Source organism: Ranitomeya imitator, chromosome 5, assembly GCF_032444005.1.
Source record: "Ranitomeya imitator isolate aRanImi1 chromosome 5, aRanImi1.pri, whole genome shotgun sequence".
NCBI lineage: Eukaryota > Metazoa > Chordata > Amphibia > Anura > Dendrobatidae > Ranitomeya > Ranitomeya imitator.
The window spans coordinates 585106869-585251047 of record NC_091286.1 but is presented as its reverse complement, the minus strand read 5'-3'; the positions used below and the strand labels follow the sequence as shown (position 1 = coordinate 585251047).

The 144179-nt window shown below is 43.2% G+C and overlaps 1 protein-coding gene across 1 annotated transcript; it reads left to right on the top strand.

The window, feature by feature from the left end:
* Positions 1-23653: 23653 nt before the first annotated feature.
* Positions 23654-139425, top strand: RAB6B (RAB6B, member RAS oncogene family). The gene is made up of 8 exons (XM_069727922.1): positions 23654-23985; positions 87428-87486; positions 96938-96991; positions 100476-100581; positions 113729-113840; positions 136086-136179; positions 136276-136342; positions 138656-139425. The coding sequence occupies exons 1-8, from the start codon at positions 23916-23918 to the stop codon at positions 138718-138720; spliced, it is 627 nt and encodes a 208-aa protein (XP_069584023.1). The 5' UTR covers positions 23654-23915; the 3' UTR covers positions 138721-139425.
* The last annotated feature ends 4754 nt before the right edge of the window (positions 139426-144179 follow it).

The window sequence follows — 144179 nt, the reverse complement described above, 5'->3', positions numbered from 1 at the left end:
TTGATTGCGCTAAACCTCTATGCCTTTAATGTCTCCGCCACCTCCCCAAATACATCCTGCATTATTCTTTGTTGTTTTCCTTCATGTAGAATGAACCTACAAGGAAAGAAAGGGTTTATTTTAATTCCGATATTTTGGTCCCATTGACTTGCATTGGGATCGGGTATCGGTATCGGCGATATCCGATATTTTTTGAATATCGGACGATCCAATCCGATACCGATACTTTCCGATATCGGAAGGTATCGCTCAACACTAGTCGTAAGGCATCAACAAAGGGTATGACAGTCCAGCACACAACATTGGAGTTTGGCTAGCAGCATGAGTAATGATATTTTGTAAGAGTGTGGCAGACACTGTTGTAACTGTTGCTCTTTTACAAGTCTGCACAGGGGATAATGCAGCATTCTACATTGTGAACACTACAAAATTCCAGCAATATGACAACTTCTAATGAATCCACTAGAGGGCAGCAGTGAGCAATACTGCAGGAAAGATTCATAATTATCATACAACTATATAAAAAGGAAATAACGGAAGCAAATAACAAGTGATCAAACTGTTCACATATTGCAGATCAGGGGTGGACATATCATTGGTGCAACGTACGGAGCCTCACAGGGGCCCAGGGGGTAAGGGGGCCACTTCCACCTCCAAAGCAGAGAGGGGCTTCTGTCCCAGACACATAACGAAGTTGATTATGTGGAGCTATTGGACTGTAAAGAGCCCAAATACTATTACTGTCTGTGTCCGCCACTGTTGCAGACGTATTATTTAATGTATTTGTTTTTACTAAAACTGAAATCACATTCTTTAGGATTCACTATGACTGTTTAGTGAAATATTAGCACACAAATATTGAAGACAAATATATTACATAAACAGGGTTTTTGCCTACAGAGGCACAACAAACAGGGGAGGCCTCACCAGTTATGCCTAAAATAAAAGTAATAATTACCAAATTTAACAGGCACATTCCCCTTTGTCTAACCGTAGGCAATGTTAATTGCAGTCCAACGTAACATCAAGGATAACAACCCAGTGATAACGTACACATATGGTAAATGTTATGAGTGCAAATATTGCAGTAGATGTTACCTGCAGTCCTATGTAACACCACTGATAACACAGTGATAACTATCTCTGTACAGTGTAGAGCTGTCACTTGCAATCCTGTATAACATCACATATAACACAATCACAACTCGGAGTACATATAATGTGATACGATCTGCAGTCTGTAACATCTGTGCTGGCTTCTGCTTCAGCCACTAGGCGGCGCTTTGCCTTTGTTGCAGGTGAAGCTTGACAAATGGGTAAAAATGGGAAATGGGTAAAAATGGCACCAAAATTTGTGCCACAATTTCTGCTAAAGTGGAAATAGCCCATATGTGGCTGTAAAGTATTGCTTAGCCACACAGCGAGACTCGATAGGGACGGAGCAATATTTTCCTCCTAGAGTGCAGATTTTGCTAGAATAGTTTGCGGACTCCATGTACGGAGCACCTGCTAGAAGAACAGAATTCCACCTCAAGTGACCCCATTTTGGAAATTATACGCCTTTGGGAATTTATCTACAGATATAGTGCCAAATTTGACATGGGTGTTTTCCAGAAACAAGCAGCAGTGGATGTTGCTGAGTGAAAATTGCAAACTGCCATTGCGGTGCCCATATGTTGTAGTCATCAGTACTTGAGCTCGGTTTTACACGAAGCTATCAAGGCTTTAGGTGACAGAATGGATGTGTCCCATAACCTGTTAGAGTGCCGCATCCAGGATGTCGCCAAAACCGTTGATCAAGTGAAAGCCGACCTCCAGAAGCCAGCTGATCATTTTTTTAATCAAATCCAACAGGGCATGTCGGAACACCTTAGCCCTGATCTCCAGCAGAGTGTGATGCAGGCCTGCAATGTTGCTTTTGTGCAGGCTATGCAGCAGAGTCAGAGTCGTAATGTGGCGGCATATCCAACTGTGCCGTCACTGTCACAAGTAAACACCATTCCTACCTCTGCTGCATACCACTGCACGGCCACCTCTATTCCCTCTACAGGTGTACTCCACTACAGCGCCAACACGATGACGAGTGCTGTTGGACATCCCACCGCCACCACCGTGACGACCGCTGCTCCGGCTTGGACCTCCTCCGCTGACACCACGATGACGCAGGACCCTGGCGTGGCTTATCGGCCCGGCACCCTCCCGATGCGGCAGGACCCATCCATGCAATATCGGACCGGCCCACCCCCGATGCAGCAGGACCGAGGCCTGGCATATCGGACCGGACCCACCCCGATGCAGCAGGACCGAGGCCTGGCATATCGGACCGGACCCACCCCAAAGCAGCAGGACCGAGGCGTTGCTTTCCGGGCAGGACACCCCCCGATGCAGCAGGACCCATCCATGGCGGATCGCATCGGGCCCCCCATGATGCAGCACGACCAAGCCATACCTTTCCGGGCAGGACCCACCCCGATGCAGCAGGACCCATCCATGGCTTTATGTTCCCCCCCACCAGCAATGCAGCAGGACACTGGTATGGGATTTGTTTCCCCCCCCAACGATGCACCAGGACCCTGGGAGGGTGTTATGTTCCCCCCCCCAACGAGGCACCAGGATCCTGGGAGGGTTTTTGTTTCCCCCCCCCCAACGAGGCACCAGGACCCAGGCGGGACTTTATCTTTCCCCCCATTGGACTCAGACATTGCCGAGCGCTCCACAATGGAGACTGACTGTGTAATTGTGGAGCCGGGTCCTGACGTGTCTCCCGCCCACACTTTACAGCCTAGCCCAAGAAGACTTCCCCCAACCCGGAAAACCCAACGGAAAACTGGCAAAATGCATAAAAAACAAAAAACTTTGATTATTCCTCCCCCATCACCTACCGATGTGTCTCAACCTTCCAGTGTGTCTCAAGCCCCTCATGTTTTAAGCCCCATCCCCGAACTTCCAGACCCTTCAAGTTTTCTTGCCCATTCTCCTGCCACCTCTGCCTCCTCCACGGTGAGCCAGGCTTCAGTTCTGAATACCCCCCAGTTACGTCACTCAACCCCAAGCCGGCGTGGTGCAACCCGGCGCGGTACCAAAAAATACATTTGTTTTGTTTTTCCTCAATAAAAAAAAAGTTTATTTGCAACAATTATGTTTGGTTTATTGTGTCTTTCACCGCTCTCAGTACACACCAATAAAGTTCGTCACACACTTATTCTTTTGGCCTACACATATCTCCAGTAGTATAAAATACCAGACAACATCTATATGTGTTTCTTTAGTATACAGATATGAGTTGGCCAAAAAAAAGTAGTTATTTCCATACTCTTATTTTTAATTTTTAACTAGTGTAGTGTCACTGTACAAAGAGAAAATGGTGGCAATCAAGTTCAGAACTCAACTGAACCGGTCAGATGTCAAAATAGACACCTGACCAGTTTAGTTGATTACTGACTTGTATATTCACCATATTCTATATAGCACATTATGTGACAATGTTTGTCAAACTGATGGGACAATGGTTGGCACACGCTAACTATCTATCCTCACCTGGGCAGGTGTAAGAAATTTTGAATTCATGATCATGTATATGTTTATCATGAATTCATTATTTCTTACACTTGACTTGACGGGTATAGAGAGCGTGCCAGTCTTGACGCAATGACGTCAAGAAGATTACCAATAAATAAATTTAAATCTGGTTACATTATTATAAGTATGCGTGTTTATATCATTCTTTGTAAACCAAAATAGGGAGTGCAACAGAGGTCAATTATGATTAAAAAAATCTAATTATTACCTCATCAACTATCACCCACTCCTGGTTTTGGATTACAAATTATGATATACATATCTACTGCCCATCTTTGTTCAACCTTTGTTTAGAGAGGAAAAAGACAGGAGACCTGGTGAACACAAAAAAGTTTATTAATTAGAAAAATTTGTATCAGTATTTAATAATTGGTAAACATTAACATACAACAGGACATTTAAACAACATTGTCCTGCCATGAAACCCGTCCAATATCGGACACAAAATAGGCCGCAAATTGGTCCCGCATAAGACCAACGGCTGCAGTTGACCGCATCGGGTGATGCTGAAAATCTGGCAATGGGTGTGAAACTGGTTCATCAAGTTCAATGTGGGGTTGCTCCTTAGCCATTATATAATTGTGTAGAACCACACAGGCTTTGACCACCTCGTCCACTGTTTCCACTTTTAGATTGATGGCTGTTGCAAGAATGCGCCATTTAGCAACCAGAATGCCAAAGGTGCACTCTACGGTTCTTCTGGCCCTGGTCAGTCTGTAGTTGAATATTCTGCGAGTGTGGTCCAAGTCCCTACTAGAATAGGGCTTCAGGAGATTTTCACACATCTGGAAGGCCTCATCCCCAACCATAACAAATGGCAGCGGTGGGCCTTGAGTGTTGGGGAGAGGCTGTGGAGGGGGAAAATTAAAATTGTTGCCATATACCCGACGGCCCATATCCGAGCTCTTGAAGGTCTGGGAATCATTGCCACGGCCAAAAGCTCCAATGTCCACGGCGATGAAGCGACACTCCGCATCCGCTATTGCCATGAGCACTACCGAAAAATATTTTTTATAATTAAAAAACTCAGATCCGGTTCTGGCAGGTTTAACAATTTAACAGTTTGGAAAATCACACACGTTCAAAAATGTTTTTGATATTTCCCGCCACATGTCCACGGTGGGTACGGGTATAAACTCCTCACGGAGTACATTCCATAACGCACGACAGGTGTCCACAACAATTCCGGACAGGGTTGAGATTCCAAGGCGGTATTGGAAGAGCAGGGAAGATAAACTCTCTCCTGTGGCCAGAAATCTAGAAGAAAAAGAAACAAAAAAAACATTTAAAATCGGCTCTTAATGGTGTTTTTCAATAAGAAAAAGGTAAAAAAAAACAACAAAAAATACATGTCATAACCCAAAAATTGGACTGTCATTGGTTTAGTTTTTGAACGTACTGTAATGTCACTAACAGACGTTCCTCGGGTGGAATTGCTCTACGGAGCCGTGTGTCCTGTCGCCGTATGGAACCTTCTACACGAGACAGTAAATCCCGGAAAGAATCTTGAGACATTCTGGTGTAATCCTGGAATTTCTCCGGGTTGGCATTCAGCTCCGCATAGAGCGTGTGATATGCTCCACGGGTCTCACGCACTTCAATGATGGGGTGCCTCCAAAAACGCCGACGCTGTCTCCTTCTCCATCTTTGGCGGTTTCGGTCTTGCTCCCAAGCAAAAACACAGGCAAGGAAAATCTTGAAGCTGAACTCCAGTTTGAAATAAAAGTTCTCCATTGAAAGATCCATCATGACACCGGAAACAGTAGCAAGCTCTGAAAATTTCTGTACCCCTAGGGTCTATATATTGAGTGCCAATCATGTACGCCCTCTCTATTCCCATTGGTTGTGTCTGGTAACCTTTTTTTTAAATTTTTTTTTTTTTGGAAAATCCCCAAAAAAACGCAAACGCATGCAAAAACGCATGTAAACGCGTGTAAACGCTGCGTTTTTTTAACGCACGCGTTAAACGCGTGCGTCAAAAAAACGCAGCGTTTACACGCGTTTACATGCGTTTCTGTACCATGCGTTTTTTTTAAAAAACGCATGCGTTCAAAAACGCAAGTGTGAAACCAGCCTAATTCATGGCTCTCCAAAAAATGCCCTCATTGGTGTGTAAATATACATACTGTAGTGTTCATATAATATCAATAGATGTGGAGAATGGTGGACTGTGGGCTGACAGCTCCTGGCAGTATTGTGTGTGATCCATTAGCACTCCTAGAGTTTCTAGTATTCATCCCTTTGTCTGCCAAGCACATGTATTGTAATGTGACAAGAATACTGATGTGATTAAAGTTTGTACTTTAATTGACTTTTTTTCTTCTTTTTGCTAATATTTTATAAATAAAAAATTACACTATTTTTTTTGCCTTTTTATTACATTTTTAGGTAACTATTTTATTACCTTAGTCCTATCTCTATCCCCAAGTATAACCCTAATCCTAGTACTAAATCATGTCCTAACCTTAAGCTTATAATTAGCCGTAATCCTATTCCTAAGGCCGGCTTCACACTCAGCGTATGAAAATACGGTCCGTATATTACGGCCGTAATACGCTGAAATGTCCCGAAAATAGTGGTCCGTAGCTCCTCCGTAGGCAGGGTGTGTCAGCGGTTTTTGCGCATGGCATCCTCCGTATGTAATCCGTATGGCATCCGTACTGCGTGGTTTTCTCGCAGGCTTGCAAAACCAACATACCGCTATAGAAATGATCCATGTGTCCCAAAAAGAAAAAAAAATATATATATACTGTCTATATATATATATATATATATATATATATATATATATATATATATATATATATATATGTCATTAGACACATATATGTATATATATTAATATTTATTCCAGCGCTATACAGCTTGAAAGCCGGTAATTCAATTACCGGCTTTTTCTTTCTCCTTCCTAAAAGCCGACATGATTTGAGACATGGTTTACATACAGTAAACCATGTCTTCTCTCCATTTTTTTTGCAGATTCCACACTACTAATGTCAGTAGAGTGTATCTGCAAAATTTGGCCGTTCTAGCTCTTAAAATAAAGGGTTAAATGGCGGAAAAAATTGGCGTGGGCTCCCGCGCAATTTTCTCCGCCAGAGTAGTAAAGCCAGTGACTGAGGGCAGATATTAATAGCCTGGAGAGGGTCCATGGTTATTGGCCCCCCCCTGGCTAAAAATATCTGCCCCCAGCCACCCCAGAAAAGGCACATCTGGAAGATGCGCCTATTCTGGCACTTGGCCACTCTCTTCCCATTCCCGTGTAGCGGTGGGATATGGGGTAATGAAGGGTTAATGCCACCTTGCTATTGTAAGGTGACATTAAGCCTAATTAATAATGGAGAGGCGTCAATTATGACACCTATCCATTATTAATCCAATTGAATGAAAGGGTTAAATAAAACACAAACACATTATTTAAAATTATTTTAATGAAATAAAAACAATGGTTGTTGGAGTATTTTATTCTACGCCCAATCCAATCACTGAAGACCCTCGTTCTGTGAAAGAAAAAACATAATAAACCAACAATATACTTACCCTCCGCAGATCTGTAACGTCCAACGATGTAAATCCTTCTGAAGGGGTTAAAACATTTTGCAGCAAGGAGCTTTGCTAATGCAATGCTACTCCTCGCTGCAAAACCCCGGGGAATGAGGCTAAAAATAGATCAATGATCTATATTTAGCTTCATTTGCGGTGAGGCGCCCTCTGCTGGCTGTTTATAGATCGTGGGAACTTGCCTAGAAAGCCTGGGAGCTTTCTAGGAAATTTCAAGTGCGGTGAAATTGCAAACAAATGTGCAGTTTTTTTCCACTAAATGCCAAAATTGACCTGCCATTATGATTCTCCAGGTCATTACGAGTCCACAGACACCAAGCATATCTAGGTTCTTTTTATTTAAGCGGTGAAACAAAAATCCAAATTGAAAAAAAAAAATTGCGTAATTTTCCGAGACCTGTAGCTGACGTTTTAATAATACCATTTTGGTGCAGATGCGATCTTTTGATCCCCCGTAATTGCATTTTAATGCAATGTTGCGGGGTCCAAAAAACGTAATTTGGGCGTTTTTACTTTTTTTCTCATTACGCCATTCAGCGATCAGGTTAATCCTTTTTTTATATTGATTGATTGGGCGATTCTGAAATCGGCGATACCAAAAATGTGTATGTTTTGATTTTTTTATTGCTTTATTTTGAATGGGGACCAAAGGGTAAAGATTTGAACTTTTATATTTTTAAATTTTTTAAATATTTTTACAAACATCTTTTTTTACTTGGGAGACTAGAAGCTGCCATAGCCCAATCAGCTCTGCTACATACAGGCGATGATCAGATCACCTGTATGTAGCACAATTGCTGACTTGCGATGAGCTCTGACCACCAGGTGGCACTCATAGCAATCGGGCAGTGACAACCATAGAGGTCTGCAGGAGACCTCTGGTTGTCATGCTGACCCATCAATGACCCACGATCACGTGAAAAAGTCACCAATGGGCAGGATTTCAGAGTTTGACAGCAGCATTTAACCTCTTTATGACCGGAGCTTTTTTCAGTTTTGCGTTTTCATTTTTCGCTCCCCTCCTTCCCAGAGCCATAACTTTTTTATTTTTCTGTCAATATGGCCATTTGAGGACTTATTTTTTGCAGGACGAGTTGTACTTTTGAAAGACACCATTGGTTTGACCATGTCATGTACTAGAAAATGGGAAAAAAAATTCCAAGTGCGATGATATTGCAAAAAAAAGTGCAAGTGCAATCCCACATTTGTTTTTTGATTGGCTTTTTTGCTAGGTTCACCAAATGCTAAAACTGACCTGCCATTATGATTCTCCAGGTCATTACGAATTCATAGACACCAAAAATGTCTAGGTGCTTTTTTATCTAAGTGGTAAAAATAAATTCCAAACTTTGCTAAAAAAAAATTGTGAAAGTTTCTGAGATGCGTAGCATCTCCATTTTTCATGATCTCAGGTAATCACCCGTTATTGCATTTTAATGCAATGTCGTGGTGACCAAAAAACGTAATTCTGTTTTTTTAAATTTTTTTCTCACTACGCCGTTTAGCGATCAGGTTAATCCTTTTTGTTATTGTTAGATCTCGCGACTCTGAACGCGGCGATACCAAATATGTGTATGTTTGATTATTTTTTCATTGTTTTAATTTGAATGGGGCGAAAGAAGGGTGATTTGAACTTTTTTTTTTTTTTTCCATATTTTTTAAAACATTTTGTTTTTTACTTTTGCCATGCTTCAATAGCCTCCATGGGAGGCTAGAAGCTGGCATAGCCTGATTGGCTCTGCTACATAGGAGCGATGCTCAGATAGCTCCTATGTAGTTCAATTACAGCATTGCTATGAGCGTCGACCACAGGGTGGTGCTCACAGCAATCTGGCATTAACAACCATAGAGGTCTTCAGGAGATCGGGGGTCAGCGATGTGCGCATTTCCATCCCGATGACCGAAGCGCTTGTTACATGCTGCTGTCAGAGTTGGACAGCGGCATTTAACTAGTTAATAGGCGCAGGCAGATCGCGATTCTGCCCACGCCTATTGCGGGCATATGTTAGCTGTTTAAAACTGACATGTCCCGCCTTTGATGCGGACTCACCGCATCAAAGCGGGGGTTCTGTCATTGGACGTACTATTCTGTCCGATGGCAGAAAGGGGTTAACAGGTTAACAGCCGCGGGTGGATCGCGATTCCAGCCGCAGCTGTTCGGGGTACATGTCAGCTGTTTAAAATAGCTGACATGTGCTGTAAAACATGTGGACTTAGTGCCGGAGCCTACATCAAAGTGGGGAGACACGACATACCCCGTACTAGTACGGGGTATGTCATGAATGGGTTAAGTGGTGATAAAACATCCTAAATTTGGTTAAAAAAAATGGTGTCATTTTCCGAGATCTGTGGCGTCTCCATTTTTCGTGATCTGGGGCTGGGTGAGGTCTTATTTTTTGCACGGCGATCTGACATTTTTACTGTTACCATTTTAGTGTAGATACGATCTTTTGTTCACCCGTTATTGCATTTCATTGCAATGTAGCGACAACAGAAAAAAGCATAATTCTGATATTTTGCATATTTTTCTTGTTACGCCATTAGCGATCGAGTTTTTTTTTTTTATGTTACTAGATCTGGTGATTCTGAACGCTGCGATACCAAAGATGTGTATATTTGAGTTTTTTTACTGTTTTATTTTGAATGGGGCGAAAGGGGGGTGATTTGAAATGTATATACCGTATGTATCTTTTATATATTTTTAAAAACATTTTTTTTACTTTTTACTTGCTTCAATAGTCTCCATGGGAGACTAGAATCTGTAGTACTTCAATTGCCTCTGCTACACACAGGCGATGATCAGATCCCCTGTGTGTAGGAGAAATGCTCCTTCTTATGAGCGCCGACCATGGGGCGGAACTCATAGCAATCTGGCAATGACAACCATAGAGGTCTACTTCAGTCCTCTGGTTGTCATGACGACTCATCAGTGACCCGGGATCATGTGACGGGGTCATCGATGGTCGCGATTAGCAATGTGCTTCCTCTAAGCGCAAGTTAAATGCCGCTGTCAGAAATTGACAGCGGCATTTAACTAGTTAACAGCCGCACGTGAATCTGGATTCCACTCGTGGCTGTTGCGGGCACATGTTAACTGTATAGATCAGCTGTCATGTGCCTGGACATCGGCGTACTGTAACTCCCAATGTCGGAAAAGGATTAAAGGGGTATTCACATTTCCAATGTCCTATTCCAATATGTAGTAGTAGGTGTAATAATAATATGTAGTGTGGCTAATGGTCGCGTAGTCGATGGGGGGTATGTGTCGCAGAGATGGCTTGTCTCTGTGATGTAACCCACAGTATTTTCTGTAGTGCATGAAAGCACTAAGAGGTTTGTTTGCTGCACATGGGCTGGGTTGCGGGTAGCTACAGTATGAGAGATAGGAGGGTCTAGCTACCCACATACCTCACCTCTGGGTGTGGTTAACAGTTGTTTGGCACATGGTCTGTGTGTTGGGAGGGAGAAGGCCTCCTGTGTGTGTGGCTCCTGACCGAGCCTGAATATTGGACACTACCCCAGCCTGTGCACCCACAGGCCTGGTGGAGCAGAGCCCTGCTATGGAAATTTTGTATTTTGTTTGCCTGATCTAAAGGCTGTTTGTTTTTCTGTTTTGCTTCTGGGTTTATGAAGCAATAAACCCACATGAACTTTTAAAGGAACAAGCCTCCTGTTTTCCTCCCGTCGCACCCATGTGAGTAAAACACCTACACGTAGTATTAGCAAATACCTCCAATTAGAAATTTAGCATAGTTCTTCAGATTTGCTATACTTCACTGTTTCATTACATACAGTTTACCTCATACAGGAAGGAATCGCCTTATATACATGGAGTGATGGAGGACTTCTGGGTCACGGTCCTCCAGGATCACAGAGAGGAAATACAGAGCGCCTGTAAATCAGAAAGAGGAAGTGCTGTAGAGAGTGGTGCGCATGCGCACCCGACGAGAACCAGGGAGCGGAGAAGAATGAAGGAGAGGACGCGCGCCGCAGCGGGTACGTATGAGCGGAAGGAGTGGCCGTGACACAACATAGCAAAGCTGAAGAACTAATGTATACTAAATTCTAATTGGAAGCATTTGTTAATGTTATTTTCATTAAATCCTACTACATATTGGGATATGATCTTAGAGATAGGAGTACCCTTTTAACCCTACCCATAGTCCTAACCCTATCCATAATTCTATTCCTAAGTATAACTTTAGCCCTAACGCAATCCCTAACCCTAATCCTAAATCTAAATCTATTGAGTCGCCCGCAGGGCAGTGGGGTACTCGGTACCGGGTCCGGTCACAAGGGGGAATGTCACGGTGGCTGCGACTGGGTCCGTGGCCCTGGGCCTCAACGTTAATGGGGAAAATGTTCAAAGTTTGTTGTGACGCCACCTGTGGAATTTGGTCAGTAGTTAGACCGATGCTGCATTAAAAGGGTCCCCTGGGGGATGTTGCGACAGCACAAATGTTACACTTCCCACAGGTGAAACAGGGTCCCCAGAGGTTCTATGGTGTAGGGCGTGGATGGTATAGCCGGTAAATAAAGAGAGGAGATAAGTTGTAAGTCTTTACCTGGTTTACTATGGGTGACAGGCTACAGGCCAAGGCACTGGCAACAGATGAATTAGGAGTCCAGGCAGTCCAGAGACAAGCGGAATCCCATTGGCAGGTCAGGCAGAAGCCTTCCACTCTGCGCTTGCTGTAAAGTCCTAATTCGTTCCTCCATCCTGGGACAGGTACCTGTATGGTAGGCAGCTCGAGCCGTGCTTACAGTGGTCTTTTCATGGGGACCCCAGGCTCAAAGGTGCTGCTGTACCACACGTGAATATGGGCAAAGTCCATGTAATCCTCTGCCCTCCGGTTCTGCTCTGTGTCTTATAGTTGCACAAAAGCCTCGGGTTCCCAGCACCCGGCAACCGCGCACTGGCTCAGTGTAGGCCCTCTTGTAGCCTCCTGGAGTCCTGTATCTCCACTGTGTTCCATCCCTGTCTGTCCTCGCTCACAGACTGTCTGTACAGACTAAACTAGCTCCTCCTCCAAACCAGAATCTTTATCCAGGGAAGCTGCCCTAAAACAGGGTTTTGAGCTCCCCTTCCTGGCCTGGATTTGGAAGGTGTTGTGTGTGTGATAACCTACCAAAGGGAATCTCACTTGTCTCCAGACATAGCACTACCCTCCCCAAGATGAGGGCTGCACTACTGTGGTACCCGAACCCCTGGGGTGCCACATTCCCCCCCCCCATTAAATCCAGTACTCCTGGACTGGGAAAAGAAACATAAACAACAGGTTAACAAAGACATTTTTGTAAATACATTTGAAATACATTAGAACAGGTTAATAACTTTTCATCCCTTACGGGAGGCACGGTTCTTGAACATTGCCAAACTAAACAGTTAATAAAAATACATCTGGTCTTATACCAGGGTGTCCATAAGTTTATAAAAGTTTTTTCTTTGGTCCGTAGAAACAAAGGAGGCTCTACTCACGCCGGCAAGTGGGCAGAACCAGGGTGCACCTTGAGGGTGCCAAACTATTTACAATGAAAGTTTTTGGGTAATCACTGTCCATTACCTCAATGTCCATTATTAACTTGTTACGGAATACATGCAAACATTTTTAAACAGGTAACACCAATTATTGACAGTCCCTATAACGGGCTGGGAGTTGACACTTGGTGCTACAAGTAGACCTACGTACTTCCTGTTCTACCATGTTTGTTGTAGTGTACCCACTAGTGGATGTACTATGTGTAGACCTGCATTGTGTAGGTATACTAGGTAATTGTCTGTGAGTTCTCAGATTCACCATAGGTCTGACAGTTTCACCAATAAGGCTACGTTCAGACTAGCGTTGTGCGCCGCTGCGTCGGCGACGCAACGCACAACGCACGCAAAAACGCGGCAAAACGCACGCAAAAACGCTGCATTTTGCGTCGTTTTTTGCCGAAAATCGGACGCAAGAAAAATGCAACTTGTTGCGTTTTCTTGGTCTGACGCTTGCGGCAAAAAAGACGCATTTGTCGCAAAACGCAACAAGCAAAAACGCATGTGTCCCCCATGTTAAACATAGGGGCGCATGACGCGTGCGCGCCGCTGCGTCGCCCGACGCTAACCCGACGCACACTAACACAACGCTAGCCTTACAGAGGGTGGATTTTCTGGTTCCACTGCTGGGGTGACATTGGCTGCTTGAACCTGCTGGTGTAGAGTCTCTTCCAGTTCAGGATGGTTCTGAGTCACTTCTTCTTGTATTTCTGGCTGTGGAAAAGTTAAGACAGGTATCACTATGGCCTGATGTATTTGAGTCCAAGAAAGGGGAAAATCTCCAAGAACATTGTGAATTTTGTTTTCTTCTTCTTCCATGGGTGGAGATGTTCCTGGGTCTGTTTCTCTGTTCCTCGGTTTATCAGGGCATACTTTGAGATGGTCTCTGGATACTGCAGTCGAAGATTCTCCTCCATCTTTACTGATAAGGCAGACTTTTGTGTTGTTGAAGTTTGAAGGTAGGATAGTATACGGTTCTGCTTCCCACTTGTCGTCAAGTTTGTGCAATCTCCTTTTACGTTTGAGCCCTTGTTCACCTGGTGACAAGAGAATTGCAGGGGCACGTTGGTTATAGTCTCTCTCTTGCTTTTGTCTCGCTTGTGATAGACTTATCTCTACACATTCTTGTACTTGACGGTATATTTCTTGTCTCTCAGTATCCCAATCTGTATCTGGTGAGGTATTTTCTGGGGTTAGGACTCCCATGTCTAGATAAACTGGTAGTTTACTAGATATTCCTCTCATAAGTAGTGTTGAGCATTCCGATACCGCAAGTATCGGGTATCGGCCGATACTTGCGGTATCGGAATTCCGATACCGAGATCCGATATTTTTGTGATATCGGGTATCGGTATCGGAAGTGTAAAATAAAGAATTAAAATAAAAAATATTGTTATATTCACCTCTCCGGCGGCCCCTGGACATCAGCGGGAGGATCCGGCGTCCGGCACGGCTTCTTTCTTCAAAATGCGCGCCTTCAGGACCTGTGGAATGACGTCCCGGCTTCTGATTGGTCGCGTGCCGCCCATGTGACCGCCACGCGACCAATCAGAAGCCGCGACGTCATTCCTCAGCTAAAGTCCTAGAATGAGCGCCTTCTAGGACCTGAGGAATGACGTCGCGGCTTCTGATTGGTCGCGTGGCGGTCACATGGGCGGCACGCGACCAATCAGAAGCCGGGACGTCATTCCACAGGTCCTGAAGGCGCGCATTTTGAAGAAAGAAGCCGTGCCGGACGCCGGATCCTCCCGCTGATGTCCAGGGGCCGCCGGAGAGGTGAATATAACAATATTTTTTATTTTAATTCTTTATTTTACACTTTAATATGGATCCCAGGGCCTGAAGGAGAGTTTCCTCTCCTTCAGACCCTGGGATCCATGAGGATACCTTCCGATACTTGATGTCCCATTGACTTGTATTGGTATCGGATATCGGTATCGGCGATATCCGATATTTTTCGGGTATCGGCCGATACTATCCGATACCGATACTTTCAAGTATCGGACGGTATCGCTCAACACTACTCATAAGGTATGCTGGAGTACAGTTGGTGGAATTCACTGGAATGTGGTTGTACAAGTCTACCAAGTCTGGTAACATCTCTGGCCATAAGTTCCTTTCATGTAAAGGCAAGGTCTTTAACAGATCGATTTCCACCTAGTTCATCTTTTCACACATTCCGTTAGTTTGCTGGGTGGTACAATGTGGTTCTAATCTTTTTGCATCTGTACAGGTTGCAGAATTCTTGAAATACTTCCGCTTCAAAGGCTGGTCCTTGGTCAGTAAGTACTTTTTCTGGATATCCATGTGGTCTACAGAGATGCTGTTGGAAGGCTCTGGCTGCTGTCTTTGCTGTCTGATCTTTGACAGGTACAACTACCAGGAATCTGGAGTAGTGATCTATAATAGTCAAAGCGTAGACATAGCCTGACCGGCTTGGAGTTAGCTTCACATGGTCTAAGGCTACCAGTTCAAGTGGCTGTTTGGTGACTATGGGCTGTAGGGAAGCCCTCTGGCTGTCACAGTCCTTTCTGCGCAGGTTACATGGGCTACACTCTTGGCACCACTTTTCAATGGCTTTTCTCATGCCAATCCAGTAAAACCTTCCACATAACAGGATCTCCAACTTCTTCCATCCGAAGTGTCCTGCTACATCGTGGTATGCTTCCAGGACCATTGGCGCATCTTGTCTTGGGACCACTATCTGCCAGACTAACTCATGGGTTCGTGGATCGATGTTTCTTCGGCACAGCTTACCATCGTAGATGAATAGTTTGCCTTTGTCCTTCCACAGTTGTTGCGTCTCCTGCGGATCATTTGGACCAGGGTGCGAATCTGCTTGCGTTAGCAGCTCTTTCACCAGACAGAGCAGGGTCACTGTCCTGAGTCTCTGCCCATCCACGGTAGGGCAACGGGTTCAGCGTGGCTTCTTGTTTGTTTTTGTGCCTGTTCCTTACATAATGAGAGTACTGAGTTGCTCCAGGGTGATGGAAAGCTGGCAGCTCTACCTCTCCAAGTTCCTCGGAATCCTCTTCCACATCTGGTAGGTTGGGCATTCTGGATAACGCATCGGCATTTTTGTGCCCTGCACGTTACTTGATAGTGAAGTCGTAATTAGACAACCGGGCCATCCATCACTGCTCCAAGGCACCTAACTTTGCTGTCTCCAGGTGAGTCATCAGTTATCAGTATAGACTGTAAATTTTGCTGAGGCCAGGTAGTGCTTGAACCTTTCTGTCACTGCCCAGATGATGGTGAGGAACTCCAGCTTAAAGGAACTATAATTTTCAGGGTTCCTTTCTGTGGGGCACAGGTTCATGCTGGCATTCGCAATTACCCTCTCTTTGCCTTTCTGTACCTGGGACAGTACTGCTCATTGTACAGCACAAACAGTTGTTCATATTCTGGGTAGGCCAATACCTCATCTCCTGTGAGAGCCAACTTCAACCGGGTGAAGGATCCTTCCAGCCCATCGTTCCAGTCAAATGGGGTATTTTTAACCCTTGGTTTTCTTAGATTGGCCCACTAACAGGTCTTGCAGTGGTGCGGCTGCCTTGGTGAAGTCTTTAATAAATCTTCTCTCATAGCCTACCAACCCGAGGAACTGTTGGACTTCATAGATGTTGCTGGGTTTCGGCCAGTTCTTGATCACGGTGACCTTGTCTGGGTCTGGGGCCACTGCTTCAGAGCTCACCACATGGCCCAGGTACTGTACTTTGGATTTCAACAGGTGACATTTAGATGGTTTTACCTTCAAGCTGAACTTGGACAGGGCTTCAAACACCTCAGCCAGGTGCTTCAGGTGATCTTCATACGTCTTGGAGAAGACAAAGACATCGAACAGGTACAACAAGACAGTTTTGAAGTTCTTGTGCCCGAGACAGCACTCCATAATTCTTTGAAATGTCCCTGGGGTGTTGCACAGTCCAAACGGCATGTAATTAAATTCAGCAAGATCCATTGGTGTTGTGAAGGCCGCCTTCTCCTTGTTCGCCTCTGCAATAGGAACCTGCCAGTACCCATTGGAGAGATCCAAGGTAGAAAAGTAATTAGCACATTTTAACTCTTCTATTCTAAACAACGGGTATGCATCCTTGTCTGTAATGCGGTTTATCTGCCTATAATCTACACACATTCTCATGGTGTCGTCCTTCTTTCTGACGAGCACTAATGGAGCTGCCCAGAGGCTACAACTATCTCTGATTACCCCAGCCTCCTTCATCTCTAGCAACAAACTTTTGGCACACTGGTAATGAGCTGGAGGTACAGGCCGGTACCTTTCCTTGATGGGTGGATGACTTCCTGTGGGGATGTGATGTTGTACCCCTTTTACCTGCCCAAAATATAGTGGGTGTTTATTGAATACCCATTCATACTCACGGACCACCCGGTAAGCCCCTTGTTTCTGGTGTGATGGAGTAGTTTCTGACACCAATCTTCCATTTGACCTGCAGAGCCATTGTCCTCCTCCTGGTTGGACGGGACCAAGGGTTATATCGCCTGTATCACATTGTTATCAACAGTAAACAGTTTTACTGGAGTCCTGTATCTCCACTGCGCTCCATTCCTGTCTGTCCTCGCTCACAGACTGTCTGTACAGACTAAACTAGCTCCTCCTCCAAACCAGGATCTTTATCCAGGGAAGCTGCCCTAAAACAGGGTTTTGAGCTCCCCCTCCTGGCCTGGATTTGGAAGGTATTGTGTGTGTGATAACCTACCAAAGGGAATCTCACTTGTCTCCAGATATAGCACTACCCTCCCTGAGAGGAAGGCAGCACTACTGTGGTACCCGAACTCCTGGGGTGCCGCACTATCACTAAACCAATCTGTATCCCTAACCCTATTCCTTACTTTACCCCTAAGTCTAACTCTAAACTTAAGCCTACCGCTATGCCACTTCCTAAGCTTAAACCTAGCACTAAATTAATCCACAGCACTAAAGGTACCTTCACACTAAACGACGCTGCAGCGTTCCAGACAACGATCCGGATCGCTGCAGCGTCGCTGTTTGGTCGCTGGAGAGCTGTCACACAGACAGCTCTCCAGCGACCAACGATGCCGGTAACCAGGGTAAACATCGGGTTACTAAGCGCAGGGCCGCGCTTAGTAACCCGATGTTTACCCTGGATACCATCCTAAAAGTAAAAAAACCAAACGCTTCATACTTACCTTCGGCTGTCTGTCCCCGGCGCTCTACTTCTCTGTACTGGCTGTGAGCCAAAAAAAAGAAAGAAATGTCCAGCTTCACCGAGTCCGTAAAAAAGCGATTTCTTTATTAACAAACTTTAAACATGGAGGATACAGACTTCAGCACAACCATATGGGTAAGAATCTCAACGCGTTTCTGGAGACTAGGCTCCCTTAATCATGACATGCTGTGAGCACAGCGGCCGGAAAGCACAGCGGTGACGTCACCGCTCTGCTTTCCGGCCGCTGTGCTCACAGTGAGTGCAGGAAAGCACAGCGCTGAGGGACAGACAGCCGAAGGTAAGTATGAAGCGTTTGTTTTTTTTACTTTTAGGATGGTAACCAGGGTAAACATCGGGTTACTAAGCGCGGCCCTGTGCTTAGTAACCCGATGTTTATCCTGGTTACCAGCGAAGACATCGCTGAATCGGTGTCACACACGCCGATTCAGCGATGTCAGCGGGAGAGCCAGCGACCAAAGAAAGTGCTGGCCCTCTAGCCCCGACCAACGACATCACAGCAGGATTCTGATCGCTGCTGCGTGTCACACTGAACGATATCGCTAGCCAGGACGCTGCAACATCATGGATCGCCAGCGATATCGTTTAGTGTGAAGGTACCTTAAGCCTATTCCAAGCTTTAACCCTGTTCCTAAGTCTACACCTAAGTGTAACCCTAAACCAAGGGTTAGGAAAAGTCTACGAAGTAAAAGCATTCTTAGGGCAAACACGTCCCTCCTGGCTTCCCCATGCTATGCCATTCGATGTGAATAAATGAAGTCCCTTTTGTCAGATCTGATTGCGATTGATTTTTCAACTCCATTTTCAAAAGCAAGTAGGAGATATTATTATCTCATTGTAGTGTTTATGGAGAGATGTTACAGGTCTTTTACAGTGTGGATGACAATGTTGAAGAACATGGCCATAACAAAAAAAAAGTGGATTCCTGAATTGTCCCTAACAAATATGTTTAGGGGAACTTAAATCCAACACCACGATCTGCACTTCTTTTGATGGAATGTCTGCATTGATTATCTTGTAAATACACAAGTGTCTACAGAATATCTGCATAATTAATGACTTCCGGTCTTTACTTAGAGGCTATCACATTAGGTTCCATTAGTGAAATGTTTGTATTGCAAGGAGATACTCACCCTCACTGTGATTCACTACAAGCAATAGTATCTACACAGTCTGTGTCTCTATGGGGCTGGTATAATCTGCTATATATTAGAATATAATATTACAATAAATGAGTAGAAAGCACCCACACATGATATGTAGCAAGCATCACATTTATTAACTCCCTTCTGACAAAGGTCGTAATTGTACGCCCACTTCTTTTTCAGCACGTCGGCTGTTTTGTGTCCGTAACAGCCACGGGCGGAATCGCGAATCACCCGCAGCTGTTAATCCGTTAAATGCTGCTGTCAAACTCTGACAGCAGCATTTAACATGTGCTTATGGCAAGCACACCGGAAATACCGCCCATTGATGCCTGTGTCACATGAACGCGGGTCGCCGATAGGTTGGCATGACATTCAGAGGTCTCCAGCAGACCTCTAAGGTACCCCTTGAGAAAGGCAATAGCCGAAACGCGCGTCGGGGGGGACAGGGGTGAGGTGCCAGTCCACGCCGGGATTCTTTCTACACTGACTGGTATGTATATTAGTTTTACTCATTGTGTATGTGCTCTTTTATACAATCCTCTGGACCTGTGTGTTTAATGCAGGTGTTTGAACTTTATTTACTTGCACAGTCACTTTGATTTTTCTGTGATACCTGTGTCGGTTACAATGTGGATATATTTATACTGTAGGCACCTGTCCCCTGTTCATGTAGGTGCGTGCTGAGTACAGCACGGGGATTATTTCCTCCTGTCGTTTTTAAACCTGGAATTATCATTAATAAAGATGGTTCTACATATTTATCTGGACTTTATGCTGCTTCCTTTCTATTGGTTTTTGTAGACCTCTAAGGTTGTCACTACCGGATTGCTATGAGCACCACCCGGTGGTCGGCACTCATAACAAGTCAGCAATTCTGCTACATACAGGCGATCTGATCATTGCCTGTATGTAGCAGAGGCAATTGGGTTATGGCAGCTACTAGTCTCCCATGGAGACTGTTGAAGCATGCCAAAAGTTAAAAAAAATGTTTTTAAAAATATCTGAAAAATATAAAGAAGGCAGCGTGCCGAAACGCGTGTTGGGGAGGTATGTCATCCAGGAGAGTGAGACCCCATTACCTCTGTAAGCATTCAACTACTACTGCAAATATTCCATTCCTTATTTGATCCCTACGTATATTGGTGTTCTCATCTATACCTATTAATACTGCTGTTCCAATGTGCTTGTATATTAGTTTATTGATTGTTCCTATTCACAATTTGGGTACATACTGAGTTCATTCTTACACCTTCCTTACACAGAGCTTTTCATTTTCTAGTTTTTGACACTTTTTAGCACTAAGCATTTTATGGTTGATTCCTGTTATCTTTTCACATGCACTTTATATGACTTTAATATTTGTCTCCAATTTTTTCTACCGATTTTTTTTTTTGTCATCACATTGTGATTGCCGCATTTTTTGGCCTGATTATTTTTTCAGGATGTACTGCCTTTGGCTTTTTTTTTATGTGGATGAGCGGCCTTGTTTTTAATTATTTGTTTTCCACACATTGATTCTTTGCCCCCATTATTATTCCTGTATTTTATTATAATCAATAAATATATTTTCATCGTATTACTTTTTTGGACTGTATGGTCGTTTTTTACTTCTTTGCTTTGTTTTCCCTTGCTTTAATCTGATTGTCCGTAATAAACTATATATTGTCCAGGCTTTCGGTTGCCGGGCTATCATTTTAATTTACTGCATATACTGATTATCTTTACATACTTGTACCCTGCCCCTACTAGCATTCCTTTGTTTCGGTTTGTTAGCTTGCCGAATAAGAGGGAACCCGAACAAATTCGCTCAACTCTAGTTAAGAGGTTAGCTATCTTTGATAACCTGGATAGTTTTGAAAAGAGGAGACAAAAATATGTTTAATTATTTAAGGAAAAGCACACATTTTGACTGCATGTTATTGAGTTATATGCATGGATATGGATAGAGAGTATGACCAAATAAGTTAATATTATTTGTGGCATTTTGGCAACCGCCACAAGTGGCTACTTCAGCTGAATGTGTGCCTGAGGACCCACATCCAGTTGAAATGTATTGTTGAGTAGGTAACCCACCGGCACCCTGCACTGCTATACACGCTGCCGGCTGTAGAAGAGGATCCCACGTGGTGTGGGAATGTGGAGAAAGGTGAATAGTATAATTTGTTTTTGATGTATTGCAATACAGTGCATATTAAAGCAGGATGTGGGACATATAACGGCATCTGAGAGCTTTCCGGAAACGTCCTGAGGAAAGTGGGCATACTAGGTTGAGGGGTAATGAATTCCTTGCTAAACCAATGCTGATGGTATTAGACAAGAGACCTATTAGTGTATGTGACAATACGGAGTCGATCCCGACCATAGATACAAAGGAAAGTGAATCACACTGCTGTATTGACAGCAGGGGGAGGTCTAACCAAGTCACGACTCGGGATTGTGAGATGACAAAAACTGGTGCCTCATTTGTCACAAAAAGGAAGTTGGTGACCGAGATGAACGGTAGCTTACTCAAGAATCAGGTGATGATGAGGGATCAGATTCCAGGAGCCAAATCTCATAGTAGATGGAGAGGGTCCCCTCAACTGGTAGCTCGAGACAACAGGAACATCTTGTCTCGGGGCCCTGGACTGTCATATGTTCATCCCCACTGGTTTGAATTGAGAGGGAGGGTATGTGATGTACCAACTAGTGATATACTGAGAGACGGGTATGTATCACACAGACAGAGGTCTGCTGTGATCTGAATCCAGGACAGGTTGCTGGGTGTCGTAGTCTCACAAACCTGTATATTAGTAAAGGGCTGGATTTAAGGGTTAACTAGAAAGTGATGGGTGGGACTGGCTAACCACATACCTCCTGGGGTTGTGCTCCTGTGACATCAGAAAGGTCCTATATGTTTCCTGGTTCCACCACATAGGGAGGATGGCCATGTGTGAGACTGGAGCTGGCTGGAGCTCCTGAAAGTTCAGGAAGTTATTGAGAGTCTGGACTACTGACAGGACCTATATGAAGCCAGGCTTTTCCCAGATGCCGGTATGTGTAGCACAGATGTCATCCGTGTGTCATCAGTGTGCACATGTACGGGATGTATTGTTGACTGTGCTGTCGGCAAAAAATGGACATGTCTACATGTTTTGCACACAAGACACATGGTCTGTGGAAACACACTGACATGTGCGCAGACTCATGAATTTGAATGGGTCTCCATATGTATGCATCTCCAGTACATGTGGAAACTGTCACCACACATACTGGAATATTGACGCTTCATGCTTGAAGAAGGTTCACAACCTTTGAACTGAGGCATCGCTACTATGGGCTAAATAAATTACTCTTTTGTGCCACAGCTTTTGGAATGCTGACTTTAATTTTTGGTGCTCATCTACTATCTATTTATCTATCTGTATGCATAACTGATGCATAAAATAGACATATAGGAATTTTTGAAATAATAATTATTTTTACTAATAAGACATATCTTTCCTGAAAACAAAATAATTTGTCATAGAAGTTGCAATGGCCCAATGCTTCTCTCCCCCAATATCATTTTCAATGGAGAGTAATGAGGTCTTAGTACACATCAGATGGCCGGTCACCTTGAAACTGGTTAGTTCCGCTGACTTTCGTTAAAATTGACAAACTCAACTACACTCACCCATCGCTGCTCTAGCGCTGCCTCTTCTATTGCCTCCTGTCTCTGTTGACGGACTGCAACGTACACAACTTTGGGCTTGACTGCTGCAGACAATAATGGGTACAGTGGTCTCATAGTATCTCGGCATCATGGCTAGAGATGGGCGAACATGAGCAGTAACGTTCGGGGTCTATACCAAACACCTACTGTTCAGGCATGGACCCTAAACATGGACTGCACAAGACAGCGAGGCAAACACTGGATGTTCAGGCCCCCCATTCATGTGAATGGGGTCTGGGTTTGGGTTGAGGTACTGTTCTGTTCTTTTTTTAACTGTTCGGCCAAAACCGCTTGGCCCAAACATCCAGGGGTTCACCTATCACTAATCATGGCTGAGTTCAGTGATTAGTGGCATTTTACAACTGTGCCACCGCTTCAGTCTATCAACAAAGACTGGACACAATGGTGGAGAGTCAGTGCTGGAAAAGTGGTGGGTGAGGATAACTTGAGTTTATTATTTTTAACCTCAGTCTAAAGATAAATTTTTGGAAATCCCTTTTATCTGATATAAAACAAAATAAATATGCATGCCGCTTACAGTATCCACTTCCTTGGAAATGACACAGATACTGATAGCAGCAATAAATCCTGCAGATTTCTATAAAACTAAATTATTGCAATTGGCTGGGCAGATAATATATAAAAGGGTCACTTTAGTACGAAACTTAGAGCGATGCACTCAGAATTAAGCGAAAAGGGATTTCTATAGTAGAAAGAAAATAACATTGAAATGCAAAAATCCGGTCTTGGCGGCACTACAGGGATTGTGTCGGCTCCAACTGCATAACAGTGCAGGTATTTGTATGGCAGCATTCTTCAGCCTGTCTGTCATTCAGTCTCTGAATCGGCTTGTGCACTGACATCAGCAGAGCTGGGCCAGCAGTGAGTGAGGGGGGAGCAGGAGTACGCAGGCGTAGTGTCTATGGGTGGGGAGGGAGAGCAGCCTAGAGCATCCTGATTCACCTACTCTACTGCCTGCTCTGCCTCTCCCAGGGAAGACATTAACCTATTCCTGCCTTACTGCAGACACCACCCAGTTAACCCACATCTTTTCCTCCTCTCCAGCCTCCACTCAGCATCCCAGACTCCAGAGCAGACACACAGGACCAAGAGAAGAGAGAGCATCCTGCAGAAAAGGGATTTGGCTGCTCTTTTTCCTGGTCCTGTCTCCTGGTCCTTCCCCGAGCATCATGTCTGCAGGGGGAGATTTTGGAAACCCACTGAGGAAATTCAAGCTGGTCTTTCTAGGAGAACAGAGCGGTAAGTGCTGTCACTTTATCCCTTGCACCCTGCTGATTTTTGCATTTACAGGTAACACTATATTCTCTTTCCCTGCGACCTCCCATGGCATCCATAGACTGGTAGGCGAGATTTCTGCAGCCCTTAAATGTCTTTCTATCCGCACCACCTACCAACCTTTCTTCATCCCTGAAAATATGTCATCCTCATAAAAATACCCCCCCAAAACCATTTATAATCGGGGGAGTCACACAGGTGAGGTTTTAACCCCTTCCACATTGACGCAGAAGTGTCCACCCACCCCTTCATCGATTAGTAACTAGCATCCTGATAAAATTTCAATTGAAAAAATGATGAGTTTTTAGGGTTTATGACAAAATCTATCACCATTTCTTTGGTCAGCTTAAAGGATTATTAGGATAAGGCGATGTGTTTGTAGGAATCAGCTGCCATATCGAATTATGGACCAGTAGTCAGACCATTATTTCACATCATGTATTACTTATATTGGTTCCAGGCCTAATGTCCCTGTTAGAAGCTTCTCGTAAGACAGATCTCCACCATAAACTGATTTTCTCCAACACAAGGAGACATAAATGAAGAGTTAACGTTGTCTGATCTCCACGGCATTATTTTATTACCCAGCAGGTTGCAGGCTTCTTATGGTGTAATGTACATTTTTTTTTTTTCAGTCGGACACACCCTTAATGACTCCTGGGATATGTACAGGAGACACAGACGGCTTCTCTGTTATCTGAGGAGCAGGGGAGGATGTTAGTCAAAGGTGGTGGATATTTAGATATATAGAACGTATTAAAATCCTCAGTAAAGTCCGGTTGACCTTCCTATACATAAAGCAATGGATTACGGCATATTTATTGATTTCTATCACAAGCTGCTGCTTCAGGGTTTATCCATGTTTCACCATCTTATAAGGCTATACTCAACAAGAACTTGGAAAACTATCGCTTATAATTAGAGGTAATTTACAATCGTAATTATTGGGTCCACTTTCCTATGATTGTAGGACTATACAACAGTTTCAGAATATGATAATCCATTAGAATACCAACATTTCAGCCAAGCATTGCTTAACTTAAGCCAAAATGCCAAGTTGGTGACCTTCGTGTGGACCATACCATTGTCTCGGATCGATGTAAATCTGACCCAACAGTCTGTAAATGTATCCAGTTTGTTTTCATATTAAATGCAAAACTGTTATTCTAATTAAGTAGGAGATTGAAATATGGAGCTATGGAAAAATTTAATTGAAATAATTTTCAATTTTTTTTTTTTACAAAATTTTACACTAAGAACGGGACTGAATCCATGTGACCCTCAGATGACAAAAGTCCTCTGCACAAACCACCCTTGCATGATAAGTGAAATGCTGTATTACCTGCTCACCTCAAGGCCCCATATTAGGAGAAAGTCAGCTGAACTAACCAGTTTCAAAGTGACCGACCATCTGATGTACATGGGGCCTCCTTACCCTCCCCTGAAAGATGATGTTGTGGAGAGAAGCATTGGGCCATTGCAATTTCAATGGCTAATTCTTTTGCTTTCAGGGATGATAAGCCATGGCCAAAGGAGCCTGGTAATGGCTTTCTCCACTCTCCCTGTGGAAAAAACATGAACGCATGGCTTAGCCGACCATTCCTGTGCAGAGGGGGAGTCTGGAGAGTTAGCTGTAGTTCGGCTGATAGCTATCTCTTGCGTGTGGCCAGCTTTAGCCCATTGGGCCATACATATACACAGGCCTTACTGGTGCTGATGCTGGCCCTTGCAACAGACCCCCAAAAGATGTCATACTGTTAGAACAATCAGTTGTTATATTTCTGTTATTTTTCAGTTCCCCTGCAGTGCCACCACAGGAAATATCAAGTATTACATGGTTTAAGTCCTCCAGAGACAGAGACTTACTTTTGTAGCTGTTTTCTCAGCAAAGCTAATTGATCCCAACATTCAGGACTCAGAATTACCAAATTCGATATTTCATAATAAGTTTCCAAAACCAGACACCCCCTTTAAGTGTTATTATGAGAAGCCTGTATGTTTAGGGCATTTAATGTTTACCTTTAGGTAGTCACCAACAATAAAAAATATTCATAATCACCTTGAAAGGAGAATTTATATGAGCAGACCTATGACAGAAGGCGACATGGCTGTTTCATGAGCCTTTCACATTAAGAATATTGACATTTTCACATTCCACATAAAGCTGCAGGTCAGAGGTGACAGCTCTGGACTAATATTTAAGGACTTTTTGACCTCAGGACAATCTTTATTACTTAAGGCCTTTACAAGCAGCTCCGAAGAAAGGAGGTATAAAGGATTTTAGATACTGTGGTGAAGCTTATATATGTGGATAAATGTGTATATTTATTTATCATCCCTTTTTACCATATATAGGGCACTATATTCCACAATGCTGTGCACAAATGGTATTCATCCATCTCAAAGGCTTCTACAAATCTCATTTATCAAAGTCAGGCTCACCAATGCTGGCCTACTTAAAGGGGTTATCAGGTACTTTGCTTATTTTTGATATAGGGCTGAGATCTACAGGCAGATAGCTGGCAACTACTTTCCTGTTCTGCCCAGCGCCGATCCCTGCCTGGTTAAAGCAGTCACAGACCACTCCTGCCAGCGATTTTGCTGTTTAATTTGCCTCATGTCAACAAAGCAGCTCTCCCTGTGCCGCTCTGCTCTGTTGACAGGGCATTTCTGCTGACATCATGAGGATTGACAGTTGGCTCCCCGCAGTTAGGCAGCTGGGATCTGGCTGTCAATCAGCACGACATCGGCAAAGATGCCCCATCAACAGTACAAAGCAAAAAACAATAAGCTGTTCTGTCGATGTGACGTCACCAGAAACCACAGAATTTCTGACGGAAGTGGACTGTGACTCCTCTGACCCGGCAGAGATCAGCACTGGGCACAACAGGTAGTTAGCATCTACTGGCCTCTAAGATCATAGCCTTATAGCAAAAAATAAGCAAGGTCCTGGATAACCCCTTTAAAAGGGTTACTAATTGTAAGATCAAATGGTATAATTTCTTATAAAAGACCTGAATCTACCTGTTCATTTAATGAAAAATGATAAATCAGAACAGGTTCACATTGATCAAGTTGATTACAATGGGTCATTGCAGCTCGTCATGTTCTCTGTCGAGCAGCAAAGGATTGTGTAAATCAGACAAGCCTTTGGACAGGAAATTGGTGCGTCTATCAATGTCAAAATCTAACCCCGCAGAAATATCATATAATGATTAGATCCATTCTCCATGCTGGAACGTTGCCTGATTGAAACTCATGGTCTTAGCCACCAGAAGCAACAATACTTATGGGGCTATTATTTGTAAAAATGTAGAGGTCCAGTGATTAATCGTAGGCGGCAGTATTCTTTCAGAATTTTATTTTGCATTATGGCATCACAGAAGGCTTTGTAATGTTTGACTGTAATCTCACAGAATTTCAGATTGGTTGTTATGCGTATGATGAGATCATATAGTGTGCGTGCCTTCCTACGTGAAATCCTCTAGACATCTCTAATTAACTGACAGAGTGACTTTAATCGCTCAAAATGCTGCTGATAACGAGCACTAATAGCTGGTAATCACTGATAAGTGTCTGTAATAGCTGGTAATCAATGAAGGGTGGCACTAATAGCTGGTAATCACTAATAGGTGGTACTAATAGCCGGTGAACACTGATTTGTGGCAATATTAGCTAGTTATCAATGATAAGTCCCACTAGTCATGATTAAAAGGTGGCACTAATAAACGATAATCACTAATAGGTGGCACTAATAGCTGGTGATCACTGATAGGTGGCACTAATAGCTGGTGATTACTAATAGGTGGCACTAATAGCTTATAATCACTAACAGGTGGCACTAATAGCCGATATTCACTAATAAGTGGCACTAACAGCAGATAATCACTACTAGGTGGCACTAATAGCGGATAATCACTAATAGGTGGCACTGATAGCGGATAATCACTAATAGGTGCCACTAATAGCTGGTGATCACTAATAGGTGGCACTAATAGCAGATAATCACTAATAGGTGGCACTAATAGCTCGTGATCTCTGATAGGTGGCACTAATAGCTGATAATCATTAATAGGGGGCACTAACAGCAGATAATCACTAATAGGTGGCACTAATAGCCGATAATCACTAATAGGTGGCACTAATAGCTGGTGATCACTAATATGTGGCACTAATAGCTTATAATCACTAACAGGTGGCACTTATAGCTTATAATCACTAACAGGTGGCACTAATAGCCGATATTCACTAATAAGTGGCACTAACAGCAGATAATCACTAATAGGTGGCACTAACAGCGCATAATCACTAATAGGTGGCACTAACAGCGCATAATCACTAATAGGTGGCACTAATAGCGGATAATCACTAATAGGTGGCACTAATAGCTCGTGATCTCTTATAGGTTGGGCAGCACGGTGGCTCAGTGGTTAGCACAGCAGCCTTGCAGCGCTTGAGTCCTGGGTTCAAATCCCACCAAGGACAACATCTGCAAAGAGTTTGTATGTTCTCCCCGTGCTTGCGTGAGTTTCCTCCGGGTTCTTCGGGTTTCCTCCCACATTCCAAAGACATAATGATAGGGAACCTAGATTATGAGCCCCATCGGGGACAGTGATGATAACGTGCAAACTGTAAAGCGCTGCGGAATAGGTAAGCGCTATATAAAAATAAAGATTATTATTATTAAAGATAGTTTGCACAGGTAGTATGTAATGATAAGTGCCATTGGTAGCTGGTGATTAGTAGGTCATAATCACTTATACCTAGCACCAATAGTTGGTAATTACTGATAAATGGCACTAGTAGCTGGTGATCACTGATATGTGGCGCTACTTGCTGTTGATCCCTGATTGTTGCCATCGGTAGCTACTCTCTGCTTCTCCAGTACCCTGAAGACTGTAATCCCGTGAGAGCTGAGTCCTTTAGCTTCTCTACCAGTCTGTCAATCTGTTTACTTTACTCTACATATGCTATATGAATGTAATCCATCTTCATACTGTATGTACATAACCTTTTCATTGATGTGCTTTAAAAATAAATTAATAATAAAATGCTATTAGTAACTGCAACGGTGGTTCTAGTAGCTGGTAATCACTGATAAGTGGCACTAATAGTTGGTAATCATTGATATGTAGCACTTAGTGATGAGCGAGTGTACTCGTTGCTCGGATTTTTCCGAGTATGCTCGGGTGGTCTCGAAGTATTTGTGACTGCTCGGAAATTAAGTTTTCATCGCTTCAGCAGCATAATTTACAGCTACTAGACAGCTTGAATACATGTGGGGATTACCTAGCAACCAGGCAACCCCCACATGTAATTAGGCTTGGTAGTAGCTGTAAATCATTCAGCTGAGGCGATGAAAACTAAATCTCCGAACACTAACAAATACTCGGAGACCACCCGAGTGTGCTCGGGAAAACCCAAGCAACGAGTATACTCACTCATCACTACTAGCACTACTAATGGTGATCATTGATTGGTGGCACCGGTAGATAGTTATCATTGGTAAGTGCCATTAGGAGCTGGCAATGACTAAAAGGTGAAATTATGAGCTGGTAATCACTGACAGGTGGAGCTAGTAGTTGGTAATCACTGATAAGTGCCACTACTCCCTGGTGATTACTGATACGTGTTATTAGTATCTGGTAGTCACTGGTAAATACCTTACCTGGCTGGGGATACCTGATTAGCGGCATAGGTAGCTAGTATTTAATGTTATGTCCACTAATAGATGGTGATAAATAAAAGGTAGCACTTAAGGTACCTTCACACATAACGATTTCGTTAACGATATCGTTGCTTTTTGTGACATAGCAACGATATCATTAACGAAATCGTTATGCGTGACAGCGACCAACGATCAGGCCCCTGCTGGGAGATCATTGGTCGCTGGGAATGATCAGGACCTTTTTTTGGTCGCTGATCACCCGCTGTCATCACTGGATCGGCGTGTGTGACGCCGATCCAGCGATGTGTTCACTGGTAACCAGGGTAAATATCGGGTTACTAAGCGCAGGGCCGCGCATAGTAACCCGATATTTACCCTGGTTAACATTGTAAAAGCAAAAAAAAAAAAACACTACATACTTACATTCCGATGTCTGTCACGTCCCCCGGCATCAGCTTCCCGCACTGACTGTGTCAGCGCCGGCCAGCCGTAAAGCAGGGCACAGTGGTGACGTCACCGCTCTGCTTTACGGCCGGCGCTTACACAGTGCAGGGAAGCTGACACCGGGGGACGTGACAGACATCGGAATGTAAGTTTGTACTGTTTTTTTTTTACTTTTACAATGGTAACCAGGGTAAATGTCGGGTTACTAAGCGCGGCCCTGCACTTAGTAACCCGATGTTTACCCTGGTTACCCGGGGACTTCGGCATCGTTGAAAACAGTTTCAACGATGCCGAAGTCTTTCCCTGGATTGTTGGTCGCTGGAGAGAGCTGTCTGTGTGACAGCTCCCAAGCGACCACACAACGACTTACCAACGATCACGGCCAGGTCGTATTGCTGGTCGTGATCGTTGGTAAATCGTTTAGTGTAACGGTACCTTTATAGTTAATGGGACTAAGCTGGTATTAACTGATAGGTGCCATTAGTAACTGGTAACACTGGTGATATCACTAATAGGTGGTAAGGAGTTGGCAATCACTGATAGGTGGTGCTTGTAGTTGGTGATTACTGATAGGTTGCACTGGTAACTAGTAATAATTGATAAGTCTCACTAATAGCAGGTGGTGCTATTAGCTGGTAATCACTGATAATATAAGTGGTGATTGCTGGTAATCAATCATAGGTGGCACGGGTAGCATGTAATGATTAGTGCCACTAGTAGCTGGTGATGACTAAAAGGTGGCATTAGCAGCTGGTAATCACTGATAGGTGGAAATAGTCGCTAGCAATTATTGATAGATGGCACTTATAGCTAATAATCACTGTTTGACTTTCAACACTGTGCCACATAAACACCTAATGGATAAATTAATATCCAACATATTAGAAACTAAGGTTTGTAACTGGATAGAGCCAAAGACCGCACCCGGAGAGTTGTGGTCAATGACAGCTACTCTGATGGTTTCCGGTTATAAGCGGTGCAACCCAAGGTTCAGTTCCAGGCCCTCTATTATTCAACTTATTTATTAATTATATAGTACACAGGATTAATGGAGTCCTTTTTGTTATTTTTGCAAATCACACCAGACTGTGTAGTAAAGTTCAGTCTATGGAAGATGTTCATAAGTTGCAGGCTGACTGAAGAAACTAAGTGTTTGGGAATTTACTTGGCATATGAGGTTCAATGTGGAGAAACGTCAAGTCATTTACATGGGCTCTAATAATTTGTCATGTATTAACCCCTTTCCGAAGCCCATGTCGGACTCCCTCCCTTTGATGTGGTGCTGAGCCCACATCTTTCCAGGCACATGTCAGCTGTTTTGAATAGCTGACTTGCGCCACTAACTGCCACGGATGGAATCGCGATCCAGCCATAACTGTTAAATGCCGCTGTGAATTTCTGAGAGCTGCATTTAACTCACGCTTACCGTAAGTGCGTTGGAAATCCCGCCCACCGGTGACCCCATCACAAGATCGCAGGTCACCCATGGGTCAGCATGACAACCAGAGGTCTCCAGCAGACCTCTATGGTTGTCAATTCCGGATTGCTATGAGCGCCACCTGGCACTCATAGTAACTGAGCATTTCTGCTACACACAGGCGATCTGATCATCGCCTGTATGTAGCAGAGACGATCAAACAACTGCAGCTTCTAGTCTCCCATGGAGACTATTGAAGCATGCAAAAAGTAAAAAAAAAACATTTTTAAAAATATTTAAAAAAAATAAATAAAAGTTCAAATCATCCCCTTTTCAAAATAAAAAAATACAAAAAAAAATCAAATATACACATTTTTGGTATTGCCGCATTGAGAATTGCCTGATCTATCAATCTAAAAAAAATTAACCCAATCGCTAAATGGCTTAACGAGATAAAATTCACCAGAATTACATTTTTTTGGTCGCTGCTTCATTGCAATAACATGCAATAACAGGCGATCAAAAGATCGTATGTACACCAAAATTGTATCAATAAAAATGTCAGCTCAGTGCGCAAAAAAAAATCCTTCACCCAGCCCCAGATCCCAAAAAATGGAGACGCTACGGGTATCGGAAAATGGTGCCATTTCTTTTTTGTTAACAAATTTTGGAATTTTTTTTCACCACATAAATAAAAAAGAACTTAGCTATGTTTGGTGTCTATGAACTCGTAATGACCTTTAGAATCATAATGGCTGGTCAGTTGTAGCATTTAATGAACATGGTAAAAAAAAAACCTGGAATTGCTCTTTTTTCACAATTTCACCGCACTTGGAAATTTTTTCCCATTTTCCAGTACCCGATATGTTAAAACCAATGGTGTAATTCAAAAGTACAACATGTCCTGCAAAAAACAATCCCTCATATGGCCACATTGACGGAAAAATAAAAAAGTTATAGCTCTGGGAAGGAGGGGAGCAAAAGATGAAAACACAAAAACAAAAATACCTCCGGTCATGAAGGGGTTAAAAATGGTTTAAACTCGTGGGACAGAGACATTTTTCTGGCACTTTATCAAGCGCTAGTGCGACCTCATCTTGAATATGCAGTCCAGTTCTGGGCACCAGTTCATGAAAAGGATGCCCTGGAATGAGAAAAGGTACAAAGAAAAGCCACAAAACTGATGCGGGGCATGGAAGATCTTAGTTATGAAGAAAGATTAAAATAATTAAATGTATTTGGTCATGGGAAGAAACATCTAAGAGGGGACATGATTATCTTGTACAAGTGCATAAATGGCTGATTCAAAAAACATGGTTAAAATCTGTGTCATGTAAACCCCCCACCTAAAGAATAAGACGGCCCTCCATCCATTTGGAGAAAGAAAGGTTCAACCTCCAGAGGAGAAATATTATTTGTGGACCAGTCAATTCAGGAACTGGTCAAAATAGTAACTGTTGATATTTTTTAAAAAGGGTTTAGATGTTTTTTTTTTTTTAAAGAAAAGAACACAGTAAATTAGATAATAATTAAATTAGTAGATGTGTTAAGTTCTTTTCTGAATGCTTAGTCCAGTGGATCGACAGTTGGGATCAGGAGGGAAAGATTAGCTCTTCTGGGGCAGATTGGATCATGCATTGAGGGTGTATATAATCCTTTTACTTTTTGCAATCCCTTAGTTGAACATGATGGCTATTTATCTTTTTTCAATCGTAACTATGGTAGGTGTGCTAGTAGATGGTAATCTCTGATAGTTTGCATTGGTACCTAGTGTTTTCCAGCTTATTTACATTAGGTATTACTAACGGGTGGCACTAATAGCGGGTAACTGGTGGCACTGGTAGCTGGCAATCACGGACTGGTGGCACTAGAAACTAGTAAGCGCTGATAGGGGGCACCAATAAAAGGTAGTCACTGATATGTATCACTAATAGCTGATAATAACGGATAAGTCTCATTCATAGTTGGTAATCATTGATAGGTGTCATTACTCACTGGTGGTGATGACTGATTGGTGGCACCGTTGGCTAATTGTCAATAGTAAATTCCATTAGTAGCTAGAAAATACTAAAGGTGATATTACGGATAGATGTCTCACTGGTGGCACCACTAGATAGCTATCAACGGTTAGTGCCATTAGGAGCTAGTAATGATTGAAAAGAAGAACTAGTAGCTGATAATCACTAATAGGTGGCACTAATAGCTGTTAATAATAGACAGATGGCACTACTCGCTGGTCATCACTCATAGATGGATCTAGCAGTTTTTAATCACTGATAGGAGTCACTATTAGCTGGCAATTACTCAAAGAGAGCATTAGGAGCTGGTAATCAGTGGTAACTGTCACTAATGACTCATAATCACTGATTTATGATATCAGTTGCTGGTAATAACTGTATGGTGGTACTACTCCATGTTTATTCATTGGTAGCATCAGTAGATGGTTATCTTATCCATGGCATGCGCCATTAGTATCTGGCAATGACTAAACAGTGGGGAATTAGTAGCTGGCAATCATTGATAATCCCCACTAGTAGCTGGTTATGACTAATATGAGACATCGGTAGCTTGTAATCAGTGATAGGTGGCACTGGTAGCTAGTAATGACTGAAAGGTGCTATTAGGAGCTGTTAATCACTGATAGGTGGCACTGCTACCGGTGATCACTGTTAGATGGCTTTAGTAGCTTGTAATCACTGACAGGTTAATAGTTGGTTATGTAAAAGCTATTTTCAGGAAGGCTGGACTTACCAAAAAAGAAAAAGGAATCAAAATTGCTGGACGAATCATCAACAATCTTAAATATGCAGACGATACAACATTGATAGCAACAAGCGTAGATGGAATGAAGGGCTTATGGAGTGTCAAGATGAAAAGCTTGAACATGGAACTGCTACTCAATACAAAGAAGAAGAAGATATTGACTACTTCCAGGTATGACCAGGACACGTTTGAGATGGACAGCGACGAACTGGAAGTTGTAAAGAACTTCAACCTACTTGGATCGATGATTTCTCAAGATGTAGCGACTACACCAGAAGTCAATAGCAGAATAGCTATGGGCAAATCAACAAATAGGTCACTGGACAAGGTCTTCATATCGAGGTACACTTCACTGGCGACGAAGACACAGCTCGTACATAGTTTTGACTTTTTTGTAACAACAAGGCAAAGAAGACCAGCAACCCAATAACTTGATACTATCAAGATAATGCATGAGAAGACCATAGTGGACCGATCCTCCTACAAAGCGTTCATCCATTAAGCCGCCAAGGCTCGACATCGAGCCGAAGGCCTTTAAATAATAATAATAATTACTGATAGGTGGTACTAGTAGCTGGTAATCCCTGATATTGGCACCAATATTTGGCAAGAATAATCACTGATATATTGCAGTGGCATTCACTGATAGCTGGCACTTATAGCTGGTGGGCATTGGTACATTACACTAGGAGCTGGTGATCAATGATAGATGCCAATAGTAGCTGGTCATCACTGATAGTTACACTATTTTCCTAAATATCTCTTGTATCTTTTAATTACTGGTAATGAAGATTTCCATTAGCCCTTCCGTAAGGCTGCTGTGAAATTAAACTCCTTATAGCTGCCATCAGGAATACAAGTGCTGGACTGACAGCAGCAAGAAGCTATTACAGTGACTAGTAGTCCATTATTGTGACAGTCTGTAAATGGTCGGTCCCTATAACATAGGTATCATGCACATGGTGACTGGATCAGCTTTCAGCGCTTACTAAGCAGATGCAAGGAAATTTTAGTTTTTTCTTTTCCAGACCTATTTTTGGGATCTCTTCATGTTGTAAATATTTCTAATTATTTAGACGCGTTTTTTTTAATCACATATCAGATATAGAATATCTATAATATAACGCTGTGAGCGTCACTCTGTCGGAAGCCTTTATAGACTGCGCAGGCGCAAGCGCCGGCGCAGTCTGGGCCTCACAGAGTGACGCTCCCGGGAGATCGCGGTATGCGTTAACACTGAACGTACACCGCGATCTCCAACAGAGAAGCAGGGACCGCCAGGAGGGTGAGTATCGGCTATATTCACCTGTCCCGTTCCACCGCTGCGCGCCGCCATCTTCCCGGGTCCTCGGCCTGTGACCTTCAGTTCAGAGGGCGCGATGACGCGCTTAATGCGCGCCGGCGCCGCCCTCTGACTGAACAGTCACAACCAGAGGACCGGGAAGATGGCGGCGCGCAGCGGTGGAACGGAGGACAGGTGAATATAGTAAGTGCTGGGGGGCCTGAGCTGGCGGCGATACCGGCACTTGACCCCCACAGCGCGCCGGTGTCCCTGCCTGAGCACTCGGCGCCAAGCGGGTCAGAGGCAGCGGGGCCGAGCGGGTCAGAGGCAGTGGGGCCGAGCGGGTCAGAGCAGAGTGTGGCAGATGTAGCAGGCAGGGTGTGGCAGATGTAGCAGAGCAGAGTGTGGCAAACGTAGCAGAGCAGAGTGTGGCAGATGTAGCAGAGCAGAATGTGGCAGATGTAGCAGAGCTGAGTGTGGCAGATGTAGCAGAGCTGAGTGTGGCAGAAGTAGTAGAGCAGAGTGTGGCAGAAGTAGTAGAGCAGAGTGTGGCAGATGTAGCAGAGCTGAGTGTGGCAGGATGGGAGCAGCCCATGTCAGAATGGGGGCGCAGGATGGAGCAGCGCATGACAGGATGGGGACGCAGGATGGAGCAGCACATGACAGGATGGGGACGCAGGATGGGAGCAGCACATGACAGGATGGGGATGCAGGATGGGAGCAGCGCATGACAGGATGGGAACGCAGGATGGGTGCAGCACATGACAGGATGGGGACGCAGGATGGGTGCAGCACATGACAGGATGGGGACGCAGGATGGGAGCAGCCTATGACAGGATGGGGGCGCAGGATGGAGCAGCACATAACAGGATGGGGACGCAGGATGGGAGCAGCGCATGACAGGATGGGGACGCAGGATGGGAGCAGCACATGACAGGATGGGGACGCAGGATGGGAGCAGCGCATGACAGGATGGGGACGCAAGATGGGAGCAGTGCATGACAGGATGGGGACGCAGGATGGGAGCAGCACATGACAGGATGGGGACGCAGGATAGGAGCAGCACATGACAGGATGGGGACGCAGGTTGGAGCAGCACATGACAGGATGGGGGCGCAGGATGGAGCTGCACATACCAGGATGGAGACCATATACCAATATAAATGCTCGCCACCCGGGCGTAGAACGGGTTCAATAGCTAGTATTTAATATCAAAGTCAGCTTTTCATAGAAAATTTTAGCAAACCTGAATGAACTGCTCCTTTACAAGTATCATCTGCCAGGTGCAATCCTTCCTCTTGTTTCTCCGATATCTATTCTTTAATTAATGTAAATGTACTAAGGAGAGTAACGTCCGATATTCAGTGCCTAACCTTAACCAGTTTCAGACCAGAGCATTTACCCCCATTTCTGACCAGATCATTTACCCCCATTTCTGACCATTCGCACATTATTTTTTAGTTTTGTCGTACATGCGGTTTAAAATGCAAGGAGCCGCAGATGCAGACAGGCAAGGAGCCGAAGGTGCAGACAGACAAGGAGCTGCAGGTGCAGACAGGCAAGAAGCCACAGGTGCGGACTGGCAAGTTACAAACAGGTTCAGGAAAAAGTCCTGAACCAGACAGGCCCAGGGGAAGTAGGTCCAGACAAGATCAGATACAAGGTACAGGCTCAGAGTTTAGAGCCAGAAACAGGACAGAACCTGGCAACTAGTAGATGCACCAACACTAAGTAGAATGTTTTTCAGGCACCTCCCAACAGGTGGAGATGCCTTAAGTACTAAGTGCTTCCCAGCAATTGGCTGAGGACACATTAGCAGGGTGCAAACTGTCTCTTTAAAAAACAGTGCACATGCGCCCTAAGCATGCTGCCAGGATGTAGCAGAGCTGATTCGATTATGGCAGTTTCTAGTCTTCCATGCAGACTATTGAAGCATGTTAAAAGTTAAAAAAATATATTTTTAAAAATATTTAAAAAAAATATAAAAGTTCAAATCACCCTCCTTTTGCCCTATTCAAAATAAAATAAAATAAAAATAAAAAATACACATATTTGGTATCGCCGCGTTCAGAATCGCCTGATCTATCAAAATAAAAAAAGAATTAACCCGATCGCTAAACAGCGTAATGAGAAAAAAGTCAAAACACCAGAATTACGTTTTTTGGTCGCTGCAACATTGCATTAAAATGCAATAATGTGCGTTCCAAAGATCGTATCTGCACAAAAATGGTATCATTAAAAATGTCAGCTCGGTACACAAAAAGTAAGCCCTCACCCAACCCGAGATCATGAAAAATAGAGAAGCTGCGGGTTTGGTAATGGCGCAATTTTTTTTTATTTAAAAAAACTTTGGAATTTTTTTTCACCAATTTAATAAAAAAGAACCTAGACATGTTTATTATCCATGAACTTGTAATTACCTGGAGAATCATAATGGCAGGTCAGTTTTACCATTTAGTGAATGTGGTAAAACAAAACAAAAACAATTATCCGATTGCACTTTTTTTGCAATTTCACCTCACTTGGAATTTTTTCCCCCGTTTTCCAGTACACGATATGTTAAAACCAATGGTGTTGTTCAAACGTACAGCTCATCGCACAAAAAATAAGCCATCACATGGCCATTTTGACCAAAAAATAAAAAAGTTATGGCTCAGGGAAGAAGGGGAGCAAAAAATGAAAATGCAAAACCAAAAATACCTCTGGTCGTTAAGGGGTTAAGGCTACATTCTGATGAAGTGTTTTCAATCTATGTGCAAATAGCTATGACATGGGTTAATGTAAGTGAATGCACTAGTTCAGATGATCATATTTCGACATGGATCAAGTGTTGGTGTAAAAAAGAAAAGCACAGCACATACTAGTCTCCTTCATTTTTCGGACGATTAGAAGTTTGTGGGTGTGTAAAGAAAAGAAGGCCATACTAATACCATCCTTGTGACATTTTTAATTAATTCATTTCAAAGTTTACATTGGTGTGAATACTTTTCTGCCCAATGATGACAAAAGCATTCTATGAGTGATACCTTTATTGGCCAACCAGAAAATAATGTTTGCAAGCTTTCAGAGCACAGTGGCTCCTTCTTCAGGCTAGAATACAATGCCTGAAGAAGGAGCCACTGTGCTCTGAAAGCTTGCAAACATATCATTTTCTGGTTAGCCAATAAAGGTATCACTCCTAGAATACTTTTGTCATCATTGGGCAGAAAAGTATTCACATCAATTTTTCTGGCTAACATGGTACCACAATACAATTTGTTATTGTACATCAAAGATTACATTGGAAACTGAATTAAGCATTTTATTTGTTTTTAGTTATGGAAGTAAAAACGGGATACCAAACAGTTGTGATAAACAGACATACAGAAAGAACGTCATAGGGATCAGAATTGTTTGTTTTTCTGGATGAAGAAAGAATTATTTTTTTCTGCTGATCTGAACCCAGCTTAAAGAATAAAGGCACACTGAGTTGCAACTTTCCCTTTTTTCACTTAAATGCATGTCTATTTTGCTAAAAAAAAATCATTTTTTCCAATAGGGTTTAAAGAAGATCAGTAAAAAATAATTTCCCTATAGCCTTCTAATTATGTATGCAATGTAGTACAAGTGTATTAAAATACACTGAACAAAAATATAAACACCACACTTGTTTTTGCTGCCATTTTTCATGATCTGAACTCAAAGATCTAAGACTTTTTCTACGTGCTCAAAAGGCCTTTTTCTCTCAAATATTGTTCACAAATTGGTCTAGATCTGTGTTAATGAGCTCTTCATCTTTGCCAAGATAATACATCCATTTTACAGGTGTGGCATATCAGGATGCTAATTAGACAGCATGATTATTGCACAGGTGTGGCATATCCAGATGCTGATTAGACAGCATGATTATTGCACAGGTGTGGCATATCCAGATGCTGATTAGACAGCATGATTATTGCACAGGCAATATTTGACAGAAAAAGGCCTTTAGTGTACATAGAAAAAGTCTTAGATCTTTGAGTTCAGCTCATGAAAAATAAAATAAAAAAAAAGTGTTTATATTTATGTTCAGTATACTTATCACCGTCTTCTCTGGTCTCCAGGTGCTGCTCTTCAGGCCCATGTTACCTGAAAACAGACTAACCCGCTCACACTGGCGTTTATGTGTGGAGTGGAAGTCATTTTCTTAATTAAAGTCTACAGAGCCTTGTATTCGTCCATTGGAAATGTAGTATGAGCTGGCAAAGCTGTATGTAGTATGAGCCGTCATGTGGGCCAGCCGAAGCCCAAAGCAGTGCTGGAAACAGGGCAAAATGACAATCAAAGTATTTTAATAAAATTTCAGTACATCACATACATAATTGGGAAGGTTTAAGATTTTTTTTATTTTACTGAGAATTTTCTTAATAACATTTTTAAGCCATTCATCTGCAGCTTATACGTATTACAGCACATAGTTGGCTTCAGAATGAGTTACCACCAAATACATCAGTAAGCTTGTTTTGTAACTCTTGTCTCTCTTTTCCTGAATTACTCTAAGGCAGGTGATCATTGTACAATAAAGAAATGTGTTTCTTACCACTCTAATCCGAAATCAAGACTCCTGTCCATTCAGTTACCTGATCACTGAGACCATTAGTTGGTTGCAGAGTCAGGAGACTGATAGATAGAACATCACTACTTGCTGTGGGATGATGTCTCATTTATTAAGATGGACTCTTCATACTACCAGGCATTACTACTAGTGATTAGCGACTATATGCAGCGCTCCAGAGTCCTGGTCGTTGCAGTAATGTTATTCTTCCACCAGGGGGAGTGATGTTACGTCTGAAGGCAATGAAGGAGATCTTCTGTTCAGGTATCACAACCACATATACACACTTCACACTCCAGTCCGCCAGGGGGAGCTAAGCTTCTATCTACTGGTGGGTTGGTTAGGAAGTTAGTCAGTCAGTCCCGGCTAGCTCCAGACTGCAGCCTGCGGATGGCGAGGGTACACAGAGCTGCACCTGCATCCCATGCGGCAGCATCCCAAGAAGGAGACATTGAAAGGAATTAGCATACAGGAGAAGAATATCAGAGGGAGACCAGCTAGAAGCTGGCTGCCTCCTTCTGAAGCGCAGTACCGATAGCCAGAACACCGAGGGAATAAGGATCTCTATGCATTACTTCAGAGACTGGCAGGACAGTCGATTCCACGTTGGCTGCCCGACCATCTACCCAGGAGGCAGGGTGGCAACTTGTGGAGGCCGGGGCGTCTCTAGGGTCCCTATAAAAAGCCTCAGGCCACCAGTCATATGGGTTTGTCCTATCCGTCAGGGGGACAGAGAGAAAGAGACTTAACATCTACATTAGTTGTGAGGACCTCACCGAGTTGCTCAGCAGGGAGGAATTACAACACTCAGGCGCTAGAGGAAGGCTACTGATTTCCACCTGGATAAGGGGACTCTGGAATTGCCTTCAGACCGGCCGGATTCTGCCTACCCTGTGTTCCCTACCCTGGACTGTAGATGTTGAAGCCTTCAGTAAAGGTAAAGAGACTGCAACCTTGTGTCCTCGTTATTCACTGCACCTTACATCATCCACCATCCATCATCCACACTCTGGAAAGCCCTGGGGACACACTTCACCTGTGGGAAGGTATACCATCTAGCTGCCATAACATCACCCCAGTGGACCCCTAAGCAGCGTCGGTCACCCTGACCGAATACCACAGGTGGCGTCATTAACACTATTCTATAAACTTTTGTCCTTTTATTGGACGCCCCTCAAAGGGCCACGGACCGGGTCAAGCCACCGTGACATCCCCACTGAGAACAGAAGAAGGGCCCGGCTCCGAGTACCCCATTGCCCTAACGTGGGGGTGCTCCATATACTCCTTGCTCAGGTTTTCCCGAGCATGCTCGGGTGGTCTCCGAGTATTTGTTAGTGCTCGGAGATTTAGTTTTCGTCATCTCAGCAGCACGATTTACAGCTGCTAGACAGCTTGAATACATGTGGGGATTCCCCAGCAACCATGCAACTCCCAAATGTACTCAGGCTGGCTAGCAGCTGTAAACCATGCAGCTGTGTCAACAAAAACGAAATCTCAGAGAACTTACAAATACTTGGAGACCACGGCGCGTGCTCGGAAAAACCAGAGCAACAAGTATACTCGCTCATCACTAACTACTACCACGGTTTCCACTAGCAAAATTATTTAAATTTTTTTCCAGAGGTATTGGTGTCGCTGCATTGTGGTAGAGGTTGTCTTTGATGAGAAAACCCCTTTAATGTGGTTTCATAATGTATTTAATCATTATTGGGGATGAATGTTCAAGCAGCCAAATATCATACAGTCATACTGTTATTTTAACACCTCCTCTCAGCCACTTGTAAATTCTATGGAAACAAGGCTGTTTGTAAAGGAGCAGTTCTGAAATTTATTCCGTTATTATCAAGACCTGATGTGCTAATTTATCAAATATTCTGGAATATTGGATTTCTATAGACAAGTATACAAAATGTACGCACACAAAAATTGAACCTTCAAGAACACGTTACATAAAACAGTGCTAACCTAAAATATGCCATAGGTTCTCCGTTCTTCTGTTGATCAGGTTGGCGTAAATGTAAGGTGCTAGCAGGAACGCAGGATGAAGTGATGTGCAGGAGGTAGAGGAAGAGTTAACAGATTTTATACAGGGATATGTCTCAACAATAAATACTCGCAGGGAGTAAGGGGGTGTAAACATACAGGCCCACAATGTGGATATAGCAATAAGGTAACGACAACGAGCGGAATAACAGATTAGCTTATCAGTCCCTGGTTCCTGGATGATGGTGGCTGGAAAATCCCACGATGGCGCCGTAGGTGGTACGTGACGTCTCTGAGTCGGTCCTGCAGAAGGGTGAAGCACTGTCTCTGTACGGCGGCGAAGTATCCTGATCTTGTTACACATGGTCTTGTGATCCTGGAGCGAGGTGCAGAACCAGGAAAGGTCTGCTGCACAGCTGAAGAAGTACAAAGTCCCAGAGTGAAGGCTGCTGTCTCAAAGCTGTGAACCGTGTGTGACGCCGGATCAGAATTGCAAAAAGAGTCAGAAGGGGTACGATGTTCTGACCGGTTAGTGCTGTCAGGGTCAGGGGTTAACGGGTAATTTGTCTCTGGAAATGCAGAGTCTGTATGCGCGGGGAATGAAACGCTGCAAAGCGGGCCTGTCAGTTTGGCATCGGTCTGCGGAGAGGGAGTCAACCTTCTCCTGTTGCACACACTGGGTCCCCACCAAAAGTCTTGCTTCCGCGCGTGCAGTCCCCTTTATATCACACCTGCCCCCTACAGTAAGGTGCAAAGGTCTATCCCCGTCAGAAAGTGCTTCCCCCGCCAACAATGGTGACAGTCCCGGACACGCAAGAGAGACTACTTTTCTGGTCCATCTTCCTTCATAAGCATTAAATGAAAATTCTGAAAATGTATTTGGGATCTGCCAATAATCTAAAATCTATGGGGACATAAAGATTAGAGAAATGAAACTGCTGGGAAATCCCAACAAAATCTACGTCCTTAATTCATTAGCTGTGGTTAACCAAATGTATATGTAAAGACGCTGTTCAATGCACAACCCCATGCTCTTTTAATACATCATCATGTGACTTAGTTGAAAATTGACCCTCCAGCTGTTTTTTACACCACTTACTTCTCCAGCCTTTTGATCACCATGTCCCAACTTTTTTGAGATGTGTTGATGTCAGCAATCTTTAGATATATTTATTATTTATTTTAGTTGCTTATATAGCGACATCATATTCTGCAGCGCTTTACAGACATTGGGGCTCACAATCTAGATTCCCTATCACTATGTCTTTAGAGTGTGGGAGGAAACTGGAGGACCCGGAGGAAACCCACGCAAACACGGGGAGAACAAACTCCTTCCAGATGTTGCGCTTGGTGGGATTTGAAACCAGGGCCTCAGCGTTCCAAAGCAACAATGCTAACCACTGAGCCATTGCGCTAACCACTGAGTCCTTGTGCTTACATGAGTTAATTGTTTTCAAATGAGATGGAAAAATGTGTAACTTTCACCTTCTAATCTGTTTTCTGTATAAAAAAATGTGGCTATAAGAAAATTTCAAATCATTAAATTCTTTTTTCCTTACATTTTACAAAGCGTCTGAACTTTTGGGGAATTTGGGTTGTAGAAAAATTTTTTACTTTTTCATATACAGTTAGGTCCATTTATATTTGGACAGAGACAACATTTTTCTAATTTTGGTTATGGACATTACCACAATGAATTTTAAACAAAACTATTCAGATGCAGTTGAAGTTCAGACTTTCAGCTTTCATTTGAGGGTATCCACATTAAAATTGGATGAAGGGTTTAGGAGTTTCAGCTCCTTAACATGTGCCACCCTGTTTTAAAGGGACCAAAAGTAATTGGACAATTGATTCCAAGGCTATTTCATGGACAGGTGTGGGCAATCCCTTCGCTATGTTATTCTCAATTAAGCAGATAAAAGGCCTGGAGTTGATTTGAGGTGTGGTGCTTGCATTTGGAAGGTTTTGCTATGAAGTAAACATGCGGTCAAAGGAGCTCTCCATGCAGGTGAAACAAGCCATCCTTACGCTGCGAAAACAGAAAAAACCCTTCCGAGAAATTGCTACAATATTAGGAGTGGCAAAATCTACAGTTTGGTACATCCTGAGAAAGAAAGAAAGCACTGGTGAACTCATCAATGCAAAAAGACCTGGGCGCCCACGGAAGACAACACTGGTGGATGATCGCAGAATAATCTCCATGGTGAACAGAAACCCCTTCACAACAGCCAACCAAGTGAACAACACTCTCCAGGAGGTCGGCGTATCAATATCCAAATCTACCATAAAGAGAAGACTGCATGAAAGTAAATACAGAGGGTTCACTGCACGGTGCAGCCACTCATAAGCATCAAGAATAAAAAGGCTAGACTGGACTTCGCTAAAAAGCATCTAAAACAGCCAGCACAGTTCTGGAAGAACATTCTTTGGACAGATGAAACCAAGATCAACTTCTACCAGAATGATTGAAAGAGAAAAGTATGGTGAAGGCGTGGTACAGCTCATGATCCAAAGCATACCACATCATCTGTAAAACCCGGCGGTGGCAGTGTGATGGCTTGGGCATGCATGGCTGCCAGTGGCACTGGGTCACTAGTGTTTATTGATGATGTGACACAGGACAGAAGCAGCCGAATTAATTCTGAGGTATTCAGAGCCATACTGTGTGCTCAGATCCAGCCAAATGCAGCCAAACTGATTGGTCGTCGTTTCATACTACAGATGGACAATGACCCAAAACACAAAGCCAAAGCAACCCAGGAGTTTATTAAAGCAAAGAAGTGGTATATTTTTGAATGGCCAAGTCAGTCACCAGATCTCAACCCAATTGAGCATGCATTTCACTTGTTAAAGACTAAACTTCAGACAGAAAGGCCCACAAACAAACAGCAACTGAAAACCACCACAGTGAAGGCCTAGCAGAGCATCAAAAAGGAGGAAACACAGCGTCTGGTGATGTCCATGAGTTCAAGACTTCAGGCAGTCATTGCCAACAAAGGGTTTTCAACCAAGTACTAAAAATGAACATTTTATTTAAAAATTATTGAATCTGTCCTTGTTTTTTACACCACTTACTTCTCCAGCCTTTTGATCACCATGTCCCAACTTTTTTGAGATGTGTTGATGTCAGCAATCTTTAGATATATTTATTATTTATTTTAGTTGCTTATATAGCGACATCATATTCTGCAGCGCTTTACAGACATTGGGGCTCACAATCTAGATTCCCTATCACTATGTCTTTAGAGTGTGGGAGGAAACTGGAGGACCCGGAGGAAACCCACGCAAACACGGGGAGAACAAACTCCTTCCAGATGTTGCGCTTGGTGGGATTTGAAACCAGGGCCTCAGCGTTCCAAAGCAACAATGCTAACCACTGAGCCATTGCGCTAACCACTGAGTCCTTGTGCTTACATGAGTTAATTGTTTTCAAATGAGATGGAAAAATGTGTAACTTTCACCTTCTAATCTGTTTTCTGTATAAAAAAATGTGGCTATAAGAAAATTTCAAATCATTAAATTCTTTTTTCCTTACATTTTACAAAGCGTCTGAACTTTTGGGGAATTTGGGTTGTAGAAAAATTTTTTACTTTTTCATATACAGTTAGGTCCATTTATATTTGGACAGAGACAACATTTTTCTAATTTTGGTTATGGACATTACCACAATGAATTTTAAACAAAACTATTCAGATGCAGTTGAAGTTCAGACTTTCAGCTTTCATTTGAGGGTATCCACATTAAAATTGGATGAAGGGTTTAGGAGTTTCAGCTCCTTAACATGTGCCACCCTGTTTTAAAGGGACCAAAAGTAATTGGACAATTGATTCCAAGGCTATTTCATGGACAGGTGTGGGCAATCCCTTCGCTATGTTATTCTCAATTAAGCAGATAAAAGGCCTGGAGTTGATTTGAGGTGTGGTGCTTGCATTTGGAAGGTTTTGCTATGAAGTAAACATGCGGTCAAAGGAGCTCTCCATGCAGGTGAAACAAGCCATCCTTACGCTGCGAAAACAGAAAAAACCCTTCCGAGAAATTGCTACAATATTAGGAGTGGCAAAATCTACAGTTTGGTACATCCTGAGAAAGAAAGAAAGCACTGGTGAACTCATCAATGCAAAAAGACCTGGGCGCCCACGGAAGACAACACTGGTGGATGATCGCAGAATAATCTCCATGGTGAACAGAAACCCCTTCACAACAGCCAACCAAGTGAACAACACTCTCCAGGAGGTCGGCGTATCAATATCCAAATCTACCATAAAGAGAAGACTGCATGAAAGTAAATACAGAGGGTTCACTGCACGGTGCAGCCACTCATAAGCATCAAGAATAAAAAGGCTAGACTGGACTTCGCTAAAAAGCATCTAAAACAGCCAGCACAGTTCTGGAAGAACATTCTTTGGACAGATGAAACCAAGATCAACTTCTACCAGAATGATTGAAAGAGAAAAGTATGGTGAAGGCGTGGTACAGCTCATGATCCAAAGCATACCACATCATCTGTAAAACCCGGCGGTGGCAGTGTGATGGCTTGGGCATGCATGGCTGCCAGTGGCACTGGGTCACTAGTGTTTATTGATGATGTGACACAGGACAGAAGCAGCCGAATTAATTCTGAGGTATTCAGAGCCATACTGTGTGCTCAGATCCAGCCAAATGCAGCCAAACTGATTGGTCGTCGTTTCATACTACAGATGGACAATGACCCAAAACACAAAGCCAAAGCAACCCAGGAGTTTATTAAAGCAAAGAAGTGGTATATTTTTGAATGGCCAAGTCAGTCACCAGATCTCAACCCAATTGAGCATGCATTTCACTTGTTAAAGACTAAACTTCAGACAGAAAGGCCCACAAACAAACAGCAACTGAAAACCACCACAGTGAAGGCCTAGCAGAGCATCAAAAAGGAGGAAACACAGCGTCTGGTGATGTCCATGAGTTCAAGACTTCAGGCAGTCATTGCCAACAAAGGGTTTTCAACCAAGTACTAAAAATGAACATTTTATTTAAAAATTATTGAATCTGTCCAATTACTTTTGGTCCTTTTAAAAACAGGGTGGCACAGGTTAAGGAGCTGAAACTCCTAAACCCTTCATCCAATTTTAATGTAGATACCCTCAAATGAAAGCTGAAAGTCTGAACTTCAACAGCACCGGAATTGTTTTATTTAAAATTCATTGTGGTAATTTCTATAACCAAAATTAGAAAAATGTGGTCTCTGTCCAAATATATATGGACCTAACTGTATCTCATTGGGTACTTCTGAGTTAGTAAAGAGGGATACTCTGTTCAACAACCTCATCGATAGGTTACAGTGGAAAGTGGTTAAAATAAGCATCTCTCTCCCTGAACAATATGCCGTACCCTGCATCACACAGGAAACCCATTATGTAAATAGACTCTATTAGGCCTCCTTGACGTGTCTGTATAAAATGTGTAAGTGAAAAAGCGGTAACAGTGTGATCAGTACTTTCCATCAGTGTGTCATCCATGTGATTGCTTTTACCATCAGTGATCAGTGTGACCGGTTTTACCATCAGTGTGTCATCCATGTGATCGCTTTTACCATCAGTGTGTCATCCATGTGACCGGTTTTACCATCAGTGTGTCATCCATGTGTCCGTTTTTACTATCAGTGTGTCATCCATGTGTCCGTTTTTACCAACAGTGTGTCATCCATGTGATCGCTTTTACCATCCATCAGTGATCAGTGTGACCGGTTTTACCATCAGTGTGTCATCCATGTGTCCGTTTTTACCATCAGTGTGTCATCCATGTGTCCGTTTTTACCATCAGTGTGTCATCCATGTGTCCGTTTTTACCATCAGTGTGTCATCCAGGTGATTGCTTTTACCATCAGTGATCAGTGTGTCCGTTTTTACCATCAGTGTGTCATCCATGTGTCCGCTTTTACCATCAGTGATCAGTGTGTCCGGTTTTACCATCAGTGTGTCATCCATGTGTCCGTTTTTACTATCAGTGTGTCATCCATGTGTCCGTTTTTACCAACAGTGTGTCATCCATGTGATCGCTTTTACCATCCATCAGTGATCAGTGTGACCGGTTTTACCATCAGTGTGTCATCCATGTGTCCGTTTTTACCATCAGTGTGTCATCCATGTGTCCGTTTTTACCATCAGTGTGTCATCCATGTGTCCGTTTTTACCATCAGTGTGTCATCCAGGTGATTGCTTTTACCATCAGTGATCAGTGTGTCCGTTTTTACCATCAGTGTGTCATCCATGTGTCCGCTTTTACCATCAGTGATCAGTGTGTCCGTTTTTACCATCAGTGTGTCATCCATGTGTCCGTTTTTACCATCGGTGTGTCATCCATGTGTCCATTTTTACCATCAGTGTGTCATCCAGGTGATCGCTTTTACCATCAGTGACCAGTGTGTCCGTTTTTACCATCAGTGTGTCATCCATGTGTCCGTTTTTACCATCAGTGTGTCATCCATGTGACCGGTTTTACCATCAGTGTGTCATCCATGTGTCCGTTTTTACCATCAGTGTGTCATCCATGTGACCGGTTTTACCATCAGTGTGTCATCCATGTGTCCGTTTTTACCATCAGTGTGTCATCCATGTGTCCGTTTTTACCATCAGTGTGTCATCCATGTGTCCGTTTTTACCATCAGTGTGTCATCCAGGTGATCGCTTTTACCATCAGTGATCAGTGTGTCCGTTTTTACCATCAGTGTGTCATCCATGTGTCCGTTTTTACCATCAGTGTGTCATCCATGTGACCGGTTTTACCATCAGTGTGTCATCCATGTGTCCGTTTTTACCATCAGTGTGTCATCCATGTGACCGGTTTTACCATCAGTGTGTCATCCATGTGACCGGTTTTACCATCAGTGTGTCATCCAGGTGATCGCTTTTACCATCAGTGATCAGTGTGTCCGTTTTTACCATCAGTGTGTCATCCATGTGTCCGTTTTTACCATCAGTGTGTCATCCATGTGACCGGTTTTACCATCAGTGTGTCATCCATGTGTCCGTTTTTACCATCAGTGTGTCATCCATGTGACCGGTTTTACCATCAGTGTGTCATCCATGTGTCCGTTTTTACCATCAGTGTGTCATCCATGTGTCCGTTTTTACCATCAGTGTGTCATCCATGTGACCGGTTTTACCATCAGTGTGTCATCCAGGTGATCGCTTTTACCATCAGTGTGATCAGTGTGACCGGTTTTACCATCAGTGTGTCATCCATGTGTCCGTTTTTACCATCAGTGATCAGTGTGACCATCAGTGTGTCATCCATGTGTCCATTTTTACCATCAGTGTGTCATCCATGTGTCCATTTTTACCATCAGTGTGTCATCCAGGTGACCGGTTTTACCATCAGTAATCAGTGTGACCACTTTTACTATCAGTGTTTTTCACAAACCAATAGTTTTGTATTGGCACTTGTCGTCCATTCTGCTGGAAAAAAAGAGACATGTCTCTGTGTGGTTTACATTGACGCTCGGTCTGTGTAAAAACACGAACATATGAGCAACCCTTTAGGATATAAAGGATATGTGTGGTATCCATGAAAAAAATGGATACCACACGTAATGGAAACACAGACCTGTGAAGGAGGTCTAATGAATAGTGGTAGCGCTATGAAGAAATTGAATCCCCTTTCCATATATTCAGCAGATAGCCAAAGGTCTGGGCAGACAGAGACTTTGTCCCACGCTTCATCAAAGTGATTACAAAAGAATTATGGCTTTAAGAAGTCGCAAATATTTTGCACAATGCAGCGTTGCTCATTTTTGGCCAATTTTACCCATCTCCACTATGTACAGTAGGACTTGGGTGAGGCACTGGTGTGACGCCACAGCACTTCTAATTTATAACAAGCTGTTGTGTTCCTTCTGTCAGAAATCGTGCTCCAGTCCCTGACTGGAGTAAGATTTGTGGCTAAGCACATGGAGGTGCCTGCCACTTGTCAGACACTCCGGATTCATTAAGAAATGTGTGCCCTTTAACAACTAAGAAGCTTCTGATACCAAAATGCCGGTGAAAATTGACAGTTTTGATAAATCGGGGCCTTTGTTATTAGTTTATTTTCAACCTGTCCAACAAGTGGCGATTGTCTAAAGGCGAGAACCCATTAAATAAATGTCTCTTTGCAGGCTTCATGTACAAAACCACATGGTAGCACCTCTTCTGCGCTGGTGAGACCAGACCACACGACACAGTGGTGGGAGATCTGTTTTAGTGTTGGGTTACTCCAATTAAAGTGTTGCAGGCAACTGAAGAAGTGATACAGTGTTTACCAAGATGCATTATACTGGCGTATGGCGAGGCTATGGTGGCCAACACCATGCATCTAATCTTTACGATTGAATCACAGCTGTCAGTGCCTACCTTGGAACCTACAACCAGTGGTTCACTGACTTGGCAGATGTTCCTAAACATCAACCCCCATCTTGTTCTGATGAAGGACATCTGATATTTCCACTCTATAGATAAAAATAACCAGCATCTAACTTGAGCACCTTGGGCCCACCAGAGAAAATCATTATTAGGACCCACTATGTGGCTACATAGAAATAAATACAAGACCACCAATTGTGCAGTAAAACACAATTTAAGGTAGTACACGTCTTAGCCTCCCTCATAGAACATAATGTAACCCCCTCATAGAATATAATGTAGCCCCCCTCATAAAATACAATGTAGCCCCCTCATATAATATAATGTAGCCCCCATAGTATATATTGTAGCCCCCTCATAGGGTATAATGCAGCCCCCTTATAGAATATAATGTAGACCCTCAGAGTATAATGCAGCCCCCTCCATAGAATATAATGTAGGCCCCTCATAGGGTATAATGCAGCCCCCTATAGGGTATAATGTAGCCCTCTCAAATAGTGTAATGCAGCCCCCCTTAGAGTATAATACAGCCCCCTCATAGGGTATAATGCAGCCCCCCATAGAATATAATGTAGCCACCTCATATAGAATAATGCAGCCCCCCTCATAAAATATAATGTAGACCCTCAGAGTATAATGCAGCCGCCTCCATAGAATATAATGTACTGTAGCTCACTCATAGGATATAATGCAGCCCCCATAGGGTATAATGCAGAACCCATCCATAGAATATAATGTAGCCCCCTCATAGAGTATAATTCAGCCCTCTCATAGGATATGATGTAGCCCCCTCAAATAGTATAATGCAGCTCCCCCATAGAGTATAATGAAGCCCCCTCATAGGGTATAATACAGCCCCCTCATAGGGTTTAATGCAGCCCCCCCCCCATAGAATATAATGTAGCCCCCTCATAGGGTATAATGCAGCCCCCTCATAGAATATTATGTAGACCCTCATAGAGTATAATGCATCCCCCCTCAAAAGAATAAAATCCAGCCCCACAGTCCTACAGTATTATGGCCATCAGTACTCACTCACTGATATATTTAAAAAAAAAGCAAAAAAATAAAACCCACAATACTCATCTCTCCTCCTCATTTCCCTGCTGATTCCAGCTCTGCTCTGGTCTCAGCAGCTGCACTGCCATCTGCCCGGCACACAGCATGGTGCTCGATGAAGTGACCATCATGCTCCATTATTGCTTTTATCTGTATCGGCATCTATGATGCCGAAACAGTTGAATGCGGCATGCGCTGGGGGTCAGCAGTGGTGGAGCAAGTGGGTGACAGGAGGCAGGAGCCGGCTGCTGCAGCTAAAGTCTGTGCCCGCTGCTAAAGAGAAATGAATATTCACTGCCACAGCAGCCAGCTCCTGCTTCCTGTCACCCGCTGCTCCACCGCTGCTGCACTGGGCAGGCCCCCTGACTCACGGGCCCCATAGCAGCTGCCTAGTGTGGCGCTACTAGAGACACGCCACTGCTGGGGGCCCTGGGGTAGCGGGGAGCCCTAGGCAGCTGCCGTCCCTGTATGCCAGCACATGTCAGTTCCTGGGCCCACCGGAGAATCCTCCAGTTCTTCGTTGGGCTAGTCCGACGTGAAGATAACCATCAACATTGTGTCTATGCCACCATGTAGTGACGCACGGCGAGACCCAGCAGAAAATGCATGACCTTATACGACATGGGAAGGGAAACAAGATGCTTACTGCCTCATCGGAGGCTTTGTGGATTGTTAAAGCTTGCTTAGTGCAAATGCTTCACGCACCATCTTTGTAACTGCCATCACGCTGTGCATGTTTAATCCCAGAGTACACCAATTTCCTTCCTAGGTAATCAATACTTAATGAGGTCTTCGGCTGAAATCATATGGTTAATGGCTCCTCCATCTTCTCTCTCACTTTCTGTCTCTTATCATATTTGTTCCTTTTCCCTGCACTCCATATTTAACCTGAAAGCAAGCGTGACCTCATATCGCATAATAGAAGTATATTAAATAAAACCTCACAAGTTGTTGAAAATTCAGGGAAATCCGAATTACAACGTTATATGGTCGCCTTCATGGCTTCGATATGTCTTATAAGCCAGCCTCCATAGCATTATGCAGAAATATGGGATTGTGCACTGGATCAATCCAATACTAGGCAGATTAAGGGTAAATTCACAAAGGGCGTTTTTGCTGCGTTTTTTAATGCTAATTTTCAGCTGCTTTTTCCATTACCAGCAAAGCCTATGAGATTTCAGAAATCTCATACACACACATTGTTTTTTGTGTGATCAGTATTTTCTGCTTTGCAGCATTTTTTGGACATAGGGCATGTCACTTCTTTTAGCGTTTTTGCTGTTTTTCACTCATTGACTTGAATGGATGGTGAACACACGCTGCAAATACGCAGGTTGACTTTTCTTGCAGCGTATTTCTTGCTGAAAAGTCAAGGACAGCTGGATGTAACGTCACACTCGGCTCTGCTACATCTAGATGACAGGCTGCATGATGCGTCCATGCAGCCTGTCATCCAGCAGCGGACCCGATCCCCATTCACTTGAATGAAGGGTCCAACATTACAGTGTTTGCTCCGCTGTCATATGCAATACAGCACGGCAAACACCGCTTCTTATCGGCCGGGAAATCATCAGTATAAACTTCACCTCCGATCACTGGTGTCAGCTGAAGGGACAACTGCTCCCATCATCTGACACCTACAGTCGCTGATTACAGTGAGAGCAGGAGCGGCAGATGGGAGTATTCATCTGCCGCTCCTGCGCTATAAATAAAGAATGTAAAAAAAAAAACGCATGGGTTCCCCCCTATTTTTGATAACCAGCCAGACAAAATTCACAGCTGGGAGCTGCAATCCTCAGCTGTCAGCTTCAGCAAGGCTGGTTATCAAGAAGAGAGGGGTCCGCACGCTTTTTTAAATTATTTAAATGAATAATTTAAAAAACGGCGTGGGGTTTCCCTCTCATGTTTTACAACCAGCCTTGCTAAAGCTCATAACGAGTGTCCCACAACGTATTCCATATCTGGGGGAGATATAGTTTACAACCAGGACGGTGCTAAGATGCGACCATCCCGGCTGTAAACCACTGATGAATGAGGAAACGCTGCCGGCGCCGCTTCAGTGACTAGCGCTGATGTCACTGAGCCTGCGCTCCCCCACAGCCTGAACTGATGTGACCTCTGGACCGTAGGAAAATGCCAGTGAAGAGGTTACCGCAGGTAATGTATCTATCCTTTCTATTCTATCTACGGTATCTATCTATCTATCCTTCTATCTATCTATCTATCTATCTATCTATCTCTCTATCTATCTATCTATCTATCTATCTATGTATCTATCCTTCTATCTATCCTGCTATCTAGCCTTCTATCTATCTATCTATCTATCTATCTATCTATCTATCTATCTATCTATCTATCTATCTATCTATCTATCTAATCTATCTATCTATTTCTATCTATCCTTCTATCTATCCTTCTATCTATCCTTCTATCTATCTATCTTTCTATCCTTCTATCTATCTATAGATCTATCTACTATCTATCCATCCATCCATCCATCCATCCATCTGGATCGCCCCCAGTAGGGCAGTGGGGTACTCGGAGCCGGGCCCTTTGGTTCTCGATAGGGATGTCACTGTGGCTGGCCCGGTCCGTGGCCCTAGGGACGTCCGTTAATTAATGGGGCAAAGGTCTTTAAAAGGGAAATGTTCGTGACGACACCTGTGGTATTCGGTCAGGGTGACCGACGCTGGGGTGATGTGATGGCAGCTAGTTGGTATACCTTCCCACAGGTGAAGTATGTCCCCAGGGCTTCCCAGAGTGTAGATGGTGGATGGTGTGAGGCGCAGTGAAGAACGAGGACACAAGGTTACAGTCTCTTTACCTTTTTACTGAAGGCTTCAGTGTCCACAGTCTGGAGCACTGGATCACAGGGTAGGCAGAGTCTGGCCGGTCTGAAGGCAAATCCAGAGTCCCCTTATCCAGGTGGAAATCAGTAGCCTTCCTCTAGCGCCTGAGTGTTGTAGTCCCTCCCAGCTGAGCTTCTCGGTGAGGTCCTCACAACTATTGTAGATGTTAAGTCTCTTTCTCTCTGTCTCCCTGATGGTAAGGATAGGGCAAACCCGTATGACTGATGGCCTGAGGCTTTTTACAGGGACCCTATCACGCCCCAGCCCCCACAAGTTGCCTCCATGCCTCCTGGGTGTAGGTGCGGGCAGGTAACGTGGAATTATCTGTCCTGCCGGTCTCTGGAGCAAGGCTTGGAGACGATTGCTCCTTCGGTGTTCTGGCTACCGGCTTCTGCGCCTCAGAAGGAGGCAGCCTTTTGCAGAGCAGAACTCCTTCTGGTTTCCTCTCCTAAGCTATGACTTCGTTTCTCACCCACTACAACACAATTCTCTTTGAGTCCTTTCTTAGGATGCTGCCGCAGCTCTGTGGCCTTCTATCTAGGCCTCTGACAGGATCCCACCCCTGTCAGGGACCACTCTGTCTGCAGCTCTTAGATGTTCCTCCTTCCCCTGTCTGCCTGACAGGTGCTGCATGGGTGAAGCCCAGTCAGCTTCTGCCTAACTTCCTATCCAGACCACCAGTTTTACATAATTGTGAAGAGTGCCCTAATAGATAGGAGCAATGCTCCCCCTGGTGGACTGGAGTGTGAAGTGTGGTGTATGGTTTGTGATACCTGGTAAAGTGATCTCCTTTATTGCCATCAGACGTAACATCACTCCCCCTGGTGGAAGAATGACATTACTGCAACGACCAGGACCCTGGGGCGCTGCATATTCATCTAAGAGGAAGAAAATTAGAGCAGCACAAAGAAAGAGTCCGGGTGCAGGTGCAGAGCCCCCCAGGCAAATACCAAACCTCAATGATAAAAATCCAGAGGTGACAGGAGGTGGAAAGAGCTTGGATGTGCGGTTTGAAGGACAGGGCAGAGTCAAGGGTTACTCAGAGGCAGCGGACTTCCGGTACGGGGGAAAGCGTGCTGTCGTTAATTGAAATAGATAGGTCAGGTATGGAAGAACTATAAGATGGAGGAAAGATGCTAAGTTTAGATTTGTCCACATTGAGTTTCAGGAAGCGAGAGGAGAAGAAGGAGGATATGGCTGATAGACACTCCGGGATTCTGGACAGCAGAGAGGTAACGTCTGGACCAGAAAGGTAGATCTGAGTGTCATCAGCATAAAGGTGGCACTGGAATCCATTGGAGTTGTCCCAGGTCAAGTGTATAGATTGAGAAGAGTAGGGGTCCTCGAACAGAGCCTTGGGGGACTCCAACAGAGAGAGGTTGGGATGAGGAGGTAGCGTGGGCGTGGGAGACGCTGAATGTGCGGTTAGAAAGGTATGAGGAGATCCAGGATAGGGCGAGGTCTTTGATGCCAAAGGAGGAGAGGATCTATAGTAGGAGGCAGTGGTCAACTGTGTCGAAAGCAGAGGACAGGTCTAGAAGGAGGAGTACAGAGTATTGTCTGTTAACTTTGGCTGTAAGTATGTCATTAGTGATTTTGGTCAGGGCTGTCTCAGTTGAGTGATGGGGGCAGAAACCAGATGGGGTGGGAGGAAAGTTCATTGTGGACGTGCTGCTCCAGGATTTTGGAAGCGATTGGAAGCAGCAATATTGGGCGATAGCTGGACATAGCTGTTGGGTCGAGGGTTGGCTTTTTAAGGATAGGTGTGATTGTGGCAAGTCTGAAAGCAGAAGGGAAGGTGCCAGTAGTTAGTGATAGGATGAAGAGGTGGGTTAGGGATGGCATAAGTGTGGTGGTGAGTTTGGGGAGGAGGTGGAATGGGATGGGGTAAAGCGCACAGGTGGTGAGGTGAGATTTGGAGAGGAGACAATTAAGCCCCCCTTCAGTGATCTTAGAGAGGGAGGTTATGGGGTTTGGGCATTGGTCTGGTATACAAAGGAGTTGTGGTGGTTGAACAATGAAGACTTGCCTTGTTTGGTCGATCTTATTTTTAAAGTGTGTGTCAAAGTCCTCAGCAGAGATGAGGGAGGTTGGAGGGGGCAGTGGGGGGCGGAGGAGGGAGTTAAAGGTTTTGAGTAACTCTTTGGGGTTGTAGGATAGGGAAGATACAAGGTTTGTGAAGTAGGCCTGTTTAGCAGAGGTGAGAGCAGATTTAAAAGCGAGTATTGCCTGTTTGAATGCAGTGAAGTTGTCTTGCTAATGTGTTTTCTTCCAATGCCGCTCTGCAACCCTGGACAGTTGCCGGAGCTTTTTAGTGGTGTTATTGTGCCAGGGTCGTCTATTGATACGTCGCACTCTGCCATGAACGAGAGGGGCGACCGTGTCAATAGCTGATGTGAGAGTGGCATTGTAGAAAGCAGTGGCACTGTCTGTGTCATGGAGTGAGGATATGGATGCCAGTGGTAGGATAGAGTCAGAGAGCGTGTGGGAGTCTAGGTGTGCAAGATTTCTGCGGGGGTGCGCATGTTGCTGGACATGGGCGACCGGTGAGGAGGACAGGGATGAGAAAGTGAGCAGATGGTGGCCGGATAGAGGGAGAGGGGAGGTGGTAAAGTTAGATAGAGAGCAGAGACGGGTGAAGACCAGGTTCTAGGGTATGTCCGTCTGTGTGGGTGGCTGCGGAGGACCACTGAGTAAGTCTAAGAGATGAAGTAAGGGACTGAAGTTTGGAGGCTGTTAACTGAGGGGTATCAGTGGGGATGTTGAAGTCACCCATGATGATGGTGGGAATGTCAATAGAGAGAAAGTGAAGAAGCCAGGTGGAGAATTGGTCAATAAAGGCAGTGGCTGGGCCCAGAGGTCGGTATATGACGGCCACTTGGAGGTTGGAGGGAGAGTAGATGTGGACAGAGTGGACTTCAAAAGAGGGGAGGATAAGGGAGGGTAGAGGTGGAATTGGGTTAAAGGTGCAGTTAGAAGAAAGGAGAAGACCCACTCCTCTATCTATCTATCTAGTATTATTATTATTATTATTATTATTATTTATTTATTTATATAGCACCATCAGTTCCATGGTGCTGTACATGAGAAGGGGCCACATCAAAATACAAATCTATGTATCTTTCTATCTTTCTATCTATCTATCTATCTATCTATCTATCTATCTATCTATCTATCTATCTATCTATCTTTCTTTCTATCTATCTATTCATTCTATCTATGTGTATATATCTATTATCTATCTGTATATATCTATTCTATCTATTCTAGTCTAAACTGTCAGTGGGATTTTACTGTAGTGGCACTTGAATTGCCCGCTTTTCAAAGGAGGTATGGTTCTACAGGAAGTATTTTTTTTTCCCTGGAGGCACTCAAATTTATTAGCAAGCACAAAGAGACACAAAAAACGCACAAAAAACTCGATGAAAAATGCACCTAAACCTGCCTTTTTGCCGCAGCTTCTTTCGTGCCAAGAAATCAGGTTTTGCTGCAGAAAAAAAAGTTGCAAAAACGCCCTGTATGAACTTACCCTTATTATGCAGGCGTCCTTAAACCTCTTTGCATTGCAGGCAATTTACATTTTTGTACTTTTATTTATTCCTCCAATTCTTTTAAGGACTCGTTCACACGTCCAAATTTTTGGTTCGAGTGCTATTAAAAAGAACAGATCCCACTCAGACCAATGATATTCAATGAGTCAGTGCACATGAACAATTTTTTTTCACTAACTGAATCTGCACGTGAAAAAAAATCGCAGCCAGCACTATTTTCCTCCGAATTGGATGAGAATCATCCATTCAAGTCTGTGGGTGTAGGAAAAAAATCGGATGCCATACAGAGCCACAGTACAGCATCCGATTATTACGGACACATTGTAATTCTGTAACACAGGAACATGTAAATTGTCCTATAAATGATTAAAGGGAACCTGTCACCCCCAAAATTGAAGATGAGCTAAGCCCATCAGCATCAGGGGCTTATCTACAGCATTCTGGAATGCTGTACATAAGCCCCCGATGTCTCCTGAAAGATGAGAAAAAGAAGTTAGATTATACTCACCCAGGGGCTGTCCCTCTGCGGTGGGCGTCGCGGTCCGGTCCGGGGTCTCCCATCTTCTTACGATAACGTCCTCTTCTTGTATTCACGCTGCGGCTCCGGGAAAGGTCAGAGAGGCCCAGCACCTGCGCACTGCAGTACTTTGCTCTGCCCTCAACAGGACAGACAAAGTACGCCTGCGCCGGAGCCGCAGCGTGAATACAAGAAGAGGACGTCATCATAAGAAGATGGGAGACCCCAGACCGGACCGCGGCGCCCATCGTACCGGGACTGCCCCTGGGTGAGTATAATCTAACCTCTTTTTCTCATCTTTCAGGTTACATCGGGGGCTTATCTACAGCATTACAGAATGCTGTAGATAAGCCCCCTGATGCTGGTGGGCTTAGCTCACCTTCGATTTTGGGGGTGACAGGTTCCCTTTAATAGCTGCTGTAAAAAGATGGACTGTATAGATATGACAAGTGAGAAAGAAATCGTCCCATTTTTCTGGGTGAAAATTGGACCAATTTTTTATACTTTCGTGTAACCCTAGCCTGAGTCTAAGCTTATATTTTTTTCCGTCGATGTAGCCATATGATGGATTATTTTCGGCAGGACATGTTATAGTTTTGAATGACAACTTTAATTTTTCCTTAACATGCACCGTAAAATGGGAAAAAAATTCAAGTCTGGTGAGATGGTAGAAAAACGCAATTTTTTGCGGGGGGTTGTTTTTACTGCTTTGAATGTGTGATGCAATTGATCTGGCAACATGATTCTCCAAGTCAGTAGTATTATGGTAATAACATACTTGTATAGTTATTTTTCCGTTAAGTAATTTAAAAAAGTTTATACATTTGTAAAAAAAAATGGTAAAATGTGTTTCTAAGATCCATAACTTGTACATTTTTCTACAAATAGAGTTGTATGACGCTGGTGTTTGCGTGGAGAGCTGTACTGTTTCTTGGTACCATTTAGGGATATATAAAATGCTCTGATCTCTGTTTATTGCATTTATGGGGGAAGTGCAACTACGAAATATAGCGTCATTTCGATTTTTTTTCTTTGCTTTCTGGTGTTTACCCTAAATAACTAAATAGTTTTTTTATTTTAATGGATCTGACTTTTTAACTTGACAAAAGAGGCTAATTCAACAGTTTAGGTTTGTTTTTTAAAATATTTTTAAGAACTTTTTTTTCACTTTATACTTTATTTTTTAGTTTCCATAGGAAAGGTGAAGCTAATATTGGTTGGATAACTTTGTCAGCTCCACATACCCACAGTTGACATGTGCCCTAAATGTCTGACAGATGTCCTCCGGGGTTTATAGAGGACATTTTACTTGACATAAATGTTATTTTTCTTATCTGATATCGGATTCCAGCACCTCTCCATTCCCAAAATATGGCCTCCTCTTCCCTGTATGTTAATCTTTTATTGTTAGACAAGTGGGCGTGATCCTCCTCTCTTCTCTTTGGTGGTATCTCCCACGAGGGTCACTACTACTTGGCTAACATGACTAGCTTTACATAAAGGAAAGAGAGGGCTGTAACAAAGGAATGGAGAGGTCAAAGAACAAAAAAGCATCGAAGACAGATTTAGGAGAACAGCGGCATTTAGACCAGGTAAAAAAATATATATATTAATTGACATGCTGTAATTTAACCATTTCACTGCATTCGCGATACAAGTACATCATAAGTTGGAAGCGCGCGTATGGAGTGGGCTCATGGGGTGAGCCCACCCCATACCGAGCAGATAATGGCTGTGTATTACAGCCAGTACCTGCCTCTAACAATTGTTAACCTGTTAAATACCACTGTCAAATTCTGACAGCGAGATTTAACATGCATCGGCCCTGAGGGGTCTAACACGTACTGTGAAAAGTAAAAAAAGTTTAAAAAAATATGAAAAAAAATAAAAAACATAAAAGTTCAAATCACTCCCCCTCTTGCTCCTTTAAAAATAAAGATATTTTAAAAATACACATACCGTATGTGGTATGGCTGTATTCAGAAAAGTCAGGGCTATCAAAATATAAAAATAAATAATCCGATCAGTAAATACTGTAAATGAAAAAAAATCAAGAACTCCAAAATTATTATTTTTTGGTCACTGCTTTAACGTCACATCTATCCCAAATTGGTATCAATTTGTCCCGCAAAAAATAAGCTGTCACACAGTTCCATTGAGCCAAAAATATAAATGTTACTTGGAACATGGCGGCCCAACCCAAAAAATAATAACAAAACAGGACATGTTTGATATCACCGTATTCGACCTGATGAGCAGAATAATGTTGCACGTTGATTGACAGACGACGGACATTTCTCGCCTCTCCATTCTAGGACCTGTTGAAGCTTGTCTTTTGTCCATCAACATATCACGTTTACTCCTGCAAACAATTTTTATGGTGATACTAGCTGTACTACCCGGCTTTGCCTGGGTTAATAACTGCTGTTAGCAAAATAGAATGTGTTAACAAAAATTTATTCTGCACACAAAAACCACAAAACAAATAGAAATGTAATTATTAAAAGGCAAAAACTAAGCTAATGGAAGCATTTCACAACATATATTTCAACACCAGAGATATTCCACACAGATTTAACTAAATTGGCCAAGTAATGTGAAGTAATCTTCTACTACTTATTCGAGAGCCTTTTGATAAATGACATTCTTAGTTTTTCCTTCAGGTGCAAAGACGAACAGATTTTTGGCTGTTCCAACTCTTGAACAGGCCACATAAAGTTGAGCATGACAAAAGCATGGAGATTGTAAATCGATTCCAACTACTTTCAAGGACTGTCCCTGAGCCTTGTTGATGGACATAGCAAATGCCAGTCGAACAGGAAACTGGAGGCGATTAAAATCAAAAGGCAAATCAGATGGAATGAGAGGAATTAAATCATCTTCTCCTGTGGCACATCCTGTCAAAATGGTTGCCTCAATTACGTGTGGAGACAGGCTCTTAATCAAGAGTCTTGTTCCATTACACAGCTTTGGTGGATCCAAATTTCTCAATAGCAGAATAGGTGCTCCAGGTTTTAGAAAGAGCTTGTGAGGAGGAAGTCCTTGTGGCTCCAAGGAATTGAGGAACTCAGTTGGATAAAATAATGCTTGAGCAGGGTCTATTACTGTATCCACTGACTTTTAGGATGTGCACACACCTGGAAGGAGATTTAGAATTGGAAGATTGATCTTGTTGACGCTGTCATTTTTGGGGGCTAGAATAGCCCTTTCACACAGCCAGCCAGAATTTTTGAAGTGGAGTTGAATGTTTGGAAAAACCTTTGCTTTCAACTCCTCAATGGAAGCCACAATGCAATAGAAGTTGCTTGGGAAGGTGATCTGTCTAGTGGTTGAGTTTACTGGTGCCTTGCAATCTCCAATAGTCAACAGCTGGCTCGAAAACAGTCCAGCAGAAACATCGCCTGTCATGTAGACCATTATGTTTGTGTTCAGTGACATTTTTGTTACTTTTCTGCAAAGGTACGATGCATTGAGACAGGCATTGCGTTCGTCTGCAGGGGTTGATCTTGGAATAACAGGTAGTGTTTGGCGGAAGTCACCTGCCAAAACAACAACTACTCCTCCCATGATATATTTGCTGCTACGCAGGTCTTGCAGCAGTCTGTCCACTGTCCTGCCACCTTTTAAAAGCGTAGCTGCAATTCCAGAAGATGCCACTGCAAGTGCAATCTTTTTTTGTTGTCGAAATTTTGCCAGGAGCAAGTTGATTACAAATGTCTTTCCTGTTCCACCTGGAGCATCAAGGAAGACAATCCCACCTTTGTTGGTTTCACTGAAACTTAAAATGTAGTTATAGGCGTCCCTTTGATCTGGTACCAATATTGGCTCGTTCGGAGACACAAATGCTGTCAGTTCATCAATATTGATGTGCGGCAGCATCCTAAGAAAGGACTCGAAGAGAATTGTGTTGTAGCGGGTGAGAAACGAAGTCATAGCACAAGAGAGGAAACCAGAAGGAGTTCTGCCCTGTAAAAGGCTGCCTCCTTTCTGAGGCGCAGAAGCCGGTAGACAGAACACAGAGGGAGTAAGGTCCTCCATGCTTTACTTCAGAGACTGGCAGGACAGTTAATTCCACATTGGCTGCCCGACCTTATACCCAGGAGGCACGGTGGCAACTTGTGGGGGCTGGGGCGTGATAGGGTCCCTGTAAAAAGCCTCAGGCCATCAGTCATACAGGGACAGAGAGAAAGACTTAACATCTAGAACACCAACAACAGTTGTGAGAGCCTCACCAAGAAGCTCAGCAGGGAGGGACTACAACACTCAGGCGCTAGAGGAAGGCTACTGATTTCCACCTGGATAAGGGGACTCTGGAATTGCCTTCAGACCGGCCGGACTCTGCCTGCTCTCTGATCTGGTGCTCTGGACTGTGGATGCTGAAGCCTTCAGTAAAAAGGTAAAGAGACTGCAACCTTGTGTCCTCGTTCTTCACTGCGCCTCACACCATCCACCATCTACACTCTGGGAAGCCCTAGGGACATACTTCACCTGTGGGAAGGTATACAATCTAGCTGCCATCACATCACCCCAGTGGACCCCTAAGCAGCGTCGGTCACCCTGACCGAATGCTACAGGTGGCGTCATGAACATTTCCCCTTTAAAGACCTTTCCCCCATTTATCAACGGACGTCCCCTAGGGCCATGGACCGCGTCAGCCACTGTGACATTCCCCCTTGAGAACCGAAGGGCCCGGATCCGAGTCCCCCACTGCCCTATTGGGGGGGCGCTCCAGAAGTATTATCTTAACATTTGCACAGCACAAACCTGGCGGTTCATCTTTCCATTTCAGGGCACTGCAGTACATGCAGACCACATCCATTTTTCCTATCTGAACTTTAGGATTATCCTGATAGTTTATGTCTGACTGGTAACAAAAGGCAGCATGTTTCAAATCTCCAACCATTTCCTGTGCCCTGATGGAAGAAATAGCAATTCTCTTAGTCTCTGCTGAGATGACTCATTGGCCCTTGAGGAAGCAGCTCTTCTCTTATCTGCAAGCCTCGCTTCCTGTTCCTCAGAAAATTCATTGGCTCTTGAGGAAGCAGTTCTTGTTCTCTTGTCTGCAAGCCTCACTTCCCTCTCCTCAGAAAGTTAATTGGTCCTTGAGCAAGCAGCTCTTGTTTTCATGTCTGCAAGCCTCACTTCCCTCTACTCAGAAAGTTCATTGGCCCTTGAGGAAGCAGCTCTTGTTCTCTTATCTGCAAGCCTCGCTTCCCTCTCCTCAGCCTTGTTTCTTGGTCTTCACATTTTTCATTGGCACGTAATGCAGCTTTTCTTTTCGCATCAGCTGACATTCGTGCCATGGAATTCCTTTTCTTATGAGGCATTATTGTGGTAAAAATAGTCTGTAACTGGCAGTTTCTATATCCTCTCACATAGAGGTAATGTGACTGACATCAGCCTTTCCACCAACACACCCTAACTGACATGCTATTACCTCACACAAGCTTTGTTATACTGAGAATGTAATTTGTTGCCTATATTGACAATCAGAGCTCAGATTAATTAACTGTAGCAAAATAGAAGCTGAGCTGTGATTGGTTGCTATTGGCAGCCTGATAAATCCCCAGCCAATAGGAAGCCCTCCCCCCTGGCAGTATATATTAGCTCACACATACACATAATAGACTGGTCATGTGACTGACAGCTACCGAATTTCCTATATGGTACATTTGTTGCTCTTGTAGTTTGTCTGCTTATTAATCAGATTTTTATTTTTGAAGGATAATACCAGACTTGTGTGTGTTTTAGGGCGAGTTTCATGTGTCAAGTTGTGTGTATTGAGTTGCGTGTGGCGACATACATGTAGCGACTTTTGTGAGACGAGTTTTATGTGGCGACATGCGTGTAGCAACTTTTTGTGTGTCGAGTTGCATGTGACAGGTTATGCGCTCAAGGTCCAGATGTGTGATTGTGCAAAATTTTGTGGCTGTAGCTGCGATGGTGCAGATGCCAATCCCAGACATACACACACATACATACATACATACATACAGTCATGGCCAAAAGTATTCACACCCCTGCAATTCGGTCACATAATACTCAGTTTCTTCCTGAAAATGATTGCAATCACAAATGGTATTATTACTTTGGTATTATTATCTTCATTTAATTTGTCTTAAATGAAAAAACACAAAAAAGAATGAAGCAAAAAGCAAAACATTGATCATTTCACACAAAACTCCAAAAATGGGCCAGACGAAAGTATTGACACCCTCAGCCTAATGCTTGGTTGCACAACCTTTAGCCAAAATAACTGCGACCAACCGCTTCCGGTAACCATCAATGAGTTTCTTACAATGCTCTGCTGGAATTTTAGACCATTCTTCTTTGGCAAACTGCTCCAGGTCCCTGATATTTGAAGGGTGCCTTCTCCAAACTGCCATTTTTAGATCTCTCCACAGGTGTTTTATGGGATTCAGGTCTGAACTCATTGTGGGCCACCTTAGAAGTCTCCAGTGCTTTCTCTCAAACCATTTTCTAGTGCTTTTTGAAGTGTGTTTTGGGTCATTGTCCTGCTGGAAGACCCATGACCTCTGAGGGAGACCCAGCTTTCTCACACTGGGCCCTACATTATGCTGCAAAATTTGTTGGTCGTCTTCAGACTTCATAATGCCATGCACACGGTCAAGCAGTCCAGTGCCAGAGGCAGCAAAGCAACCCCAAAACATCAGGGAACCTCCGCCATGTTTGACTGTAGGGACCGTGTTCTTTTCTTTGAATGCCTCTTTTTTTCTCCTGTAAACTCTATGTTGATGCCTTTGCCCAAAAAGCTCTACTTTTGTCTCATCTGACCAGAGAACATTCTTCCAAAACGTTTTAGGCTTTTTCAGGTAAGTTTTGGCAAACTCTAGCCAGGCTTTTTTATGTCTCGGGGTAAGAAGTGGGGTCTTTCTGGGTCTCCTACCATACAGTCCCTTTTCATTCAGACGCCGACGGATAGTACGGGTTGACACTGTTGTACCCTCGGACTGCAGGGCACCTTGAACTTGTTTGGCTGTTAGTCGAGGTTCATTATCCAACATCCGCACAATCTTGCTTTGAAATCTCTTGTCAATTTTTTCTTTTCCGACCACATCTAGGGAGGTTAGCCACAGTGCCATGGGCTTTAATCTTCTTGATGACACTGCGCACGGTAGACACAGGAACATTCAGGTCTTTGGAGATGGACTTGTAGCCTTGAGATTGCTCATGCTTCCTCACAATTTGGTTTCTCAAGTCCTCAGACAGTTCTTTGGTCTTCTTTCTTTTCTCCATGCTCAATGTGGTACACACAAGGACACAGGACAGAGGTTGAGTCAACTTTAATCCATGTCAACTGGCTGCAAGTGTGATTTAGTTATTGCCAACACCTGTTAGGTGCCACAGGTAAGTTACAGGTGCTGTTAATTACACAAATTAGGGAAGCATCACATGATTTTTCGAACGGTGCCAATACTTTTGTCCACCCCCTTTTTTATGTTTGGTGTGGAATTATATCCAATTTGGCTTTAGGACAATTCTTTTTGTGTTTTTTTCATTTACGACAAATTAAATGAAGATAATAATAACAAAGAATTTGTGATTGCAATCATTTTCAGGAAGAAACTGAGTATTATCTGACAGAATTGCAGGGGTGTCAATACTTTTGGCCATGACTGTACACACACACACACATTCAGCTTTATATATTAGATTTCAAGTGCCACCATCTCTTCTCTACGTGAACATTATAACTACCATAGATACTTAGTAATTATTATTGAAGGCATGCCTTGTTTTATCAGTAGGGGCAGCCATATTAGCTATCCTCCTGCTTCTACAGAAATGGATAAACCCAAGAAATGCTTGAATGGAATTGCAAAAAACTTGGCAGATGAGAACAACTCAGAGAAGCTCTTTGTGTTAGTGATTTATCGGTAAGTGCCCTATAAATGTCCTTGTAGGGTATGTTTTCCCAGTAAAATGGCCTCCTGTGATATTCATCTCTAAACAGAATAATCATGTCAGATAGCTGTCGGATTCTTGACAGCTAGGGGGTTCCTGCAGACAGCATAGACGTTGTTATAGGGGAGCTGTCAATCATCCAGGCCCGACATGGAAAGTGCTTGGTGCAGGCTGCAAAGTGATCACCTTTCTCCGGGATGCAAGCAGTTCACAGAAGGACACACCGCCTTTGAGAAGAATCATAATGATTTGCTCCAGTCTGGGATGAATTGTCAGTGGGTTCCTCAGTTCACTGGAGAAATTACTTTCCCACAGCTGAAGCTGAAGTAATAGGATCCAGACCGGTTCCAGGAAGATATAGATTTTGTACGGCTTACGCTGGATACAGATGACCGGCCTGGCCGTATGGTTTATCACATGCTTCTATATTGCACATAGCCTGGGCTGCTTCTTAGTAATGGTGGCCGAAAGAAAGATTTCATTAAGGATATTTACTCTGAGGGTTGTTCTTCTGCAAGGTCTCTAGGGAAAATGTGAAGAAAGGCTGAAAGATCCCTTCTGTCTTTGTTGCTACGTTACAGTACAAAAGAGACAAGCGCCTGTCAGACCCTTTCGGTCAGTTAAGGTTGCAGTTGTGCAGAAAATATATGGAGGTTTCTTTTTAACCCCATAAACACTATAACTAGGTAGTGATATGTAAAGCAGGGGGATTGTCTCATACTCAAAATATAATATAAACACCACTTCTTATATATTAGTTCTCGGAATAAATGAGTACACCCCCATTGGAAAAAAAAAAATTTCTTTTTTTTTATCAATATTACACTAGAGCAACTTCCAACATTTTTACAACAATGAGTTTCTTAGAATTTTTTCTAACCCATAACATGAAGGTAAAATTAATAATATAACTTTCATTTCAAAATCTTCAGTTTTACTCATAGTAATTGATACAAAAATGAATAGACCCCCACATCAAAAACTACTACATCTAGTATTCTGTATTACCACCATTATTTTTAAGGACAGCACCAAGTCTTTTAGACATGGTATTAACAAGCCACAGAGTTATGTTAGCATCTTTACTTTGATAATACCGAGCAGTACATCTGTAAACTTATGATACCATCAATGAAATGTGGCTCCTTGACACAAGCAGCGCTCATGCAGCCTCACATATGAACACTGACACCACCATGTTTCACTGTAGGCACCATGCATTTTTCTAAATGTAGTTTTCTAAGTGCATGGTGCCCACAGGAAAACATGGTGGTGGCAAAGCCCTTATGTGAGGCTGCATGAGTGCTGCTGGTGTCGGGAAGCTACATTTCATTGATGGTATCATGAATTCACTTATGTACTGCCCTATATTGAACGAGAAAATGTTACCATCACTCTGCGCCTTGGTAGATGTGCACTTTTCCAATATAACAATGATACAATAGAGCAACAATGAAGGCAATGGATGCTGAAATTGAGGAATGTACTTTGGAGCAATGAGTTTCATTTTTGTCGTGGTTGCAATTATAGCAAGAAATTGGTTTGGAGATCACAAGGACAACGACATGAAGAGGTCTTAACGAGAGAACATCACCAAGATTATGGTGTGGTGTGGCATAATGTCCTGTAGCCATGTTACATTGATTTGGTTGTGGAACCAGTGCAACGATTATGCCTCCATAGTGCCCCACAAGCTATTCTTCGACATGACCATGCCTGGCTGCTTGTTGCTTTTGCTATTGTGAGCAGCCAACGTGATCTAAATGTCTAAATGTACTATCATGGCCTACAGTATTCCAGACCTGTCTCCCATTGAGCACATCTGAGATGTCATTGGTCAGTAATTTTAGAGGGAGCAGCCAACAGCAGATTTTAATGATTTGCCCAAGTGCATTTAGCTTTGCAGAACCTTCCCCAGACATCCATTAATAACCTCACTGACAGAAGCCAAGATGTGTAAGACATTTTTTCACATGTCTATCGATCCTGTGATTTCAATAATTCCACTACTTTTCTTTCTTGGTGTTGTAATTTTGATGTTGTGGAGTGTCTATCTATCTCTATCTATCTATCTATCTATCTATCTATCTATCTATCTATCTATCTATCTATTATCTATCTATCTATCTATCTATCTATCTATCTATCTATCTATCTATCTATCTATCTATCTATCTATCTATCAATGATCACTGGGGTTCCAGATGCTGCGATCCACACCAATCTTGAGAACGAGAGTAGCCAAAATCTCCTATGTGAATAGAATGGCAGTGAGCATGTTGACGACTGCTGCATTCACTGTCCATACAAGTGGTGGTCACACGTTCTCATTACTGCTCCTTCACACAGTACTTGGGGTCCCCTGTTCACAGCAGCTGGACCACTAACAATCCTACAATTAATAGCTATCCTGTAGATAGGAGATAAATATTATGTACATAACCCTTTATGGTATTGCTCACCAATACACACAATAGTGATCGAGTTTTAAAGAGAAACAAAACTTTTTTTTTTTTCAATTTAATTATCCTCCAGGTATTGCAAAGTTATCATTTTTGTGATATGCTTCACTAGTAGTGATGAGCAAACGTGCACGGATAACATGTTATCTGAGTATCTTGGGCGTGCTCAAATAATGAGGTCTAGTCCCCACAGCTGCATGATTCGTGGCTGTTAGACAGCTGCAACACATGAGATGATTGCCTGTTTGTGTCTAAGGCTGGAGTCACAACGTAAAAAAATACGGTCCATTTTTTATGGACCAAATACGCAGAAATATTCCCTGAACAGTGATCCGTATGTCATCCGTTGGTAAGGTGTGGCTGCGTATTTTGCGCATGTGGCATCCGCACGGCGAGAGCTTGCAAAATGGACATATAATGGATCCATGGGCTCAAATATATGTGAAAACATATATACACCATATATATATATATATATATATATATATATATATATATATACAATGTAATACTGTAACGATACCGCGGTTGAGGATAAACCAGAAAAGAAATGATTCAGGTCGGTCAGGCTACCCACTGTACCAAAGCCTCAGCTTCCACTCATGTAAGCAACTGTGTGCATATCTCAAAGACATATGGTTGTCCCTGCCGTAAAAAAGTATATAGTTGCCAGCTTACCTGTGTATATTGGGTGCTGCAGCGTGGGATGTGTTTCAATGTCTGTGCGATGCAGGCTCACCGGTTTGGGGCAGGCATCCGGGGCACTGCGTATATCAGATAGTGAGGCGTGATGTGCAGCCAGGGATGCTCCGGCTGGTAGCATCCCCGGATATCGCGCGGGGCAAAAGAATAAATGGCCGATAAGCTCCACCTACTTGTGACATCACGTTCAGGATGGAGCGCTGTGGCGCTCAAAAAAGGAAGGGATGGAGCTAACCAACGCGTTTCGAAGAGCCACGCGCTTCTTGCTCAGGGTTACCGCTCCCTTGAATGTCCCTCCCATATATACTCTCTAGCTTATTTCGTGTGCCACCCATACCTTTAACCCCCTACTGTCTAGTGCCTGTTTGTTCATGTATTCACATCCTGACACCAATCCTAAATGGTTAGTGAACCATTACTACCAATTCCCGCTCATTGATAACTAACAAAAGAAGCGTAATATCGAAAACCTCAACACTTAATAGAGCATCTGGGAAGATCTTGAGGGGACCTAAAGTGCCCGCGTGTCGTCCCCCCGTCAATCGGGATTTTTTTCGGGTAAGGTCAACAAAACAAAGAGAGGTAGGAGGGGGGGAAAAGCTCCAAAAATAAAATAGAAGACCTTGTGAACAATAATACACAGAAAATATACAATCTAAGTAAATATCAATTATCAAGTAGTGAAATATCCTTGTTACAAAAGGGGCTCAAATTTGTACCCACATCTACGACAAACCCCTTTAGTTTGTATATTTGTATGAAAAAATATCTGCGGAACTTAGCCTTGAAAAAATACTTTTTGAAAAAGGTAATTCCATTATTAGAAATTGGAATCAGATCACAAATGAGTTCATTCATACTGCACTATCAAGGGCTGCCAAGCAGCTGGCCATTATCTTGAATTATTGGGTATCTATATGCCAACTCAGGTCCAATTTATTCAGGTGTGTGTAAGGTTCATTCTACAGCATAACTATTTTCTATAGGAGGACCAATTCTTTCTGCAAATATGGGGCATGGCTATGGGGACGAGGTTTGCCCCTAGCTATGCCAATTTATACGTAGCCAAATGGGAGGAGTCACAAATATATCTATCCGAAAAACTCTGTAATCGCCTGGTTTTTTGGTGTCGATTTATCGACGCTGTCTTGTTCATTTGGGAAGGCACATAAAACGACCTAGATATGTTTCTATCTAGCCTTAATGTCAATGAATATGGTCTTGAATTTACCCCAACGACGAGTGAAACAAGTGTTAATTTTCTGGATCTCAACATCTATGTGGAGGACAATCAATTATACACGAGATGTTATCGCAAAGAAGTGGATGCAAATAGCTTCATCCACATAACTAGTTGTCATCTCCATATATGGCTCACGAATATACCTAAGAGCCAGTTCACATGTATAAAACGTAACTGCACTAAAAGGGATGATTACCTCAGAGAATCAAAACTTCTAACCCAGCAGTTCCTAGATAAGGGTTATCCAGAGCCCTTATTAGAACAGGTGAAATTTGACATGGAAGCCATACCCAGGAATGAATTGGTATATCCCGCCAAACCAGCTACCACAGATCCAGTGGATATTAGTGAACAAATAGGGCAGTTACCATTCATAGCCCAGTTTCATGTGGGACATAAACAGTTTAGCAGAATCATTGAGAAACATTGGGCGGTCCTACGAGGGGATAAAATGGTGGGAGAACACCTACCGATTTTACTGAAATTTATATATATAAGATGGCCCAAAGATTGGGCTTTTCTAGCCCCAACCACTAAGCTAGCTATTGGTGATAGGGTGAGGCCTCCCAGAATACCCTCATAGTCTAACATAGGGTTCGTGCCATGTGAAAGTTGTTATTGCTGCGTAAATACTAATTTTAGAAAAATACGTCAGTGCACATTTAAAGACTCGAGTGGAACCAGGGAATTCATCATCAAGGAGAAAATTACTTGTTTCTCAACAGGGGTCATATACCTGATCCAGTGTCCGTGTAACAAACTCTACATGGGACGCACCAAGCGGTGTCTCATGACACGGATAAAAGAACACTTTAAAAATATCCAAAAGGGCCATGCCGGACACCCTTTATCACGTCATTTTTTAGACAAGCACAATAGGTCGACAAAAGGGGTGTTTTTTATGGGCATCCAAATGGTCCATCAGAACCTAAGAGGGGGCAACTTTATTAGAAGTATGTCCAGGGTGGAAACGCAATGGATATTCACTCTGGATAGTCTGGCCCCAAGGGGCCTTAATCAGGAACTGGAGCTATTTGCATTCTAAATGTACTAAACAGTATTAACCAACATAACGGTGGGTAGATACTAAAAGCAGTCAAGAAAATTAGGGCCATATATACATCTACCGTAAGTTTACATATATATGGATTTTTGTATGGTGCATAAAAGTATAAAAATATAAATTAAATTGGATTCTACATGCATAGGCCCTATCTGGGACCCCAGGCTAAATAGTTAGAACATTTAATTAATTAATTATATACTTTTTATGGGGCCATAGGCTAAACAGTTAGAATATTAAAAAAATGTCTTTATATAGACATGTTTTAAACTTTTAAGGCCAAGGACTCCACCTCGCCGCTCTGTGTTTTTAAGGTTTATTTATTGTTTTTTCTTAAATATTAACAATATGATATATATTGAAAAATGGCCCTTCAATAGTTGTAGTTATTACTGACTTCGAGGGAATACTCATATTTTAATTCCCATATGTTAATTTTAATATTATGTTATAATTAAATTTTATTTTTAAAATACACAAAGTGGGTACAAATTAATGTAGTTGAGCAGTATGGAGGGTGTATATGTTTTTGATATCGACAAATAGGCACTAGACAGTCGGGGGTTAAAGGTATGGGTGGCACATCAAATCAGCTAGAGAGTATATATGGGAGGGACATTCTAGGGAGCGGTAACACTTTGAAACGCGTTGGTTAGCTCCATCCCTTCCTTTTTTGAGCTCCACAGCGCTCCATCCTGAATGTGACGTCACAAGTAGGTGGAGCTTATCGGCCATTTTTTATTTTGTCCCACGCAATATCCGGGGACGCTACCGGCCAGAGCATCCCTGGCTACACATCACGCCTCACTATCTGATATACGCAGTGCCCTGGACGCCTGCCCCAAACCAGTGAGCCTGCATCGCACAGACATTGAAATACATCCCACGCTGCAGCACCCAATATACACAAGTAAGCTGGCAACTATATACTTTTTTATGGCAGGGACAACCATATGTCTTTGAGATATGCACACAGTTGCTTACATGAGTGGAAGCTGAGGCTTTGGTACAGTGGGTAGCCTGACCGACCTGAATAATTTATTTTCTGGTTTATCCTCAAGCGTGGTATCGTTACATTATTACATAGTTTATGATTTTAGACACAGTTGGCAGTTTTTTGTCCGGATTCCAGCAGCTGAGGATAATTGTTGCTTTTTAGGGTGAGCGCCAGTGTGAGCATTTTTATATTGTTATATATATATACAGTTGCGTCCATATATATTTGACAGAGACAACATTTTTCTAATTTTGGTTATAGACATTACCACAATGAATTTTAAACAAAACAATTCAGGTGCAGTTGAAGTTCAGCCTTTCAGCTTTCACTTGAGGGTATTCACATTAAAATTGGATGAAGGGTTTAGGAGTTTCAGCTCCTTAACATGTGCCACCCTGTTTTTATAGGGACCAAAAGTAATTGGACAATTGACTCCAGGGCTATTTCATGGACAGGTGTGGGCAATCCCTTCGTTATGTCATTCTCAATTAAGCAGATAAAAGGCCTGGAGTTGATTTGAGGTGTGGTGCTTGCATTTGGAAGGTTTTGCTGTGAAGTAAATATGAGGTCAATGGAGCTCTCCATGTAGGTGAAACAAGCCATCCTAAAGCTACGAAAACAGAAAAAACCCATCCGAGAAATTGCTACAATATTAGGAGTGGTAAAATCTACAGTTTGGTACATCCTGAGAAAGAAAGAATGCACTGGTGAACTCATCAATGCAAAAAGACCTGGGCGCCCACGGAAGACAACAGTGATGGATGATCGCAGAATAATCTCCATGGTGAAGAGAAACCTATTCACAACAGCCAACCAAGTGACCAACACTCTCCAGGAGGTCGGCGCATCAATATCCAAATCTACCATAAAGAGAAGACTGCAAGAAAGTAAATACAGAGGGTTCACTGCACGGTGCAAGCCACTCATAAGCATCAAGAATAAAAAGGATAGACTGGACTTTGCTAAAAAAAATCTAAAAAAGCCAGCACAGTTCTGTAAGAATATTCTTTGGACAGATGAAACCAAGATCAACCTCTACCAGAATGATGGAAAGAGAAAAGTATGGAGAAGGCGTGGTACAGCTCATGATCCAAAGTATACCACATCATCTGTAAAACACGGCGGAGGCAGTGTGATGGCTTGGGCATGCATGGCTGCCAGTGGCACTGGGTCACTAGAGTTTATTGATGATGTGACACAGGACAGAAGCAGCCAAATTAATTCTGAGGTATTCAGAGCCATACTATGTGCTCAGATCCAGCCAAATGCAGCCAAACTGATTGGTCGTCGTTTCATACTACAGATGGACAATGACCCAAAACATAAAGCCAAAGCAACCCAGGAGTTTATTAAAGCAAAGAAGTGGAATATTCTTGAATGGCCAAGTCAGTCACCTGATCTCAACCCAATTGAGCATGCATTTCACTTGTTAAAGACTAAACTTCAGACAGAATTGCCCACAAACAAACAGCAACTGAGAACCACTGCAGTGAAGGCCTGGCAGAGCATCAAAAAGGAGGAAACACAGCGTCTGGTGATGTCCATGAGTTCAAGACTTCAGGCAGTCATTGCCAACAAAGGGTTTTCAACCAAGTACTAGAAATGAACATTTTATTTAAAATTATTTAATCTGTCCAATTACTTTTGGTCCCTTTAAAAACAGGGTGGCACATGTTAGGCTAGTTTCACACTAGCGTTTATCCGGGATGCGGAGGGAAGCGGACTTCCTCCGTGAATCCCCGCCCACTGCCGATCCTCTTCGTTCAGCTCCGCCTATGGCTGCATGCGGTGTATACACCCTATCTTAAACATTGGGTGCGCAGGCCATGCTGCTGTATGCGGATGTCGCTTCATGAGTCGTTTTGATGGTGCGACAACCTGGGCCGAATGCAACATGTTGCATTTTTGTGCAGATGCCACACCGTCAAAACGACGCATGCTGAATGAAGAGGCGCGGCAGTAGGAGGGGCTTCCCAGAGGAAGTCCGCATCCCTCCGCACCCGGATAAACGCTAGTGTGAAACTAGCCTTAAGGAGCTGAAACTCCTAAACCCTTCATCCAATTTTAATGTGGATACCCGCAAATGAAAGCTGAAAGTCTGAACTTCAACTTCATCTGAATTGTTTTGTTTAAAATTCATTGTGGTAATGTCTATAACTAAAATTAGAAAAATGTTGTCTCTGTCCAAATATATATGGATGTAACTGTATATAGTCAGTGAGACACATATATATATTTATATTTGATACAGAGCTAGATAGCAAAAAAGCCGGTAATTTAATTGCCGACTTTTGCTATCTCCTTATCAAACCTGACAGGATATGAGACATGGGTTACATACAGTAAACCATTTCATATCCCTTATATTTTTACATATTCCTCACTAATAATGTTAGTAGTGTGTGCAAAATTTGGCAGCTCTAGGTGTTAAAATAAAGGGTTCAATCACGTACTGCTTAGCCACATGGCGAGACACTGGAGGGACAGAGCACTACTTGCCTCATGGAGCATAGATTTTCCTAGAATAGTTTGCAGACTCCATATAAAGAGCCTCTACATGCTAAAAGAGCAGACTCCTCCCTCAAGTGGCCCCCTTTTTGGAAATTATTCCCCTTTGAGAATTTATCTACAGGGATAGTGACGATTTAACTCCATGGGTGTTTTCCAGAAACATGCAGCAGTGAATGTTGCTGAGTGAAAATTGCAACCTGCCATTGTAATGACCAGTATGTTGTAGTGCCCAGTACGTTGTATTGCCCAGTACGTTGTAGTGACCAGTATGTTATGCTCAGCTCCTGCTTCTTGAGACATGCGCCCATAAGTTAGGTAGGCTCTCATTGCTACAGGAAGGCCAAACATGTGGATGCTAAATGTGGTTTAGGCACACTGGGGCTCAGAAGGTATATGGGTATTTGGATTTGGGAAAGCAGAATTTGTGATTACATCGATACCAGATTTGGCTGCTGTCACACACTAAACGTTTTTTATTGTGCATCGCCATATTTTGAGAGCTTTAATTTTTCCATATTTCTGCTGACAGTCAAGTGAGGGTTTGTTTTTTCCTGGACAAGTTGACATTTTTATTGGTACCATTTTCAGGCACATAATGCATTTTGATCGCTTTCTATTCCGATTTTTGGGAGTCAGATTCTGGAATTTTTCTTATGAAGTTCCGCATGTGGTAAAATTGATAAGGCAGCTTTAATATTCGGGTCGGTAGGATTACAGCAATACCACATTTATATATTTTTTTAAGTTTTGGCACTTTTACACCATAAAAACAATTGTTTAGAAAAAATAAATTATTTTTGCATCGCTTTATTCTGAGAAATATAACTTTATTTTTCCACCGTTGGAGCTGTATGGCGGCTTGTTTTTTTGTGGTTTATTTTATTATTTTACAGTGTTCACTGAAGGGGTTAACTAGTGTGACAGTTTGATAGGTCGGGTCGTTCCGTGTGCGACAATACCAAAAATGTGTACTTTTTTTCTTTTTTGCAAAAAATACAAATTTTTGGGATTAATAAATATATATTTTTTATTATTATTTTTGTGATTTTAAAAAAATATATTTTTATAATTTTTTTTTTAACTTTATTACTTGGTTCCCTTACGGGACTTTCACTTTTAGCAGTCTGTTTGCTGTTATAAAGCATTGCAATGTACCAGCATTGAAATTCTTTATAACTGTCAGTTGTGCACTGACACACAAGCCTGTTAGACCATGCTATGAGCATTGGTGACCAAGGGTGTTGTGAATTCCGCTCTTGGGCTCCCTCTGGTGGTTGTAAGTAGCATTTTTGTGAGTTCTGCTCTTTGGCTCCCTCCTGTGGTTTTGAGTGGTATGGCTGCTTCTTGGATTTAGCTTCAGCAGCTGTTTTCACTGATCGTCTTTCTGGCTCGGCTATATTAGTCTGGCCTTATCCCTCATTCAATGCCAGTTGTCAATTGTTCCTGCCTGGAGTCATTGCTCTTAGGACTTTCCTGACACTCTGACCAATTCATCAAAGCTAAGTCCTTGCTTGTCCTTTTGCGGTTCTCTTGTTGTGGACTTTGTTGTTCAGCACTTTCTTTGTTTTGGTTCATTTGTCCAGCTTTTCAGTATGGATCTTTTCAGCTAAGCTGGAAGCTCTGGGCAGCAGAGTTTGCCCTCCACACCTTTAGTCAGGTGTAGAGATTTTTGCATTTCTCTGCGGTGGACTTTTTCTAGTTTTTATTACTGACCACACAGCGTTCTGTCATGTACTATTTTCTATCTAGCTAGAAGTGGCCTCCTGTGCTAAATCTTGTTTCATACTACGTATGTCATTTCCTTCTCCTCTCACAGTCATTATTTGTGGGGGGCTAATCTATCCTTTGGGGATTTTCTCTGAGGCAAGATAGTTTTCCTGATTCTATCTTTAGGGGTAGTTAGCTCTTAGGCTGTGACGAGATGCCTAGGCAGAGTTAGGAGCATTCCACGGCTACTTCTAGTGTTGTGTTGAGCTTAGGGACTGCGGTCAGTATAGTTGCCACCTGCTCAGAGCTAGACGCATGTCGCTCCTTAATCACCAGATCATAACAGTACAACTGGCCAAAAATTAGCTGAATGCCTCTCAAAAGAAGGAAGAGAAAAAGAGTTCTGAGCCATTTTTTTTTCTTTAGTTTGTTTTGTCTTTTTCCTTCCTCTTGATCTCTGGGTGATTCGGGATTTGGATGCAGGCATGAATGTTCAGGGTTTGTTTTCTCGTGTGGATCAGCTTGCTGCAAGAGTACAGAGTATTCAAGATTATGTGGTTCAGACTCCGGCCTTAGAGCCTAGAATTCCTATTCCGGATTTGTTTTACGGGGATAGATCTAAGTTTTTGAACTTTAAAAATAATTGCAAATTGTTTTTTGCTCTGAAACCCCGTTCCTCTGGTGACCCCATTCAGCAAGTAAAGATAGTTATTTCTCTTCTGCGTAGCAACCCTCAGGACTGGGCATTCTCACTTGAGTCAGGGAATCCGGCATTGCTTAATGTGGATGCATTTTTTCAATCGCTCGGATTATTGTATGACGAACCTAACTCTGTAGAGCATGCTGAGAAAACACTGTTGGCCCTGTGTCAGGGTCAGGAAGCGGCAGAATTATACTGCCAGAAATTTAGGAAATGGTCTGTGCTCACTAAATGGAATGAGGACGCTCTGGCAGCAATTTTCAGAAAGGGTCTTTCTGAAGCCCTTAAAGATGTTATGGTGGGGTTTCCCACGCCTGTTGGTTTTAGCGAATCTATGTCTCTGGCCATTCAGATTGATCAGCGCCTGCGCGAACGCAAAGTGGTGCACCGTATGGCAGTGTCCTCTGAGCAAAGTCCTGAGCCCATGCAATGTGATAGGATTTTGACTAGAGCGGAACAGAGAGGATACAGACGTCAGAATGGGCTGTGTTTTTACTGTGGTGATTCTGCTCATACTATTTCTGATTGCCCTAAGCGTATTAAGAGGGTCTCTAGATCTGTTACCATTAGTACTGTGCAGCCTAAGTTTCTCCTGTCTGTGACCCTGATTTGCTCATTGTCATCTTTTTCTGTCATGGCATTTGTGGATTCAGGCGCTGCTCTGAACTTAATGGACTTAGAATTCGCTAGGCGCTGTGGTTTTTCTTTGCAGCCTTTGCAGAGTCCCATACCCTTGAGGGGTATTGATGCTACACCTTTGGCCAAGAATAAACCTCAGTACTGGACGCAGATGACTATGTACACGGCTCCTGCACATCAGGAAGATTGCCGTTTTCTGGTGTTGCATAATTTACATGATGTTGTTGTACTGGGTTTTCCATGGTTACAAATACACAATCCAGTGCTGGATTGGAAATCAATGTCTGTGACTAGTTGGGGTTGTCAAGGGGTACATAGTGACGTTCCTTTGATGTCAATTTCCTCTTCCCCCTCTTCTGATGTTCCTGAATTTTTGTTAGATTTCCAGAATGTATTTGATGAGCCCAAGTCCAGTTCCCTTCCTCCACATAGGGACTGTGATTGTGCTATTGACTTGATTCCTGGCTGTAAGTTCCCTAAAGGCCGACTTTTCAACCTGTCTGTGCCAGAGCATGCTGCCATGCGGAGCTATGTTAAGGAGTCTTTAGAGAAGGGGCATATTCGGCCGTCTTCTTCACCATTAGGAGTGGGATTCTTTTTTGTTGCCAAGAAGGATGGCTCCTTAAGACCCTGTATTGATTATCGCCTTCTTAATAAGATCACGGTCAAGTTCCAATACCCTTTACCTTTGCTCTCTGATTTGTTTGCTAGGATTAAGGGGGCTAGTTGGTTTACCAAGATTGACCCTCGAGGGGCATATAATCTTGTTCGTATTAAACAGGGTGACGAATGGAAGACTGCATTTAATACGCCCGAAGGCCATTTTGAATACCTTGTGATGCCATTTGGGCTCTCTAATGCTCCATCTGTGTTCCAGTCTTTCATGCATGATATTTTCCGCAATTATCTTGACAAATTCTTGATTGTGTATTTGTATGATATTTTGATTTTTTCCAATGATTGTGAGTCTCATGTGAAGCAGGTCAGGATGGTATTCCAGATCCTTCGTGATAATGCCCTATTTGTGAAGGGGTCTAAGTGCCTATTTGGAGTTCAGAAGGTCTCTTTTTTGGGGTTTATTTTTTCTCCTTCGTTTATAGAAATGGATCCTGTTAAGGTCCAAGCCATTCATGACTGGATTCAACCCACATCTGTGAAGAGCCTTCAGAAATTTTTGGGCTTTGCTAATTTTTATCGCCGTTTCATTGCCAACTTCTCTAGTGTGGTTAAACCCCTGACCAATTTGACGAAGAAAGGCGCTGATGTGACTAATTGGTCCTCTGAGGCTGTTGAGGCCTTTCAGGAGCTTAAACGCCGATTTACTTCTGCCCCTGTGTTGCGTCAACCGGATGTTTCTCTTCCTTTTCAGGTTGAGGTTGACACTTCTGAGATTAGGGCAGGGGCCGTTTTGTCACAGAGGAATTCTGATGGTTCCTTGATGAAGCCATGTGCCTTCTTTTCCCGAAAGTTTTCGCCTGCGGAACGCAATTATGATGTCAGCAATCGGGAGTTGTTGGCTATGAAGTGGGCATTTGAGGAGTGGCGACATTGGCTTGAGGGAGCCAAGCACCGCATTGTGGTCTTGACCAATCATAAGAATTTGATTTACCTTGAGTCGGCCAAGCGGCTGAACCCTAGACAGGCTCGGTGGTCCCTGTTTTTCTCCCGTTTTGATTTTGTGGTCTCGTATCTTCCAGGATCTAAGAATGTTAAGGCGGATGCCCTCTCTAGGAGTTTTTGCCGCATTCTCCTGGAGTCCTTGAGCCGGTTGGCATTCTTAAGGAAGGGGTGATCCTTTCTGCCATCTCCCCTGATTTGCGGCGGATGCTTCAGGAATTTCAGGCTGATAGGCCTGACCGCTGTCCTGTGGGGAAGCTGTTTGTTCCTGATAGATGGACGAGTAAGGTTATTTTTGAGGTCCATTGTTCAGTGTTGGCTGGTCATCCTGGGATTTTTGGTGCCAGAGATTTGGTTGCTAGGTCCTTTTGGTGGCCTTCCTTGTCGCGCGATGTCCGTGCTTTTGTGCAGTCCTGTGGGACTTGCGCCCGAGCCAAGCCTTTCTGTTCCCGCGCTAGTGGGTTGCTTTTGCCTTTGCCCGTCCCGGAGAGGCCTTGGACGCATATTTCCATGGATTTTATTTCGGATCTTCCTGTGTCCCAGAGGATGTCTGTTATCTGGGTGGTTTGTGACCGGTTCTCTAAAATGGTCCATTTGGTACCTTTGCCTAAATTGCCTTCCTCCTCTGATTTGGTTCCATTGTTTTTTTCAGCATGTGGTTCGTTTGCATGGCATTCCGGAGAATATTGTGTCTGACAGAGGTTCCCAGTTTGTTTCCAGGTTTTGGCGGGCCTTTTGTGCTAGGATGGGTATTGATTTGTCTTTTTCTTCGGTGTTCCATCCTCAGACCAATGGCCAAACTGAGCGAACTAATCAGACCTTGGAAATCTATTTGAGATGCTTTGTGTCTGCTGATCAGGATGATTGGGTGACTTTCTTGCCGTTGGCCGAGTTTGCCCTTAATAATCGGGCCAGTTCGGCTACTTTGGTTTCGCCTTTCTTTTGTAATTTTGGTTTCCATCCTCGTTTTTCTTCAGGGCAGGTTGAGCCTTCTGATTGTCCTGGTGTTGATTCTCTGGTGGACAGGTTGCAGCAGATTTGGACTCATGTGGTGGACAATTTGACGTTGTCCCAGGAAAGGGCTCAGCGTTTTGCTAACCGCCGTCGGTGTGTTGGTCCTCGGCTTCATGTGGGGGATTTGGTTTGGTTGTCCTCTCGTCATGTTCCTATGAAGGTTTCTTCCCCTAAGTTCAAGCCTCGTTTTATTGGTCCTTATAAGATTTCTGAGATTATCAATCCTGTGTCTTTTTGTTTGGCCCTTCCAGCCTCTTTTGCCATCCACAATGTTTTCCATAGATCTTTGATGCGGAGATATGTGGTGCCCGTTGTTCCATCTGTTGATCCTCCTGCCCCGGTGTTGGTTGAGGGGGAGTTGGAATATGAGGTTGAGAAAATTTTGGATTCTCGTTTTTCGAGGCGGAAGCTTCAGTATCTTGTCAAGTGGAAGGGTTATGGCCAGGAGGATAATTCTTGGGTTGTTGCCTCCGATGTTCATGCCGCCGATTTGGTTCGTGCTTTTCATTTGGCTCATCCTGATCGGCCTGGGGGCTCTGGTGAGGGTTCGGTGACCCCTCCTTATGGGGGGGGTACTGTTGTGAATTCCGCTCTTGGGCTCCCTCCGGTGGTTGTAAGTAGCATTTTTGTGAGTTCTGCTCTTTGGCTCCCTCCTGTGGTTTTGAGTGGTATGGCTGCTTCTTGGATTTAGCTTCAGCAGCTGTTTTCACTGATCGTCTTTCTGGCTCGGCTATATTAGTCTGGCCTTATCCCTCATTCAATGCCAGTTGTCAATTGTTCCTGCCTGGAGTCATTGCTCTTAGGACTTTCCTGACACTCTGACCAATTCATCAAAGCTAAGTCCTTGCTTGTCCTTTTGCGGTTCTCTTGTTGTGGACTTTGTTGTTCAGCACTTTCTTTGTTTTGGTTCATTTGTCCAGCTTTTCAGTATGGATCTTTTCAGCTAAGCTGAAAGCTCTGGGCAGCAGAGTTTGCCCTCCACACCTTTAGTCAGGTGTGGAGATTTTTGCATTTCTCTGCGGTGGACTTTTTCTAGTTTTTATTACTGACCGCACAGCGTTCTGTCCTGTACTATTTTCTATCTAGCTAGAAGTGGCCTCCTGTGCTAAATCTTGTTTCATACCACGTATGTCATTTCCTTCTCCTCTCACAGTCATTATTTGTGGGGGGCTAATCTATCCTTTGGGGATTTTCTCTGAGGCAAGATAGTTTTCCTGCTTCTATCTTTAGGGGTAGTTAGCTCTTAGGCTGTGACGAGATGCCTAGGCAGAGTTAGGAGCATTCCACGGCTACTTCTAGTGTTGTGTTGAGCTTAGGGACTGCGGTCAGTATAGTTGCCACCTGCTCAGAGCTAGACGCATGTCGCTCCTTAATCACCAGATCATAACACAAGGGGTCTCCATGGCAATGATCAGATCCTCGCAATTAAGTCACGGGGGCACCGACTGAAAGGGAGATGGAGCCTCCTCCCTGCCTTCTGAATGCTGTGATCGATATTGATCACAGCATTTAGTGGGCTAAACTGCTTTCAATTTAAAATTAAAATTACAAAGTTTCTTAAAATACAATTTCTGAAACAAAGCTAAATTAAGCAAAAATAATATATATACAGTGGGGCAAAAAAGTATTTAGTCAGTCAGCAATAGTGCAAGTTCCACCACTTAAAAAGATGAGAGGCGTCTGTAATTTACATCATAGGTAGACCTCAACTATGGGAGACAAACTGAGAAAAAAAAATCCAGAAAATCACATTGTCCGTTTTTTTAACAATTTATTTGCATATTATGGTGGAAAATAAGTATTTGGTCAGAAACAAAATTTCATCTCAATACTTTGTAATATATCCTTTGTTGGCAATGACAGAGGTCAAACGTTTTCTGTAAGTCTTCACAAGGTTGCCACACACTGTTGTTGGTATGTTGGCCCATTCCTCCATGCAGATCTCCTCTAGAGCAGTGATGTTTTTGGCTTTTTGCTCAGCAACACGGACTTTCAACTCCCTCCAAAGGTTTTCTATAGGGTTGAGATCTGGAGACTGGCTAGGCCACTCCAGGACCTTGAAATGCTTCTTACAAAGCCACTCCTTCGTTGCCCTGGCGGTGTGCTTTGGATCATTGTCATGTTGAAAGACCCAGCCACGTTTCATCTTCAATGCCCTTGCTGATGGAAGGAGGTTTGCACTCAAAATCTCACGATACATGGCCCCATTCATTCTTTCATGTACCCGGATCAGTCGTCCTGGCCCCTTTGCAAAGAAACAGCCCCAAAGCATGATGTTTCCACCACCATGCTTTACAGTAGGTATGGTGTTTGATGGATGCAACTCGTATTCTTTTTCCTCCAAAAACGACAAGTTGTGTTTCTACCAAACAGTTACAGTTTGGTTTCATCGGACCATAGGAAATTCTCCCAAAACTCCTCTGGATCATCCAAATGCTCTCTAGCAAACTTCAGACGGGCCCGGACATGTACTGGCTTAAGCAGTGGGACACGTCTGGCACTGCAGGATCTGAGTCCATGGTGGCGTAGTGTGTTACTTATGGTAGGCCTTGTTACATTGGTCCCAGCTCTCTGCAGTTCATTCACTAGGTCCCCCCGCGTGGTTCTGGGATTTTTGCTCACCGTTCTTGTGATCATTCTGACCCCACGGGGTGGAATTTTGCGTGGAGCCCCAGATCGAGGGAGATTATCAGTGGTCTTGTATGTCTTCCATTTTCTAATTATTGCTCCCCCTGTTGATTTCTTCACTCCAAGCTGGTTGGCTATTGCAGATTCAGTCTTCCCAGCCTGGTGCAGGGCTACAATTTTGTTTCTGGTGTCCTTTGACAGCTCTTTGGTCTTCACCATAGTGGAGTTTGGAGTCAGACTGTTTGAGGGTGTGCACAGGTGTCTTTTTATACTGATAACAAGTTTAAACAGGTGCCATTACTACAGGTAATGAGTGGAGGAAAGAGGAGACTCTTAAAGAAGAAGTTACAGGTCTGTGAGAGCCAGAAATCTTGATTGTTTGTTTCTGACCAAATACTTATTTTCCACCATAATATGCAAATAAATTGTTAAAAAAACAGACAATGTGATTTTCTGGATTTTTTTTTCTCAGTTTGTCTCCCATAGTTGAGGTTTACCTATGATGTAAATTACAGACGCCTCTCATCTTTTTAAGTGGTGGAACTTGCACTATTGCTGACTGACTAAATACTTTTTTGCCCCACTGTATGTATATGCAATAAATTTAAACCCTTTTGTTAAAATTTATTCTCACCCACCTATTGACATCCAACATGGTTGTTACTTCTCTTACAGATACCAGAAAACAGCCCCAAATCATATTGCTGCCTCCATAATTCTTCACTGTGGGTATGCTGTTCTCTTGGTGATTTGCACTATTTGCTTTGTGCCAAACATACCTTTTGAAATTGTAAAAAAAAGTTCAACCTTGGTTTCATTGGACCATAACACTTTGTCACACATGCTTTTGACAGACCTGATGCATATTTTGGCAAAACATAGCTGGGCTTGCATGTTTTGCTTTGTATGAAAAAGTTTCCTATGGGAGAATACTGTCATATTCAATACACAACCAATACTTGCCAAAAATTCCAGCAGCCCCCTTAACCCCTTCATGACCAGAGGTATTTCTATTTTTGAACAAAAGGAAAAGAAAAAAAACAGAGGAAAAAAAATGGACAGCACTACTCCAAACGTTATAGTGTTTAACTGATATTCTCCACAGGTGTATCTTTCAACTTGAACGGTTGTACGCCATACTCCAAGATCACGGGTGCTCTTTCTAGAAACAACAAATTGATCCACTTGTGTAAAAAAGAAAAAAAGGCACTCACCGAACTAAAATTTCTTGCTTTATTGAATCATCATTAAAAAAATTAATGGCTAGGAAAGTTAGGATGGGAGCTAGTGTGAGCAGGTATGAACGCTGGCCGTTTTGCGCTATACCAGCGCTTCTACGGGTCACCTGTAGTTATACTTTTTTACACAAGTATTTCCATTTTTGAGTTTTCGTTTTTTGCTTTCCTTCTTCCCAGAGCTATAATTTTTTTATTTTTTGGTCAGTATGGTCATATGAGGCTTGTTTTTTTGTGGGACAAGTTGTACGTTTGAACAACACCATTTTTAACATATCATGTACTGGAAAATGGGGAAAAAAATCCAAGTGTGATGAAATTGCGAAAAAAGTCCAATTCCATAGTGTTTTTTTCTTTTTTTACTATGTTCAATAAATGCTAAAACTGACCTGCCATTATGATTCTCCAGGTCATTGCGAATTCATAGACGCCAAACATGTCTAGGTTCTTTTTTTATTTAAGTGGTGAAAAATAATTCAAAATTTGGTAAAAAAAAGGCACCATTTTCCGAGATCATAGCAATCCAGCAATGACAACCATAGAAGTCTGCTTCAGACCTCTGGTTGTGATGCCAACCCACTGGTTCACCCACAATCCTGTGACGGGGTTATCAACGGGCAGGATTAGCAACGCGCTTCTGGTAAGCGTGAGTTAAATGCCGCTGGCAGAAATTGACAGCGGCATTTAACTAGTTAACAGCCACGGGTGGATCGCGATTCCACCCGCAGCTGTTGTAGGCACATGTCAGCTGTTTATATCAGCTGACATGAGCCTGGAAAGGTGCGGGCTCTGACATCGGCGTACTATTACGCCCAATGACGGAAAGGGGTTAATGTTGCTGCAAGACTCTGGCAGTCTCGCGTAACAATTTCCTTATTTTGCATCAGATTTTGATTGACGTCCAGTTCTAGTTAATGTCACTGTGTTACCAAATTTAATCAATTTGTTGATGACCGTCTTCACATTTTTCCACTACTACATCTATTGACTTGGAATTTTTTTGTACCCTTCTCCTAACTGATAATTTTCAACAGTGTGATCCCTTTGTTGTGTTGTAAACTGTTCGGCTTGTGCTGAAAAATGCATCCAAGAAAATGTCATGAAGCGCCTGCTAAAATAGCTAAACTGTACATGGGGTTAATCAGAATCACCGTAAATGATGGCGGCCGTGCACTGACTACTATGTAACATGAGTGTAAATGTGATTGGCTAATTCTAAACACAACAACATCCCTAATTAAAAGTTATGCAACCATATTATTTTAGTTGGATAGAAGAAAAACACACACTGGCGCTCACCACACTTGTGGGCCAAGAGGCTGGTGACAGGGAGAGTAGATGATAGATTGTACGCCCCTAGCTGCTGGGATCACTATACAGGATCTGTGCCTATCCTGGAAGAGAATAAAGATTTACCACAAAAAACGGGGTGATGCCGCGCTCAGGGGTAGGATGCTATGTGATGCTGGACGGCGTGTGGCCGGTATCCAGGTCCTAACTAGTGCCCAGAATGAAGATATGAATATATATCCTTTTCCTGAAGTGGATAAATACTTCGTGGAAAGTTTAAAACATGCGTGCATATATATATACACATATAAACACTGTGTTGCGGGAAGGTGCTTACCCGACATATGAATGCGCCTGTAATCCCACTGTATCCGCCCGAAAAGCTATCCAATCCAGAAACCGCTATTGGCTTCTACCTGATGAAGAAGGCCGAGTACCTTCGAAACGCGTTGGTTAGTCATTCCCTTTTTGGCCCCAACGCCGCTCCGTACCTCTTGTGACGTCACAGCTTAGGCACGCGCGAGCCGGCACTAGCAGCCATCTTTTCCTTGCGGTTACCAGGGACGCCTTCGGCCGGGGCTCCAAGGTATCGTGGCAGCTGCTGCATACTCTCCTGTTCCCTTATTCCCTACATACGCCGCACCAGCCAATAGCGGTTTCTGGATTGGATAGCTTTTCGGGCGGACACAGTGGGATTACAGGCGCATTCATATGTCGGGTAAGCACCTTCCTGCAACACAGTGTTTATATGTGTATATATATGCACGCATGTTTTAAAAATCCCACGAAGTATTTATCCACTCCAGGAAAAGGGTATATATTCATATCTTCATTCTGAGCACTAGTTAGGACCTGGATACCGGCCACACGCCGTCCAGCATCACATAGCATCCTACCCCTGAGCGCGGCATCACCCCGTTTTTTGTGGTAAATCCATATTATTTTAGTGTTGCTAATTTTCCCTCTCAAATTGACATCAGTTTGTTCCACTATGGATTTGTACAGATTATGAGTATGTTATCATAATTGAACAACCCCTTTAAGTGCAGGGTCCCTGAAAATTATGGTGAGGGGCTTTTAGGTGCAAACATAGCAAAGCAAAATTAAAATACAAAATTAAGTTTGTGCTATAAACACACGACCCCTTGAGTCATGTTGACCATACTAATATCATATTTTTTCATGTTGCAGTTGGAAAGACGTCTCTCATCACAAGGTTTATGTATGACAGTTTTGACAACACATATCAGGTAAGACTGACACTCCTGGTTTGATGAGCACTGGAGATTTAATGATGGAAGTATATACTGTAATTCCTGAATTCATTCCAGTCTGAAATACACTATAACAGTAAAATTAAATACATATAGACAGCATATATATTGGCAACACTTAAAATCTCTGAAATGTTCTGCGTGCCGAGTAGATCAGAGAATTCCCTAATATACATCACTGAGAAAGGCCTCCAACGCATGCCACCATATGTGTCTACAGAAGAAAACATTGAATAAAACGATTCTATTTAACGCTTTTTTTTTTTAACCCCTTCCCGACCCATGACGCCACGTAGGCGTCATGAAAGTCGGTGCCATTCCGACCCATGACGCCTATGCGGCGTCATGGAAAGATCGCGTCCCTGCAGATCGGGTGAAAGGGTTAACTCCCATTTCACCCGATCTGCAGGGACAGGGGGAGTGGTAGTTTAGCCCAGGGGGGGTGGCTTCACCCCCTCGTGGCTACGATCGCTCTGATTGGCTGTTGAAAGTGAAACTGCCAATCAGAGCGATTTGTAATATTTCACCCATTATAACGGGTGAAATATTACAATCCAGCCATGGCCGATGCTGAAATATCATCGGCCATGGCTGGAAATACTAGTGTGCCCCCACCCCACCCCTCCGATCGCCCCCCCACCCCCCGATCTGGCCGGTACACTGCTCCGGCTCCCCTCCGCCCTGTGCTCCGCTCCCCCCCGTGCTCGTGTCCGCTCCCCCCGTGCTCCAATCACCCCCCCGTGCTCCAATCACCCCCCCTGCACTCCGATCCACCCCCCCCGTGCTCCGTTCCACCCCCCCGTGCTCCATTCCAGCCCCCCCGTGCTCCGTTCCACGCTCCCCGCGCTCCGTTCCACCCCTCCCGCGCTCCGATTCCCCCCCCCGTGCTCCGATCCCCCCCCCCGTGCTTCCCCCCCACCCTATCATACTTACCGATCCAGCCGTGGTCCCGTCCGTCTTCTCCCGGGCGCCGCCATCTTCCAAAATGGCGGGCGCATGTGCAGTGCGCCCGCCGAATCTGCCGGCCGGCAGATTCGTTCCAAAGTGCATTTTGATCACTGAGATATAATCTATCTCAGTGATCAAAATAAAAAAAATAATAAATGACCCCCCCCCCCCCTTTGTCACCCCCATAGGTAGGGACAATAAAAAAATAAAGAAAATTTTTTTTTTCCACTAATGTTAGAATAGGGTTAGGGTTAGGGGTAGGGTTAGGGGTAGGGTTAGGGGTAGGGGTAGGGGTAGGGCTAGGGGTAGGGCTAGGGTTAGGGGTAGGGTTAGGGGTAGGGGTAGGGCTAGGGTTAGGGCTAGGGTTAGGGTTAGGAATGTGCACACGTATTCTGGTCCTCTGCGGATTTTTCCGCTGCGGATTTGATAAATCCGCAGTGCTAAACCGCTGCGGATTTATGGCGGATTTACCGCGTTTTTTTCTGCGCATTTCACTGCGGTTTTACAATTGCGATTTTCTATTGGAGCAGTTGTAAAACCGCTGCGGAATCCGCACAAAGAAGTGACATGCTGCGGAATGTAAACCGCTGCGTTTCCGTGCAGTTTTTCCGCAGCATGTGTACAGCGATTTTTGTTTCCCATAGGTTTACATTGAACTGTACACTCATGGGAAACTGCTGCGGATCCGCAGCGTTTTCCGCAGCGTGTGCACATACCTTTAGAATTAGGCTATGTGCACACGGTGCGGATTTGGCTGCGGATTCGCAGCAGTGTTCCATCAGGTTTACAGTACCATGTAAACATATGAAAAACCAAATCCGCTGTGCCCATGGTGCGGAAAATACCGCGCGGGAACGCTGCGTTGTATTTTCCGCAGCATGTCAATTCTTTGTGCGGATTCCGCAGCGTTTTACACCTGTTCCTCAATAGGAATCCGCAGGTGAAATCCGCACAAAAAACACTGGAAATCCGCGGAAAATCCGCAGGTAAAACACAGTGCCTTTTACCCGCAGATTTTTCAAAAATGGTGCGGAAATATCTCACACGAATCCGCAACGTGGGCACATAGCCTTAGGGTTAGGGTTGGAATTAGGGTTGTGGTTAGGGTTAGGGGTGTGTTGGGGTTAGGGTTGTGGTTAGGGGTGTGTTGGGGTTAGGGTTGTGATTAGGATTATGGCTACAGTTGGGATTAGGGTTAGGGGTGTGTTGGGGTTAGTGTTGGAGTTAGAATTGAGGGGTTACCACTGTTTAGGCACATCAGGGGTCTCCAAACGCAACATGGCGCCACCATTGATTCCAGCCAATCTCGTATTCAAAAAGTCAAATGGTGCTCCCTCACTTCCGAGCCCTGACGTGTGCCCAAACAGTGGTTTACCCCCACATATGGGGTACCAGCATACTCAGGACAAACTGCGCAACAATTACTGGGGTCCAATTTCTCCTGTTACCCTTGTGAATCTAAAAAAATGCTTGCTAAAACATAATTTTTGAGGAAAGAAAAATGATTTTTTATTTTCACGGCTCTGCGTTGTAAACGTCTGTGAAGCACTTGGGGGTTCAAAGTGCTCACCACATATCTAGATAAGTTCCTTGGGGGGTCTAGTTTCTAAAATGGGGTCACTTGTGGGGGGTTTCTACTGTTTAGGCACACCAGGGGCTCTGCAAACGCAACGTGACACCCGCAGACCATTCCATCAAAGTCTGCATTTCAAAAGTCACTACTTCCCTTCTGAGCCCCGACGTGTGCCCAAACAGTGGTTTACCCCCACATATGGGGTATCAGCGTACTCAGGAGAAACTGGACAACAACTTTTAGGGTCCAATTTCTCCTGTAACCCTTGGGAAAATAAAAAATTCTGGGCTAAATAATTATTTTTGAGGAAAGAAAACGTATTTATTATTTTCACGGCTCTGCATTATAAACTTCTATGAAGCACTTGGGGGTTCAAAGTGCTCACCACACATCTAGATAAGTTCCTTTCAGGGTCTAGTTTCCAAAATGGGGTCACTTGTGGGGGGTTTCTACTGTTTAGGCACATCAGGGGCTCTGCAAACGCAACGTGACGCCCGCAGAGCATTCCATCAAAGTCTGCATTTCAAAACGTCACTACTTCACTTCCGAGCCCCGGCATGTGCCCAAACAGTGATTTACCCCCACATATGGGGTATCAGCGTACTCAGGAGAAACTGGACAACAACTTTTGGGGTCAAATTTCTCCTGTCACCCTTGGGAAAATAAAAAATTGCAGGCTAAAAGATCATTTTTGAGAAAATAATTTTTTTTTTTATTTTCATGGCTCTGCGTTATAAACTTCTGTGAAGCACTTGGGGGTTCAAAGTCCTCACCACACATCTAGATTAGTTCCTTTGGGGGTCTAGTTTCTAAAATGGTGTCATTTCTGGGGGATCTCCAATGTTTAGGCACACAGGGGCTCTCCAAACGTGACATGGTGTCCGCTAATGATTGGAGCTAATTTTCCATTTAAAAAGCCAAATGGCGTGCCATCCCTTCCGAGCCCTGCCGTGCGCCCAAACAGTGGTTTACCCCCACATATGGGGTATCAGCGTACTCAGGACAAACTGGACAACAATATTTGGGGTCCAATTTCTCCTATTATCCTTGGCAAAATAGGAAATTCCAGGCTAAAAAATCATTTTTGAGGAAAGAAAAATTATTTTTTATTTTCATGGCTCTGCGTTATAAACTTCTGTGAAGCACCTGGGGGTTTAAAGTGCTCAATATGCATCTAGATAAGTTCCTTGGGGGGTCTAGTTTCCAAAATGGGGTCACTTGTGCGGGAGCTCCAATGTTTAGGCACACAGGGGCTCTCCAAACGCGACATGGTGTCCGCTAACAATTGGAGCTAATTTTCCATTCAAAAAGTCAAATGGCGCGCCTTCTCTTCCGAGCCCTGCCGAGTGCCCAAACAGTGGTTTACCCCCACATATGAGGTATCGGCGTACTCGGGAGAAATTGCCCAACAAATTTTATGATCCATTTTATCCTACTGCCCATGTGAAAATGAAAAAATTGAGGCGAAAAGAATTTTTTTGTGAAAAAAAATAACTTTTTCATTTTTACAGATCAATTTGTGAAGCACCTGAGGGTTTAAAGTGCTCACTAGGCATCTAAATTAGTTCCTTGGGGGGTCTAGTTTCCAAAATGGGGTCACTTGTGGGGGAGCGCCAATGTTTAGGCACACAGGAGCTATCCAAACGCGACATGGTGTCCGCTAACGATGGAAATAATTTTTCATTCAAAAAGTCAAATGGCGCTCCTTCCCTTCCGAGCCTTACCATGTGCCCAAACAGTGGTTTACCTCCACATGTGAGGTATTGGTGTACTCAGGAGAAATTGCCCAACACATTTTAGGATCCATTTTATCCTGTTGCCCATGTGAAAATGAAAAAATTGAGGCTAAAAGAATTTTTTTGTGAAAAAAAAGTACTTTTTCATTTTTACGGATCAATTTGTGAAGCACCTGGGGGTTCAAAGTGCTCACTATGCATCTAGATAAGTTCCTTGGGGCGTCTAGTTTCCAAAATGGGGTCACTTGTGGGGGAGCTCCAATTTTTAGGCACACGGGGGCTCTCCAAACGTGACATGGTGTCCGCTAAAGAGTGGAGCCAATTTTTGATTCAAAAAGTCAAATGGCGCTCCTTCCCTTCCAAGCCCTGCCGTGCGCCAAAACAGTGGTTTACCCCCACATATGAGGTATCAGCGTACTCAGGACAAATTGGACAACAACTTTCGTGGTTCAGTTTCTCCTTTTACCATTGGGAAAATAAAAAAATTGTTGCTAAAAGATAATTTTTGTGACTAAAAAGTTAAATGTTCATTTTTTCCTTCCATGTTGCTTCTGCTGCTGTGAAGCACCTGAAGGGTTAATAAACTTCTTGAATGTGGTTTTGAGTACCTTGAGGGGTGCAGTTTTTAGAATGGTGTCACTTTTGGGTATTTTCAGCCATATAGACCCCTAAAACTGACTTCAAATGTGAGGTGGTCCCTAAAAAAAATGGTTTTGTAAATTTCGTTGTAAAAATGACAAATCGCTGGTCGAATTTTAACCCTTATAACTTCCTAACAAAAAAAAATTTTGTTTCCAAAATTGTGCTGATGTAAAGTAAACATGTGGGAAATGTTATTTATTAACTATTTTGTGTCACATATCTCTCTGGTTTAACAGAATAAAAATTCAAAATGTGAAAATTGCGAAATTTTCAAAATTTTCGCCAAATTTCCGTGTTTATCACAAATAAATGCAGAATTTATTGACCTAAATTTACCACTAACATGAAGCCCAATATGTCACGAAAAAACAATCTCAGAACCGCTAGGATCCGTTGAAGCGTTCCTGAGTTATTACCTCATAAAGGGACACTGGTCAGAATTGCAAAAAACGGCAAGGTCTTTAAGGTCAAAATAGGCTGGGTCTTGAAGGGGTTAAAGGTGACGCTCAACTTTTCTGTCCTCCTCAAAAGGCTTAAAAATTAGAAAAACAGTGTTAGTAAGACAGTGAAATACAAAGGCCATTCGCACAACCCTGTCCAGTGACCATGCCAGTAATCTGTGGCCGATGGTTGGGAGACAGGTGAACCGCCTCCTACCTACAAGCATCCATGGTCCTTCATTTGATTAGCTGGCCTGGCATGACATCACACTGCAAACGATTACATCGTGACCAGCTGGCTAATCAGGAGAGGTAGGAGGCGAATCTCAAGTTTCTTGTTCACCGGCCCCTGATTACTGCCACGGCTGTTGTGCTAGGTTGTGAGTCAATTTGCACCAACATCACTCCCTATTAGTTGAATTTCCACATAAAAAAGCAATAACTTCCATGAAGCCTAGTCTGTATCGAAGAAGAACAACAACTAAGACCAAGGTTCACACATGGAGTATTTGTTCAGTTTTGTTTTTTACCTCAGTATTTGTAAGCCAATACCAGGAGTGGGTGATAAATACAGAAGTGGTGACGTGTTTCTATTATACTTTTCCTCTGATTGTTCCACTCCTGGTTTTGGCTTATAAATACTGAGGTAAAAAACTCACCAAATACTCAACGTGTGAACGTTGACTAAAGGTGGCCATACACATTAGAGAGAATTTGAGTAATGGTTTAACAACTGTTCAGTGTTTTTTTACTGACACATTGTAGTCCATATTGGCTGCTGTAGTTGTCTGTACCGTATTTTGCTACGTTCTTCTTTAAAGGGAACCTGTCACCCCCAAAATCGAAGATGAGCTAAGCCCACCGGCATCAGGGGCTTATCTACAGCATTCTGTAATGTATCCTGAAAGATGAGAAAAAGAGGTTCAGGTTTAGCCGCTTCAGTCTTCAAAATGCGTAAAGCGGCTAAAAGTTGTAACCTGTAATCCTTAAGTAGCCCAATGCGTTATGTAAAAAAGTTTAAAAAAAAACACTGCTAGCAAATATAACACGAAAAAGACGTCTTAATATAGCCAATTCAGGACAAAATATGCAGGGGTGTATCGAGCGTCTTGCTCCTGTAAAACTCTGCAAGTATGGGTACATTTAAACGAGGTGTGCACATGCCTTAATGCAGTCCGGCCATCAGATTTCACAATACTAACTGCATGATGATCTGTTGGGGATGGGGAATAGTCGGGAGGCCCCCATACACATTAGACTGTCGGCCTAGCCCACCGATATTGGCTGATGTTCCTCTAATGGGTATGGGGTCTCTTAGACATGATGAGGCTGACATACTTTTCTTTTAAATATCCATGTCAGCTATGACGGCATAATTCTTTTTTTTAATTTTTCCCATTTGAAATTAGAAGTTGGATTTTATGAGTCCACCAAGAAATAGAGCTGGACTCATAAAATGCACATTTTAATACCAGGATTATGCAGCAAATCTGGCATGGATTTTCAAAGTAAACACGGCAAGCTCACCAGGCCTAAAAGATACAGCTCTGGCAAAAATTAAGAGACCACTGCAAAATGTTCAGTTTGTCTGATTTTTCTCTTAATAGGTATATTTTTGAGTAAAATGTAAATTATTCTTTTATTCTATAAACTTCTGACAACATGTCTCTGAATTTCCAAGCAATACATTTTTTTCTGACAAAGAAAAATGGTCAAATTAAAAAAAAAAAAAACCCGTGCTTTCAGACCTCAAATAATGCAAAGAAAACAAGTTCATAATCATTTAGAAACAACAATACAAATGTTTTAACTCAGGAAGAGTTCAGAAATCAATATTTTGTGGAATAACCATGATTTTTAATCACAGCTTTCATGCGTCTTGGCATGATTTCCACCAGTCTTTCACACTGCTTCTGGCGCAAATTGTAAGCAGTTATTTGTTTGATGGCTTGTGACTATCCATCATCCTCTTGATTACGTTCCAGAGGTTTTCAATGGGGTTCAGGTCTGGAGATTGGGCTGGCCATGACAGGGTTTTGATGTGGTGGTCTCTTAATTTTTGCCAGACCTGTATATTTAGTAGTATATTCAACTTGTATTGTGAAATCCGGTGATAGATCTGCCTTAAAGGACATTTTAAAAGATCACACAAGAGTAGAATAAGTTTTCCACTCACCTTTTAGGGTTGCATAAGGCTACTTTCACACTAGCGTTGTTTGGCGTACTTCGCAATGCGTCGTTTTGGAGAAAAAACGCATCCTGCAAATGTGCCCGCAGGATGCGTTTTTTCTCCATAGACTTGCATTAGCGACGCATTGCGACGTATGGTCACACGTCGCATCCGTCGTGCGACGGATGCGTTGTGTTTTGGTGGACCCTCGGCACAAAAAAGTTACATGTAACATTTTTTTGTTCGTCGAGTCCGCCATTTTCGACCGCGCATGCACGGCCGAAACTCTGCCCCCTCCTCCCCGGACATTACAATGGGGCAGTGGATGCGTTGAAAAACTGCATCCGCTGCCCCCGTTGTTCATATCTTTCACAACGTGCGTTGGTACGTCGGGCCGACGCATGGCGACGGCCCCGTACCGACGCCAGTGTGAAAGTAGCCTAATTTAGGCACAACTCTAAGGAAGGCTTTCAATACAGATAGGATGTGGCTGCTGTCATCCTACACATAGGGACTGTTAGAAACCTAATGTTTTACATGTAATTCTTTAACTCTTCACCTGCAAATTGAATTTTAATATGGATTATGCACAGTTATCCTTAATCAAACTCAAGTCCATCGTAAAAATAGCTGTAATCCAAGGCCTTTGTGGGGACATCTAACTCTTTCAGCCTCACCATGCACATGTATGCTTGGCTAAAGGCCCCATACAATTAGCCTAATGTCAGATGAACCTACCAATGTCTGTGAATTCTGTATGTGGGGTGGGGGGAGTCTCCTGACAAAAGATTCACTATGTCTGATATTGTTTCTGCTGGATCCGTTTTTTCTCATAGACTTGTATTAGCGACGGATTGTGACAGATGGCCTTCCGTTTCATTCGTCGTGCACTGGATCCATCGTAAAATTGCTGTCCGTCGGGAGGAGACAACGCACAGAGGAACGTTTTTTCTGTACGTCGGAAAATCGCTCAGCGATGGATCCTGCGCTGTCCGTCATTGGCTATAATGGAAGACTATGGACGCAGGATCCGTCGCTGACTGTCAAAAGCAGGAATCCAGCGATGGATGCCGTCTTTTGAATCTGAGTATGCACAGAAGAATTTCCCGTCAGGGAAATTCTCTCTCGCTCTCTCTCTCTTTTTACTATTGATGCTGCCTATGCAGCATCAATAGTAAAAAGTTATAATGTTAAAAATAATTTAAAAAAATAAAAAATAGTGATATTCTTACCTTCCGGCGTCCCCCGCGGCCTTCCCGATGCTCACGATGCTGCCGGCAGCTCCCGTTCCCAGTAAAGCCTTGCGAAATGACCCGATTATGTAGCTGTCTCGCGAGACTGCAACGTCATCACAGGTCACTGCTCGCAAGGCATTACTGGGAACGGGAGCTGCCGGCAGCATCGCGAGCATCGGGAAGGCTGCGGGAAGGCTGCGGGGGATGTCGGAAGGTAAGAATATCACGATTTTTTATTTTTTTTACTATTTTTAACCTGGGTTGTGTTGTGTATGCGTTTTCGCGGCGAAGACGCATACACAACGTGTGCACATAGCCTCGCCGGATCCGTAAAAAAAACGGACCCAGTGCACCCGTGTTTTACAATCTGCACAGGATCCGTCTTTTTTGACGGCTTGTGACTGATTGTAAATAACGGAAGTGTAAAAGAGGCCTAAGACATCTCTGGAGGCAGCTTATCCCCCTGAGAAAAAAAAGAAATCCAACTGTCTAATCTACATCTCCCCTGAGGTCATGGAAGAGTCGGAAGGCCCTACAAACACCATCAGATGGTATAGGGACTTCACTTTGGTTCACGAGACCTGCAGTATAATGTCAGCAAGACTGAAGATGAATTTGTGGCCATATAGCGGCTGTCAGAATCCAGATTATCATGTCATCCATTCTTTGTTTGTTTTGTCTAGGCGACTATTGGAATTGACTTCCTGTCAAAGACAATGTATTTAGAGGATCGGACGGTGAGTTTCTTTCTTCTCTCTGAACCTTTAACCGCACATTGGAGCTACAATGAGATGAGTTGCAGTATTATATCCTTGTGTTTCAACAGTTTTTTTGCCTAGTGTCTATGGTTCAATTATGCTTCAGGCTAACACAATGTTTTTCGGATTTGCTGTGTCTCTCTCCGCATGTGCAGGCATTGCAGGACCTTACGTATCCATGGCTACAACCAGTAGCAACTAGCTGTCACTTTATCAATGGATATAACCATGGATACCTAAGGTCCTGCAGTGCCTGCACCAGAGGAAAGAGACATAGCGAATCAGAAAAACTATACTACAGTTTTAATTCACTAATATTGTTATTATTACACCTACTACATTTTGGGATAGGCTCTCGGAGATGGGAACACCACTTAAAGCTCCTTTTACTCCGCTAAGCCCTTTCATTATGACAAGTCTGTACAATGCAAGTCTTAATTAATCAGGGGCCAAAGTCTACAGCCCACAAAATAATTTATGATACTGAAGATTGTGTTACTGAACAGCAGTGAATACATTTCTGTGGCTTTTATAGCACCACTATGTTCTGCAGCTCTGTACAGAGACCATTCCCATCATTCCTGGTCCTCAGTATGGCCTGTTAAACTCATCTATTTAGCATAACATAAGGATTATTATGGCACATATTATTTTTATAGGAAATAATACCCATAAAGCTGTGAGCTTATCCGTCTATGCTTGTAATCAATTTGTAATGACTAGAGACTGCAAGGCATCCAATAAAATATTACTGAGCGCTCAGAAATTAGACAAGGACGCGGCTGCAGGAATAAGGATGAGAAAACACCACTGCTCTGCATTTATAGGTTGGACTAAAGACATAAACTTATCGGTGTCAATTACTATTCTATCTTTTAGTTAATGTACAAAAATGTATAAAGTGATGTTGCCAAAATTAAGAAATATTCTCTGTATATAATGGGACCTAGCCCATCGGAGGGTATATGGCCGTATAGTGTCACACTAAGGGGGGAATTCATCAAGATGAACGTTCTGCGTGCCAATATTGATGAACATGGAGGAAGATGCACCAAATTAATTCATTACTAGGCATGTGTCTCTTAATGAATGTTACTCATCTTTTGACACCAGAAGCAGAAAATGTTCTCCCGTCGTGGAATATATATATACTGTATGCTATGAAATACTATGAAGAAAATTATAGCAAAAATGTCCAACTGCGCTAAGCCATGCCCTCCGGCTAAGCCATGCCCGCTTTTAAAAATGATGAAGGAGTTGAAGTAAAAATAAAATAATGTTTTATTTAATTAAAAATGTATGATTTTTTTTTGCTTCGGCTTTTAATCCAGATTGTTAAATAATAGTGTGTGTGATAAACGGTATTTGTCTATGTGCATTCTTGACTCTGAGAAAGTTATGTAATAAGTCAACAAATGTATTATTCTCACTAATATAGCGACATTAATTTCCCCAACGCTTTACAGACATCATCATCACTGTCCCCATTGGGGCTCACAATCTAGATTCCCTAACAAGAGATTTTGGAGTGTAGGAGGAAATTAGAGAACCCAGAGGAAACCCACGCAAACACAGGGAGAACATACAAACTCCTTGCAGATGTTGTCCTTGATGACATTTGAACCCAGTGCTGCAAAATAACACTGATAACTCCTAGGGATAGGTAGATTAAATAGATCTGGGGCAGCGATGAGGAAGTTTTAATGTTGCACAGTGTGGTCATCTCTGGAACCCCTTATTTCAAGAGAATTGGAGTCTCCTGACCCATATGGCACTTGAGTAAGGAGTAAAAGAGGTGGAGAAGTGACCATGCAACTTCATTGTACCTTTATTAAAGAAGCATTCCTCCCATCAAAGTTTGTATCCTATTAATATACTGCAATCATCATATTATATAGCACTGTGTACTTACAACTGCTCATTTTGCCTTTCTACCCAGCTAATTCTTCTCTTTTCTCTGCTCTGTGTAGAAACAGGAAGTCTCTTTTCCCTGCATAAATCATTCCCCTCTGTAGCTCCTGACCCAGCTGCTCCATCCTCCCTCTGTCAGGGACTTTGCAGTGGCTCATGACTCATGCATAAAAGAGACCTGCTGTTTCTACATAGAGCTTAGAAGGATTCAGTCAGCTTTTAATCACAAGGTGTCAAAGGCCTAAAGGTACCTTCACACTGAGCGACTTTAGAACGATAACGATAGCGATCCGTGACGTTGCAGCATCCTGGATAGCGATATCGTTGTGTTTGACACACAGCAGCGATCAGGATCCTGCTGTGAGATCGCTAGTCGGAGCTAGAAGGCCAGAACTTTATTTCGTTGCTGGATCACCCGCTGACATCGCTGAATCGGCGTGTGTGACGCCGATTCAGCGATGTCTTCACTTGTAACCAGGGTAAACATCGGGTTACTAAGCACAGGGCCGCGCTTAGTAACCCGATATTTACCCTGGTTACCACTGTAAATGTTAAAAAAAAAAAACACTACATACTTACATTCCGGTGTCTGTCACATCTCCCGGCGTCCGCTTCCCTGCACTCCTCCTGCATCCTGTGTCAGCGCCGGCCGGCCGTAAAGCAGAGCACAGCGGTGACGTCACCGCTCTGCTTTACGGCCGGCCGGCACTTACACAGGATGCAGGAGGAGTGCAGGGAAGCGGACGCCGGGGACGCGACAGGCACCGGAATGTAAGTATGTGTTTTTTTTTTTTTTACATTTACAATGGTAACCAGGGTAAACATCGGGTTACTAAGCGCGGCTCTGTGCTTAGTAACCCGATGTTTACCCTGGTTACCCGGGGACTTCGGCATCGTTGGTCGCTGGAGAGCTGTCTGTGTGGACAGCTCTCCAGCGACCACACAGCGACGCTGCAGCGATCGGCATCATTGTCTATATCGCTGCAGCGTCGCTTAATGTGACGGTACCTTAATGGAAAAAAGAATTAGATGGGTAAAAAGACAAAATTAGCCATTGTAAGTAGACCGTGCTATATAATATGATGACTGCAATATATTAATAGGATACAAATTTTGATTGGAGGAGAGCTTCTTCAAAGTAGTAAAATACTTGATTATTTCAGCAACTCCAAAACTGCAATAGATGGAGCCACATGCATGCATGGTCTTTCTTTTTGGAGTGTTAACGGGGGACAAACAATCCACTATTCCCCTGATAGTTTGGAGTTCTGGAAGCACAAAATTGGCCCTATAATACATTCATGGAATTTACTTTCAATTTGCCATAATAGTCGTGTATGATAATACCCTTTGATGGTTTATTTTGACCTGTGGGACTTGTTGAACCTGACATTTTGACCTTTGAACCAGAAAGGGTTTGCATCTCTTCTGCTGAAATGTGAAGATTTTGGACTCGCACCAAATCTAGATCTTCTTATTCATGGAAAGGTTACGCAATAAACAATGGTGATGACACTATCTACTACTTCACTTGCTGTTTCTTCTGTCCCAGGTCAGACTGCAGCTCTGGGACACGGCGGGACAAGAGAGGTTCCGAAGCCTGATCCCAAGTTATATCCGAGACTCTACCGTGGCTGTGGTAGTTTATGACATTACAAGTGAGTACATTCTGGTCACGGAAATGTGTGCAGCGCTGTGCCATCATGTTCAGCATGGTGGCCCCCAGAACTGTGCCATCACCTTTAGCTTGGTGGCCCCCAGCACTATGCCATCATGTCCAGCATGGTGGCCCCCAGCACTGTGCCATCACTGTCAGCATGCTGGTCCCCAGCACTGTGCCATCACTGTCAGCATGGTGGCACTCAGTGCTGTGCTATCACATTCAGCATGGTGGCCCCCAGTGATGTGCCATCACTGTCAGCATGGTGTCCCCCAGTGCCGTGTCATCACTGTCAGCATGGTGGCTCCCAGCTCTGTGCAATTACCTACAGCATGGTGGCCCTGGCACTCTACCATCAGCATGATGGTCCCCAGTGCTGTGCCACCACTGTCTGCATGATGGCTCCCAGCACTGTGCCATTACTGTCAGCTTGTTGACCCCCAGCACTGTGCCATCACCGTCAGCATGGTGGCCCCCCAGTGCCGTGCCATCACCATCATCGCCTACAGCATTGTGCCATCACCGTCAGCACTGTACTATCACCTTAACATGGTGGCACCCAGCACTGTGACATTGTATTATGCAAGGCCAGAGCTGTAGTTGTGGCTGAGATTAACTGTTTACACATGCTCTGGCCCCCCATTACATGTAAGCACTGTCCCTTCTGCGGCATACCTTTTGCTTCACCCTCTGCACCATCTGGGTCCCACCAGCTGGCTGTGGTTCCGCCGTTTCCATAGTACAATAAGAGACAGAGTCCTTTTTCAACTTAAAACGTATAACTTTACTATTAGAATTTCTCAGCACATTCCAGTCAGTAACAGCATTATCATCAAGTTCCACGCAATTCACATTCTTCGTTTTCCCTATGCCTCCCTCTACATCCTGCAGTACATTACGGGGACATACCGCTTCTTGTGATGATGCAGTGTTTTCCCTGTGCGAGCTCAATACACCCAGGTATCCCTCCGTCCGTTTCACCCTGGTACGGAAGGCGTCAGCCCAAGCAATGATCTTCCACATGGCGAGCGACCCATGTCCCTGTACTGGTTAAGGCCTTCCTCTTAACTTCTGTCCCATGAAATGGAAAGCACAGCTGACTCTGCTGTATTCTTTGTCTGTCCGGACACTGTATGGTTGGGTACTTTACCTGAAGTTACGGGGCTGTCTTTGTGTGGTCCCGGGCTTTAGGCCTCATGGGACTAACTGGGCACTAAGGCCCTCCTGAGCTGTACTGCTCCCAGGCTCTTACTGCCCACAAAACAGGAAGACACCCTTAGTTATCAAAGGCAGCCCCTCCTACCAAACTATGTCTAAAGCGTAGCCCAATCTAGTGTCCTATGATAGGTTCTACACTTGCCCTACATTACACTACATTACATAGAAGCATAACACATTTACATTTAAAGGGTTTACACATTTAAAGGGATAGAAATGCGACACCCCATACAACATCACTATCGGCATGATGTTCCCCATCACTGTGCCATCACCTTCAGCATGGTGGCCCGAGTAACAATTCCTACTTCACAACAATTTAAGTGTATATGTCCATAGTTTTGGATTTCAGGGTTGGAATATCTCTTACTCGGCCAATTTCCACCACAGATCCTCCACACTTCTCTTGGCTATGAACAAGTGCACTTTGACTTATGACACCTATCCCACTTCCTTGATGAGCTCACTGTATCTTTGCCTGTACTCTGACCACAAGGCGCACTAACCTGCCTTATATATCTTGTCCCCACCTACCATGGCACCAGTAGAATGTAATTCTACCGTGTCTACTGTCCACCCATATGGCTTTGTTTCAAGCTGCCCATATGTATTAGTACATTTTAAAAATGTATAAATTCAACACACTACTACTGTATTCTCACCCATCCCTTGTAGATTATGAGCCTTCGCGGGCAGGGTCCTCACTCGTCCTGTACCAGTTATGACTTGTATTGTTTAAGATTATTGTACTTGTTTTTATTATGTATACCCCTCCTCACATGTAAAGCGCCATGGAATAAATGGCGCTATAACAATAAATAATAACACACTAGCCACATAATTATCACAGGTAGCCAGCTTGGACCCATGAGGACTATTATAGCCATAATACACTTGCTGGCTGGTGTAGTATAAGGCTAGGTTCCCACAATGAGCTTTTAGTAAGTTTTTGATGTTTCAGAATTTCTGCACTATTTACTGCACGTATTAAATTAGGTTACATGCATTTTTTAACCCCTTAAGCCCCGAGGGTGGTTTGCACGTTAATGACCGGGCCAATTTTTACAATTCTGACCACTGTCCCTTTATGAGGTTATAACTCTGGAACGCTTCAACGGATCTTGGCGATTCTGACATTGTTTTCTCGTGACATATTGTACTTCATTTTAGTAGTAACATTTATTCGATATAACTTGCGTTTATTTGTGAAAAAAACGGAAATTTGGCGAAAATTTTGAAAATTTCGCAATTTTCCAACTTTAAATTTTTATGCCCTTAAATCACAGAGATATGTCACGCAAAATACTTAATAAGTAACATTTCCCACATGTCTCCTTTACATCAGCACAATTTTGGAACCAAAATTTTTTTTTGTTAGGGAGTTATAAGGGTTCAAAGTTGACCAGCAATTTCTCATTTTTACAACACCATTTTTTTTTAGGGACCACATCTCATTTGATGTCATTTTGAGGGGTCTATATGATAGAAAATACCCAAGTGTGACACCATTCTAAAAACTGCACCCCTCAAGGTGCTCAAAACCACATTCAAGAAGTTTATTAACCCTTCAGGGGTTTCACAGGAATTTTTGGAATGTTTAAATAAAAATGAATATTTAACTTTTTTTCACACAAAATTTATTTCAGCTCCAATTTGTTTTATTTTACCAAGGGTAACAGGATAAAATGGATGCCAAACATTGTTGTACAATCTGTACTGAGTACGCTGATACCCCATATGTGGGGGTAAACCACTGTTTGGGCGCATGGCAGAGCTCGGAAGGGAAGGAGCGCCATTTGACTTTTAAATGCAAAATTGACAGGAATTGAGATGGGACACCATGTTGCGTTTGGAGAGCCACTGATGTGCCTAAACATTGAAACCCCCCACAAGTGACACCATTTTGGAAAGTAGACACCCTAAGGAACTTATCTAGATGTGTGGTGACCACTTTGACCCACCAATTGCTTCACAGAAGTTTATAATGCAGAGCCGTAAAAATAAAAAATCATATTTTTTCACAAAAATGATCTTTTCGCCCCAAATTTTTTATTTTCCCAAGAGTAAGAGAAGAAATTGAACCTCAAAAATTGTTGGCCAATTTGTCCTGAGTACGCTGATACCCCGTATATGGGTGTAAACCATTGTTTGGGCGTATGGCAGAGCTCGGAAGGGAAGGAGCGCCATTTTACTTTTCAATGCAAAATTGACTGGAATTGAGATGGGATGCCATGTTGCGTTTGGAGAGCCCCTGATGTGCCTAAACATTGAAATCCCCACAAGTGACACCATTTTGGAAAGTAGACCCCTTAAGGAACTTATCTAGAGGTGTGGTGAGCACTTTGACCCAACAAGTGCTTCACAGAAGTTTATAATGCAGAGCCGTAAAAATAAAAAATCATATTTTTTCACAAAAATAATCTTTTCGCCACCAATTTTTTATTTTCCCAAGGGTAAGAGAAGAAATTAGACCACAAAAGTTGTTGTGCAATTTGTCCTGAGTGCGACGATACCCCATATGTGGGGGTAAACCACTTTTTGGGTGCATAGCAGAGCTCGGAAGGGAAGGAGCGCCATTTGACTTTTCAATGCAAAATTGACTGGAATTAAGATGGGACGCCATGTTGGTTTGGAGAGCCCCTGATGTGCCTAAACATTAAAAACCCCCACAAGTGACACCATTTTGGAAACTAGACCCTCTAAGGAACTTATCTAGATGTGTTTTGAGAGCTTTGAACCCCCAAGTGTTTCACTACAGTTTATAACGCAGAGCCGTTAAAATAAATTTATTTTTTTTTCGCAAAAATTTTTTAGCCCCCAGTTTTGTATTTTCACAAGGGTAACATAATAAATTGGACCCCAAAAGTTGTTGTCCAATTTGTCCTGAGTACGCTGATACCCCATATGTGGGGGGGAACCACTGTTTGGGCGCATGGCAGAGCTCGGAAGGGAAGGAGCGCCATTTGGAATGCAGACTTAGATGGATTGGTCTGCAGGAGTCACGTTGCATTTGCAGAGCCCCTGATGTACCCAAACAGTACAAACCCCCCACAAGTGACCCCATATTAGAAACTAGACCTCCCATGGAACTTATCTAGATGTGTTGTGAGAACTTTGAACCCCTAAGTGTTTCACTACAGTTTATAACGCAGACCCGTGAAAATAAAAATTCTTTTTTTTTTCACAAAAATGATTTTTTAGCCCCCAGCTTTGTATTTTTACAAGGGTAACAGAATAAATTGGACCCCAAAAGTTGTTGTTCAATTTGTCCTGAGTACGCTGATACCCCATATGTGGGGGGGAACCACTGTTTGGGCTCATGGCAGAGCTCGGAAGGGAAGGAGCGCCATTTGGAATGCAGACTTAGATGGATTGGTCTGCAGGCGTCACGTTGCATTTGCAGAGCCCCTGATGTACCCAAACAGTAGAAACCACCCACAAGTGACCCCATATTGGAAACTAGACCTCCCATGGAACTTATCTAGATGTGTTGTGAAAACTTTGAACCCCCAAGTGTTTCACTACAGTTTACAACGCAGAGCCGTGAAAATAAAAATCCTTTTTTTTCCCACAAAAATGATTTTTAGCCCCCCAAATTTTTATTTTCCCAAGGATAACAAGAGAACTTGGACCCAAAAAGTTGTTGTCCAATTTGTCTCGAGTACGCTGATAGCCCATATGTTGGGGTAAACCCCTGTTTGGGCGCACGGGAGAGCTCGGAAGTGAAGGAGCACTGTTTTACTTTTTCAATGCAGAATTGGCTGGAATTGAGATCGGACGCCATGTCGCGTTTGGAGAGCCCCTGATGTGCCTAAACAGTGGAAACCCCCCAATTATAACTGAAACCCTAATCTAAACGCACCACTAACCCTAATCCCAACTGTAACCCTAACCACACACCTAACCCAGACACACCCCTAATTCTAATCCCAACCCTAATCCCAACCGTAAATGTAATCCAAACCCTAACCCTAGCCCCAACCCTAGCCCTAACCCTAACCCTAACCCTAACCGGAAAATGGAAATAAATACATTTTTTTTAATTTTATTATTTTTCCCTAAGGCTAGGTTCACATTGCGTTAGGGAAATCCGTTTAGCACTAGCGGATTGCGCTAACACAATGTCTTTTTAGGTGTCGTGTTTAGTGGTCGCGTTAACGTCCCCGCTCTGGAAGATCGGGGATCGGACCTCGGGCGCGCCGCGGACGCTGCAAGCAGCGTCTGAGGCGCGCCACAAAAGAATGGCACCTTGCTAGCGCGAGCCGAAAATGGCACGCTCTAGCGATGCGCTACACCTGAAAATCACATTGCTGTCAATGGTTGTGCTAACGGACCCGTTGCACGGCGTTAATTGTGACATTTTCGCCGTGCAACGCTGTCCGTTAGCGTTAACCCATTAACGCAATGTGAACCTAGCCTAACTAAGGGGGTGATGAAGGGGGGTTTGATTTACTTTTATAGCGAGTTTTTTAGCGGATTTTTATGATTGGCAGCCGTCACACACTAAAAGACGCTTTTTATAGCAAAAAAGTTTTTGCGTCTCCACATTTTGAGACCTATAATTTTTCCATATTTTGGTCCACAGAGTCATGTGAGGTCTTGTTTTTTGCGGGACGAGTTGACGTTTTTATCGGTTACATTTTCGGACACGTGACAGTTTTTGATCGCTTTTTATTCCGATTTTTTTGTGAGGCAGAATGACCAAAAACCAGCTATTCATGAATTTCTTTTGGGGGAGGCGTTTATACCGTTCCGCGTTTGGTAAAATTGATGAAGCAGTTTTATTCTTCGGGTCAGTACGATTACAGCGACACCTCATTTATATCATTTTTTTTATGTTTTGGCGCTTTTATACGATAAAAGCTATTTTATAGAAAAAATAATTATTTTGGCATCGCTTTATTCAGAGGACTATAACTTTTTTATTTTTTTGGTTATGATGCTATATGGCGGCTCGTTTTTTGCGGGACAAGATGACGTTTTCAGAGGTAACATGGTTATTTATATCCGTCTTTTTGATCGCGTGTTATTCCACTCTTTGTTCAGCGTTATGATAATAAAGCGTTGTTTTTTGGCTCGTTTTTTTTTTTTTTTTCTTACGGTGTTCACTGAAGGGGTTAACTAGTGGGCCAGTTTTATAGGTCGGGTCGTTACGGACGCGGCGATACTAAATATGTGTACTTTTATTGTTTTTTTGTTTTTTTTTTATGTAAAGAAATGTATTTATGGGAATAATATTTTTTTTTTTTCTGCTTTATTTAGGAATTTTTTTTTTATTTTTTTTTTTACAAGTGTGGAAATTTTTTTTTTTTACTTTTTCACTTTGTCCCAGGGGGGGACATCACAGATCACCGATCTGACAGTGTGCACAGCACTCTGTTAGATCGGTGATCTAACATACAGCCGGGCAGGATTAGAGCTGCAGCTGCAGCCTGATCCTGACCCGGAAGTGCTCCCTGCAGGACCCGGATGCAGCCCGGCGGCCATTTTGGATCCGGGGACTGCAGGGAGAAGACGCTCGGTACACGGTGAGCACATCACCGTGTACCGATCGTCTCAGGGAAGCCCGCAGGGAGCCCCCTCCCTGCGCGATGCTTCCCTGCACCGCCGGCACACCGCGATCATCTTTGATCGCGGTGTGCCGGGGGTTAATGTGCCGGGAGCGGTCCGTGACCGCTCCTGGCACATAGTGCCGGATGTCAGCTGCGATAGGCAGCTGACACCCGGCCGCGATCGGCCGCGCTCCCCCCGTGAGCGCGGCCGATCGCATATGACGTACTATCCCGTCCATGGGAATTAAGTCCCAGGTCACCTGGACGGGATAGTACGTCATATGGGATTAAGGGGTTAAATGCGTTTTTTAAACTTTTTTTATCCCATTTTCTAACATGTATTTTTTCAGTGATATACAGATGCATTCACACATTCAGTATTTTTTACCTCAGTATTTATAAGCGAAAACCAGGTGAGGAACAATCAGAGGAAAAGTATAAGGCCGGAGTCACACTACAGCGAGATACAGCTGAGTCTCGCAGGTTAAAACCAAGCTCTGGCACCGGCACTCCAGAGCGGAGCGTGCGGCCGCATAGCAATACATGGAGCCACACGCTCCGCTCCGGAGTGCCGGTGCCAGAGCTTGGTTTAACCTCGCCCGTATCTCGCTGTAGTGTGACTCCGGCCTTAAAGAAACACATCACCACTTCTGTATTTTTCACCAACTCCTGGTTTTGGCTTTCAAATACTGAGGTAAAATACTGACGAAATGCTGAACGTGTGAACGTGGTCTTACGCAGATATCTGTGAATCACATACATGTTCTGCCCGTGTTTTTCACATGTTTTGAACATGTACCCATTTTAATCTATAGGGCTGCTCACAAGCCCATGTTCTTTTGCGGATAGAGTGGTTTGCAAAAAAATGTGAGTGATTTCTGTTTTTGATCCAAGTGTCACGATTCACACCATAACCGTCATCCCTACGTCACGGATCGGGTGACTTTAGGCCAACAGACGGCTATCACATGTGCAGGGGAGCTTATCTTAGTTATCCCTCCACTGCTACACTGTGATGAAAACACACACAAGGCTATTGGTCTATCCGTTTACAGCAGGGGCTTATTTTAGTTATCCCGCTGCTCTACAATATACCACAAACTGCAGGGGTTTATGTATATCCCGCTTTACAGTTCCGCTTGAGAACTTGCAGCTCTCTGGCGCCCCCCTCACCCTCAGGTCAGATTAGGTACTGCATCTAGGGTAATTAGTCGCCAGAAAGGCTGCCTGCTATGTACTGGCTATTGGGCACGCTGCAGCGAGGCGATATAACTACTCCCACTCAGGCAGGAATAATAATTATCAACACCGCCGTCGCTACAATGACTCCCAAAGGCACAGTGCAAGGTATACTGCCACCAGCTTCGATTAAACGGGTCCGAAGCTAACCCAAAACAGTAGCGTAATTCCCTTCAGAAGTCTTACGGTACGTTTTAGAGCAGGAAGAACGAAAACTAGTAATTTGAATATTTTACTCCGAAACATTGGGCAGTGTTTTATCAAAATTTTACAAGGATGTTACAAAAGAGACAATTTAAAATATGCACAAGGTAATTAAAAAAAATACATGTGTTCAGGTCATTTCAAGGCAAAACCATGCTGGTAGGCGGAACCCCAAATGTCCCAGTGCATCAGGAGGTCTGGATAGGAACAGCTCCTCAGGCAAGACTAACTGCTGGGTGCCTGGCAGAAAACTTATAAACTGCAGCCCTGTGACATCACTAACAGGGCTGGTTTCCTCGGACCCTCCTCTCTCCTCAGACTCACCAAATTTAACACAAATTTGTATAATGCTTGTATCTACGCTCCTGAACATGTCAGAATCCCAGCACACCCCTCATTCTTCTTACTTTACAATTGGCTTTCTATTCGTACCAAGTTCGGGCTAGTTGGGACACACAGTTCCGGAGAAATCCGTACTTTTTTTACCTGTTGGAATTAGAGGCTCACGCTTACAGTGTCTGATAGATCCGCCGATGGAGATTCGCAAAATGGACTTATTATTTTCCTAGCCCAAATCGGTGGCCCAATATCTCACTATAACAGGACAAAGAACCGCATGTCTTGAGAGGGATATCAAACCAGTTCTAGCTGGCACAACTACAACTACAGCTATAGCGGTCATAAAAATTCCTCTTCTACACAAACATTCCAGCAAGCAAAACACAGAGTGAAGGGTTTTTTTCAGCCCGCAGCATGGGTCTAACAGGCAAAGCTACAAAATCATATTACATTTCATACAATATCGTGACACCAAGTCATTGATAAAAACTACCCATAACAAGTCTATGGAAAAATCCATGTGCTGTCTGTGATTAGCATTACAAAGGACTGGAGAAATGTTGTCATTTATTTTTTTTCCTACGAGAAAATCACTGATGGTAAAAATCGATACTGATGAAAATCAGCTGAAAATCACATTTTATATACTGGAAAAAATTCACTGATGTCTGAATGAGGCCACACAATGTTTCCATGTTTATTTAGTCATCATTCCCCTTCCCAAGAAAACTGACATGAATTGCTAATTGTTATCCAATTTTGTAAACAGGACAGAAGCGCCGGTTTTCCTACAACCAGACCTTTGTAATTAAGGTCTCGGTATGTTTTCTAACGTTCCCTGTCCAGGCTGATAATTAACATTCAGCTTGTGACCAGGAGAAGATCCTTCAGAATAGAGGAGAAGAAAAGCTCGTTAGGGGAGGTGTGCAGGACAGGATTTAATTAGGACTCGTGCATGCTGCTCTCTGGGCCCATAGTGAGCGCCATCTCCAGGCGATGGTGGCCATTGCAGTGTGTCACTAGCAGCCTCAGACCCCGCTGGGAAACTCTCAATTCAGAGAAGCATTATTAGCCCATTAGGTAATTAACAGTTGCTATTTAGTGGCTCTTTAGCATCTTGTTCGCATGTGTAAATCACCTTCTTATCACTTTCCTCAGAGCTGTGATCACAAATCCAGGCATGTGCTATAACAGCAAGGAGATCAATTACTTTAATTATAGCACTCAGAAAGGCAATGTTTGTTAGCGCTGTCACAATAGTAACTGACACCGAGGATGAGGTTATACACGTGCTACGGAGAACCACTGGGTACTTTCTACTTTTGGTTCACTGAATGCTCTCACTTTAACGGAGTACTTCCTCCTATAGCCCTTGCATCACTGATGCTGGGTCAGTTTTTCCTTTTCATCAGTGCCCTGCACTCCAAAGTTATGACTCCTGGTAGTAATTGTGCAAATTTTTCATTCAACGACTTGGGCGTATACCACAGACCTTCCCTGTGGGCGTTTGTTTTTTTCTGTGGTATATGCCCAGTTGGCTGAAGTTGCACTATTATTACCAGGGAGCATATCTTTTTAATAAATCGTAACCAATGGAAAAGAAAAACTTTCAGTAGAGCAGCAGCAAATACAGGAGGTACTTAGTTTAAATAAAAAAATCCAGGGAAAGGTCCTCATAAAGGGCATTAAGACTCATAGTACTTTTGGGGTTAATATGCGGGTTAATAGCGTTCTAACATTGATAACCCAGCTACCGAGCTACTCACTCACACTGCCATATAACACGTCTGAGGCCTATCCCGTTTTTATCACATAGCACTCGGCTCAGTGTTATACTTTCCGAGTGCAGTGCAATCTCAGCGGAAAGCAGAAATGGAGGAGATGGAGAAACTACTTTCTCGTCTCCTCTGCACCTGTACTGCAATTCTTTCATGTGAGAGAATCGGAGCACAGAGCGCTGACACTCGGATCAAACTCTGACAGGGCTCACTCACACAAGCGAATGGATCGGATGGGTGCAAGTTGATAAAAAATCAGATTGCACTCGGCCCATTGTTATTCTATGCGGCAGTGCACATCTGCAATTATGTTTATCTCTCCATTACTAACCTCTGGGCTTGATGTCAGCAGACATTACAAAGCAACCAGAATTTGTGCATCAAATGGATGCACCATTTCTGGGGCAGCTGAGGGCTGATATTATTAGTCTGGCAGGAGGGCAATATCCTTGGTCCTTTCCTAAGATATTAAAATCAGCACCCAGCTCTCTGCCTAGCCCTTGCTGATAATTAAAAATACCCCTTGTTAATAACCAGTAAAGGCTAGTAGACAGCTTTGAGCTGATATAAATAGCCTGGGACACACTATGAATATCAGCCCACAGTTGTTGGATTTCTCTCAGCTGGCTAAGAATAATATGAATAATATGGGGGACCCCCACACCATTTTTTTCTTTTAGTCTATCTATATATCTCTTCTATTGTATTCTGATGATTCACGCTGGGAATTTACTGTACTCGGCTGATGAAATGTCGGGTTTCCTATGAGATAGGTGTGCAAAAATTGCATGGTCCATGTGCCATGTAATTTTTTTTTTTTCTCGCACCAATCGACTTCCATTAGTTATTCTTTGCCATTTCACTCAGCCTTAGGCCTGTCCCACACGTCCAGATAATTCCGGTACCGGAAAAATCGGTACCGGAATTATCCGTGTCCATGTGCTTACATTGAACATCAGTGTGACACACGTGCGGCAGCCATGTGCCGCCCGTGTGCCGACTGAGGACCACACGGACCGTGCAGGAGACAGCGCTAGAGTTAAGCGCTGTCCCCTGCGTGCTGTGCTGAAGCCGGTATTCATCCCTTCTTCCCAGCAGCGTTCGCTGGAAAGAAGGAATGAATAATCTTTTTTTTAAATTTATTTTTAAAATAAAGTTGCCGGTAATCTGCCCCCTCCCTCCCCCTGTGTGCCCCCACGTTGGCATTAAAATACTTACCCAGCTCCCTCGGCGCTTACATCCTCTCAGCGTCGCAGCTCTTCCTGTATGAGCGGTCACGTGGTGCCGCTTATTACAGTAACAAATATGCGGCTCCACCCCTATGGGAGGTGGAGCCGCATATTCATCACTGTCTGTAATGTGCGGCACCACGTGACCGCTCATACAGGACAAGCAGCGACGCTGAGAGGATGTAAGCGCCGAGGGAGCTGGGTAAGTATTTTAATTAATGGACTAATGGGTCCGTGTGATCCGTGCGCTCCAACGAACACTGACATGTCTCTGTGTTTTCCAAACGTACACACGGTCCGTGAAAACACGCTGACATGTGCAGAGACACATTGATTTTAATGTGTCTACGTGAGTCAGTGTCTCCAGTGGGGGGGACAATGTCCGTCTTCGGTACGTGTTTTACACGGACCCATTGACTCTAATGGGTCCGTCTAATCCGTGTGCTCCCACGAACACTGACATGTCTCCGTATTTGGCACACGGAGACACGGTCTGCAAAAAATCAATGACATCTGCACAGATGCATTGATTTAACTGTGTCTACGTGTGTCAGTGGCTCCGGTACGTGAGGAAACTGTCACCTCACGTACCGGATCCACTGACGTGTGAAACCGGCCTTATGCAGCCTGCTGCAAATTTCATTGACTAACATTGTTGCTAGTGCTAGCTAGTGCAATGAGAGGTTTTCTCACATTGCATTCGCCGAGTTTATAACACGCAATGAAAATATCATATGTACCCCGAAATAGGTCCTGAAAAATGGAGACTCTACGGGTCTTGGAAAATGGCGCCATTTGTATTTTTTTTACAAATACTGAACGTGTGCACATGGCCTTAGATAGTAAATTTATTTCCAGAATTCTATACATTCACATGTCCAAATCTTAGGGCTCACACACACGTCAGTGACTTTCTTATAGGCCACGTTCACATGATCAGTATTTGGTCAGTATTTTACCTCATATTTCTAAGCCAAAACCAGGAGTGGGTGGTAAATACAGAGGTGGTGGTGACATGTTTCTATTACAGTATATTTTTCCTCTGATTGTCCCACTCCTGATTTTGGTTTACAAATCCTGATATAAAATGCTGACCGAATACGCGTGAATGTGGCCATACAAGAAATTTGGTTCTGGTTTCATCAGTGTTTTGGATCATAGTTTCTTCAGAGTTTGGTGAGAGTTACATCAATTTTTTCTGATAAAAAAAATGTTTCGCCACCTTCTATCAGTCCACAAAAAAAAACAGATGGCAAACTGATGGCATCTGAGCGATTATTTCACCGACCCATAGACTTTTATTGCCGTGAATCAACATTGGACTTGTCTCCACAAATCACCGACATATAAACAGCCCCATAGACTTTTATTAGGTGCTATCTCTGAAAAGCATGGATAGCGCGCAACCACGAAAAACCCAGGAGTGAATGAGCCCTTATTTGTATAATGGACATTTCTCTGGAAAGCAGACAATACATTCACGTGCTGTAAACAATAGTATTATATAATGTGAAAATTCACTGTACAAGGCACGACTCCCTTCCAATCTATTTGTGTTAATCTGGATATTCATGTTTGTTTTCTAGATTTGAATTCCTTCCACCAAACATCCAAATGGATTGATGATGTCAGAACAGAGCGAGGAAGTGATGTCATAATAATGCTGGTTGGAAACAAGACAGACCTTGCAGACAAAAGGTACATTCATTAACTTCACCTTACTGAATGCGACCATCACCTGTTATTTTAGGTTAAGATTTTAAGCCTACACAAACAATTCGTAGCAAAATTTCAACCCATGAAGACTGTGAAGTCGACCTATAATAGAAGATATAGGAAAAAGACGCACCGAAAATGAGTGCAAAACCGCCACCAGAGCCACTTTAGGAAAAAAAACTGTTGGCTTTTAACAGAAGCGGGTTTGTGGAAGAAAAAACAAGTGGCTCCGCTATTGGATTGTAGACACCATCCACATATAACCTTACACACATACAGTATAATTAATAGGAACAGGCTTTCACTTAGGCAGGCCTCACACTAGCGTGTTTTACGGATGTAATAGAGGTGCTGAAAATACAGATTGCATACGGTACAATGCTTCTCTATGCCCCAGCTCCTATCAGCCGTATTTTACTGATCCGTATTATATGGTGTTCTACAGCCGTAGAAAAACGCAGTATGCTACGTTTGTCACCGTATTGCGCAAAAAATACGCCAATGAAAGTCTATTGGGGCCAGAAAAATACGGATTACACACGGACCAACAGTGTGACTTGCGAGAAATACGCAGTGGTGTTCTACAGAAAAGCCGGCAATTCAGTGCGGTGTACAGTAAAATCACACTGACAGGTTAGAATAGAATAGCTAAGATAAATGTCTACACATAGTATAGGTATATACATAAATATATATATGCCAGTGAGACACATATATGTATATATATTAATATATCATACAGCGCTAGATAGCTTAAAAGCTGGTAATTCAATTGCCGGCTTTTGCTATCTCCTTTCCAAACCCGACATGATATGAGACATGGTTTACATACAGTAAACCATCTCATATCCCTTTTTTTTTTTTTTTTTTGCATATTCCACACTACTAATGTTAGTAGTGTGTATGTGCAAAATTTGGGCGCTCTAGCTATTAATTTAAAGGGTTAAATCGCAGAAAAAATTGGCGTGGGCTCCCGCGCAATTTTCTCCGCCAGAATGGTAAAGCCAGTGACTGAGGGCAGATATTAATAACATTATTATTACAAAGTATTTTAATGAAATAAATACACAGGTTTTTGTAATATTTTATTATACTGGTAATCCACCTGAAGACCCTCGTTCTGTAAAAAAGGTAAAATAAAAAAACAACAATATCCCATACCTTCTGTCGTTCTGTCACGTCCAACGATGTAAATCCATCTGAAGGGGTTAACTAATTTTACATGCAGAAGCTCTGCTAATGCAGCTGTGCTCCTGACTGTAAAACCCCGGGGAATGAATGGAATGTAGGTCAATGACCTGTAGTTACCTTCAGTCGCGGTGATGCGCCCTCTGCTGGATGTCCTTGCAGCACCCCAGAGATCTGGTCGATGCAGTAACGTCGCTCTGCCACTAAGGGGAGTGATGGTACGTCTGATGGCACTAAAGGAGTTCTACTGACCAGGTATCACCAAGCACACACTACACTTCACACTCCGGCCACTAGGGGGAGCAAAAGGCTTATTAATTGGGCCACTTCTCACATTTGTAAAACTAGGGGTCGGACAGGAAGTTAGGGAGAACGAAGCCTGGGAGAGCTCCAGGGAGGACCTGTCAGAACTGGGAAATCTGGAAGGTACTTAGCGAAAGGACAGATTGTTACGGAACCGCACCTGCACTACCTTGCGGCGGTATCCTAAGAAAGAGACAAGAAAGGAAGGATATTGTGGAACAGTGAGAAACGAAATCAGCACAAAGGATATCCAGTAGGAGTCGTGCCCCGAGAATGGCAACATCTTACTGAGGCGCATAGCCGGTGGCCGGAGCACCGAAGAAGTAACAGTCTCCACGCATTACTTCAAACAGCGGCAGGACAGTTAATTACAGGTTGGCTGTCTACCATACAACACCTAAGAAGGACATAGGAGGCAATTGTGGGAGAGGGGCGACACTAGGGTTCCAGAATAACTCCAGGCCTACCTGTCATAAAGGTGCATCCTAGCCATAACATACCTGGGGGACTGAGAAGAATAAGATCTAGAACGAACGAGAACAGAAGTTGTGAGGACTATCCTGAATGCTCAGCAGTGAAGCACTACAACACACAGGCGCTAGTGGGTAGACATTGATTTCCACCTGCAAAGGGAACTCTGGATGTGCCTTCGGACCGGCCGGTCTCTGATAGCCCTGTTAAACGTGCTCTGGATTGAGGATCCTGAAGTCTTCAGTAAAGAGGTAAAGAGACTGCAAACCTGTGTCCTCGTTATTGCCTGCACCTCACACCATCACCATCCACCTTACTGGGAAGCCCTGGGGACACACTTCACCTGTGGGAAGTTATACCATCCAGCTGCCATTCCATCACCCCAGCGGACCCCACAGCAGCGTCGGTCACCCTGACCGAACACCACAGGTGGCGTCACGAACCCCTGACAGACTGTATCACCTCCTTCATTGGACGCCCCTTAGCAGGGTCGCGGACCGGGCCTAGCCACCGTGACAGCCTCAGCACCGAACCAGAGAGGCCCGGTACCAAGAACCCGTGGCCCTGCGTCTGGGGGCGATCCATCCTCATATGAACTCGAGCATGGGAAAATATTCAGAAAAGTTCCCAGGCTCGAGTTCATATGAGAACATCCAGCAGAGGGCGCATCACCGCAACTGAAGATAACTACAGGTCATTGACCTACATTCCATTCATTCCCCGGGGTTTTACAGTCAGGAGCACAGCTGCATTAGCAGAGCTTCTGCATGTAAAATTAGTTAACCCCTTCAGATGGATTTACATCGTTGGACGTGACAGAACGACGGAAGGTATGGGATATTGTTTTTTTATTTTACCTTTTTTACAGAATGAGGGTCTTCAGGTGGATTACCAGTATAATAAAATATTACAAAAACCTGTGTATTTATTTCATTAAAAGACTTTGTAATAATGTATGTGTGTGTTTTTTAACCATTTCATACTATTGGATTAATAATGCATACATGTCATAATTGACGCCTCTCCATTATTAATCTGGCTTAATGTCACCTTAGAATAGCAAGGTGACATTAACCCTTCATTACCCCATATCCCACCGCTACACGGGAATGGGAAGAGAGTGGCCAAGTGCCAGAATAGGCGCATCTTCCAGATGTGCCTTTTCTGGGGTGGCTGGGGGCAGATGTTTTTAGCCGGGGGGGCAATAACCGTGGACCCTCTCCAGGCTATTAATATCTGCCCTCAGTCACTGGCTTTACCATTCTGGCGGAGAAAATTGCGTGAGAGCCCACGCCAATTTTTTCCGCGATTTAACTGTTTAAATTAATAGCTAGAGCTCCCAAATTTTGCACATACACACTACTAACATTAGTAGTGTGGAATATGCAAAAAAAGGGATATGAGATGGTTTACTGTATGTAAACCATGTCTCATATCATGTCGGGTTTGAGAAGGAGATAGGAAAAGCCGGCAATTGAAATTGCATTACCAGCTTTTAAGCTATCTAGCGCTATATGATATATATATATATATATACATATATATATATATATATATATATATATATATAGACAGTACATATGTTTTTATGAGTTTTTCAGCACATGGATCCATTGTATGTCCGTATGTCGGTTTTGCAAGCCTGCGAGAAAATCTCGCAGTTTGGATGCCATACGGATTACATACGGAGGATGCCATGCGCAAAATACGCTGACACACCCTGCCTACGGATGAGATATGGACCACTATTTTGGGGACTTTTCTGCGTATTACGGCCGTAAATTATGGACCGTATTTTTATAAGTTGAGTGTGAGGCCGGCCTTAGGCTGGTTTCAGACTTGCGTTCGGCAGGGCTGCGGATAGCAGCCTTCTTCTTCCGTGAAGCCCCGCCCACTGCCGCGCCTCTTCCTTCAGCTCCGCGTACGTCTGCATGCATCCTGCATACCCTATCTTTAACATTGGGTATGCAGGCCATGCGGATGTATGCGGATGCCTCCGCATGCGTCGTTTTGATGCTGCACTGACCTGCGTCGAATGCGAAGGCATCCGCATACATCAGCATGGCCTGCGTACCCAATGTTAAAGATAAGGTATGCAGGACACATGCAGACATAGGCGGAGCTAAAGGAAGAAGCGCGGCATTGGGTGGGGCTTCACGGAAGAAGAAGGCTGCCATCCGCAGCCCTGCCGAACGCTAGTGTGAAACTAGCCTTAGTGCAAAATAAACACAGTCATAATTGTTATGTATTTATGGGATGAATTTTCTAAGACTTCTACTTTCCGTAATTAAATAGCTAAATAACCATATTTTTCTGCTTTAACACCTCCCCTCAGCAACCAATGATAATTTTTTCCTCTACTTTTTAAATAGCCATAATTTTGTAATTTTTTCACTGACATAATCATACAGTAATTGGGCATGTTTTTGAAAGACGAGGTGTAGTTTTTAATGACACCATTTATTTTAATATATTGTGTTTTTTTCATGGCGAGCTCGTGTTTTTATTTAAACTATTGTAAATTCACTGAAGAACGAATGAAAGTGGCACTCACCCAGAAATTGCTGAAAATAGATGTCCTTTATTCAGAGGAATACGTGGACATACATACGATGGAGCAGCGGCTGGTAGTGGTTAGGGTGCGGGAGGGAGGTGAAGGACGACGGCCGTTTCGCGCTTGCGCGCTTCTACGGGTCCAGGTGAGGGAATCCAAGACGTCATATCCTTTTTAAAGGACTTAGTGACTAAGCGTGAACAGGTGTGTATTAAAAACAATTACAATATCCCTTTTTCCAAAGCGTTAGTAAGCACATCAGATGAGATTTACATTATTCATTTAGATATTTCATTTCAGACATAATATTATTACATTCCAAAATATAATTTCATAAGAAGATAGTCATATCTAGTTTATCGTTTAATCCTATAGGTCCTTGTGCATTGGTTTTAATAATCCATCTGGCTTCGCGCTGCAATAGCAGCTTGTTACGATCGCCTCCATTAGGTGGATTATTGACTATTTCTAGTCCTGCAAAACGCAACACGTTAGGGTTAGCATTATGCATATCATTAATATGTTGAATAAAACGAGGGCAACCTTTGCCTGAAATTATAGAATTGTAATGTTCCCTGAATCGGTGGAACATGGGACGTATGGTTTTGCCAATGTAAAAGAATTGACAGGGGCAAATGATAATATAAACAACGAACTGCGATTTACAAGTGATAAATTGTTTGACCGTATGATGGATGGAGCCTATATGGATTGATTCATCTAACAGTCTCAGGTGGCAGAATTTACAATTGCCACACTTGTAATTTCCTCTCGGTTGCGATTTATTTAGCCAGTTGCTGTTGTTAGTGACAGAAAGACGATTTTTGACAAGAAGATCTCCTATATTTTTAGTGCGTTTATATGCGAGAATAGGGTGAGATATTACTGTGGGGGCCAGATCCCTATCGTTTTTTAATATATGCCAATTTTTATTAATGGCTGCGTAAATTTCTTTGTCCATAGGACTATGCGCAAATGTGAAGACAAACCTTCTGTTGTTCTCCTTTTTTCCTTTAATAGGATCTGTACATTTCTTACGATTTTTTAATAGACTCTGTTGCGTCAATTTTTTTACTCTATTCTCTGCTTTTGTTAGAATTTCGGGGGGATAGTTTCTTTTTAAGAAGTCGGACTTTAATTTCGTTATTTGTTCATTAAACAATTCATTGTTGTTATTTATTTTTCTATAGCGAACCATTTGGCTATAGGGTATGCTTTGTTTAGTATGGAAGGGGTGGGCACTATTAAAATGTAACAAATTATTTATTGCTGTTGGTTTTTTGTGCACGCTAGTGTTAATTCTCCCTTCGTTGATGTTTAATTTTACATCTAAAAAGTCTAACGAATCACCCCCGAAGCATGCGGTAAATTGCATATTTTCTGTGTTTATGGTGTTCAGATGTGAGACAAAGTTGTCAAAGTCATTTCTTGAACCGTCCCATACGATGAATACGTCATCGGCGAATCGTAGGTATGTACGGATATGTTTTAGGTACGGATTAGTGGAGGCGGTTATATATTTTTCCTCAAAAGCCGCGAGAAATAAATTCGCAAAAACACATGCGACGGGCGTACCCATCGCTGTACCTGTATGTTGAATGAACCATTTATCGAGGAATTTAAAGGCGTTATGTGAAAGTACAAACTCTAGGCTTTCGATAATGAAATCAATAAAGTCTTGGTCTTTATCGGTATTGAGTAAAATTGTCCGAATAGCTTCAATGCCTTTATCTTGGGGAATCCGTGTATATAGGCTCACGATATCGATGGATACTAACGAAAAAGTCGGTTGCCAGTCCAAAGTTTGTAAAACTGAGAGAAAGTCCCCTGAATCTTTTATAAAAGAAGGAATTTTTTGTAGAAGGGGTTTTAATAGCCAATCTAAGAATTTAGATAGAGGTTCTGTTAGTGAACCGATCCCCGATATTATCGGGCGCCCGGGAGGTCTGGTGGTATTTTTGTGTATTTTAGGTAAGCTATACCAATTAGGTGTAGTAGGAAATTCGGGTAATAATTTTTCAGCTTTATTTTTTAGTAACACGCCTTTTGTAACGTATTTGTTTAATAATGTTCTTAGTTTTTCCTTGTATTTGTTCGTAGGATTATTTTTAAGTAAAGTATATGTATTCTTATCATTAAGCTGAGACATGGCCTCCTCGATGTAATATTTCTTATCTAAAATAACAATATTGCCACCTTTGTCTGCTCTCCTTATGATGGTATCGTTCCATTGTTGTATCTCCCGTATTGCCTTTTCTTCTTCACGTCCTAAATTTTTACGTGGGTATGGATATAATAAGGCCTCTACATCTTTCAGAACTAAGTCCTGGAATAAATCAATGGTATTTCCGGGAGATATAGGAGGCATAAACGTTGATTTTACGCCACCCTTTAATGGTTCGAAGTTAGGGGTGATGCAATCGTCTACAATTTCATCTTGTGGTGTAGCATTAATTTTATCTAGGTTTGCTAAGAGCTGTGCATTTTCAATATCCTTTGGATCTAGAGGAGGGTATGCTATAAAACCCAAATTTCCGATTGTGGCGGGGCTTTCTGTTGGACCAAAGGTGTGAGGACTTTTTGTATTTTTATCATGTGAAAAAAAATTTTTTAGATGTAGTTTTCTTGTTGCTTTGAATAAATCAATTTTAAATTCTGTGAAACTAAATTCCTCAGGAATACAAAAATTCAGTCCCAAAGACAACACGTTTTTTTGTTCAGTGGTGAGAATCCTATGAGATAGATTAATTATCTGCAGCTGGTTTTTTTCAGGTGTTACTTTCTCCAAGAGACTTGCTTCCGCTTTTTCTGACCGTTTGTTCTTCCGTCTGCCTCGTCTGATCTTTTTCCTAAAGGGATTTCCACTTGTGTGACCGGTGTTACTGCGCTGATGTTTTCACTTGGCTCATCCATACCGCTAGAATCGGAGTCCGTTATCCAGCCGTCTTTCTGTGTCTTGCGTTTGTTAAATTTCCTCAATTGAAAATTTTTTTGATAGTTTTTCCTTTTATTTTTGTTCCAAGAAAAGATTTGGCCTGTAGTAAAATCATTTTTGTCACGCAAAAACTTGTCTTTTTTCTTTTGTTTAGTGTCTATCTGGATTAGGATCAGTTTTTTATCCAGTTTTTTCAGAAATACTTTAAACTGCGCCTCTGTCACTCTAGAGCCCAGCTCTTTCTTGGCATCATTTAATTGGTTGTACAGAGTTTCATATTCTTTTTCATTTTGAGTGATGACTAATGCCAAAAGGTTCCGTGAACATTGCAAATGGATTTCTTCCCATGCTTTTTGGAAGGATTCATCTCCAGAAAATTGGGAGATTTCTTTATAGACACGGAGACCTCTTGGAACCCGTCCACAGTCCACATAAGACTTCAGGGATTTTATAGTCCAATAGAGTCTGATTTCTCTCTCTGCCAGAGAGTATATTTTCATTTCCAATGTCTTGGTGCTTATCAACGATAATTCGTCTTTATGGTTGCAATCCATAAAGAACTCCTCCGCACCCTCTCTACCAGCTAATAAGCTCTGCTCTACTGATGTGCCTTAGTCTGAATCCATGTTTTCTTCGTGACTGGTGTCCATTATAGGTGGACGTATATTTTCAATCAGAACCTAGATAGGTGCTATACCTGTGCTCAATTCCAATGAAAGTCAATAGTTAAATGCCAAGCAACAAAATCGAGATCGGAAGGCACTAGGATTTAGTCCATATAAAATATCTTCTAGCACGTTGGATTTATTTCAGAACGCTAGCCGGCACAATTCAGCCATGGCAATTATCGGAGGTGCATCACATAAAGCTGTATACTATTGTAAATTCACTGAAGAACGAATGAAAGTGGCACTCACCCAGAAATTGCTGAAAATAGATGTCCTTTATTCAGAGGAATACGTGGACATACATACGATGGAGCAGCGGCTGGTAGTGGTTAGGTGCGGGAGGGAGGTGAAGGACGACGGCCGTTTCGCGCTTGCGCGCTTCTACGGGTCCAGGTGAGGGAATCCAAGACGTCATATCCTTTTTAAAGGACTTAGTGACTAAGCGTGAACAGGTGTGTATTAAAAACAATTACAATATCCCTTTTTCCAAAGCGTTAGTAAGCACATCAGATGAGATTTACATTATTCATTTAGATATTTCATTTCAGACATAATATTATTACATTCCAAAATATAATTTCATAAGAAGATAGTCATATCTAGTTTATCGTTTAATCCTATAGGTCCTTGTGCATTGGTTTTAATAATCCATCTGGCTTCGCGCTGCAATAGCAGCTTGTTACGATCGCCTCCATTAGGTGGATTATTGACTATTTCTAGTCCTGCAAAACGCAACACGTTAGGGTTAGCATTATGCATATCATTAATATGTTGAATAAAACGAGGGCAACCTTTGCCTGAAATTATAGAATTGTAATGTTCCCTGAATCGGTGGAACATGGGACGTATGGTTTTGCCAATGTAAAAGAATTGACAGGGGCAAATGATAATATAAACAACGAACTGCGATTTACAAGTGATAAATTGTTTGACCGTATGATGGATGGAGCCTATATGGATTGATTCATCTAACAGAATTTACAATTGCCACACTTGTAATTTCCTCTCGGTTGCGATTTATTTAGCCAGTTGCTGTTGTTAGTGACAGAAAGACGATTTTTGACAAGAAGATCTCCTATATTTTTAGTGCGTTTATATGCGAGAATAGGGTGAGATATTACTGTGGGGGCCAGATCCCTATCGTTTTTTAATATATGCCAATTTTTATTAATGGCTGCGTAAATTTCTTTGTCCATAGGACTATGCGCAAATGTGAAGACAAACCTTCTGTTGTTCTCCTTTTTTCCTTTAATAGGATCTGTACATTTCTTACGATTTTTTAATAGACTCTGTTGGGTCAATTTTTTTACTCTATTCTCTGCTTTTGTTAGAATTTCGGGGGGATAGTTTCTTTTTAAGAAGTCGGACTTTAATTTCGTTATTTGTTCATTAAACAATTCATTGTTGTTATTTATTTTTCTATAGCGAACCATTTGGCTATAGGGTATGCTTTGTTTAGTATGGAAGGGGTGGGCACTATTAAAATGTAACAAATTATTTATTGCTGTTGGTTTTTTGTGCACGCTAGTGTTAATTCTCCACAGCTTTATGTGATGCACCTCCGATAATTGCCATGGCTGAATTGTGCCGGCTAGCGTTCTGAAATAAATCCAACGTGCTAGAAGATATTTTATATGGACTAAATCCTAGTGCCTTCCGATCTCGATTTTGTTGCTTGGTTTTTATTTATACCATTTTGTGGTACATACTATGTTTTGATCACTATTGAATTTTTTGAAGTTATTGAGGCACCCAAAAATCATAATTGTATTGTTGTTGTTTTTTGCTTTTTTCCACTGAGTTTTCTGATCAGCATAATTAGTTTTAAATTTTGTAAGATTGGACTTTCTGTATGTAGTGATACCAAATATGCATATTTTTTACATTTCTTTATTGTTAACTGGATAAAGGGGGTTGATTCAAATTTTTACTTTTGTTTCTTAAACTTTTCACTTTATTTGTTAGTCATCTTAGGGGATTTAAACCTGCAATCACTTGCACTATATAAAGCAATACCACAGTATTGCTGTATATAGTAAAATTTAGAGTCTTTTATGATGCTAAGCCAAAGTTGGACTTCACAGAAGCGATCACATGACAAACAAGGGGTGCAGGCCGATGGGTACTCAAATAAAAATCTGAGCTGGATCGTGTCACTTAACCCCTTATCCCCCAAGGGTGGTTTGCACGTTAATGACCGGGCCAATTTTTGCAATTCTGACCACTGTCCCGTTATGAGGTTATAACTCTGGAACACTTCAACGGATCCTGATGATTCTGACTCTGTTTTCTCGTGACATATTGTACATCATGATAGTGGTAAAATTTCTTTGATATTACCTCCATTCATTTGTGAAAAAAAACGGAAATTTGGCGAAAAGTTCGCAATTTTCCAACTTTGAATTTTTACGCCCTTAAATCACATAGATATGTCACACAAAATACTTAATAAGTAACATTTCCCACATGTCTGCTTTACATCAGCACAATTTTGGAACCAAAATTTTTTTTTGTTAAGGAATTATAAAGGGTTAAAAGTTGACCAGCAATATCTCATTTTTACAACTCTTTTTTTTTAGGGACCACATCACATTTGAAGTCATTTTACGGGGTCTATATGATAGAAAATAGCCAAGTGTGACACCATTCTAAAAACTGCACCCCTCAAGGTGCTCAAAGCCACATTCAAGAAGTTTATTAACCCTTCAGGTGTTTCACAGGAATTTTTGTAATGTTTAAAAAAAACGAACATTTAACTTTTTTCACAAAAAATGTACTTTAGCTCCAATTTGTTTTATTTTAGCAAGGGCAACAGGAGAAATGCGACCTAAAAATTGTTGTGCAATTTGTCCTGAGTATGCTGATACCCCATATGTGGGGGTAAACCACTGTTTGGGCACATGGCAGAGCTCGGAAGGGAAGGAGCGCCATTTGACTTTTCAATGCAAAATTGATTGGAATTGAGATTGGACGCCATGTTGCGTTTGGACAGCCCCTGATGTGCCTAAACATTGAAACCCCCCACAAGTGACACCATTTAGGAAAGTAGACCCCCTAAGGAACTTATCTTGATGTGTGGTGCGCACTTTGACTCTCCAAGTGCTTCACAGAAGTTTATAACGTAGAGCCGTAAAAATAAAAAATCATATTTTTTCACAAAAATGATTTTTTGCCCCCAATTTTTTTTTGTCCCAAGGGTAAAAAGAGAAATTAGACCCCAAACATTGTTGTCCAATTTGTCCTGATGCCCCATATGTGGGGGGGAACCACCGTTTAGGCTCATGGCAGAGATCGGAAGGGAAGGAGCTGACTTAGATGGATTGGGCTGCAGGCGTCAGGTTGCATTTGCAGAGCCCCTGATGTACCCAAACAGTATAAACCCCCCACAATTTACCCCATATTGGAAACTAGACCCCCCCAAGAAACTTATCTAGATGTGTTGAGAGCTTTCAACTCCAAAGTGTTTCACTACAGTTTATAACGCAGAGCCGTGAAAATAAAAAATATTTTTTTCCCACAAAAATGGTTTTTTAGCACCGCAAATTTTTAATTCAAGATTAACAAGAGAAATTGGACCCCAAAAGTTGTTGTCCAATTTGTCCTGAGTACGCTGATACCCCATATGTTAGGGTAAACCCCTGTTTGGGCGCACGGGAGAGCTCGGAAGGGAAGGAGCACTGTTTTACTTTTTCAACACAGAATTGGCTGGAATTGAGATCGGACACCACGTCGCATTTGGAGAGCCCTTGATGTGCCTAAATAGTGGAAGCCCCCAATTCTAACTGAAACCCTAACCCAAACCACCCCTAACCTAATCCCAACTCTACCCATAACCCTAACCACACCCCTAACCCAAACATGCCCCTAACCCCAACCACACCCCTAACCCCAACTGACCCCTAACCCTAATCCCAACCCTAACCACACCCCTAACTCCAAAACACCCCTAAGCCTAATCCCAACCATAGCCTTAACCACACCCCTAACCCTGACACACCCCTTACCCTAAATCCCAACCGTAAATGTAATCCAAACCCTAACCCTAACGTTAGCCCCAACCCTAACCCTAACTTTAACCCCAACTCTAACCCTAACTTTAGCCCAAACCCTAACTGTAGCCCTAACCCCATCCCTAACCCTATCCCTAACCCTAGCCCTAACCCTAGCCCCAACTCTAACCCTAGCCCTAACCCTAGCCCCAACCCTAACCCTAGCCTCAACCCTAACCCTAGCCCCAACCCTAACCCTAGCCTTAACCCTAGCCCCAACCCTAACTTTAGCCCCAATCCTAACCTTAATTTTAGCCCCAACCCTAACTGAAGCCCTAAACCAAACCCTAACCCTAGCCCCAACCCTAAACCTAGCCCTAACCCTAGCCCCAACTCTAACCCTAACTTTAGCCCCAACCCTATCCTTAACTTTAGCCCCAACCCTAACTGTAGCCCTAACCCCAACCCTAAACCTAGCCCCAACCCTATCCCTAGCCCCAAGCCTATCCCTAGCTCAAACCCTAACCCTAGCTTTAGCCCTAACCCTAGCCCCAAGCCTAGCCCCAACCCTAGCCCCAACCGTAAAACTAGCCCCAACCCTAACCCCAACCCTAACCCTAGCCCCAACCCTAACCTTAGCCCCAGCCCCAACCCTAATCCTAGCCCTAAGGGGAAAATGGAAATAAATACACTTTTTTATTTTATTATTTTTCCCTAACTAAGGGGGCCATGAAGGGGGGTTTGATTTACTTTTATAGCAGGTTTTTTAGCGGATTTTTATGATTGGCAGCTGTCACACACTAAAAGACGCTTTTTAATGCAAAAAATAGTTTTTGCGTCTCCACATTTTGAGAGCTAAAATTTTTCAATATTTTGGTCCACAGAGTCATGTGAGGTCTTGCTTTTTGCGGGGCGAATGACGTTTTCAGCGGTACCATCGTTATTTATATCCGTCTTTTTGATCGCTTGTTATTCCACTTTTTGTTCGGTGGTATGATAATAAAGCGTTTTTATTCTCGCTTTTTTTTCTTACGGTGATCACTGAAGGGGTTAACTAGTGGGACAGTTTTATAGGTCGGGTCATTACGGACGCGGCGATACTAAATATGTGTAGTTTTATTTATTTATTTTTTTAGATAAAGAAATGTATTTATGGGAACAATATATTTTTTTTTCTTTATTTAGGATTTTTTTTTTTACATGTGTGAATGTAATGTTATAGGATCAGATCGCTGATCTGACACTTTGCAGAGCACTGTGTCTTATTAGCGATCACACAGGCACTGCAGGGATGCTTGCAAGCGCTTGTTTTGAGCAGGCGCTTGCAAGCCACCTCCCTGCAGGACCCGAAAGCAGCCCCGTGGCCGTATTGGATCTGGGGCCTGCAAGGAGGAGGAGGTAGGAGATCCTCGGAGCAACGCGATCCCATAGTGCCGGATGTCAGCTGCGATAGTCAGCTGACACCTGGCCGCGATCCCCCCGTGAGCGCGGCCGATTGCATATGACGTACTATCCCATCACTGGGGATTAAGTCCCAGGTCACCTCGACGGGATGGTACGTCATATGGGATTAAGGAGTTAAAGGGGTTTCCCTACTAGCAAAGTACATTTTAACCAATAGATATTGTAATAATAATAATTTCCACAATTGGATGTGTTTAAAAAATTGTTCCTGTGCTGAGATAATCTTAAAAATGTGCCCCTGCTGTGTACTGTGTAAGGGCTGTGTCTGACCGTGCAGGAACATAGTCTGATCATACCACAGCTCCTGGGCAGAAGAGGAAGCAAAAGAGAGTATACAGGCAGGATATCATGGGACCATGCTCTTTTCTTTGAAGTGAAACATTTCCCTTACTATTTATAGACATGTTTTACCTCTCAGAAAGAATCAGCTGTGATCCCACGCTGTTCTGTCTGTATATTCTTATGCTAGTGCAGCGCCCCAGAGACCTGGTCGTTGCAGTATGGCACTCTGCCGCTAAGGGGAGTAGCGGTACGTCTGATGGCACTAAGGAGTTCTCCTGACCAGGTATCACCAGAACACATTACACTTCACACTCCGGCCACTAGGGGGAGAAAAAGGCTTTATTTATTGGGCCACTCCTCACACTGGTAAAACTAGGGGCTGGAGAGGAAGTTAGTCAGAAGCTGACTGGGTTGGAACCAGGCAACATCCCGTGGCAGGGGGTGTTGCAGGGAGAAGACACAGGGGGGCCCCTGTCAGGCGTGGGAACCTGGCAGGTGCCTAGCGAACAGAACAGAACGTAACGGAACCGTGCCTGCACACCCTGCGGCAGTATCCTAAGAAAGAGACACGAAGGGAAGGATATTGTGGAACCGTGTAAACGAGATCAAGCACAAAGGAGAGCCAGTAAGAGTCGTGCCGAGAGAGAGAAAGGCAACATCTTACTGAGGCGCGTAGTCGGTGGCCGGAACACCGTAGGAGTAACTGACTTCAGGCCTTACTTCAAACTCCGCCGGACAGTTAATCATAGGTTGGCTGTCTACCTTTCTACACCTACGAAGACATAGGGGGCAACATTGGGAGAGGGGCGTCTCTAGGGTCCCGGAAGACCTCCAAGCCTTCCCGTCACACGGGTGGCGTCCTAGCCATAACATACCTGGGGGACGTTAGAAACTAGTAACATCTGGAACCAAAGAACGAGAGAGAGCTGTAGAGAACGAACGAACGAGAACAGCAGTTGTGAGGACTATTCCGAATGCTCAGCAGGGTAGGACTACAACACACAGGCGCTAGTGGTAGGCAACGATTTCCATCTGCGAGGGAAACTCTGGATGTGCCCATCGGACCGGCCGGTCTCTGAGAGCCCTGTTAAACGTACTCTGGATTGAGGATCCTGAAGCCTTCAGTAAAGAGGTAAAGAGACTGCAACCTTGTGTCCTCATTATTATCTGTACCTCTCACCATCACCCTCCACCTTACTGGGAAGCCCTGGGGACTTCACCTGTGGGAAGGTATACCATTTATCTGCCATTCCATCACCCCAGTGGACCCCATAGCAGCGTCGGTCACCCTGACCGAACACCACAGGTGGCGTCACGAACCCCTGACAGACTGCTTTACTACTTTCATTGGACGCGCCTTAGCAGGGTCGTGGACCGGGTCTAGCCACCGTGACCGCCTCAGAACCGAACCAGAGAGGCCCGGTACCGAAACGCGTGGCCCTGTGTCAGGGGGTGATCCACTTCCTCACCTGGCCAGGAGATGTAGTATGTGCCAGCCAGGAACTGGAGCTGCTCTGCATGGTCAGACACAGCCATTACACAGTACAGAAGGTCCCAGATATGCACCATGAAATAACAATACTTAATGGATCATAAAGGGGTTAAAGAGAATGTGACCGCTAATTCATGCTGTCCGTAATATAGGTTGCTTGAATCTGACATGGCTCCCTTATTGCAGCCATGTACATTTTACTCTAAAATGTTGCGATGAGGATGACTACCACAACAGGCTGCTTCTTGCAGTTTTAGCCCTACTTTTAATAAAATTAGACAACCCCTATAATGTTGCTAAAGAGAGGGTGTCAGAATATAGAGGAGAGCATGCAATGGAGAATAGTGGGGGCAGGTTAGTATTTTGAACCTCCAGGAGAAAAGTTATCCCATACGAATGAGATAGGGGATAACTTCTTGATCTTTGTGACCCCCCCACCAATCCCAAGAACAAGGGCTCAGAAAAAAAATGATGCTCCATTCGATCTTATGGGAGTGGAATGTTCACTTATGTCCAGTGACACCACAAATAATGAATGGAGCAGCAGTGTGGAGCATGATCGACCTCCTCTCCTCCATTCATAAGGGACTCTTCAGAACTCAAGTTCTTGGGATCAGTGGGGTCCCAGCGATCGGACCCTCAGCGACAGGAAGTTATCCCCTAGCCTATGTCCAGCTTGACAATACCCCTTTAAGCTACTTATACACATAAAATAGCTTCCAAATGAAAAAACGTGTAGAAAACCTGAGCTGAAGATCTCTACATGGCATGCAGGAGCCATATCACCTTTTACCGCCTAATGATGACAGGGTTATGCCTCTGTGGAGAAGTGACCGTGACTCAAAGCAAAATCCATTACATTGATTTCACCAATACCTTATGGACAAAGCAATCTAACTTGATAAATCAAAGCGAGGTGACATTTTATGTTTACACAGTCACGAAAAATGAATGGTGCTGGTTTATCTCAAGATGCCTAAAAAAGGCTTCGATTTTCCAGGAAAACAAATTAGCTGTATAGCTCAGGTTTGGCAGCTCCCTGCTGTCCAGTCCAAGGTCATATGCTCCTGTTCTCACAGGGCTGCACAGAACGCAATGGTTGCCTCCTGGAAGAAGGGTATGACATGTATTACTGGATACAGAGCTCATTATCTTGATGTATTGTCTTACCAAACTGAGCAGAGTCTTGGAGAAATAGAGGACTCTTCTTTAACCTTTGCCTCTCGTGTGTGTGGTCCAGCAGCTCCAAGGATCCTTCGACAGTTTGGGGTTAATGTAAGAGCTAGAACAAACATCCTTGAGAAGAATGGAGCTTTACTGTTATCCATTTCATAAGTTTATATTTCGAGGTCAAGAAATAACATTTTAGGAACCAGATAGGTAGGTTCAAGCTCCTGTACAAAGGAGTCCAGCACCCAACCTCTGGTGATCACCACTTATGGATACTCATTTACCGTAGCAATAATATTACATGGTGCATGCTTTATGGCAGCTGCAAATTATTTTTTTTTTGCTAATATAACGCCAAAATGTTCCCTAGCCAAAATGTTCCCTAGCAATCTAGTGAATCATTCATGTAATTCCATGTCCCCAATGACATAGTACCCTTCAAAAAAGACACATCTGTCAAGCTCAATTAGTCCCACAATCTAATTTTATTGCTTATCTTACACACACATTATGGCCTATTTCATAGGAAGACAACCTATCATAGGATTTTTGGATTGCCAGAGGACTCAGAGGAAATTCATGAACTACAAACTCCATGTTGATTTTAATCTGGGATTCCAGTTCTGCAAGACAACAGTGCTAATTAGTGAGTTACCATGATGCCCTCGCAATGAATGGATGTTAATGGACAGAAAGGTGTCAATAGCTGTATGTCACCGGGTAGAAACGGAAAACCGTATTCTCACAGAAAGAATTGAAGAGGCATGGAGTGGCACACAGTACAGTAAAATAGAGCTGTCATGAAATCCCACCCGGTTAATGATAATGAGATGGCTTTGCTCATTCTGTCACAGTCTACAAAGCAAAGCTACACCTCAAAATATTGCATAAAAAAATAACACCAAAAGTAAAAACATATTTAGAAGAAAAGTTTGTGTTCTTATTTTACATTGACTTTAAAGGGATTGTACCAAGTCAAAAAGTTTATCCCTATTCATAGAAATTGGGCTTAAGTTTCTGATTGCTTCAGCCTTCCATATCCCCATTGTAGGAATCACTGGGGGTCTCAAAAGGTCAGACAACCATAGATTAGGAAGTTATCCCCAATCCTTAACTTTTAACCTTCGTACAAAACCCCTAAAGATGACCTATCACTAACAATTTTATATAAAAAAATGTAAAAGCCAAATGCAATGAATATAATATTTGATATATAATTCACATTCATTAACAAATTATATACCAAAATGCCTCCCGTCCTCTCATTCTTGTAATAAATCCTCCCCTTCTTGGGCCTCATGTTATAATATTTTCCCCCATCCTGGTATAATATTCCCATCCTGGTATAATTTCCTCATTCTGGTATATTGTCCCCATTCTGTTCTAATGTTCCCATCCTGGTATAATACCCTCATCCTGGCATAATATCCCCCATCCTTGTACAATGTACCAATTATATTATAATGACCCCCATCCTGGTATAATGTACCCCATTCTGATATAATGCCCCCATCCTGATATAATGTCCCCATGCTAGTATAATGTCCTCCATCTTTGCATAATGTCCTCGTTCTGATATAATGTCCCCATTCTGGTACAATGCCCCCATCCTGGTATAATGTCCCCCATGCTGGTATAATGTCCTCCATCCTTGCATAATGTCTCCATCCTGGTATAATGTCCCCACTCAGGTACAATGCCCCCATTCTGGTATAATGTCCCCAAGCCTGGTCTTCTTCTATTTTCCTTCAGCACATTTTAAAAAGAAACAAATGATTCTACTTACCATCCTCTGCTCCCGCAATATGCTGTGTCCTCTTCTGTTGCCAGCTCAGGAGCCAGTTGCTGACTTCAATGTGCACCACAGGCAATGCATGATGTCACTGCTATGCGCCGAGTGTCACTGGCAAGATGACATCAGCTGCCAGCCTCTGATTGGCCAGCGGCGTGTACTGCAATGCAGGGACCAAGCGGGTCTCTGCACCGCATTCCATTCCACCTACACGTGCTGCCTCGGGCGCACATCCTGGTGAATTTAGCATCAGTGGGCCCCCTCTTGCATGAGTCTGGTCATTACACCCCTGATTAGAACACAGCAGACTGAGCAGATAGCCGCTCACATGAACTGTGATTCTCCCATAATATAATTCCTGTATTCACAATCATTATTCTTCCTTTTGTTCCTGGTTTATTTGTGTATACATTCTCCTTACTGTGATATACCCTAGTATGTATGAAGGTGATAGGTCGTCACTAAGTATCTATTATAGAGAACTGTATTGAACACGATTATATAAAATGCAGTTGGGTCTCTTCTCGTGTATTTTAGGCCACCCCAGGTATAGGGCCACGGCTGTTACAGGAGCCACTGTAACCTTTATAACTACTGTTAGGCAACACCATTAATAAGGACTCCGTTCTTCCAATTTAGTTATAATTTGGTGAACTTTTAATTAATTGCAGACAATTACATTTCACATTTATAGGTTAATTAGAGCAATCATTTATCCCTCTCTTCCCAGGGCAGTTTCTCATCTAATATATTTACCTCTAATCTTATTTTCCTCATTTAAATTTTTTCACAAAGCATAATTCACAGGACAAGAGGGAGTAGTGTGTACTGTTGTAATATTACAGTGTGGCTCAGATTTGATTAATAGTTGGTAACACTTGGATCATGAGTGCTACAAGTTATTTCACAAAATTTACACTTAAAATTCATTGCAGAATATCAGTAACTAGAAAGAGGACAGTGTTAGGTCTGCAATCATCCGTACTTCTGGTGTCAGAGGCATCCATAGAGGTCAGTGATCAGTATTGAATAATGGAAAATTTGTACATAGAGTTGGTGCTAAAGATGGTTCTTGTGGTAAAGATGTTTGGAAGACAAAATACAATATACGGTAACTTCTGACCCTAACGCTGGCCATGTACATATCAGCAGAATGCGTAGATTTCGGCAGGATCTGCTTGCCATCAGATGTGTCTGGGGGCTTCCATCTTTTACTGACGGCAGACATCTATGTAAAGTCAGGAGAAGTTGTGTTCTTGGGGATATAAGTCACCTTCAGAGGTTCCCCTGAGTTGATTGTGCATGTACATGGTGAGAGCTGTCTGCCAGACAAGCGTTCAGGTGACACCTATCTAATGCAGAAGGCAGGCCTTAGGGGGTGTTCACAAAATAAAACATTCCAAAATGGTTTTATCATTGTTTTGTTGTCATTGGTGTATTTCAAAAGGCCTTTCAGCTACTTTTGTGCCCTAAGTGTCAAAATCTCTGGTACTTTATACATCTACTATAGGTATGCTTGGAACTTACAGGTTACTGGGCTCAAGGGAGTCTGTCAGCACAGAATGACTGTCCTCACCAAGTACAGGAGCTCAGTGCACCCTTGGTGTGGTCAAACTATTAAGTGCACCTTACTAAATCCAAATGATCCAAAGCACCGGATGTTCTCCTCCAAAAGGTTATCTTTATTATGTCGAAGCATGTGTTCTTTTTGTTATATGGCTTGAAAAAGGCCCTATGTGGCCAAAACATTGCCTTTTTACCCTGTATATGCTGTGATATAATAAAGCTACCCTTTGTGGGGAGAACATCTGGATTCTTGGATCATTTGGATTTAGTAATTGGTAATATCGTGGGGAGTTTCACCAAGACTCTATGAACCTCAGAGTGGGGCATGGAACCACACATTTTTTACATCTAAGTCCACCTTCCTACCTACTTGTTTTCCCTCTGTTTTCATGCCCATCTTATTTGATTGACAGCTCTGGGGTTACAGAGCCAGAGAAGGTATAGTAAGAAAAAAGAAAAAAAAACTATGATCAAAAATCCCAAGATGGTTTTTCAAAGATACTAAAAGTCTTTATTCAATACAACAAGGGTACATGGAGATGGGGGGAGGAAAAACCAGAACATGCACACGTGAGCAAGGGGCGCAACAACGGAAAGGGTATGCAATGTGTAAACTCTAATAATGAGCATAGTATAACCCTTAACCTATTGCACATTCCCAAGTGGCCTAATTAAAGGTAGAAACAAGCATCCTATGTATGTAGGCATATAGATGTACCGTACATTGTTCATCAACAAATGTTGTACCTGATCAAATGGCAGGGAACGTATCACAGTGTGCTCTCCCCGATGCGCGTTTCGGGTGACTGAGCCTTTGTCACCCTTTGGGGTACAACACTTGTTGATTAGCAATGTACACCTATACTCTATAATTCTGTTTGATGTGTTACTGTGTGGTTTCCATGAGGATTTTATGGTAGAGCCAGAGAAGGGCAGAGATAGATGGGAAATAAGTGGGAAGGTGCACTTAAATATTTGGTCACGCCAAGGGTGCACTAAGCATCAGTACTCACTTTGAACAGTCATTCTGTGCTCACAGACTCCCTTGAAATTCCTTCATGACACCACGGGAATGCCAGTCACAGAGGACTCCAAATCTTGCCTTTTGTTAGAAAATCCCTAGAACTCTGGTCTGTTACCACTGAGGATGTGTGGCTGAAACAAAGTCTACTGCTAAAAAATGTGTGACTAAATTCGGGATGTCCCTGGCAGTTCCTACAGTAATTTTTTATCTTGCGTTCAAAAAAGTTATGTAGATGTACAGAGCACTGGCGGACACAGACAGAAAAGGGCCCCTGTGCAAGAACAATATATGGGTCCTTTGGAGTAAAACAGCCCATCATAATGTATAGTTTCACATACTTTGGAGGTGGAAATGGGCCCCCTTACGCCTGCACCAATCGCCCAGCCCTGGTACAGAAGGTGCCCTGATAAATTCTCTAAGATATGGCACATGTGGAACAGCCCTTCACATACAGTAGTTGATCACCCTCTGTCTGATGAATCTGCCAATTTGGGGATGACTGGGCAACCATCTGATGTGTATGGGTGCCTCGCGACAGAGGATGTCATGGGGAGAATGATCGGTAGTCGAAATTTGAATGCCCAATTCTTTTGATTTCATGGGGAGCTAAGAGGAGTCTGACCCTGGCTCTGTCCTCTCTCCAAGTTGAAAAGACATAATCACTCGGCAAAGCTTAGACCTTATGGGGCATTCAGGAGAGATGGCTGTATGTCGAAGAAACATTCATCTGACAGATATTTCATGGGTACGGATACGAAAAGGACGATCTGTATGCTTGAAAGCTGAAATACTAAACTCGTCCTCTCTTCTGGCAAACACAGAACTGTTCTTAGGCCCATAAGATATATAAGGATAAGACGTAGACACATCTGTCTGGTTTGATGCTTTATTGTCCCGTCAGAGTTGTTGGTTATATGTAAGTCATGCCAATAGGGATAGTGATTACCTACCTAACAAATACTGTCATTCTCGGTTTGATAGCAGGAGGCCATGCATCAGTATTCTTGTTTTCACACATAGATGAGAGATCCTATTGTGTTCACTGGAAACATTATTTTTCTTTCTGTATTTACTTATTCTTTACTCATTTTTATTCTTGCCATGTGCATCCGTTTGATATCCAAAAAAGAACTTTATTAAGTTTAAGAAACAAAATAAAAAAGCACAAGTCCAGCCTAGATGTAGGGTGACCATAAGGTCCAGCAGTCTGACTCTGCTAGTATCAGCTCTTAGTATTTGGCTTGTGTTGCATTTAGTTAGTGACAGTATCTGATCTCCACATTTTGTGTTGCAGCATACCCTTTCACGAAATATTCTGTGTTTCACCAGGCAGATCACCATTGAGGAAGGAGAACAACGGGCTAAAGAGCTAAATGTCATGTTTATTGAAACTAGTGCCAAAACTGGATACAATGTTAAACAGGTAACCCGGGATCATCGTGTCTAGATCTCCTTTTTTCTTGCTGTTCCAGGACATTGTACCAGCGATATCCTATGTATTGTTCCCTTTCTCTTTTAGCTGTTTCGTAGGGTGGCTTCTGCTTTGCCAGGCATGGAGTGCACAGAAGAGAAGAGCAAGGATGGAAGTATCCTTTACTAGAAATATTACACGTAAAGGCTAAGATGTATGTAAGCATTGACTATATAAAATGTGATCTGCATAACTGCTATTTAGGATATACTTATAAAAATGAAGGTACTTAGCGCATAAATTGGCCAATTCATGAGAGCCCATCACCCATGTCAAGGTGACCTTCTTTGATGGGACCCTCACCTAATATCATGCCTCTCCTGGGCTAAAGGCCTACAAATTTAAGGGCAGGCAGGATTCAGCACTAATCAAAAATTGGCCTAGTGTGATAGAAGGAGGCAGCCATAACCTTCAATGGTATGCTACAAAAAAAAACTCACCAGCACCTCTGAACAGAACATGGCAAGTGTGAACAGGTGCAAGCGGCCATGACTGTATAATATACAAACTAAGGCTGCCGTCACACTAGCAGTATTTGGTCAGTATTTTACATCAGTATTTGTAAGCCAAAACCAGGAGTGGAACAATTAGAGGAAAAGTATAATAGAAACATATGCACCACTTCTGGATTTATCACCCACTCCTGGTTTTGTCTTACAAATACTGATGTAAAATACTGACTAAATACTGATAGTGTGACAGCAGCCTAAAGAATACAGCAGCACAGTGCAAGTGTAGAGATGAAAGCATCGCGGCTGGTGGGTTCTCATGAATGGGCCAATTATGTGCTCATTTACTTCATATTTCTATGGATATTTTATTTAGAAGTAATGCAGTTCAAATTTCATATTTTACAATATTGGAGCAATGAGGTTCAATGCACGGCCGATGGTAACCGATAAATGAATCCAGGAGACCAAGGATATTTCTATGTGACTTATAGTCAACATGTTTCAAAGTTCTACAAGTTCTCCATCAGGACAAACCACAAGTACAAGACACAACTAAAGCTCATTGTGAGAAGGTCGCCTTAAAGGGACACTGTCACCTGAATTTGGAGGGAACAATCTTCAGCCATGGAGGCGGGGTTTTTGGGTGTTTGATTCACCCTTTCCTTACCCGCTGGCTGCATGCTGGCTGCAATATTGGATTGAAGTTCATTCTCTGTCCTCCATAGTACACGCCTGCGCAAAGCAATCAAAAATGCAAAACTCCTCAAAATAAAAACTCGGAGGTTCTGCTCAGTGTCATCTAAGAAAAGCTCGACAGTGTGCACATATCCCATATAATAATAATTTTTATTTATATAGCGCCAACATATTCCGCAGCGCTTTACAAATTATAGAGGGGACTTGTACAGACAATAGACATTACAGCATAACAGAAATACAGTTCAAAACAGATACCAGGAGGAATGAGAGCCCTGCTCGCAAGCTTACAAACTATGGGGAAAAGGGGAGACACGAGAGGTGGATGGTAACAATTGCTTTAGTTATTCGGACCGGCCATAGTGTAAGGCTCGGGTGTTCATGTAAAGCTGCATGAACCAGTTATCTGCCTAAGTATGTAGCAGTACAGACACAGAGGGCTAATACTGCATAAAGTGAATGAGAACATGATGCGAGGAACCTGATTGTTTTTTTTTTTTTTTTAAATAGGCCACACAGGGATCGTTAGGTTAATACATTGAGGCGGTAGGCCAGTCTGAACAAATGAGTTTTTAGGGTACGCTTAATACTGTGGGGATTGGGGATTAATCGTATTAACCTAGGTAGTGCATTCCAAAGAATCGGCGCAGCACATGTAAAGTCTTGGAGACGGGAGTGGGAGGTTCTGATTATTGAGGATGCTAACCTGAGGTCATTAGCGGAGCGGAGGGCACGGGTAGGGTGGTAGACTGAGACCAGAGAGGAGATGTAGGGTGGTGCTGAGCCATGGTGAGCTTTGTGGATGAGGGTAGTAGTTTTGTACTGGATTCTGGAGTGGATGGGTAGCCAGTGTAATGACTGGCACAAGGTAGAGGCATCGTTGTAACGGTTGGTCAGTCTTATATCTAATCTCATGTATACTATAGCAAAAAGTGAGAGCAGCACAGAAAAAAACAAATTTTGGGTGCAAAGCCCCTCAGGCATGTACCAAACCTTATAATGACAGTCCAAGAAGTCAAAGGCAGCACACCATTGCAAATGAGTTCAAAAGGTGTTTAAAATTAATAGCCCATCATGGCGACGTTTCAGCTCATGGAGAGCTTGAGAAAGGCTCTCCATGAGCTGAAACGTCGCCATGATGGGCTCGTAAACTTGAACACCTTTTGAACTCATTTGCAATGGTGTGCTGCCTTTGACTTCTTGGACTCTAATCTCATGCATAGATGTTTATTTTTTCCATTAATGGATTTGTTCATGTTCCTTAACCACCTCCACCACAGTGATTGACATAAAACTTGATAAACCCCAAGAACCACAAGTTGCTGATGCCGGGTGCTCTTGTTAATAAGCAGGGCATGACAGGTGAGCTGCCAGAGGCCATGTGCTTAGCCCCAAGATGCTTCCTATTGGTTAGCCTGGAAAAACAAACATTTGGAAACCACATCTAGAGAATGTCAAGATCCACCACTGTTCCTGATCTCTCCCTCCTTCCCTGGAGACCTCGTTTGCCTTTCTTTGGTTCTTGTATTGGTCCTGTCTTTTTTCCCCTCTCTTCAGAGATGTTTGACTCATTTCACGTTTCTTTCCACCATGTCTCTTCGTTCTGGCCCTCTTGTGCTCACATTCCCAGCTCCTTATAAACCCACCTTGAAATGAACAGATTATTTGCCTAACACATGTACAATATCACTCACTTACTTACTACCAAACCACTAGATGTAGACACATAGAACGGATCACTACGTGTGGTAGAACGGATCACTACGTGTGGTAGTCTCTACCGACTAGTAAAAGCAAAGAATTTCCAAAAACGTGTCAATTATCTTGATAGAAATACACAATATCGCCCCAGTAGTTCACGACGATGAGTCCAAGCAGATTTGTAAAATACTTTGTCTTCTCTCCCCCTGTTATACCAAAACTCAGTTTCTCTTCTTACAAGGAGAAAAAGAAATTCCCGCTGTTAATAACATTGACGTTATTTTTTTTTTTCACTTTTTTTTGTTGTAATATATATATAATTGTACTTTATTAAAATTGCCAAAAACTATGTGACGGGATGTGTGTAGCACGTGATATTTTCAGGGGTTGTGTTTCATCGGCGGATACAGATATGCATTTTTCATTTGGTGACTGGGGATAATGTATGTATATGAATGCGGCTTGTATAAATCTGCAGCATTGTGCTCGGTAAGGAAATTCAATGGTCCATTATCTAGATGTAGCGCTAGGTAAATAAAGACTGAATCCAATTCAACGCGCAGGATTATGTGTGTACATTGCAGGAGATAATGGACCGGCTGTGTATTCTTAGTAGAACATGTTTTGGGGGTGACCATGCCCTGCCCCCCCAATAGAGAATTACTCACATTACTTTGTTTTTTTTTAATACCACACAATAAAAGCCTTTTACTTTCATAACATTTATTTCATAATTTTAAATGGTCTTCTTAGAGTCAACGAATCTGAGAACCAGGGCGATGAATATAGAACTATGGGCAAGGAGGAATAATCAGATTGGACCACATCAGACTAGGAAACTGGGTCGGTGATATGCGATTATCTACTTCCACAGTACATACACAGCCCCGCATTTAGCATGGTGTTGTGGAGAAAAGAGTTTTCAATCAGATTGGTCCCAACCCCATTGAGCATTGTTCCCCAACCAGCGGCTCCTCAGCTTTTGGCTGCTCCATATTGTACACTCTTGGCATCCAAGGAGGTTATCTCGTTACTTGAACTTTCAAAAACTTTGTGAAGTAAAGGGGGTTATCCAGGACTATACATTTTTTTAAACTATGGGCCCAAGATTGAACAGGCGGTAGTTTCGAACTACCAGACTGTTGTGCCCAGCACGGATCTCTACAGGCGCTGAGCGGTCACAGACCACTCTCGCCAGCGATTCAGCAGCTTCCACCGATGTCACATTGATAGGGCAGCCGGCTCTCTGCTACCAAACTGCGGGAACTCAGCTGTCAATCAGCATGACATCAGAAGTCACGCCCCATCAAAAGTGCAGCCTGGAAATAGAGGTGCTCTACTGACGTTGAGAAGCTGAATTGCCGGCAGGAGTGGTCAATAATCGCTCTGAGCTCACGCTGGGTAAAGCAGGCAGGTAATCGCCTCTGTTAGCAACTACCTGTTAATTTTTAGGCCTATACTAAAGTAAAAATGTTACTGGTGTCTAGAAATATAGAAATTTCTTCCCAAAATAGCACCACACCTGTCTATGCGTATTAATGCTATGCTCCACCAACATGAATGGGTAATTATGCACTTAACCTGAGGACAGGGGTCACACGGTTATTGGAAAAAAAGTCAGGGGGTTTGCTGCAGAGCCCCGTGTCTGCCATCATGATGCTCTGTTGAAACCCAGCCTATGCATGGAATTCAAAGGAAACATTTATTTTTATTTTTTTTACTATAAACAGTAATGCCAAATTATTGCTCTATGTAGTAAAGACGTTTCCAGGCCTCTGAAATGAAGCATAAAAATTAGAATCACCCTTCTATTTTCCTATTAAAATCTAAAATTAACTAACCTGATCAGTAAACACCATAAACAGAAATGTGACGTGGCAGCAGCACACCGCAATCTTTTTCCGTGTGACGTGTTGTGGCAGAACCAGCCTTAATCCGCTCCATGGCATACACTTGGCTTGTTTTTTTTTTTTTTTTTTTTTAAATGGTTGCATGTTGGGGACAAGGCGACAACTTTACTTTTTGAATATATTTGGCATGCCAGTAAAATATTGTAAAGATTCACTGTTAGTATTAACCCAACTATTTATTTCTGAAGAAATTGCCTTCTTTGTAATAAGTAATCAAGGTGCCAAAACTTTTGACCATAATTGTCCATTGTGTCGCACATACAGTTAAAACTGAGATCTATAAATCAACTACGACCGTCTTCAGTGCAGGTTTACTAATGGAGCCTTAAGACTTCAAACAGAACCGTAATAAACCTCAAGTGGATTCTTAAAACATCAAAGGTTTTATTACATTATTTGCTGATCAGCATTCCTGAAGAATCAATGTATCCATTATCGTCCAGTGAGGCTCCGCGATGGGGCCACTTTACATATTAGGGAACGGCTTCATCAGCACTTCTTATATCATCATCATTCTCTACACAAAAGGAAGGGATGCTGGCAACAGAGCGGGAAGTTGATGTTGGCAACAGAGCGGGAAGGGATGCTGGCAACAGGGCGGGAAGGGATGCTGGCAACAGAGAGGGAAGTTGATGCTGGCAACAGAGCGGGAAGTTGATGCTGGCAACAGAGCGGGAAGTTGATGCTGGCAACAGAGAGGGAAGGGATGCTGGCAACAGGGTGGGAAGTTGATGCTGGCAACAGAGCGGGAAGTTGATGCTGGCAACAGAGAGGGAAGGGATGCTGGCAACAGAGAGGGAAGTTGATGCTGGCAACAGGGCGGGAAGGGATGCTGGCAACAGGGCGGGAAGGGATGCTGGCAACAGGGCGGGAAGTTGATGCTGGCAACAGGGCAGGAAGGGATGCTGGCAACAGAGCGGGAAGTTGATGCTGGCAACAGGGCGGGAAGGGATGCTGGCAACAGAGCGGGAAGTTGATGCTGGCAACAGGGCGGGAAGGGATGCTGGCAACAGGGCGGGAAGTTGATGCTGGCAACAGAGCGGGAAGTTGATGCTGGCAACAGAGAGGGAAGGGATGCTGGCAACAGGGCGGGAAGGGATGTTGGCAACAGGGCAGGAAGATGATGCTGGCAACAGGGCGGGAAAGGGATGCTGGCAACAGGGCGGGATGGGATGCTGGGAATAGGGCGGGAAGGGATGCTGGCAACAGAGCGGGAAGTTGATGCTGGCAACAGGGCGGGAAGGGATGCTGGCAACAGGGCGGGAAGTTGATGCTGGCAACAGAGAGGGAAGGGATGCTGGCAACAGGGCGGGAAGGGATGCTGGCAACAGAGCGGGAAGTTGATGCTGGCAACAGAGCGGGAAGGGATGCTGGCAACAGAGAGGGAAGTTGATGCTGGCAACAGGGCGGGAAGGGATGCTGGCAACAGAGAGGGAAGTTGATGCTGGCAACAGAGAGGGAAGTTGATGCTGGCAACAGGGCGGGAAGGGATGTTGGCAACAGGGCAGGAAGATGATGCTGGCAACAGGGCGGGAAAGGGATGCTGGCAACAGGGCGGGATGGGATGCTGGGAATAGGGCGGGAAGGGATGCTGGGAATAGGGTGGGAAGTTGATGCTGGCAACAGAGCGGGAAGGGATGCTGGCAACAGAAAGGGAAGTTGATGCTGGCAACAGAGAGGGAAGTTGATGCTGGCAACAGAGAGGGAAGGGATGCATTGCATGGCAGCTAGTATTTTGTGAGTCCTACTTCTGCCCTATAGTATCACTAACTATCTAAAAAGGCAGTATTTCCCATAGTCTAGTCCGTAATACACGGATGTGTACTCCTAATACCATCTACTGCATTACAATATTAGGACATTGCTGACAAAGCCTTAATAGGCTGCAACACACCTCACAACCACAAGGTGGCCCACCAGTATCTTGTAATGAGAACAATAAACAAGGAGATAAAAAAAGGGTGAAACCTGGTGATTAGGTGGATTATCAACCAGGGGCCAAGTGGCCACCCACCTATTAGGGGTGTGCACCCCTGCACAACCCCAGTTTATACTTGAAGGGATGATTCCGGAGAACCATTGGAGACTGCCGTGCACAGCCACTGCTGGCCAGCACTTCTGGGTTCTGGTCACGTGATCAGGGAACAGGATACACATCACCGCAGGTCCTTAAGCTGGGAAGTGTGGATCCAGCATTACCCGGACATCGCAGGTCCTTAAGCTTCTCAATGGAATGGACTATGCTCCTGCCACAAACCCTCAGGAGTGATGTAGAATGACGGAGACAAAGTTGTAGCGGTCTGTGGAGCGCTGAGATAATGGATAATTCTAGGGACAGCAATCTGGTTAACAAACCTTTATTAACCCTTCGATCTCAACAACACATCACTATATTCATTAGGTGGTACAGATTGCTGTCCCTATAATTATCCCTTATCTCAGCGCTCCACAGACCGCTACAATTTTCTCCTTCATCACCAGCATCTTGTGACCGAGTATCATAAAATCATGTTTTGTTTTTCAATGCGGCTCCTCTCACAACATCGGGACAGACCTAAAGGAAAGGTAATAAAAGGTGCAGCTTCAGTATGTGGAATATCACAAGGGGGCCTAAATAGGATAGTAGATTACACGTAGCCTGGAACACTGGTTGGCAGTTAGGAGGGACTGGCTCGTCATCATAAAACATCCCGTGACATGCTGCTCAAGTCACACATCAGGTAGTCACAGGACGCAGCGGTATGGTGGCAGATGGGACTGCAGCAGGCACTTCCAGTCCCTGTGTAGACCACAGCACTGCCTGCGCTGGATCCAGGTGGGTGTCTCTAGGCAAGCATGGCCGTGTTTGTAATTTGTTACATATCCTGTTCTTTGGGGAAAGATTTATTTTGCCTGGACAAATCCTTTAAAAAGGGTTTTCAAATTTAAAAAAAAAAAAAAAAAAAAAACTTATTCCACGCCTGCAACTTTTTTTCCCCCACGGGTCTACACCAATGCTACCGCTATACATTTCTGTCCACATCGCTGCAGCCAATCAGTGAACTTAGTAAAGCTTGTGCAAGCAGAGAAGATCGGGTATTCACTGCAGACATTAACAGACACCAGGAGCAGCAGTAGAAGCTTAGTGCTGGACCAGGGGAGGGTGCAGTAGAAGCTTAGTGCTGGACCAGGGGAGGGGAGTAAGGTGGACATT

Excerpts from the sequence above, each read along its gene's own strand:
- RAB6B (XM_069727922.1), top strand. The coding sequence starts at position 23,916 with ATGTCTGCAGGGGGAGATTTTGGAAACCCACTGAGGAAATTCAAGCTG. Across the intron at positions 87,487-96,937 it reads GTTTTGACAACACATATCAG|GCGACTATTGGAATTGACTT; the intron begins GTAAGACTGACA and ends TGTTTTGTCTAG. Across the intron at positions 136,180-136,275 it reads CTGGATACAATGTTAAACAG|CTGTTTCGTAGGGTGGCTTC; the intron begins GTAACCCGGGAT and ends TTTCTCTTTTAG.